The following is a 111,399-nucleotide window of genomic DNA, read 5'->3' as shown; positions in this document are numbered from 1 at the left end:
TCTCTCCCTCAAAACCTCTCTTAATAAAATTTAAATTAATATTTTTTAAAATATAAAATAAGTTAGTAAGAGCATATATTGTCATCTTTTCTCATCTCGAGTTGAAGAGTTATCTAAATCAATTTTTGTTAAGCCCATGGTCATTTAGCTTGCAATTATTTTATTTTTACCTATATTGCTGTGCATGATTTCATTTAAAAAGATGTGTGCATTATTAAAATCCTTATTTCATATGTATTTTTAATAGTAATGTTATATCTTTCTGCTAATCTTCCTATAAATCCTCCTATTTCCTTATAGAAAAGTATTAATGAAAAATTAAATATATTAAATGTTTTGAATATTTAAAATGTATTTAATATTATTATATAAAGAAAGAAGGAGGATAATTGGTAGAAAAATTTAGTATTGGTCCAATTTATATTTTTTTGTTTCCTTTTTTTTCAAACATACCATTAATGTACATGTCCTTAAAATCCATTTTTCATCCATATCTTTAAGGGGCATTTGGTACTAAAAAAGTTTTTTTGTGTCCGGAAATTATAATTTATAAAAATCATAAATTCCAAGGAATGAGAATCATAATTCTTAAAAATGACTATAATTTATCTTGTCGGTAAAAAATATTTCTGAAAATATTTATATAATTCTATTGAGAATCAAAGAGTAAGTGGTATTTTTACCATAAGTTTTAATTATTTAACATATTAAATGATTTGATAAAAAAAATAATATGATATTTTTACTACAATAAAAAAGAATAATTAAAAAAAATTAGATTTCCACATCCTTCATCCTCCATGAAAACAAACTTTATGAGAAATATAACTAAAAAGTTTCTCGTGAAATATTGTTTATCGGTAATGATTTTCTTAAAGTAAATTAAACACGGAAAACAAAAAATTTCGACTTCAAATTTTTGGGAAACTAAAAATTTCTCTATACCGAATGTACCCAAAGAATAATGTTATATTTTTCATTTTTTCTGCTAATCTTTTTATAAATCCTCTCATTTCCCCATATATAAAGTATTAAATGAAAAAGAAATACATTTTCAAAAAACTAAAACATATTTAATTCTTGTCATATAAAAAAGTAAAAAATATAGTAAGAAAATTTAAAATTATTCTTATATATATATATATATATATATATATATATATATATATTTCAAATATATCACTTCTATACATGATTCTATGTTAAATGCACACATTCTCAAATTCTTTATTTCATCCATGTGGTTACTAGTATTTCTAAACATCCTCTTATTCCTTATACAGAAAATATTAAATAAAAAATTAAATACATTAAGAGTCTATTTGGATACCAAGTTTAAAGAGTTTTTTAAAACTTTTCTATCAAAAAAATATTATATTTCCATAATTGTATATCTAGTAGAAAAGTTCTAAAAAATTCTCGTAACTTATATCCATCCAAATAGATGTAAAATGTTTTAAAATTACCAAAGATATTTAACACTTAATTATTCTCATGATAAAAGATACATAAATGCATCCCTTAAAATTCTTATTTCATCTATTTTCTACTAATCTCCCTTTTTTTTTATAAAGAAGGTATTAAATAAAAAGAAAAAAAAATCAAATACTTGAAAATTTAAAATAATTAATTCTTACTTAAATGAATGATAATTACTAGGAGGGTTCATAATTATTTTTTATATTTTTTTTTGTCAAACATACCATTGATGTACATGATTTTGTGTAAGTGCACACATTCTTAAAATCCTTATTTCATTCATATTCTTATTCTTAAGAATAAAGTTATGCCTTTCTTAAAATCCTAGCTTCTTTCATTCATATCCTTAACAACTCAACTCCCCTTTTCTTCGTTTTTTTTTTGTAACCTACATTATCAAATGAGTTTTTTTTAATAGAACATCATCTTAAAAAATAGAAACACAAATAAACCCCAGTTGTTAATTTGATATTTTAAGAGTTAAGATATCATTACATTAGTTTTCTATTAGTTTGATTTACTTAAAAAAGATGAATTACACAATATAAAAGTATTTGTTTCACATAAATGAGAAAAAAATGAAACATTCAACATGACTATCAAAATTTGTTAGGCCCTCGTTTCAAAATAATAATCATCCCAGCTAGGTTATTTTATACGGACAAAAAAAATAACAAATAAATAAAAAAATTAATAATTTTATAAAATTAATCTTATATTATCATTAATCTATTTTTTGATTTTATAGTTCATCGTTAATATATAAAGAATATAAATAAAAAAAGCAATTTATATTACATTAAAAAATTAAAGTGACAATTATAGTTACAATATTTTTTCCCTCACCGTTAAAACTCACCTTTTCACCCCTTTATCAAATGAGTGTGGAAAAATTTGTAACCCTGAAAATCTAACCCAAACAAATCTAAATTTAGATTATTGGGTTAAAAGAGACCAAGGTTTGAGAAAAGTTTATTATATTAGATTGGGTATTTAATTAGCAATATTAATTGAATCCATGAAATCCATGAATTACACAATATAAAAGTATTTGTTTCACATAAATGAGAAAAAAATGAAACATTCAACATGACTATCAAAATTTGTTAGGCCCTCGTTTCAAAATAATAATCATCCCAGCTAGGTTATTTTATACGGACAAAAAAAATAACAAATAAATAAAAAAATTAATAATTTTATAAAATTAATCTTATATCATCATTAATCTATTTTTTGATTTTATAGTTCATCGTTAATATATAAAGAATATAAATAAAAAAAGCAATTTATATTACATTAAAAAATTAAAGTGACAATTATAGTTACAATATTTTTTCCCTCACCGTTAAAACTCACCTTTTCACCCCTTTATCAACTGAGTGTGGAAAAATTTGTAACCCTGAAAATCTAACCCAAACAAATCTAAATTTAGATTATTGGGTTAAAAGAGACCAAGGTTTGAGAAAAGTTTATTATATTAGATTGGGTATTTAATTAGCAATATTAATTGAATCCATGAAATCCAACTTAACTTGACTACTATAGAAAATGATCAACAAAACAAAAACTTTTATTTTCAATATTCAAGTTTGAGATTAAGACCCATTTTACTGTCTTGTATTTAATATTTAGATTTTCTAAATGCACAACGAAAGATTTAATTATATATTTTTACTTTATTTTCAAATCTTTTTTGAAAATTCAAGTAAGACAAATGAAAGCTGAGTTTTAAAAACTTGAACTTGGGTAGGACGAAAGAAAATGTATCATAATAGCTTTAGGAATACTTTATTTAACATAAACAATATTTTCTCACAAATTCAATTCCTTTAACATTGGTGATAACCAAAATATAAGGGGAGAGGAAAAATAATACATATATTTATATTCGTTCATCACACAATTCAATATTACTTCCGATCCTTAAAATCACAAAGACTTTCACTATATCATAATATTATAGAAACTGCATTCCACACTATTAAAAACATTATTTTCTCTTAGTCTCTTAAGGCTCAAACCAATTATTATTTTGTTTGCCTCTTTATGCTCAAACACTAAGTATTATTTCAACAAACTTAACTAGTGTTGCTTCAATAAGCATCTTCATTATTAATAACAAATATTTGTAAAAATTGCCTCTCCAGGCACAACACCCAACTATTATTTTCTAAAGTTTTTTCAGGCTTAAACTTCCTAAAGTTTATAAGAAGATGAAAACCCCAGATTATCGTTTTGTAACACTTAAGTACAATAAATGAAAGTCTAATGCCCAGAGTTGCAAAATACTAGTATGTAATAAATTGTTGTTGCAAGGCTTGAGATGTAACTCATTGACAAATTTTTATATATGATCTTATAAATAGTTTTTGTGAGCTCCTTCATGTTGAATATGAACATTGAAGTGCATTAATTGTTGTGTTTGATGTTACTTTCCTTCTAACACGAATTCCTGTAAAACATTTGACTTGTCTTATTTTTTTGTACTTTATATACACAGTCGGTAGAAGTTCTCAACTTATTTCTTTTGTATGTTGTTTTTTTCTAAACTGTCACCTTGTCACCCTATTTGGGTGTTAATCGTGTCATAGAGTTGATAAACTTTTTCTTTTTCTCGACTAAAATGAAGACTCGAAGCTCATGATACGAGCCATTCAACTTATATAATTTTGAAATTCACTAAGTTCTTCACAATTTTCTTATCAGACAAAACTTACTAACTATGTTGATGAATGTGTTAACAGACAAAACAAATTGTACTACACTGAGTTGCTTATTTGTAAGACCAGTTGCTTAGACAATCTTTAGTACAAAGAAACCATTAAACATTTTCATGACAAAAATCAACATTTTCACGAAACCATTGTCTATTTTCAATAAATATAGGGGATGAAATTGTCTTAGATCTAACCAATTTTATCTTCACCTGTGGACCTTATGCTCACAAATGTTATTGTTTTGTCTACAACATTTAGATACGAGATTATAAATGTTTTTATTATAGAAATCAATCATCATTGGCTATCATTGTCCTCAACCATTGCCTCATTGTCAATTCTTAGACCGTGCCACCATCATATATTAGTCTTCTTATTTATTGTTTCGTTGTTCCTATTTTTTTTTCATTGCCTTTCCTAATGCATCAAAATTTCACACTCAATTGCTTTAAATAATCACTAATTGTCGTCCGTTGCCATTTTTTCCACCACTTCTAGTTGTTTAATTTCTTGCTTTACTATGTCATATTGCTCAAAATTTATTTCACGACTAACGATATAAATGACATCATGATAATATAAAAGGATAGATGTTAGGACAAATTAAATTTTCAAGAAAGTAAGTTGAAGATGATTTTTTTAAAACATGGAGTAATATTTTAAATATTTGAGAGATTAATTTAGTAATAAAAACAAATAAAAGACTAATGTAATAACACTATAATTTTTGTAGACCAAATTAGTATTTGTTTTAGAGTTAAGTTATCAAGTCACGCAAAATTAAGGATCTTGCAATTTAAGTAATTTATCAATTATGTCTCTTATTATCGGGAAGAATCTCAATCATAAAATTAACAACCACAACGATTAATTATGTGATTTGGTCAACCAGTGTGTCAATTAGATCAATCATCACAAAAGTAACCTATATCATATCTCAACTTAACACTCTCTTTCTTATGTAAATGCACACTAAAGGGTGATTTATGTATGCTCATTTCTATTCATTTTTTTGTTGTTGCTTGAATTGACTTAAGCATTGAGATCTTTGCAGGTATGCCATATAGTCTTCATTCGTGGGTGTAATTAGGCGACAGCAACGAAATATTGGTAAGAACATGTAATTACAAAAGTAGGTGGTATAGACGATGTATTGTTGATGAAAGAAAATGGTAAACCTGAGAAAATAACATACTTATGTCTGATTGAGTCAAGATTTGTGTTTTAAATCAAATCAGTAATGTTCTACCATAAATGATAATCATGTTTGATTGAGTCAAGACTTATGTCTGACAGACCAAAACATGAAACTGAACAAACACTCATCCTACTTTACATTCATAATAACATTGTAACTTTGTCCATAGACTTGTGTTGCAGCATCTAAATGTACATATTTTGACATGAATAAAATACAACAGCCATGATGACGACATCAACAATTACATGAATTATATCAGGTCATTTGACCCGATTAAAGAACAAATGACAAAAACACACGGCCAAACAAGAAAAATCGAATTTTCCCGTAACGAGGGAGTGGCTCGATATTGAAGCCACAGGTCCTTTTCAAACATAAGTCCGAAACAAAACGAAAATGAATGAATTAAAATGAGAATAATTATTTGGTGGGGAGAAGGGAATGTATGTGCATCATGGTATCTCGAGGCTGCAAATTGCAAAATGCATCATGATCATCATCATGCGATAAACCCGAAAAAAAAAAACCAAACTTTCCATGTCAGAGCAACGGAAATAAATCTTACCCCCTTTGTGTAGAATAGAAATACAACCTGTAACCGCACTTTGACTTGGGCCATTCCTTACTCTTCCATCACAAGAACTCTTCCTTCCATCACTCTTCTACCTACCTCTCATAAATTTCCTGATCTGGAAAATAAGATACACTCTACTACTTTACGGTTTAGCGGGTCCGGAGCAAGACCGGGCCCACCAGCGTGCAGCGCCGTTGCTCAACCTTAGGGTTCTTGTCTTTGATTGTTAATTTTTTTTGAGATTTCGATGGGGTCGAAACCGTGGCTGTACCCTGCTCCAACCTATCGAACTATAGAAACTGTCTGGGACACCGATGAAGACGCTCCTGGCCCTCGTTGTGGCCACACCCTCACCGCCGTCGCTGCCACCAAGACTCTAGGCCCCCGCTTGATCTTATTCGGCGGCGCCACCGCCATTGAAGGAGGATCTTCCTCCGCTCCCGGCATTCGTAATTCCTCCCTTCACTCACTCGCTCACCCACTCTCTTCATCTGCCTTTTTTTTCGTTGCCTGAAATTCGCTGCTTTTTACTTTGCAGGATTAGCAGGAGTCACGAATACCGTCCATGCCTATGACGTTCAAAGTAGAAAATGGACTAGGTGAGTTTGATTCTCGTTTTCATAATTCTTAAATCTTCCAAATTCAGTTGATTTGTGTGTGTCTGTGATTGTGTGTTTTCATTTTTATTGTTTTGGATTTGATTGATGAATTGCTTCTGAAGTAATGATCTTTGCTGCTGTGAGTGTTCAGTATTAAACCCGCCGGAGAACCGCCATCTCCCCGGGCTGCTCATGCCGCTGCTGCAGTTGGAACCATGGTTGTTTTTCAGGTGATTGTGTGAATTGAGATAACTTGTGGGGACTGAGATTCCTCTTCTTCTTGACTAGTTTGGTTATATTAACATTTGCTTGATTTGTTTTCTTCACTAGGGTGGGATAGGTCCGGCGGGGCATTCTACCGATGATCTCTATGTGCTTGACTTGACCAATGATAAATACAAATGGCACAGGTGAGGTTTGTTGTAATTAGACATGTTTTTCTTTTTCCCTGCTTCTTGAATTTTGACAAAATCACACAATTAGTCAATATTGCTACTAATTTAATATTTTAATTGTAGGGTCGTTGTACAAGGGCAAGGACCTGGTCCACGCTATGGCCATGCAATGGACTTGGTTGCTCAGAGATATCTAGTAACTGTCAGCGGAAATGACGGTGAGACAAATTCATTACCGGGTTGTTGTTTTTCAAATTTTTGTTATAAAGCTGTGGTAAATTAGTTGTTGTATGAGGATTAGACTTTATCAGTGGAACAATCAAGTTGGCAAAATTTTTGAGCTTGACTTACTGTGGGTTTGAATTTCAATTGGGAACCTCCAAATCATAGTTTTGGCAAAAGCTGCTGGAGATGAGCTTTTACCTTGACTGTGGCTTGGAATTTCCCCAATGGGAATCCAAACATACCTGTGAATGCCATGTGCGTAAGTTCCTTTTGTATTTGGGTTTGCCATGCATCCAAAAATACTAAAGAAAAGTCGCGACAAAAGTTTGTCTCTTTTTTTATCAAGTTCTTATTGCATATTACCTTCATCTTGTTTAGTTCAAAGTTTGAGAATAAACACTGTTGAATTGATAGTGGAGATTTCTCTAAGTTGTTTTTGTTGGGCACTCATATGCTACATATATCTGTTTGGAATCTCTGGTGAAGAAAGTGTATATTGTCATGTGCTACCTAACAAATAGTTTAATTTTTTATACTGTGTGGCAGGGAAAAGAGTTGTATCTGATGCTTGGGCTTTGGATACTGCTCAAAAACCTTATGTGTGGCAGAAGCTGAACCCAGAAGGTGACAGACCTTCTGCCAGAATGTAAGTCTGTCTAGCCTCTTGGCTAATGAAGCCTTAGCTGTCTTCATTGCTTCTACATATATGAATATATTGTAATTTTACACTATTCTACCCCAATTTATAGGTACGCAACTGCTAGTGCTCGCTCAGATGGAATGTTTTTACTCTGTGGTGGAAGAGACTCTTCTGGAGCTGTATGTTCGATCGTATTTTTTTACTCAGATCATCATGATCTGTTGCTTATAGAAAACTTAGTTTGCTAATCTATCATGCTGGGATTTTCGACATTCCATTTGCATTGTTAAATTGTAGTGTGCTGAGTGATAAGTAATTATATTCGAAGCAGAAAAGCATACTTTGTTATTATATTGTTCTGACTTCTGAATCTTGCGTTTGGGGCATATTTAGTGAAGTATAATAGCATTTATCGTATTTATCTTTTGCAGCCACTAGCAGATGCCTATGGACTGCTCATGCATAGGAATGGCCAGTGGGAATGGACCCTTGCACCGGGAGTTTCCCCTTCACCTAGGTATCAACATGCTGCGGTATGTGAGAGATTCCTACTTTTTATTTCTTATCCTTTTTTTTTTTATATATATTGTATTTTATTTCACTGGGATTCATTTACATGTCTTTCTCATTATTGCTTTAAAAAGTGGCATGATTTGTTCATGCGCAATGATGTGGAGATTAATTTCTCTTATTCTCGCAATAAAGCTTGTTTATGTACATGTATGTGGCTGCTCAGACCCCGATGGTAAGAATTGTTCTTACATTGATCTAAGCATTATGGGGTCTCACATAATACCAGAGTAGTCATTTGCGTGCTATAGCACTGCTGTAGCAGCATTGTGGAGCGTCATGACTATAGGCCACTCAGTGGAACCCCGTGGTGTTACAGCTCACTGTTGCACCTGGAGTGCCATGAATCGCAGCTTCTATTGCATCAGAGACTAAATGTCCCCTTTTGTCCCCTCAAATGATATTGTTTGGTGCTGTTTGGGGGGGGGGGGGGGTGGCGTAATCTTTGGATTTTCCCCCCCTTTTATTTCATCCCTCTCTCACTCCAATCAAAGGCTAAATAATGCTGGTCACTTCTCTCTTCGATGCAAACCATCTGACCCAGAGTTCTCAGCTGCATTTCCGTCCAACTCATAGTAATAGCATGTTGATGGAGTTTCCTGCCAACCCATGGCACTCTGGTGGAATTTCCAGCTAATCCACACTCTGTCGAACTCTGACACACCGTTCTGTGGTCTCTACTCTGTTCACATCCTTTGGGGTCTGTTCTGTTCATGTCAAGGAGGACTAGAGGAGTCTATGTTTTGTTTTATATTCTTCGTTCATTGTACTGTTCATATAGACAACCTGCACTTTCTTTTATATTACTCAACTCTTATTATTAACTTCTGTTTCTGCGTTTGCCTTAAATTTATGGCTTTTAATCATTAATTATGAAAATACCTTTAATTATGTTTTGTTTTTTTGCATTTATATGTAACATAAATTATTTTAACTTAGATACGAAAATTTCATAATATACGGTAATCTTTCATACCCATACACACACCTTAGAAATTTTTTTAAGCCATTTATCTCTTGTTCTCTAACATGCTGATAAGCTAATCGTGGTTTATAACACTAAATAGGAGAGGTTATATAAATAATATCATAATAGTGGTTGACATAGATTTGGATTTGGGAAAAGATACCGTCTTTGAAAATATTACTCTATTTCTCTCACTTTATTTCTTATACTATTTTTCTCCAACAGTTGAATGCTTAATTTTGTTTTCTTTATTTGTCATCATTTTGTTCTTGTGCAATAAAGAGAGACTGTGTGAAATTTTAAAAGAATATAATGTAGATTCCTCTCTTTCCTATTTAATTCTGCATTCCGGAATAAGTTCTTGATATCTTTTAGTAGTTGGATGAAAAACTAGTTCAGTGGCTTAGAACTAGTGTAAGATTTTTCTACTTTTATAATAATGTCAATTTATCTTGTTGAAAGTTTAGGTATTTGGGTAGATAAGGAGGGAAAGAGAGAATATTCTGACGTATTAACTCAATAGTGTTGTGAAAGATGTGATAGAAAAGATAAAGTACTTAGCTCTATTTACTATAATAGAAGACTCCTCATCCCGATTAAATAAGGAAACAAATCCTGAAATATATATGGAATTTATTGCTAAAAGATCACCAAAGGTTCTCTAAAGGCCAATATATTCTTAGATATAATGTTATGATATCTAGAGATATCCTCTAGATGTTTTAAACTTTTGATGATTGTATTTTGATCGAATGTGGCATTGTGTTCTTTCAGGTTTTTGTTGGTGCACGATTACATGTTACAGGAGGTGTTCTCAGGGGTGGACGGTCCGTGGAAGGTGAAGCATCCATTGCAGGTAACTTGTTTTTCTATGTTATTACCAAATTTTATATTTCTTGTCATGTTGTTTTGTCCATTTCCTCTCTCTATACCTATGTTTTCTTTTTCTTGCTTTGACAGTATTGGACACTGCTGCTGGGGTTTGGTTGGACAGAAATGGCATTGTGTCCTCCTCACGCTCAAACAAAGGTCATGATTATGACCCTCCTTTGGAGCTTATGCGTCGTTGTCGCCATGCAGCAGCAGCTGTTGGTGTTCATATATTTATCTATGGTGGTCTAAGAGGAGGCAAGTACTTGCAATATTTTGACTTGAATGAGGCATATTCTATTATTTATATACCTGCAGACAACTGCGCTTAATGCCAATTAATTTTAAGATGGAATCTAACTTGACGATAGGAGCCCATGTCCATTGTTTCCATGTTTTGTGGAGGGGAATCTTTGTTGTTTTTCGTGCTGTATCACTTAATCAGTTTGTCTAATAGGCATCTGTGGAGGTGAGTGCGGTGTTAGAATGGCCCACACTGCTTGCCTCAATTATTAGGGTTCAGTTTATATACCTGTGGACAATTTCCCTTAATGGCAATTGAATTTAATGCTTACTAGAAAATACAATAGCATAATACTTTTTTCTTTTCTTTGCCTTTGTTTTGCTCAATTGCTCTGCTATATCTTTTTTTCCGAAAATATTCTGATTGCAGTCTTAACCTTTGGGGTATGCATTATAATGCCTTGAGTTGATTAATTCTCAGTTATCAATAGTTTGGTAGAAGGAACTGAAATGCCTATTGAAGGAATTAGTGTGTTAAAGTCCTCCAATTTGTATTATGGACTGCTAGTGTCTTGATGTTTTTACATTTTAATTTGGCTTACATTGATGATTCTTATATATTTCAAAATTTGTTCCTTTGTTTACCAATTCTAATGAAACCATGTTATCCTGTGCAGATATACTACTAGATGATTTCCTAGTGGCTGAAAATTCGCCATTGCAGCCTGACATTAATTCTTCTGAGAGAGCTTCACCTGTTACAAGCTCCAAACAAAATCAATCTAACTTGAATTATAATGTAACAGCACCAAATTTGGATGGTGGACCAGATACTCCTTCATTTGGTGGCTCAGGGTATATAATTTTTGCCTTCCTTCTTTAGAAGCTCAACACTTCTACTTCACTGTTCTTATGCTCGGGTTATTTCAGTTTTATGACAAGTTGACATGTGTTCATTTTATCAGCATGGACAAAAATTCCTTGGAGAAACTGAGGGAAGCATCAGCTGCTGAAGCTGAGGCAGCGAGTGCTGTCTGGCAAGCTGTGCAGTCTATATCAAGTAATCCAGCTGAAGAAACATCTCTGTCAGATGAAAACTCACAAGCTGCAGAAACAGTTTCAGATGGAAGTGACACTGAGGGAGATGTCCGCCTTCATCCTAGAGCCGTATGTTCTCGGAATCCTTGTTTATAACTGATCATGTTCCTCTCAAGGATGCAAAAATCATACATTTTTGTTACAGGTTGTAGTTGCCAAGGAGGCTGTAGGTAACCTAGGTGGAATGGTGAGACAATTATCGCTAGATCAATTTGAAAATGAAAGCAGACGCATGATTCCAGTAAATAATGATTTGCCATATCCTACGAAAAAGTTCACCAGGCAGAAATCTCCTCAGGGTTTACATAAAAAGGCAAGCATTATTTGATTGACATTCTGCTTCGTTCATATTGTTTGCTCTTGACATAGACTGCCTAGTGTCTACCCACTTAATTACCATATTGCTACATTAGACAATCTCTTATTATCACTGTCTTCTTGCCAGATAATTTCAACTTTGCTTAGGCCTCGCAACTGGAAAGCTCCTGCAAACAGGCGGTTCTTCTTGGATTCTTATGAAGTGGGTGAACTTTGCTATGCTGCCGAGCAAATATTTATGCATGAACCAACCGTTCTTCAGCTTAAAGCTCCTGTCAAAGTATTTGGTGATCTTCATGGTCAGTTTGGTGATTTGATGCGGCTATTTGATGAATATGGATTTCCTTCTACTGCAGGAGACATCACGTAAGTTTGTTACATGCATACATTGGTAGACATTGCTCATGTATCAAAAAGCTAATGTATGGATAGAGTATCAATCAACTCCTTTTCCTGTGATATCTATCATGTAATCCTGGATTGTTTTATTTATAGTCATTGCAACTTAGTTCCATCATTCTGATCATGAATTAACTTATTGTGAAATGTCAACCATCGATATTCTTAAAAGTGATAAAATAATGGTTACTCCTTGGGAAGCATATAACCACATTCTTTTTAAAGAGTATTTGTTAGTATGTGTCAAAAACATCATGAGGTTTACATGTTAGCTACAGTTGAGGTCTTGAGGGATATTTTTCTGCACTTGGTTATGGTGGTTCATTCTTTTGAATTCAGTTCAAGACTAATTAACTCTGAAAAGTATACCTTTCCTTGCTATGTGTGTGGGTGAGCCTTGGTGCATTGGTAAGGTTGCTACTTTATGATCTTGAGGTCACAGTTTTAAATCTTGGTAACAGTTGATCCACTTGCTGTGGGGTAAGATTGCCTACATTTATTCTCCCCTGGCCCCACTAAGGGGAGCCTCTAGCTTTGGGCTGCCTGTCTTGTGGATTTCACTTCTTCTCAATGGTTTGTTGTAATTAATTAGCTCTTCACTGAACAAAAAATGTTTTGTCCAAAAACCCTGTCTAGAAATGTTTACTTGTGATTTGAAGTAAAACGTGCCAACTGATGGTTGGGAGTTAATACGTACTGTATGTTCCTTAACAGGATTGGTTAATCTGACACTTGGTCTTGTTCTGTGTTAATACATTTCTTCTTGTCAATACTTGAGTGAAAATTTTTCGAAGGCATTCTTCTCTTTCTGTCGTCTCTCATATGAACATTTTGGAATTAGCTAACACATTTAATGTTTCAGCTATATTGACTACCTGTTTTTGGGAGATTACGTTGATCGAGGACAGCATAGCTTGGAAACCATTACCTTGCTACTTGCTCTTAAGGCAGGCTACTGTTTAATTGAATTCTAGGTTACTTGTCTGGTATTATTGTATTTGATTTTTTTGTGTGTTTATAATTGACCTTGTACTGACATTGTTGTGTAGATCGAATATCCTGAGAATGTTCACTTGATACGGGGAAACCACGAAGCTGCTGACATAAATGCACTATTTGGTTTTCGGATTGAGTGCATTGAAAGAATGGTAGAGACAGAAACATACTTGTATTGATTCAATTTTTGGATTCAACTTTGCAACTAACAATGTGCTTTGTAGGGTGAAAATGATGGGATATGGGCATGGACACGATTCAATCAACTATTTAATTATCTTCCATTAGCTGCTCTTATTGAAAAGAAAATTATCTGCATGCATGGTGGCATTGGAAGATCTATCAATTCAGTAGAAGATATAGAGAAGCTCAAAAGGCCCATAACAATGGATGCAGGATCTATTATTTTAATGGACCTTTTATGGTACCTCTTCTTTGTTATCTATCTATTTTTTTTTGTCATGTGGCTTCTTGTTATGTTTGCGTTCCCTTTTTGTTTCTTCTTTGAGGGAGATCCTAAATCCAACAGTATGGTTGCTATTTTATGGCCTGGTGATCATTTGTTTTAATCTTCAAAACAATCTCCCCTTGTGATCCACTTGGTGGGAGCAGTTTGCATTGGCTGCCTTTTTTTTCATTTTTTTTATTACAATATCTATGGGTTTGTGTAGGTCTGATCCCACAGAGAATGATAGTGTAGAGGGTTTGAGACCAAATGCTAGAGGCCCAGGGCTTGTCACTTTTGGGGTAAGTATATGCTATCTTTCATTGTAAACATTGACCTTTCATGCTATTGGGATATTTTCCAACCCCATCTCCCATAGATTATGATGTATGAGCATGTATTCTCATGTTTACATCTAAGATTACAAACTATTGTATGAATGGTGTGATTCTAGTGGATGATTTATTTTACTATTATGTATTTCATCCACATCCAGTGTTGGAAGAATCATCAGTTTCACCCCCCCCCCCTCCCCCCCCCCCCTCTTGCATAGTCTGGAAAAAATCTTTACACCAAATTTGGACATCATTCCTTGTGATAAATATGAATTTCAATTTCTGCGGTTCCTGAAGTCTGAAAACTAGTTGAAAGGGTTATGTAGCCCTAGCCTGCTGCTTTGTTGCTTCTCTCTGGAAACTAATTTATAATATTACCTTTCAAAATCAAATAATAGTCTGTTCTTGGGTCCTAGCAATTTGATTCACTGTTGAAATAGGATAGATCTATTGCCCCTATCTAGTATTTTTGGCTCATGGTCATTTTAACTTCTAGTGAGTTGTCGTTTCATATATGCCAAAGATTGGGAAGCATTGCCATATTCATCAATCTTTATTATGCTCTCTAATCCCCCTCCCCCGCACACCCTTTTGGATATCTTGTCATCCTATAACTTACTTTCCCTCTTTTCTCTGACAATTTCCTTTTGCAATGTTTTTAGTCCTTTAGTTGGAGTGGTCCCTTGTTAGATGTTATCAGTGTTGACTTGAAAAATACCTTCCCATAAGAGCAATTTTCAAGGCATGTTAGTCTTCCTTTACATGACCAAAAAGTATGAGTTAGCTCGGAGCAAGCTAACTGTGCCTAATTAGAAAGGAAAAATCAGTTTTTTAAAAGGGTCTAACAACCCTTCCTCCTCATCCGCAGTTTTCTGTAGTAATATAAATTAAGATCTTTGTTGAGAACCAAAAAGGAAAAATGAAAACGTCAAGTAACAAATTTTGGCAGTCTCTTCAAGACCAAAAAAAGGGTAGGAATTAGAATTTAGTAATTAAGACACCATTTGATTGGGAAAAGTATTGTGAAATATTAACAATTGTTTTGAACCCAATTCAAAAATCATATCTTTTTACTTATTGATAACATTTTATACAGTGGAATATTATTCACTGGTGGCATGCCTTAAAGTTCTTCCTATTTAAAGGGGAAGCTGACCTATTACTTCTCTTATTTTATGCACAGCCTGATCGTGTCACAGAATTTTGTAAGAAAAATAAATTGCAGCTCATTATAAGGGCCCATGAGTGTGTCATGGATGGTTTTGAACGATTTGCCCAGGGACAATTAATCACCCTTTTTTCTGCAACCAACTATTGTGGTAAGCATAATTTCTCACCAGCATTCTCGTTTGCATGTAATAGCATTTCAATCTCATGCCGGGTGTGTGATTTTAGGAACTGCGAACAATGCGGGAGCTATACTGGTAGTTGGTAGGGGTTTGGTTGTGGTTCCAAAATTAATTCATCCCATACCACCTCCCCTTCAGTCTCCTGAGACATCTCCTGAGCGTGGTATGGATGAGACATGGATGCAGGTGAGCCCTTATGCAGTATCTTTCTTCTCTATACTTTATTTAACAATTAATGAAGTGGATTTGTTGGATGCGATTCTCATTTTTTGGTGCTCATTTGCTTATTGTAGGAGCTCAATATTCAGAGGCCACCAACTCCTACTCGGGGTCGACCACAGCCTGACCTTGATCGTGGCTCACTAGCATACATATGATATAATTCATGACTTGAATAAATACTGCACATTGGGGATTTTTTGTCGTCGCTTGGTATCCTGCCAACCGAATGTTCTGTTTGTATACCTGTCATTGTTGACAGAATACATATTTTGTACTATATTCTTCTCTAGTTGCAGAAAAGCAAACTCTCATTAGCAGCATGCAAATAGCTTGAGAGAGTGCATTATTTTATGTTAGCCAATTAGCGAATGGCTTGTGGAGATTGGGTTTACTTACAAGGCATGGGACATGGATAAAGTGGAAGAGATGTTAGTGTCTTCTCCCCCTTAACATGGGGATTGATAACTTAGTGAGGGAATACCAATGTTTGGTATATATATTGTATCATAGATAAATATATATTCTTTCCTTTATATAAATGTTCATAACATTTGGATCAATCGTCTCTCAAGTCTCAAAGTTTGAAATAAAAAAGTAGGCAGTTCTTAAGTTTATAAAAGTATTCCCGGTCCACTGAGAAAAAAAGGCCTCAACGAAAGATTATTTGCTTTTCCAGTGTTTTTGGATTTGCATATGGGATGCATGTTTTCACATCAACTCAGCTAAAAGATGCAGTTGCTTCAGATTTGATGCATGTAATGTAACTGTGCCAAGAATTGCTCAGGTTGGTGAGTATTCGTATAAAGTTCCTGCATGAAATTACCATTGCCAACGAAGTTCTACAAAATTCATACAAAAGAATCAGACTACAATGGCAGCAAAATAGCACAAGAAAGAGGGTGCAGACAGTGGCCGCCATATGGAACTCGTTCAAAGTGCAATGCACTTCGTTGCACACTTTTTATGGGGAGTCAGTTTATTATCCCAAAAGAAAGGAAGGCAATAAACTATTCTGGAACATGATAAAGCACCCCACTTTTCTTAGACCATGAAATTAAAAGAGGTTGGAAACCAATAAGCATCAAATAAACAGTCATGTAGTCATTCATCATTGAAATATAAATTACAGAAATTAGGGTCAATTTTTGCAAAAACGAATGGGAAGGATGCAAAGAAATAGAATAAGGAAAAGAAACAAAACATTCCATAAGACGTTGGGTTTATTATCCTTTTGTTCTTCATCTTTTATGAATTTTCTTTAGTTCCGAATTTTTTTATTCCGTTTTTGGTCCTTAGATGTAGAATTTTTTAGGGACTAAAATGGGAAAAAAATTAGGACTAAGAATGGAATAATATTTTGGAGAGACTAAAAAAAATACCTACCAATAATGGATTGAAGAAAGCATAAATTGCTTCCCGTATGTAAAAGAAAAAAAACAAAAAAAACTACATCCACTGTTTACATCACCATCTGAAAAAATAAGAACAGGTCAATTTTGGTTTAACACGAACACACCCATTGCATTAAAAAAAAAAAAGGTGCACAATTGTGAATTTAAACATCGTCATGTTTCAGCATACATACCTGGGTTCAATACCCAATCAAAATACGTGTTGTAAACCCCCCTTTGCCTAACTCTATTGCCAAGCAATTTTCCATTATATATTGTAAATGTCTCATGTCACATTAACTAATTCCGAAAATTCATCATATCATTATTAATTAGGGGTAATTTAATTTGAGTAATTTTTAAAAATAATATTCAAAGTGGAGACAATATAAAAAAAACCCCGTGTATTGGATGTCTAATCAAGAATACTTTTTTTGTTTTTAAAGATTTATATATAAAAAAAAGCAATAAAATTTAGGAAGGAAAAAAAAAATCAACATAAAATAACATTTAAATTCTAATGTATCGACTACGCGAGGAACATAACAGTGATACTAAAATAGCACACAGTCACAGCACTCTTAAACCCTAAACCTTGGCTTGCGGCGTGGGAGGTTGCAAAAATGGAGGAAGCAAGAGTTCTGAAGAATTTCCCGGTGAAGCCAAAGCTGAAATCGAAAGCCAGAACCCCTAAGCAAACCCCTGAATCCAAGTACTGGTCCTCCTTCAAGACCCAACAAATTCCCAATCTCATCTCCGTTCCTTCCATCACGTTCTCTCCGACACCCCCTCACTCTTTCGCCGCCGCACATTCCGCCTCCCTCACTCTCTTCAGCTCCCAAACGCTCTCCCCCGCCGCCACCATCTCCTCCTTCTCCGACGCCGTCACCTGCGCTTCCTTCCGCTCCGACGCCCGCCTCCTCGCCGCCTCCGACCTCTCCGGCCTCGTCCAGGTCTTCGACGTCAAGTCCCGCACCGCCCTCCGCCGCCTCAAGTCCCACTCCCGCCCCGTCCGCTTCGTCCACTTCCCCCGCCTCGACAAGCTCCACCTCATCTCCGCCGGCGACGACGCCCTCATCAAGCTATGGGACGTCGCCGAGGCGACCCCGGTCGCCGAGTTCCTCGGCCACAAGGACTACGTCAGGTGCGGAGACTCCTCCCCTGTGAATTCTGAAATCTTCGTTACAGGCTCCTATGACCATGTCGTCAAGCTCTGGGATTCTAGGGTTAGGGATTCGAAATGGTCGGTGCAGGTGAACCATGGCGCGCCCGTGGAGGATGTTGTGTTCTTGCCGTCCGGAGGGATGGTTGCGACGGCTGGTGGGAATTCGGTTAAGCTGTGGGACTTGATTGGTGGAGGGAAGCTTGTGTATTCCATGGAGAGTCACAACAAGACGGTTACATCGATTTGTGTCGGGAAAATTGGGAAGGATGATGGAGAAGAATCATCGAATCAGTTTAGGATCATGAGTGTTGGGTTGGATGGGTACTTGAAGGTGTTTGATTATGGATCATTGAAGGTTACACATTCCATGAGGTTCCCCGCGCCTCTTTTGTCAGTCGCTTACTCGCCGGATTGTTCCACCAGGGCAATTGGGACTTCCAATGGAGTGATCTATGCTAGCAAGAAGAAGATAAGGGAAAAGGAAAAGGAGAGGGAGAGTGAGGCTAGCTTGTTTTGGAAAATCGCACCTGTGGAGAACACTGAGAAGAAAGCGATGAGGCCTTCGCATTTCAGGTATTTCCATAGAGGGCAGGGAACGAAGCCGTCCGAGGGGGATTTCTTGGTTATGAAGCCCAAGAAGAAGAAGTGGGCTGAGCACGACATGCTGTTGAACAAGTTTGAGCATGGGGAGGCTCTGGTATCTGTGTTGCAAACTATGAACCCCGGGCATGTGGTGGCTGTGCTGGAGGAATTGGTGGCTAGGAAGAAATTGCTTAAGTGTGTCTCCAACTTGGATGTGAAGAATTTGGAACTCCTCTTGGAATTCTTGCATAAGTATTGTACCTTGCCTAGATATTCTAGTTTGTTGATGGGATTTGCCAAGAAGGTTCTTGAAATGAGGGTGGATGATATTAGAGCTTCTGATTCTGAAGCCATCAAGAGTCATATCATAAATCTCAAGCGGGCTGTTGTGCAGGAGATTCGGATTCAACAGTCATTGCAAGAGATACAGGGTATAATCTCTCCTTTGTTGAGGATTGCTGGAAGATGAAATTTTGGGTTTCTCATCTATGAGCTGGTTTTGTTAGGCTATGTCTTTTTTTTCTCTCTCTAAATTTTGATTTAAGAATGTATTTGTTATTCTGGTAATTTGATTCAGGCAATGCCAGTTTCTCTAGAATTTTTGTTGGCGACTGTGATCCTTGGAAAACACCGGGAAATGTTTTAAATTATTGCCAATTGTGTTTTAAGGGGTTCTACTTTCACCTTTATCTATGGTCTCATTTGGCACCTATATAATATTTTCTTCTGTATGATGGCCTTCAAAACAGGTGGATCTTTTATAATGCTGTGTATTAAGTGCATGATGCTGTGTTTTCATATCCTGTTGGCAAGAGGTTGAATCCCAAAATTAGATCTCTATGTGCTATTAAATTAGACCTATTTGTGCACCTTCTTTGCAGGTATCCATATTTTCTAGCAGTCAACTGTTAGATAAAGATGTAATGTGCTGTTATATTGAATAACTGAACTGGTGTCTGTTATATCCAATTTATTAATAATTTACTAATTTTCACAAAATGGTTCATGGAAAGCGCTTCTTTGCTATGCTCCTCAAGTTTGCATTATAACATTACCCACATCTGGGGGTGGCGTAATAATGCTGGTCATGTCAATCAAAGGCTGAATAATGCTGGTCACGTCTCTCTTCGATGTAAATCATCTAACCCAGAGTTCTCAGCTGCATTTCCGTCCAACTCATAGTCATAGCATGTTGGTGGAGTTTCCAGCCAACCCATGGCACTCTGATGGAATTTCCAGCTAATCCACACTCTGTGAACTCTGACGCACTGTTCTGTGGTCTCTACTCTGTTCACATCCTTTGGGGTCTGTTCTGTTCATGTCAAGGAGGACTAGAGGAGTCTATGTTTTGTTTTATATTCTTTGATCATTGTACGGTTCATATAGACAACCTTACAATGCTCTTTCTTGCTGCACTTTCTTTTATATTACTTGACTCTTATTATTAACTTCTGTTTCTGCGTTTGCCTTAAATTTATGGCTTTTAATCATTAATTATGAAAATACCTTTAATTATGTTTTTTTTTGCATTTATATGTAACAAATTATTTTAACTTAGATACGAAAATTTCATAATATACAGTAATCTTTCATACACATACACACACCTAAGAAATTTTTTTAATCCATTTATCTTTTGTTCCGTAACATGCTGATAAGCTAGCTAATCATGGTTTATAACACTAAATAGGATAGGCTATATAGATAGTAGTGGTTGACATAGATTTGGATTTGGGAAAAGATACCGTCTTTGAAAATAATACTCTATTTCTCTCACTTTATTTCTTATACTATTTTTCTCCAACAGTTGAATGCTTAATTTTGTTATCTTTATTTGTGATCATTTTGTTCTGGTGCAATAATGAGAGACTGTGAAATTTTAAAAGAATATAATGTGGATTCCTCTCTTTCCTATTTAATTCTGCATTCCAGAATAAGTTCTTGATATCTTTTAGTAGTTGGATGAAAAACTAGTTCAGTGGCTTAGAACTAGTGTAAGATTTCTCTACTTTTATAATGATGTCAATTTATCTTGTTGAAAGTTTAGGTATTTGGGTAGATAAGGAGGGAAAGAGAGAATATTCTGACGTATTAAATCAATAGTGTTGTGAAAGATGTGATAGAAAAGATAAAGTACTTAGCTCTATTTACTATAATAGAAGACTCCTCATCCCAATTAAATAAGGAAACAAATCCTGAAATATATATGGAATTTATTGCTAAAAGATCACCAAAGGTTCTCTAAAGGCCAAAATATTCTGAGATATAATGATATGATATCTAGAGATATCCTCTAGATGTTTTAAACTTTTGATGATTGTATTTTGATCAAATGTGGCATTGTGTTCTTTCAGGTTTTTGTTGGTGCCCAATTACATGCTACAGGAGGTGTTCTCAGGGGTGGACGGTCCGTGGAAGGTGAAGCATCCATTGCAGGTAACTTGTTTTTCTATGTTATTACCAAATTTTTTATTGTATATTTCTTGTCATGTTGTTTTGTCCATTTCCTCTCTCTATACCTATGTTTTCTTTTTCTTGCTTTGACAGTATTGGACACTGCTGCTGGGGTTTGGTTGGACAGAAATGGCATTGTGTCCTCCTCATGCTGAAACAAAGGTCATGATTATGACCCTCCTTTGGAGCTTATGCGTCGTTGTCGCCATGCAGCAGCAGCTGTTGGTGTTCATATATTTATCTATGGTGGTCTAAGAGGAGGTAAGTACTTGCAATATTTTGACTTGTATGAGGCATATTCTATTATTTATATACCAGCAGACAACTGCGCTTAATGCCAATTAATTTTAAGATGGAATCTAACATGACAATAGGAGCCCATGTCCATTGTTTCCATGTTTTGTGGAGGGGAATCTTTGTTGTTTTTCGTGCTGTATCACTTAATCAGTTTGTCTAATAGGCATCTGTGGAGGTGAGTGCGGTGTTAGAACAGCCCACACTGCTTGCCTCAATTTTTTGTGTTCAGTTTATATACCTGTGGACAATTTCCCTTAATGGCCATTGAATTTAATGCTTACTAGAAAATACAATAGCATAATACTTTTTTCTTTTCTTTGCCTTTGTTGCTCACTTGCTCTTCTATATCTTTTTTTCCGAAAATATTCTGATTGCATTCTTAACCTTTGGGCTATGCATTATAATGCATTGAGTTGATTAATTCTCAGTTATCAATAGTTTGGTAGAAGGAACTGAAATGCCTATTGAAGGAATTAGTGTGTTAAAGTCCTCCAATTTGTATTATGGACTGCTAGTGTCTTGATGTTTTTACATTTTAATTTGGCTTACATTGATGATTCTTATATATTTCAAAATTTGTTCCTTTGTTTGCCAATTCTAATGAAACCATGTTATCCTGTGCAGATATACTACTAGATGATTTCCTAGTGGCTGAAAATTCGCCATTGCAGCCTGACATTAATTCTCCCGAGAGAGCTTCCCCTGTTACAAGCTCCAAAGAAAATCAATCTAACTTGACTTATAATGTAACAGCACCAAATTTGGATGGTGGACCAGATACTCCTTCATTTGGTCACTCAGGGTATATAATTTTTTGCTTCCTTCTTTAGAAGCTCAACACTTCTACTTCACTGTTCTTATGCTCGGGTTATTTCAGTTTTATGACAAGTTGACATGTGTTCATTTTATCAGCATGGACAAAAATTCCTTGGAGAAACTGAGGGAAGCATCAGCTGCTGAAGCTGAGGCAGCGGGTGCTGTCTGGCAAGCTGTGCAGTCTATATCAAGTAATCCAGCTGAAGAAACATCTCTGTCAGATGAAAACTCACAAGCTGCAGAAACAGTTTCAGATGGAAGTGACACTGAGGGAGATGTCCGCCTTCATCCTTGAGCCGTATGTGCTCGGAATCCTTGTTTATAACTGATCATGTTCCTCTCAAGGATGCAAAAAGCATACATTTTTGTTACAGGTTGTAGTTTCCAAGGAGGCTGTAGGTAACCTAGGTGGAATGGTGAGACAATTATCGCTAGATCAATTTGAAAATGAAAGCAGACGCATGATTCCAGTAAATAATGATTTGCCATATCCTACGAAAAAGTTCACCAGGCAGAAATCTCCTCAGGGTTTACATAAAAAGGCAAACATTGTTTGATTTACATTCTGCTTCGTTCATATTGTTTGCACTTGACATAGACTGCCTAGTGTCTACCCACTTAATTACCATATTGCTACATTAGACAATCTCTTATTATCACTGTCTTCTTGCCAGATAATTTCAACTTTGCTTAGGCCTCGCAACTGGAAAGCTCCTGCAAACAGGCGGGTCTTCTTGGATTCTTATGAAGTGGGTGAACTTTGCTATGCTGCCGAGCAAATATTTATGCATGAACCAATCGTTCTTCAGCTTAAAGCTCCTGTCAAAGTATTTGGTGATCTTCATGGTCAGTTTGGTGATTTGATGCGGCTATTTGATGAATATGGATTTCCTTCTACTGCAGGAGACATCACGTAAGTTTGTTACATGCATACATTGGTAGACATTGCTCATGTATCAAAAAGCTAATGTATGGATAGAGTATCAATCAACTCCTTTTCCTGTGATATCTATCATGTAGTCCTGGTATCAAAGCATTGCTTGCTGTGAGTGGGGTGGTGTAACTTATGACAAGTAGGGACATGTTGGTCTTGACCTGAATGGAGAATCAATCTATGCTGGACTATACAATTCGAGTAGTCTGCAAAATAATCTGCAGGTTTTGAATGTGGTTAATAATAACTTCAATTCTGAGGTACCATCTAGATTCAGCAAACTGAAGGACTTAAACATATCTGAATTTGTCATATGCTGGCTTTGTGGGGTATATTCCAATAGAGATTTCTCAGTTATAAGATTGGTTACTATCGATATCTCTTTTTTCTCTTATTCAACAGGACACTGCTGAAACTCGAGAGTGTAGACCTACAAAAGTTTGTCCAAAACTACAGCAGGATTAGGCAACTGTATAGGATGGTGTAAACATCTCAACACCGGGACAGGAATGGTACAGTTTGCTACCACTGTTTAGTCTTGAATTGAGCATTTCAAACTGCAATCTCTCTGGACCCCTTGATTCTTCATTGACCAGACTTGAGAACCTTTCAGTCATTCCTCTTGGTCACAATTTATCATTGCCAGTGCCAAAATCATTTTGTTAGTTTTTATTTTTTTTAACGGCAAAACCTTTTTGTTAGTTTTTGAAATCTGACAACTGTAAACATTAGTTCTAGCGGGTTGACAGAAATATTTTCATAGATCTTTCAGGTAGCAACATTGGCTGATAAAGACATACATATCATTCAACAATGATCTTTATGTTTCTTACCAGAATTCCTATTGAATGGTCCTCTTTGGACATTGATGTAAGTCACACAAGGTTCTCAGGAGCATTACCAGCTTTTATAAGTATAATCTTACGCGGTTATCTATCTTAGATCTTTCCAACAACATTTTTCACGGTCAGCTTAAATTTCAAGTATCCCTTCTTCCATGTTGAGATCCTTGATTTAAGCAGCGGCAACAATTTAGAAGGGCCCATTCCCCTGTACCTTCATCTCAGATCACTTAATGTCCACCCATTGTAATCCAACAAGTTAAATTGCACAGGAAAATCAAGTTTTCAAATGCTTATTTTTCATTTGGGTTATCTTTGAAAAAACTATCTAAAAGATGGAAGATGGTAGCTGGAAGTTGAAAAATTAGTTTATTAAATTATAAGTGTTTGATAAAACTAACTGTTGAAATAATTATAAAATATAAAATGAATGAAAAATAATAAAATAATGATTTATTTAAAAAGGATAAACAGAAAATTGATAAATATATCAAAGATAAAAAGAAAAAAAATACAAAAGTTAGAAGATAAAAACTAATATTTTAAAAAATATGTTTAAGTAATATTTCAAAAAATATTAAAAACTCTTTTAAAAAATTGTTTGTCAAAACAATGAAATGAATTTTTCAACTAATAAAAAAATTTAAAAATTAACTAAACTTGTCAAACATAGTTTTAGAATTCAAAACTTTGATGTTTAAGGTTCACCTAATCAATATGCTCATTAGGCCTTGGATGAACATTTGTTGTCATAACATTTCATTAATATAAATTTATACTATTTGTACAAATATTATAAATTTATATTAATAATAAGAAAAATTATATTAATAAATAATTTCATTAATATATTATCAATATATACGCGTCATATATTGTCAGAGGTAATCCTAATACTTATTTTTTAAGTCTTATGTCTTTAATTACGAATCAAAATATTTGTCTTCAAATTAGATTTTTTTGTTTTTATTCAAATTAAAAAAATATACCGGCAATCACAATATACTTGCTAGAATATAAAGTTATATGGTATATATAATATAAACTTTAAAATTATGCGCCGACGAAAAAATTTAAAGTAATTTTAATTTGATTTCTTAATGATATTTTAAAGAAGTAACTTACTAAATTGCTACATATAAAATTATTGCGATATCTGACAATATATTGTATTATTATATTATTTATATAGTATGTTTTTAATTATACTTTTTATAACAGCATTTTTTAACCTTTTTTTATTACATTAGATATCTTATCTCATATGTCCAGTTTTTCATTTCTCTTTATTCATACAAAAAATATAATGAGGCTGTACAAAATACAATTTCATTTATTATAATAATTTAACCAAAATTATCTAGACCTAGATTTTATGTTAATTCACATGTTTGAAGGCTCAAGATGCTTTCCATTTCATGAAAACTCTTGGAATAAATTACTAATTTCGTGAACAAAATATTGTCTTTTCTCCTAAAATAATAAAACTATTCAAGTAATCTCTCAGTATTTAATATTTTAATGTCTAAGTTAATATATTTTAGTAAATTTAAGTGATCAATTTTTTATAATAACTATTTAGTATGATTTCATTCTTTTTAAGATTATTTAAGTAATTTTTTAAGAGAGTAATACTTCAAAGGATGTAATAGATACCAACATTTTTAAGTAAAATTCAATTCAAATTTATTAAGTAAGGTCTGGTAGAATATAATTGAGATGAGAAATTTTATGATCAAGTCAATAAAATAAGTAAATATTTCACACTAGGAAAAAAAAGTAATAGATATATCACAGTTATGAGAAAGTCAAACTAAAGTATAAAAACACATACTTTGATACTTAATACACGTTTATTGGAATTTGATGATAACAGTAATAACCTTTCCATGAGGGTTTAGAGGTATTTGATAACTGATCATAATTAGCAACTCAAACAATTGAAAGGAAATTAAAACCACAAAACAGCTCTTGATTAGGACATGATTTATTTATGAGTTGACAACTGAACACTTGTTCCGTATTTCTCCAGCAGAACCAGTGAGGACCTCAATGGCTCCCATTCTCTTCATTGACTGTGCAAATTCTGTGAAGAACTTGTTTTGATCAACCAATTCTTTAGCTATATCTTCTGATTGCTCTTGTGTTAGAAGGGCTGCGTCTGATTGGAATAGGCCCTTATTCTGGAGAAGGTTTGGATAATAGTCACTATCGAACTTGGTAGAGCTTCCAGGATCCATTTCTACCGTTGTGGTTGTGTCACTCAGGCTCTGGCACTTTGTCTTCAAGAATTCAGCATAAGTGGTGTTCAAAGAAGGGTCTTGATCACCTTTCCCGGTGAAATTGTAAAGCCTGTTACTGAACAAGTTGCAATGCCCTATTCCAATTGTGTGTGCCCCTACATATATATGAAAATTATATAGAAACACAATTGTCATAAACTGTACGTTAAGATAATTAATTAATGTTTTTTTATCGGAAAATACGATTAGAAGTTAGTTTTGTTAGAAATAAAATGTTAGTGGGAGAGATTGAAACCCATAATCTTTCTCTCTGTTCTTTTCTCTTCAACCATCAAATTAAATCAATCTTATAACTCCATAGATTATTAATTAATGTATACTACATATTGTTGATTATGATCTTGCTTTGTAATTCCTTGCATCTATTTATGTATCGGTATATACACACTACCAGCAATTATTATTATGAATGTTAATTACCTGATAATACAACCAGATCGTGCAAAGTGAGACCTTTGCCAGCAAAGCTTTCTTTGAGTTGGGTGAAGTTGAAGAAAGGTGCTGGGATATTGGCCAAGGCTTCGTTACTGTTCGATACTGTGCCATCTCTTCTACCCGTCAGCACTTCCCACATTGGTTTATTAAACTGCAAAGTTCATTTATACATCATATAAAACATGCATGAAAGTAATAACCTAACTAATATATAGGATTATGTATTAATGTATGTAACATGTGTTAAACATGATTGTAGTAGTTCTATTGTTAAAAGGGTGTGTGAGTATTATAAATGTTTTAGTACCAGTCTTTAATTCATATTAATAAGAAAAAAGAGTATTTAAGAAGAATTAACTTACTTGGACTGAAACAGCGTCCCTAGCTGCCAATGCCAGTATGTCAGCACAAGATACAGTTTTGGAACATTTTGCCTCAACCGCACTTTTTATGTCATCTATGACATCAAAGCCAGCCAAGGATAAATTTGGAATTGCATCCCTCTCAGCAGTGTTACTGGCAGTAGAGTTCAACAAAACTGAGGCATCACAACCCTGAAATGTACGTTTGCATTGCAACCATTATGTTATACGGATATTAATCATTTGTTATATGTATATCTCCTAAACAATTAGCACACTTTTATTTGCATGTTGTGATATATGCCACGGTATATCAAAATTGGATAAATAAATACGTAAAAAAAAATAGAATTAATAATATTATACCCTGACAAAACAATCATGAAAATGCATTCTAAGCAACTTGGCTGGCAAATCGGGATTAGCAGACACATGCTGCTGGGTTTTGGTCTTAATAATGTCCTCGGCTTGAGGGCAGGAATCCCGGTAGAACTTTTTCCTTAGGCTGCCTCCTTGACAAACCCCAAGGAAACCCAAAAGCACCACACATAGCAAAATACTGATCTTCATATTCAAAATTTTCAACCCTTTTACTTCACTCTCACTTGAATTCCCTATATATATATATATATATAGTAAGTATAGTCTTGAAAATTGGAATGCTTAGCTACAAGGATCTCCCTCCCTTTTATAGGCATTATATGCCATTTTTCTAAAGCATTATATATGTATTTTAATTTTTATACTTATTTGGGATTAATTTCTCAATTAACCGGCCTGTGCCCTGGCTTGCGCAACTATAATTTCATCCATCTCTTCAATCATTGGATGCAAAATGCATGTATAGGGCATAACTTGTTTCATTAAAATAAACACCTGCCAATGAATAATGACGACACGGTTTAGAAATTAATAGAATATTAACTCAAAGAATAATCAACAACTTTAAAAAAAAAACCTCAGTCTTTCAGTTCTATTTTGGTTAGAACATGCCAACCTTGTATAATAGTGTTCTTTGTTGTCATAATCTTCTTAGGTCAACCCTCTTTTAAAGCTTTCTTCTGTCTATTTTTTTCTTTTTGTTAAGCTTTGACTAAGCATCTCGACTAGCGAACTAATGATTAACTCGTGTAGTTATAATTAACTCGCTGAATATGCTCGTCCCGTATATCATATATCGAACGAATCACAGTGAGAATTGTGTGATGCAAATGCAGGCAGAATATATCTTAAGTATTTAGGTTAGCACACAACACAAGTATGCGTTTTTACATTAGATTGAGCTAATGAGCTGTTCTCCACCATTATATATTGCTACTATATTAGATTGAGAGTTGAGACATATATATATATATTATATATATATATATATATATATATATATATATATATATATATATATATATATATATATATATATATATATAGATATATATCCAGCTTATATTATGTGTTCATGTCATATAGGCACCTCAACCTTTAGTCGTTAAAATTATATAAATCATCTTTGTATTCAATAAAAAAAGTATAAAAAATTAGAAGGGGAACAAAAACATGACCTGATTTCATGTGATTATGAGGTTTATTTAGAAGACGGTTATTAAAAATGGTATAGTTAATACATAGACTACGTGTTATATAAAAATATGCCTCTGTGTTCATTTCAAAGGTTAAGTTGAAGTTATCAATTAGGGAATAAATTAAGTTGGACCTCCATATTGTTCTGTCCGGTAATGAAACTGAATTGGATATTTGAAGATATTTCATATCTATATAAGTTATAGATATATACTCCTTACAAACAGTTGGATAAGCCATGTTTTTTCTTGTGATTGAAGGTAACGACTCCAGTTATTTGCAATTCAAGGAAGGTTTAATTAAGAAAATAAATAAATTTTCAATAGCCAAAGTCAATGCTTATCTGTGTCAAAAACATGGTAACAATCCATTCTTAATTTTTCAAGTTTGTCTTCTAGATTGTTCCACTGCACATGCAAGGCTGCTCAATCAGAACTTAAGGATGTTTTGTCTTTAGACACAAATGGTTCAGGTATATACATTCCCTTCCCCCAATATAAGCACATATATACATCCTTGTTTCTGCACGATTGGATTACAAGCAGTAAACTATAGTGCTAAATTCACAACAAATTTGACTTTATATATTCCCATAAAAGTCAATATATTCTGCGAGAGGTTGATATTATATATTATGCGTTTAATTTATACGGCCAGCTGCATGTTTGTGATATAAAGATTTTTTTTAATACCTTGGCTATGGTGTATACTTAGGAAGGTACTTCTTACAAAACTTGGTTTGTTAAGGCCTGTGATATGGTTTAGTTGAATTTAGAAAACATTTTTTAAAAAAGTTTTGAAAGTAAGTTCAGATTTGGAAGAAAAAAAACAGAAATTAAAATATATTTTTTATTCCTATTATTATGTGACTCTTATTAACAAATGATGTATTTAGTAGAAAATTAAGTGATCATTCTAAGTAACATTCGTTAGTATTTATAGTACAATGTCAATATTTGATACATTGAAAAAAAATTAATTTCTAAAATAAATATTATTTATCTATTAGTATCCAATGTTTTAAAACTCGAACAGTCAAACCGGTATGACTTGAAGAGGTTTATGGTTCAACCACTGAATTGCGAACTTTTAACCTGTAAAAAAATACCAAAAATTGAACCAGAAAGAAGCATGTTTGTTGTCATTAATTAGTTAACATATTTAATATTTAAATTGATATTAATTACTTATCATATTTTATTTTAACAAAAATAAAAATATGACACAAGGCAAGTGTAAACCTTGGTCATTAAAGTTTCAAGAGAGAAACTTAACAACTCAGTTATTATATTATATTAGTTTTTAGAAGCAAAATATATATATATATATATATATATATATATATATATATATATATATTAGGCATTTATATAAGTTTATATAGGTCAATTAATAATTCACTGATTTGATCATTAATCTGATGATCCAGTACTTTAACTTAGTTGATTTTTAAAATTATGCTAATATCTTAAAATACTTTTTTTTTAACCACTGAATGACATACACATGATAATTGTCAGTTATTACACAGTTATCATTAGAGGTGTCATTTAAATACACATGTTAGGAATAACAAAAAAGAGTCAAGGATAAATTAATTTGTCGCATTTTTATATATTTTGAAAATTAAATTTAAATTTTGTATGTTCCAAATATCAATAAAATGGATAAGTATATGATTTTAGTAAAATTAGTGATTAGTAAGATTTAAATATTTAATTCTATTGTATCTTTAAAGATGTAATATTTTACTACTCTCCTAACTAATTTTTACTCACTATAAATTTTTTGCTTTGTCTCACAAATTATACTAATGTAGTGATTCAGCATTAGAATGAAGTACAGCCTTTTCGGGTAAAAAACACCTACTTGTAATAATGAAAAGAGGCTTGAAGATTCTCAAAGGCCCAGATGCTGGGTTGGTTCATCAGAATCTAGATACCAATATGTCTGACTATACGAATACGATAGTATGATAAACAAAGGAGGGTGCTGCAAACTATGTACCGTGACAGACTGAAAGCACAAACAAGAGAAGAGAAGAGAGAGTAACCTTCCCGAAGAAGAAGACGGCAGCATGCAGATACAAAACAAAATAACCAAGAAATACTATACAATTAAAATAATGTCTGACTATTTTGTTTTGAATTTTGAATCTTCTTGGCTTTTGGAGGGAGTGAGTAGTGTCTAAGATCTGATCTGAGCTATGTAACATAAACATGTACTACATGGATACGAATAGCATGCACGAAGTATCAAATTAGGGTTATTCTTTCTACTTCCAACAAATTTTTTTTACATCCAACATATTTTAAAATTTTTTAACTTTATCCTTTTTTACTTCTTCTTCTTGTTCCTTTCTTTTCTTTTTTCTTCTTATAACCTACGGATTGACAATCCATAAGGCACTGTTCATTTGGAATTTTTGACACACCCATTAGTCTCCTCTTTCTCCTCCGTGAAACTGATGTTGATATTGTTAGGGGTGTACGTTTGTTGTCTGTGGCTCCTCTCTAGTTTCTCTTCTGATAGTTCCTTGTTGTCCTCCGTAAATTTCCTCCCCTCTGCTGTTATGAATAGTGTTGCGTCGTCACCGATAAGTTTTTTTTGCCTTCGTTTACTCCATATGGATTGCGGTTCATACGGATTGTCAATCCGTATGGATCATTGCCTCCATACGAATTGCCAATCAATATGGATTATATGGATTCTCAATCCGTATATTCAATACAGAAAAAAAATTACAAAGAAAATAGAACTCACGGTGGCTCACGGTGGTGATTTTGGAACAACGGCGAACACAAACCACGACCACACACTACTTGATGAAGATGAACCATGGATTGAAGAGAAGAAGATGAGAGAATTTGAGAGGAGAATGAAAATGGTGTGAATGGTGCAGCGGATGGATTCCCAATCTGTAGTTCAAATTTAAGTTAAATGAATCAGGGGTAAAATTGGTTTTTCAATCAAAATATTGGGTGTAGAAGAATTATTAATGGTGTAGGAAGAAAATCCCATCAGATTAATGGGTCCCATCTTAATGATCCATGTTGGGTAGTCAAATTGTATCGACAGTGATCCAACAACTTCCGCTCCTTGCCTCCATTCCACAAGCTTAGGCCATCAATCTTGGGGTTAGCCCTTTTCTCTTTAGATTCCTATATTTTTTTTCATTGCAACCAGTTTTTAGTTTTATTTCCTCTTTCTTTTTACTTTGACTACAAAAATTATAAACATCTTATAATTAAAAATAATAAACATGTTTTTTTTTTAAATTATGGTATCCGAATGAAAAACAGTTTACAATTGCAAGAGAAATCAAACATTCGCAACTTGCATTTTGAAGGCTCTATAAATTGTTTAATATCTCGGACATTGGGACCATTTCTTGGTGCAGCATCAGCAATCACCTGACTCTTTGCGCTTCAAAAAAGTCTTGAAACAATTGATTATATATGAAATGGTTGATTAATTACATTGAAAACAAATACAGAATTTTCATTAACTTTATATTTTATTTTCATATTTTTTGAAGACACGTCAACAAATTGTGTCTTTTTTTTTAATTAACTAAAAGTTTAAAACAATACTACAATAGTGGCTTACCAAACTCCACACATTTGACTTTGCATGATGGTGGGTTCAGATAGACAAGTAAAATAATGTTTCTCAACTCAATTCTTTGTGGTGTCGTGGAAGTGAATGGCATGAAAAAGACGCATAATTTCAGTACCAGACAGGTCCTCCGTGCCGTCAAAAGAAGACATGTTGCATAGGATCCAAATAGCTATGACAAATAGTTTTGGTAACCAATGTGAGAGGAATAAGTATATAAAAAAAATTAACTACGTTGATAAATGAATATGTTTTTTTTTAGTATGTTGATGGGAGTTTGATTTTTTAATCACGTGTATTAAGAAAATTTTGTTGGAAAAAATAAAACTTATTTCATTAATCACTTTATTTCAAAGGTTAATTTTATGACTTCCAAATGTAAAGATATATTTCTTAAAAAAAGACAAAAAAGTTATAACCCTGAACGATTATCACTCTTCATATCCTTTAATCAAACCAATTACATAAAAACGAACCATGGTTGTTGGAAATACAAAAGTTGTCTCTCCAATAATAAGATGAATAATAAAAGAAAAATGGTAACCCGTGTCATGGGCCAATCTCAACAATAATTTCTACACTCTTTATGACTCAATTTGTAGTTTCAACTCTCCACACTTCCCCTATTAATTTTTACGGTAATCAATTAGAGATGATGCATTGCATTTGTAAGATAGAACATTTTATACCCTTGTAATGAGTAATCTGTTATATATTTGAGTTTATGAGCTTTATATATGAACTAGCAAATTAGCAACTAGGAAGACGGTAAGAGAAGTGTTAATTACTCAACACCGTATAATTTTATGAGTAATGCTTTATTATGTTCATAAATATTTTTTATCGTAATCATAATTACTTAAAATAAAAAAATTATATGAAACAGGAACATTTAATGTATTAAAAAGTTAAAAAGTACTACTTTTAATAGTAGTTATAAAAATTATTAAGTTATCTTTTTAAAATTATTCTAACGTCTTTAAGTCTAAGTTCTAACCATATCGCTCTTATCGTTTTTAATGGACAAATCAAAGTGATCATGTGGATGATAATTTAATTCAAGATTTATTTTGTTTATTTTCCAATCATGACAAATAAATGACCATCCAATCCAAAAGATACTAATATGGATATACACATTTCAACCTTTTTTTTCAATGATTAATAATTGGCATGGTGTTTTAGGGAGCAATTGTTAACATACTTGGATTGAAGGATTCCCATGTTATGCAAATCCGAAGACCTTTCATCAAAACAATGAATGATGTGTATCCACCTAAAGCACTAGGCGAACGGCCCAGACCTAATCCCTTAACTGCATTTCTAAATCCAAAACCTAAACTCAATAAACAGAACCTACCAGTCAACACCTCCAAACTTATACTGTAAGTGTGAATTTTAATTAGACAAATTTCAAAATTTAAGTTTAATATCATAAAAACTTACTTGAACTTTTATATTGTACGTAATTAAAGTCTCTTAATTTTTTTGTCAGTAAATTAAGTATCTATATTTTTTAAATTTAATAAATACGGTTTTCTGTTGATTTTGTTTTACTTTAACTCCTTAAATTCATATTTTCCGTCAAAATATTACAAATTAATTTATTAAATTCTTTTGCCTTAAAATTCTTCAACTATAATATTAAATTTAATTAAAAATAAAAAAAATATTTTTGTCCCTGTAATTTATTTATTTTTCATTTTTATCTCTATAATTTTTTTCCTTTTAGTTCTTATATTAGATAATGTTTTTTTATCATGATTTAAGAAACTTGTTTTACTGTTTGAAGTAATATCTAAAGCGGTATAAGAATAAAAAATAAAACAAATATATTTTACAAAGAAAAAAAATTATAAGAACAAAAATAAAAAATACTAAATTGCAAACAAAAAATAAATTTAAACCTAAATTTTTTAATAAAAAGTTGTCCTAAGCAAACTCTAGTAATACATTTTATAACATCTTTTATTTTTTTTTTAAAATATCACTAAATTTCTCATTTCAACATTTATATACATTTTTCATATTCTAATTTCATCATAAATTCATAAGTATTTGAATATAACATTGGAAAATGAGGGTTCAAAATAAAAGAAAATTGACCAGGGAATCAAATTTGTTTAACTTTAAAAATATCAAAATCGAACTAACTTAAAAAAATTATACCTAATCCAAATTAAAGAGATTAAAAATACAATAAAACCTATTATAAATATTGTTAACATTATTCTTTGAATTAAATTTTATATTATATCTCGGTAGTTTTTGACCTTTATGTCAGTAACATCCACTGAACAGTATGAAAATAACAAAAAGTAACTTACATTGACAAGTTGTTATTGGCATAAGATGCTAATTTTAATTAATTAAAAATACTGACAAAATATGACATCTTGACCAAATGGTGTCCACGTTAATTAATTAATGTAATTTAGTAATTAAATCAGAGTGGCAGGAGTGGTAATTGAGGGAAACATGGGGGTAAAAAAAAGAGGGTAGCATTAGATAAAGTAAAGAAAGAGAGAGAAAGAGAGAAAGAGAGAAAGGAGTGAGTGGCCGTTTGAAGTTTGAAGTTTGAAGTTTAAACATAGAGAAACGAAATTGAATGCAACCCAACAAAACACATTAACTCCCATTTCCATTCATTCATCCTCAAACTTTTTTTATAAAAAAACCAATCTTGCTCACCTCGGAGAGAGAGAGAAATAGAATGACCGGAGTGGTCATGGTGACCAAGGGCGGTGGATGCGGCGGCGGCGGGAAGCGGACGAGGTCGGCGCGAACCGCCGAGGAGGAAGAAGAGCAGCAGAACCAGCTGTCGCTGGTGGCGCTTCTCTTGGCGGCCATCAGAAAATCGATGGTGTCGTGCAGGGTGGACCCACCCGAGGACGTAATCTCCACCGTCCATCACATGGAGATCGGATGGCCAACCAACGTCCAGCACATCACTCATGTCACCTTCGACCGCTTCAACGGCTTCCTCGGTCTTCCCTATGAGTTCCAAGTCGAGATCCCTGCCAGGGTCCCCAGTGCTAGGTAAACTAATACTTCTCTTCTTCTTTCTAACGCATTTTTTTTGTTAGATTTCAAATGGGTTCTGCTTCAAATGCTAAAAGCCTTTTTTTGTTTTTGTTTTTTTTTCGCTTGGAAGAGCTTTTGGTGTTGATGTTTATGTTTCTCTCTGTGTATGTGATTGTGTGTGGAAGAGAAAGAAAGTGTAAGACTTTCATGAAGGGTAGTGAAGAAGATGACGTAGCCAGAACTTTGTTTCAAACTAGTGCATTTGGGTTGGTCGTTATTCTTTTAACTTTGGTCCTGATCCTGTAGAGTCTTGACCTTAGATGTATATTTGCAAAATGGGGAACTTCATAATTGTTTGGGATTTGGGGCACATGTCCATTGAATGCTTTGTTAGCCACGGAATGAATATAGAATGGGATCAAAGTTCTTTCAAATACTTGTACATAGTTAGCGACGGAATGAACTGTTCTATCTTATTTAGAGTTTCTTATTTTGCTTTTTTGCTGCTATTACATGTTTTAGAAATTATAATCCAGCCTTGTTTTCTAACTTTTATTCTTCTAGCAGTTTTTTTCTTCTTTATTTTTGTTGTCCTTTGCCATGTTTGTAGCATCGTTTTAACTTGTGATTTCTTGTCATGTATGCTTGCAGTGTAAGTGTGTTTGGTGTCTCAGCAGAATCTATGCAGTGTTCTTATGATCCAAAAGGAAACAGTGTCCCCACTATTCTTTTGCTAATGCAGGACCGTCTATACTCGCAGGGAGGCTTGAAGGTACTGACTGTATAGTATATTTGGGCATCATTTGTAACACCAAACTCTAAGCTCTTGTGCAAGTGGTGACAAGTGAGTTTCATACTAACTATCTTTTTGTTTTTTCTCTTCAATCAATTTTCAGGCTGAGGGTATATTTCGTATAAACCCCGAAAATAGTCAAGAGGAGCATGTGAGGGACCAGTTGAATAGGGGCATTGTGCCGGATGATATTGATGTCCACTGTTTAGCGGGGCTGATCAAAGCCTGGTTCCGAGAGCTACCTTCGGGAGTGCTAGATGGACTTTCCCCTGAGCAAGTTCTTCAGTGCAACACAGAAGAAGAATCTGTTGAGCTTGTGAAGCAGCTAAAGCCAACCGAGTCTGCTTTACTCAGCTGGGCTATTGATCTCATGGCTGATGTTGTAGAAGAGGAGGAATTTAACAAAATGAATGCTAGAAATATTGCAATGGTTTTTGCTCCAAACATGACTCAGGTATGCTCACATACACATTGGATGTTAAAATTGTCAGTGTTTGCTTAATGTTCTATTTGTATTTGTTGGTTTTTATGTGAAATTTTTTTTATTAAAAGGAGAGATATGTTATGAAGAGAGGTGCTTTAACTTTACTTTCTTGTCTCTATATATGGAGCTAGCGTATAACACAGTTCAAATACTAACCCCACATCTTAATCTTACAATCAAGCGGATATCATCTTTAAGTTTAGATGATAAGAATAATATCCATATCTTTTAAAAACCAAAGTTTCAGATACTAAAAAAAAAGAAAAGCTTATGCAGATATTTAGGCATATTTTCAAAAGTAATTTATCCTAGTTTATCCTTTTCCTTCTTTGTTTTGGGTAAATGGTATGTTATTAAAACAAAATAATCTATCATTCATATCTTCATTGACCTAAGCAATCTTCAGTTTTCATTACCAAACAACTTGCCATATTTTGCTTACAGTAGGCTATAGATCTTATGCACATGAAAACTATGTATAGTTGAAAATGGTCTATTGCTAATTCATCTGTGTCTCCTGGAACAGATGTCTGATCCTCTAACAGCCCTGATGCATGCGGTTCAAGTGATGAACTTACTCAAGACACTCATCATGAAGACACTTAGAGAACACGAACAAACAGCAAAAGGTGGCTATTCTCCCATGTCATATCATTCATCAGATCGCCAGTCTGAGGATGAATACAGCAGTCAGCGAGAAATGGACACAAGCGGTGAATTGAGAGGAACCAAATCAGATTATGATGATCATGCCCACTATGGTCACAGTAGTGAAGGGGAAGCTGGATCTTTGAGTGAGATAGAGGAGGAGTGCTTCTTGAAGCAGTTGGATGAGAACAAAAAAGGATTCTCAGAGGAATCTGCAGGTTATTTGGATAAGTATGTTAGCACCAGGAGTTTCTCTGGCTATAACATGGAACCTTCTATATCTGTTACTGATGGCAAAGCAGGGAATTCCTGCTTGAGTACAACACTGACTGATTTGGCCTCAAATGTTGACTCAAGTAGTTCATCAATAGGATGTACCGGCACCAAAGATGTGGAGATGATGGATAAGTTTGCAGATTCTATTTCACCTGTGCCACCACTCCTTGCTTCTAGTTAAGAACTGATTTTCTTTGTAGAAGTTTTTTAGTAGCATGTTTTCCAGATTTTGTCTCTACAAGCAGAGCAGGTTTGCTTGTGTAAATTAATACATGGAGTAAGAACCGCTTCCTTGTTGTGTATTGGGACAGGTTATGTTCAGTTTAGGGCTGAATTTGACCTGGTTCTGTATGTTCTTGTACTAGACCATTCTAACCATGACAAATTGGAATGGGCTAAAGGTGTGGCCCCCTCTTCAAATTTCAGTCAAGTGCTGTGAAATCGATGAATTCCTGCGGAATGGGGAGATCGATTTAGCTTAGCCTGACACATAGATGCTTTCTATGTATCTTCAGTATGATCAAAATTTGAATGGTTCAGAAATTCATCAAGATGGAAGGAAGTGTTTGAATGGTTGTTTGCAAATTTGATTTTAAAATTTAAATGGTTTAGATTGATTAAGATTAGGCATGAAATAAAGTGATTTTTATATAATTTATTTTAATAAAATTTCTCAATCGAATGCAAAAATTACTTCTTTTTTTCCTCTTCTCAAAATCAATCGCGGTTAAAATTTCGTTCGTGACCCTAAGCTAAAGCAAAATTAAGGATGCTCATTAGTTTGCATCAATCTGATGGAAAAATCAAACCAAAGTAATCAAGTTGACATGTTTAAATCTAAACTAAGCCAGACTAATAAAAAGTCAATCTTTCTTTGTTGAACCCCGTGAAGCCTGTTAGGTAAAACTTGATGTTGAAGACAAAGGAGTTGAAAAGATAACTATAAAAATTGGGAGGTGATGAGTTAATTAATTGAACTAACTACATAACTAACCGATAAATATAAAATAACATATTATCTACTTGTTCATATTTTAATTTATTTAAAATAATTTATCATCTTAAATATTAGGATAATATTTTTTTCTAATTTTATTTCATTTCTAAATATTTTTATTAAATAAATTAAACAACATAAATGGATTTATATTAAAAACAAACGATTAATTTGTATGAGCAAATTGACCAGAACCAATCTGGCTATACCTCTGATCCGAAACAAATTAAGGAGCAGACAAATTGGCAAACACGGGTCAAACGTTGCAGACTCATATTTTATAGCAGCCAATGTCGAACTAATTAAGCTCCATTGCTTTCGTCCTACCAGCTAACTGTGTCTTCAACCTAGTACCTAGTTCTTTTGCCTTTATTGGATTATCTCTATTTTACAAAGCAAATCATTCTGAACAACATTCAATGAACAATTATGGAACAAATGCAGGGAAATTAAAAAAACAGAAAATATTTTTCTTCTAACGGTTAAATATTTACATAACATTAAAAGATTTTCTCTAAGCTGCTACATTTAAAAAGAAAAGAAAATCTAAGCTAAGTGACCCTTAATGTCGAACAAATATGGATCACATGGGTGATTTAGAAAAAGGGAAAGCCAAGAAATTAACACAATCTCAAGATGCCAAGCAAGCTTCCCAGAAGAGCCTGTTCTTTTCCATTTCATCCAGAGATTTGTGGCCTGAATCAAAAGACACATAGGATTTCATCTGTTCTTCTTGCATCTCATCATCTTCACAATATGACATTCCATAAACACCATCCTCCTCCTGCTTCTTCTCAATCCCACCATCATGCTCATCACAAGACTCGTCACACCCATCGGATTCAGCAACATTACAAGCACCAGATCCATTGCAAGATAGAGCATCATCATTATCATCAACAACTTCGCCACCACCATCTGCTTTGGCCATTTCACAAGCAAAGGTGTGATCAAAATCAGCTTCTTCAGAGTCACCAGAGGCTTCAAGATAAAAATAAGAAGAAAAATCAATAGTCTCCTTCCTCTCCATGAACAAAAGGAGTCTTTTTCTCTCTCTTATATTCTGACTTTGATGCGTTTGGATCCTACAACCACAACCACTAGCTCAAATTAAGAATAGGAAAATAAGAAGCAAATTAAACGTGGGCTCTCATGTTTGACACTTTTGGTGAGAGAGACTGACCAATCTTCCCAACATTTGCCTCTCCCAAATGGGACTAGTCATTATTAAAAGGGGAAGGAAGCGCCTCAAATAAGCTTGTTAATTGTCTTCTAGAAGTACAGTAATTATACCTTTTTTATTTATTTATACAAGGTATATGTACAATCACTAATCAATGTCATGAGACTAATCTCAGAACACATGAAGTAGGTTTTATTTGTCTAAATAAAGTCATCTTTTTTTGTATGGATGACTAAAGAATTGAATCTCAATCTTTATATTTAAAGAATTCAATTATTTATTAAATGTTATGAAACGTGTTAATTTATTATTAAGAGTGTTTGACACATGCAAATGATACCTTTTTAGTGTCTAATTTATTTATTTATATACGGTGTCTCCATAGTCGTTACTAGATGTCATGAGATTAATCTCTCAACACATAAAGAAGTTGCTTTTATTTTTCTAGATATAATAGTCTTTCTTGTATGGACAACTAGAAAAACAATCTCAATCTTTATATTTAAAGAACTCAACTATTTGACAGATGTTATGAAGCATGTTGGTCGGTGGATGAAGGAGGTGTCTAACACCTAGCAAACATGCAAATGACACATTTTGATAATGTTCCATTTATTTATTTATACAAAGTGTTTCATAGTTGTTACTTAGATGCCATGAGATTAATCTCTCGATAGGTAAAGAAGTTGCTTTTTCCCCTAAATAGAGTAATTTCTCTAATCAATATATTTAAAGAACTCAATTATTTATCAAATATTATGAAGCATGTCGGTTGGTAGATGAGGGTGCTTTACATGTAACTGACATAAAAATGACACATTTTTTCAATGTCCAATTTATTTATATAAAATATTTCATAATCATTACTCAGATGTTACGAGACTAATCTCTCAACACCTAAAGAAAGTGCTTTTTATTTTTTTGAATAAACTAGTCTTTCCAATATAGATGACTAGAGAAACAAATCTCTATCAATGTATTTAAAGAACTCAATTATTTGTCAAATGTTATGAAACATGGGGTGGCGGAAGGAGGTGTCTGGTAAACATGCAAATTATACGTTTTTGCAATATCCAAGTCATTTTTTTAAACTTTGACGCGAGAGCAACACGATTGAGACATGTATAAGCACTCATCTTTTTTATTTTTATTTTTTTAAAATAACCTAAATATTAAAGAGATAAAATTGTTTTTTTTATGAGATTCTTTATTAAAGAATTTAACTAGTTGTTTTCTTATATTCCTAAGAGGTAAAGTTCTTGAGTTCTGAAATATGATGATTCTTGATACTATTATCATATGAAAATTGTAAAGTTTAACAATTTATTTTAAGATAAATATATAATTTTTAATTATTAATTTTAATTATATATATATATGTGCGCGCGCGTGTTCTGTGTTGTGTCTATGTCGGTATTTGTATCGGTGCTTTATAGATATAGTGTGCTGGATCTTAATACATGGCGCATGCTCGAAAGGATTAGTATCTCACGCTCTTCTGGAACAAACCTACACTACTCAATGATTTAACGTCAAAGGAGCCTTATCTTAATCCTATATACAAAGCTGATTTAAATTGGTTCGGTGTGCGTGATAGAGACCCAAACATTCTAGAACGTGGTCTTATTTTGCTGCCTTCCTTGTGTGACTTTTGTCGTAGGTACCGGTATACGAATGCCACCTAATATATTTTGAAACTATATCTAGTGTATATCTTACACATAAAACAAAATTAACAGGAATGACAACTTATACTTTTCTTCTTTTTTTTAGCACCCAAGTTATACTTTTCTAAAAAAGAATAGAATTAAAAAAACGTGTTATAAGTGCTACTTAATTCATGGCTCAAAATTTATACCTATATATGATTTTCTTCGAAATTTCGTGCATTTTGTTTCTAGGCAGATGAAGCAAATTGTCCTAGCTAGAATCCACAATTTGCTAGAGTTATAGGTTGATATAATTGAATTATAAAAAAGAAAATTACTTGCGCATTTTTCACGTTTAATTGAGACATAAGTTATCTTCATTAGGGTAAAATTATACTCTAATACATATTAAATAATGTGCTTTTTTGTTCTAGTAAAAGTGAACTCTTAGCACCAAAATTAAAATATTCGGGGAAAAACAAATCTTACGGTCTAATTCTAAGAAGTTAGCAAAATAAACATAGCTTTAGACACGTATCTAACAATAAATCTCATCACTTATGAGATATTTTTCTTGTAATACTAAGCAAATCCTTTGGATGTTACGTTGATTATATGACATGTACAAGTTTGCGTAATTCCGTGTTGGATACTAGGAGTGTAAAGCAAAGTTATGGGCTGCACGAAACGTAGGGCAGCGCGGTAGAAAAATCTTGGACTACTTTCTTTTAGAGTCTTTTTGACTTATTTCCATATTACTTCATCATTGAAGCCTAGAATCCAATTCGATCAAGGAAAGGATGGGGGAAAACCCAAAGCATAAAGAAAAACTAATGAAATGTTGGTTTAGAAAAGGGAAAAAGGAAGGAAGTGCAAAAAGTAAAAAGATGATTTTAAGAAATTTTGTTTCCTCTAGTTTGATTGCGGAGAAAATAGAAAAGAAAGAAAAAAATATGTATATAAGATAACATAACTGTCCCTAATAAAAAAAAAAATATGCATAAAATTATCGTTGGAGAATCTTCTGGGACGCGAACAGAATCGAGAGCGTCGATTCAGTGTTAGGGAAATTGTAATTGTGGAAGGGTGCAAATTGTTAATAAACCTAACAAGTCAATTATATTATAAAATAATTCATGTCATTATATATAATTCTACAATTTTTAAAATATATTTAATACGTAAGTAAATTTAAATAATAAATTTTGTGACAATTAATTTTGATATAATATATTTACGTTTATAAATTTTTATAAAACCTATAATTTTTATTTAAAATTTATATATGTAAAAAAATATATTATCAGATCAAAATTAATTATAATAAGATCAAAAAATACATTAATAGATTTATGTTAATAAACATATAATTTTTATTTACAATTTATATATGTAAAAAAGTTAGTTGTTAAATCAAAATTAACTGTCACAAAATTTATTATCTAAATTTACATAAGCATTAAATATATATGATATTAATTATTTTATAATATAATTGGCATGTTAATTTAGTTGGTTAGAGTATTGTATTAATAACATGGAAGTCATAGGTTCAACTTGGACAATCACGTAAGCCCAATCCGTATCCTTTTTAAGGAATGGCAAAACATGAATTGTGTTGATTTTTTAGGTGTACCAGCAATTGTGTTAGGTGAGTGTAGCAATAGCCGAGAGGCATGTGATAGGCCTCTTGATCCAAATAGGCCCAGGAAGGCCCACTAGGGATATTAGAAGACCCATCCAGACCAGTTTTGGTCTCTCTATTGCACCAGTTTTGGTACATGAATTTGAATATGACTCATCAACATCATTAAATATTTTTTTGGTTCCTCGTATTTAAAAGTGATCTTTTAGTTCCTTAAATCTAAAATAATTATTGTAGTCTCATATTTAAAAAATGGTTTTTTAGTTCCCTCATTTAAAATTATTTTTTTGTGCTATGGATGTGTCAAACATTAGAGGTATTTTTGTAAGAAAAAAATATTACTAGTCAATAGTAGGTGCCAATAGCAATGCCCAACATAAATGAGTGGTTTAGTTTTGGTAGACCCACATCTACCCTACATAAATCGTGGACTAATGGGCCACTCAGGACCAATAAATAAAAAAGAAAAATAATTATCATCAATCAAAATTTATTCAAAGGTGATTATCATATAACGGACAGTGGTAAAAAGAGTTTAGGTATTGTAAGAAAAGAAATCAGCATTACATCCTGTAATAAAACGTAAGTCGAATTGCATTACATTCCACACCATAAAATTAGCATTACTTCCCGTAGCAGAGCATAAGGAAGTGAAAATAAAATAGCATTACGTGTTGTTGTTTTTTTAATTTTATTTTTATGCAGTAGCATTACGTGTTTAGTTACACATTTAAGTGAATCACCTATCAAATAAAAAAACTGAGCAAAAATTTCATAATTTCTATGCATTAGAATTTTTTTTTGTGACATTTTCTATGCATTAGATAAGTACACTATTTTTGGTTTTGATAGGTTGTGTTACACCGTATTTTGTTTTTTTCCTGCTAACTTTTTAAGTGAATCATCATATTTTTTATGCTATGGACGTGTTAAATATAAGAGCTATCACATTATTTTAAAAGTTTAAAAATGATACTGATTACTTTAGAAATTTAATTTATTTTTAAGAAAATAGGGAAGTTTAATGGTTTTTAATATGACAACACTTGCGGGAAAAAGTTTTTAAAAAATACTACTAGTATAATTACAAAATTATTTGTTAGAGTTTATTTAAATATTCTAATCTTATCTGTGCAATAGATTTGCAATCCAAATTAATTTTGGTGGAGTCAGTACATTGAATGCACACGTAGAAGACGCAAGTGGACATCCCAAACTCCAACAAGCAGCAGCCAATCGCTAAGAGATTAGTATTATTAACTATCAAGAACATGGCAAGGTGTCCCCTAAAATGATTAATTTAATGGACCTATACTTTTCCGTTACATTAATCATAATTATTTTAACTTATTTAACTTATCAAGAACATTGAGTACAAGTATTTTTTCTAAAAAAAGCCAACAAAAAAACATATTCGTTAGAAAAATCACTATTTAGGACCTCAAAGTGTTTTTCCCAACCACACCAGTTTAATGACATTTCACAGAAATGGTCACTAGTTTATATGAGAAGTAAAATCTTGGACCTTAAGTGTTTTGAGGGTCTGAACGTTACCATTGATTTCTGCTTTCCATTATTAATGATAACAATTCATTACAACGATAGTAATACTGTCTTCGTTCAATATATTTTATGTTCATTTTATTTTTAAAATTGCTGATGTTTAATCAAACTAAAAGTATGCAGAAAGAAAAACTAAAAGTGAGCATGGTGGGGTTGGGTGAGTTTTTTAAGAAAGAAAACCCGAATTAGATATAATGTTAATGTATGAGGTTGGGTTGTTTTGGAGTTCTTTTTTATTATTAATTTATTATTATTATTATTATTATTGACTTGATTTGGTTGGTTTCAGTTTCAGGCCAAATTTAATTAGTTCTCAAGTTACCCGATAGAAATGGGAAGAAAAAAAAACATAGAGTCAAGTCCATTCCAGACCTAATACTCTACTAGTATACTGAATATTCATCACTAGTTTGTCATGTTATAGGGAATAGGGTTAGAACATTGAAACTATTTTAACTAAAGAAACGCCATAGAACCTCAAAGCTCTTCCATAAGAACGTCACATTCAAGCCTAATTAAAAAGTAGATTTGAGCTGAAAAAAACATAATAAATCACAAGTCATCAACATTCATTTAAAACAGTACTAACAACACACTCTTAAGTCTAAAATTTATTAAAAAGTACAAAATCATCAATAAGAGTCATTTTTGATGGCATGAATAAGACTCCTTTTTTACTTCACCCAAATTGGCCTGATTCAAAAGAAAAAAAAATGAACTTAACTTCACGTGTTAACTCAATTTGTTATTTTTTGTTCAATTCAATTTGGCTTGTTCAAGTTGGTCATGTTGATTTGTGTTCACTCTAACTAAAACATAATTAGTTTGGCTTATATTATTTTTAACCTACTCCCCTATCTAATAATGATTATAATAATAACATATCATAAACAATGAGATTAAATCTAGTAAAAGAAAAAAGAAAATAAATAAGAATATTTTAGACCAAATGCAGTAATATTTTACTTCTATTAAATAGTCCTTAACCTGCATGCATTAACATTAAATCTCAAAAGATATATAAAAAATAAAAAAATTACCAACCCGTCAACCCAAATCCCCGGCCCCACCAACTACTGTGACACTGAAAATAATAGCAAGTGCAAACAATGAAACAATAGTTCATGCTTCCTACAAGGTAAACACAAAAGAAATTGCAGTGAACTAAGCGTAGCACACAAACATATTGTTTGGTGTGTACGAGACCCAAAATAACGATCCTCTCATCCCTGCCGGATGATGAAACCAATAAAGTTACGAACTTATAATATAATCAATATGCTTTCTGAGGGAAAAATCAATAAATTAATAATCAATGTCTAAATGAATTTTCGTGTTACAGAAAATTACAAATTGTATTGACATCTGATATGGGTCAGGAGAATTGAGAATTATACAACTTTCTATTATCCACCTTCATCAGTAAATCTTACTCTGCTTGTTATCCCTCTTAAGCTGAACCTTTAATTTCTTACCACCTAATTGACAACCATTCATCGTACTAATGGCAGATTGAGCAGCTTCTGGAGTATCATAACTAACAAACCCTGCAAAACGGGAGTTAATCAATCAAATACAAGCTCCATTCAAAACTCATCAAATTCATTAACAGATCTAACACAGGCTTACCAAAACATTTGCTTACACCTGTTACTTTATCGACAAAAATTTTAGCACTCAAAACTCTACCAAACGGTTGAAATGTGGTTGCGAGCTCTTCGTCTCCATATTCTTGAGGTATGTGATAAATAAATAGATTGGCACCAGGTGGTCCTAAGCCAGAGAAATTAAAATAATTAACAGAATTCGGATTATCAACAAAAACTAACATTTTCTGCAATGAGGAAAGACGTGGGAAAAAAAGGCTATTATATGTTTACTCACATGCATGCATGTTATTAATGCACAAATATAAGATATAGATAACAACCTTCAATTTGACCACTGGAACTTTTACTGGCACCTGAAGATGAAGAGTTGCTATTCCCACCTGCAGGTGAAACAGAACCAGAAGAACTACTCATCGGCCTCGGACTTACAATTCTTCTGGGATATACCATTGGATGCTGTACACCTGGCACAGCAGGATAAGGGCCAATGTAACTTGCAGGAGGCGCATGATAATTTCTAGGATTCACACTGTGACCAAGATCAGGCCTCACTGCATTTACTTGGTTCATGTTCATGTTATGGAAACCTGGTTGATTCTGCATTGGTGGAAAACGGTATGCCATGAGCCCATAACCCCCGGGAGCCTATTGAGAAAAAATGATTATTCAAACATATACCTCCATCAAGATGTTAGGCATGAAAAATAACAGACATTAATCCATAAATGTAATAATTTCTCATAGGACGACATGATTGTACAGAAGAAAAGTTCCCTGAATTAAGGGGGAAAATGTTATTATTCTAATAATGCATTATAGCAGAACTAACCTGATAACCATATCCATTATATGGAGGAACATAACCCATTGGCAAGGCTCCAAATAATGAGGGATGTTGAGGATCAGCCTGCGGCATGTTAGAAACTTGGGACTGTGCTTTTTGAGCCCTTCGAGCTAGCCTTTCCTTTTCAGTATCTGCCCATTTGACAACCAAAGGAACACTTGAACCCTGTAGAAGGAAAAATAACCATCAGATTGCAATTGTATGAATTTATATAATCATTGAGTTAGCAATTTAATTGACAATTTTCATCATGTATGAGTAGCTATCAACCACCCAGGAAAAAAAAGTTCTATAGTTGCGTTAACATAAAATAACGAGGTGTCAACATGATGTCTAGTATTTCATTAGTCAACTTACTGAAACATTAGTTGCTGGGAAAATGTAAAATTTAAATCCTATGCCAATTAGTTTTGAATGAATGAGATTCATGTGTAATTCCACTAAGATCCCCTATTTTGCAAGCATGTTAGCTTCTGTATAGTTATCGTGTTATATACATTGATTGACAATGTGCACAAGTGTGTGTGTATAACAATCCTAAGTTTGAGCTATGTTCATCTTGGACTCATTTAATGCAAACATATAGTAGGCCTTAGAGGCCAGAGCTGGAGTTTTCTCCTCTTCCAAGCTTGGATTCAGTTCAAGCCTGTCATATAAATATCAAGTCAATCCTAAGCCAAGAACATTATTGTTGGAATACAAGTGTGAAGTGAAGTTCCACATTGGGTAGAAATGGGAAAGTTGAACACCATATAATTAAGAAATGCCTTAAGGTTTTGAGTTAAAGTGTGGTGTGCTCGAGGCCCATTGGTGAAGATCTCCTAGTGTTTACCCCCTCAATTGCACAACAATTATCTTACACAAACCAAAGTGCAGCAAATACCATTTACAACTAATATGTGGCAGAATGGAAAAGTGCATGCTTTTAGCCACTAGTACCAATAACCAAATAAATGTATATTGTAAAGTATTCAGGTGATGGTTTTAACAAACACCAACCTCCATTGTATGTTTTCCATTGATTGCCTCAAGAGCAGCAAGGGCCTGTTCTTTGGTTTCATACTTCAAAAATGCACATCCTACTCAAAGGAATACAGCTATGAATAAAGCTTTGCTATTAAGAAACTACAATGCCCAAAAGGAATAAAGGATAGCTTCATCTGTAACATTAGGCACCTTTACTTGTCTGCTGAGAACCTCTTAAAATCTGTAAATCCTTTATAGTTCCATACATTGAGAAAAGATCAGAGACCTCATCTTCAGAAATATTCTTTGGAAGCATGCCAATAAAGAGTTTGTGTTCTGGATACAAAGACAACATAATATTATTTATCAAGGGACAATACACATGTCCTGAAGTTAAAAGAGGAACTTTTCATTCAGTAAATAATGCATAAAAATGGAGTTGCTGAACAAAATATTTAACTACAAGGAAGATGTATCACACCTAATCTTTCCAATTCACCATCTGCATACTTCACTTGCAACGGACTAGATGCCTGAATTGGACACAAAAAATAAGATGCTTCCCAATCAGGAGAATAGTAATACCATCTCACCATAGTTATTATGCAAAGATGTCAATAATGTCAGCAATTGCAGTCATCCAGAAAAAACTATGGATAGTCAAGTATGGAAATATATTACATAGACAGAAGCCTAGCTTGGATAATTGCCTAAGCAAACCACCTGAAAGTTGAGCACGGTACAGAAGGACCTCTACTAGTTAATGATTCCTTGATCAGAAAATATCAATGATGCATTAAAGCATATTTTCTTAAAGAGATCATTGTCAATTCATAAATGCTTATTTTTACTTTTTCAGTTTACAGACAACAACAAACATTAATCCCCTAAAGAATAAACATGTATGGCCTTCAACTTCAAATAGCATTATATATCATGACTATAAAAGTACACCATAAAATAAATCCTTAATTTTATTTTTCCTGCGTACCCATTATTTGTATTTCTATTCTATCTCTCAATGTTATCATGGATTAGATTGAGGGCTACCCTAATAATACTAGGTTGTTCTAAATGACAAACATAGCAAGTGCTAGATAGATACAAATTACTAAAAATAGAGAGATGTAGTTGGCAAATCAAGAGATGGTAGTGGTGGTCAGCATCAGCGACTTTTATAGAAGCAGCCACTTATTATGTTAGGATTCAAATTCCATTCCACTCACTCACTCACCCCAGGGAGCGTTTTCTTGTTATGACAAGCATTGACCGCCTTATCCGCTTCTTCCCTGGACGGACAAATTACAAAGCAACAACCTGCGACCAAACAAACACAAATCTGAAGCACATTAGAGAACAAAGAATTTGAATTTGAGAACGGTTACTAGTTACTACCTCGGGAGGCACGACTAGCTTTGTCTCTGATGATGTTGACCTCGTCAACCAAAGCGAACTCCTTGAACATTGCAAGCACTTCATCTTCCGCCATGCGCTTCGGCACTTGACCCACGAACAGCTTCACGCTTTCCTCGCTAAATTTACTCTCTTCCTTCCCCTCCGCCATCATTAACAACCAATGCTTCTCTCTCTCTCTCTTTCTCTCTGTGCTACACTCTCTCTTCTTCTTCTTCTTCTTTTTCTTCTGCTATGCTGCTTTTTTCACGCTCTAAAATCTTGGCGTGTAGCTTCAAAAAAATTGTGTGTCTATACGTGTCGTGTGATTTGGATTGGAGTGGTCGCAGGGAAATGGGGGATGGCAAAGGCAAACTTAGACTTACATCTTCTATTTCATAATAATAATATAATTACTATCGATGAGTTGGATCTAGCCGAAAGAATTAATTTTACACAACTGATAAATTAAGTTTGAATTTTTGTTGAAAGAGTTATTCATGTTTAATGTATGACTGTATTTCCATTAAGAAATCATGTGAGAACAAAATAAACTAATAATAATAGTACAATCTAAAAATTAGAATATAGGATTATCATAATTATTAGTAGTAATTAATAATGAATGGGGTTTGAGTAAGGGCTTGATTGTGGGGGAATTTACGAAGATGCCACAACGTACAGCTGTTGAAGAACTGGCCTTGTTCGTTCGTAGTGGGTGCTGCTGGTGGGGTGGGTGTTCATTCTTCAATCTTTATTCTCACTCAACTTCTTACTCAAAACATCTAATGTAATGTAAAATGCAACCCCAACGTTAATCATTTTTCTAAGTTTTGTACCTAATACTACTAGTGAGTTGCTGTTTAAACAATTGATTACGCAATCAATTAAGTAGGTTATTGAACAAATGAAAAATATCGATGTAATAATTTATACAGTATTATCTCCTAATGGATGGGGCTTGACTAGACAGCAAAGAAATACTATAAGTGAAATTAGGGAGAGAAAAAAAAAAAGATAAGAAATAAAGTAGAATTTTGAATTGTTTGATTCGTTATAAGTAAAGATGAAATTGAAGAAGAAAAAAGAATAAAATATATTTTTAATCTTTTTACTTTTCAATAAATTGAAACTATCAACATCTAGGTAAATTGGAAAAAAAAAATAATATAATCATTTATAAAGAGGAATAATCAATTTCACATCACATTTTTTAAAAATTCATAATTAAAACTATCAGCATCTAGGTAAATTAATTATAGATTGATTATCATCAAGATAAATCTATTATCAATCCACAAAATGAAAATCAATTATCAACCACAGAAGTAAAAATTAGTTAATTATGAAAGGGGAAACAAGAGCTAATTAGATCATTTACCTCAATGGTCCAAAAATAAAGCAATTGATAGTAGAGTGGAGCGAATTGGAGAAGCACATTGGCATCACCTTCGAGCAAATTTGAGAAGCACGATATAGTGTGGCATGATGGTTAAGCGAGCATGAATGAAACCAGTGAAGAAAAAAGAAGAATATGTTGAATTGTTGGAATTTAATATGTACGTTGTGAGCCATTTGTATGCTATTTTCACCATTTCGATGCAAAGCTTTTATGTGAGACCCATCATCTTTGATTTTCTTTTTCACTAATCACATGTTTTGATGTGTGTTTGTTAATTATGTTTATATTGAATTTTGTGCTTTTGACGTTAAAGCAATTCTTGGTTGCTTCAACTAATTAGGCACCCCAAAAGTTAAGTGACACCACATCATACTTGTAATAATTCACCTCAACCAAACAATTCCATTTTTTAACCTTCACTCTCACTATCTCCTCTCAATTTCTCACTTATTTCACTTCTATCAAACAAAGTGTGAGAACTTGTGTAGTTGTATACCATAAATAGAGGTGTTGATGGAACTACTAGCTAATTGGTCTGTTAAATTTTATAATATAAATTAAATTAATTATTTTTTTGTGACTATTAAACTAATTAAATTGGTTCAAATTAATTTAGTTAATTGTTTCCTTTAATCTGAACAAAATTAGTTATAAACATTTTGATTTTCATATTTATTTTTTTAACCAATCCGATGATTTGGCCAATTATTTCTTAACTTATAAATCAATATCTTTTTTTAGACTTTACAGTCTAAATTTTTCTTATTTTTTTTCTTTTTCAACCAATTTGATTTTTTTAATGATTTGATTGAATGTTACGAAGTCTCTTAATTTAGTCATATTTATTATATAATTTTTTATTATATTTTAAATTAAAATAGTAATAATATATAAAGTGGTAGCTATAAAAAAATTAAATATTGAATAAATAAATAATCATTATAAACAAAATTGTTCAAATTTAGTTTAAAATTAAAATAAAAAAAGATGGAGGAAGTACGAGTAGGGCAGAATGAGCAAACTGTCCCATCAAACCGTTACCTTATCTTATTTAATTTCTCACTAATGAATTCAAGTTTAGTTTCAGATTAAGATAAATTTAATGGGACAGAAGAATGCTAAATTCCCCTGCTGTTTTATTTTTTTTTATTCCGTGGGAAATAAAAAAACAAAACTAAAACTACAACCTCATACGAGTTGGAACACGCTGGAACCTTTCTTGTCAAGAAGAAGCTCCTAACTTTGCTAAAAATATACACACAGAAATTCCCTTCACACAAGTTATGAGAAATTGAGACTGTCCAAAGTGTAGAAATCAAAGACTGAATATATTTCTAATGATTGTGCTACACTCCATTCCTCACAACCTGCATAGTTTCAGTCGAAAATTACCATCCTTGCAATATTTACTAATCATGAGGTGCACCCAAGGTTTGTCCTTTTGATCAACTAATTGCCAAACCAATTTCACCAAAAGAGAAAACATGAGTTACACTAGTTTGACACGGCCCTAGCTACCACTACCACACCCCCTTCTGCATCACATGGTGTTCTTTAGCTTTTTAAGTTTTGAAAATTAATGCATTTATTTATTAGAGGAATGTTTGCGATACATTTATTGAAACATTTTTTTATTAGTCAAAATTTATTAAAATTATAAATTTTTATGATTTTTAATAAATTTTAATTAACATGAGTATGTTCAAAAGAATGGATTAAAGAATGTGTGGACATGTATGTGGTTAACATTTTTTTTATTAAATTCTTGCCCTCTCTTTTTTTTATTATTATTGAGAAGTATGGAACCAGCCAAATCAAAATGTCTCAGTTTGCTAATGGTTATGTTTCAAAGTTTAGAGACCTAAGATCCAATAAAATGTTTATGTATTAGTTAGAACAAAACTAATAATTGAGTCAACTAATGGAACACAATTACTTTTTTAAAAAATTGAATAAAACTTTTTTAATAGAGTTAAAAAAACAATTCAACCATTTTATTCAAAATACTAGTTAGGTGTTCATAAGTAATTATATTAAATTTTATTCGATATAAAATATGTTTTACATTATTATCCATTAAACTGCCATGGATCATAAACTTATTGACTTTCATTGTAGTGTATGCAAAAATCATTCTACCAATAATTTCTTATTAGTAGACAATGTAAATTTGTTTACACTAATACTATGTAAAATTAAACATTAAAATTTAAGTCAAATAGAAAGAAAAAAAAAATCAAACAGTTTTTTGGTAAGACGTTATTTTGTCTTAGTCACATCATTATTCGGATTATATCAGACGCAAAATAACGTCATCAATATCATTATTCAGAGTATATGCAGAAGAAACTAGACAGTACTAAATAGTAAATACTAATATATAGAGTATAATCGTGAGTCAGAGGCATCATCTGCTTTACACTGGTAACTAAGAGCAGGTTAGACGTAACACTACCATTACTAAATATACTACGACCGAAACCAGACCAAAGAAAGAAACTTCCTCAAAAATCAGATGAGTTGGATGCACCCAAAATTCCAATCAGGAATGCCTGTCAAGTTATACACACAAGTCTATATCTTGACACAATTTCTCCAAAAATGTACTTACTCGACCAAAATTCCCAGCAATTAAAATAGCTTATCAACATTGAATACAAAACAAGAACCGAAAAGATAAGAAATCACTATTTGAGAGATGAGAAAAATCATCTTCACATAAAAATCATCCATACAAAACAAACAATACCCTTTTGTTAAAACAATGGTGGTAGTAATACAGGTTGGAAGTACAACAATCCTGCGTCTCTAACTGTGGCAATGCATGACCACACTGCAGTAAATGAGAAAAGGGAGAAAGAAAAAAAAAAGCATGACAACTGCATACTAGAGTAATGAATCTATTCATATTGTTTGCATAGTTGCAAGTCAAAAAATGTGATCTGGTTAACAGGGGAATGCACCTCAAATCACTGGTGCAAATAATGAGAATAACTACCAAAAATAATTTCCCCAACTGGGGAGGGATTTTGTTTGCAAAAAGATTAGTTCTTCAGCATTTCAATAATCATAATGGTTAGTTGGTGTAGGAAATAGCCACCAGTGGAGATTCCTGTCACTAGATTGCCTTCAATCCAGCATGTTTCCTTAGCTCCTCACATAATATAAATGTAATTGTGGTTTGTGGCCCTAATCTTGCAAATATTGCAAAGCCCCTGACAAAAGGTAACGAATAAATAAACTAATTTGAAACAAAGTTATGCAAGCTCCCAGCCCCCAACAAAAATAGGAGCAGGTTGAGTTATTATGTGCTTCTGATAGTATCTATTCTCCAAGCAGTGACAAAAAAAGTAACTTTAGTGAATCATAAAGACAGTAGTTGTGATTTGTGATAATTTTCAAGAAGTCATTAATTATAATTATAAAGGTTTTTAGATGATGTGAAAGAAAGCCAACAGACAAGTTACATGCAAGAATGCTATAAACTCATCCTTTGTAAAGTCCCCTTGGACCCTCCGTAAGCAGTACCGCTGGTACCACACATGAGAAATCCATTAAACAACAATGGGAATTTATAGTGAATGCAGACATGAATATATAGCGTTCTGTTCATAGTTAGGGCTTGAGAAAGCCTTTCATTATTATTATTACCAACTATTAAAGTAAATAATTTCATCCTACTTTGATTCTTTAAACCCTTTCAGAGAAGTGGGAAAGAGAGAGAATTGATTTAGGGCTTCTTCTTTTGTTGGTAACTTTATGACAGTATCTTTCACTCTTTCTTGAATAATGTTGTTCATCATGGGCATAGGAGGGCGGCCAAGAATTTTCTAAACCAAAATACAATACAAATCATTCATCTTGGACCTTTTGGGTATTACATAAGCTACCACTGCATACTTATTCTCACACAAACAAGTTTCAGGAAAGCCAAGCCATACTGGAGGAATGCATGAAAGTATAGCATAGAACTTGCAGGGCACAGACCCAAGTTATCAACTGAAGTCAACCTTTCAAAGTAAGATAAACTAAAATTTTACAGGAGTCCAATATGCTGGCTTCAAAAATCCTTGTTAAAAAGAGTTTAATAAAGGTAGCATATCAAATTATAACGTCAGTATAAATCTCACAGGAACAAAGTTAATAGAAGACTAAATATACACAGTCACATGAATGAATTGGTTTAAAAGGTCAATTGCTGTTGATATTTCCAAATTCAAACTATTTTAGATGTATAAGTATGGCCTCCACTAAGGAAATAGTTTTTTCTTTTTTACAAGTTCCACTAGGAAATAGTTAAAAAAATCTTGTTTCCCAAATCGCCCTTTAGTCCCTCACATCTGGCAAGTGAAAATTAGGGAGTTGTTTCACATAAAACTATAATATCAAGTATGCCCCATTTTAGACCAAATTAAGCCATGTCCTTTAAACCCTCCTACAATCAAGTAGTCCTCATCATCACATTAAAATGCCTCTTTCCTTAATATTGTTTCAGGATTCAGCCAAAAGTTTCTGAAGAAGGTCTGAACAATGACAAATAAATCTCTATCGGGCAACAATAGAACCATGTCCATGAGACGTGTTTTAACCATATCTATCGGTGCAGTTACCAGGGTGCTCAGTATGCCAGCAGCAGTGCTTGAGCTATACAAGGAACAAACCACAATTACTTAGCTAGGTAAGATAATAGTAAAAAAATTGATTTCAGAACAATGATAAATTGTGAAGGCACAAATTCAAATTAATCCAGAGTTGTATGGTGTGCCAATTAATCTGGAAAAAAGACTTTCAGTTTGCCAGACGAACAAAAGTACAAAACAAACAGGTTAAACAACTCTCATTAGAAGATATGTACTTTAGTTTCAATACACAATAAAATCAATATCAAACTCTTATTTAATTTATTCAGATTAATAATTTAAATTTCTTGTTCAAGTTTCTTCAGTCTTCATTATTCTAAAGCTGTCACCCATGATTTGGTCAATATTCAAGCTTTAACCATATTCCATTTACTTTGAATCAGTTTGCATCAGGAAAGATGTAAAAAAGAAATAAAATTGGCAGCAGTGCTATACATCAGATGTAGAGGAAATCCTTCTTTAAGAGATGTCCATCTTACTAAAATCTGCATAATAAGAAAATAAAACAAATGATATAAAGGCAATAAAAGGGTTGATAGTGAAGACAAAAATAGAAGGAGGGAGAGAAAAACAAAATACACTTTAAAAGTTGACCTGCTTGGTTTCATCATATGTGTAGCCAGCTGGGATGCAGTCAAGGCAGGGCTTTGGCCATGGCAGGACTCACACCCTTCCACAAAGCTCTGATTCCCTCTTCAGATACAGTCCTTTGAAGCTCAGTAATTGCTCCACTCTTTCTCATGTCTGAATTCATTTGCAAACGCACCTGATTGTGGGAATATGGTTTTGAAGAAAAAAGGAAGAAAATATTTAATATAATACTAAAAGATATGATACCTCACCTTGAGAACTTCCATTGGATTGGTCAGCGCAGTTGAAATAGCACTCGCAAACATTCCCGAAGCAATTTTAACTAAAACATTGGAGGAGCTAATTAAAAGCAAGATCACATGCATACTTACGGGTTCATACAGGCCTAAGCGGAGTCCTCCATAAAAAAACTTGTTAGTGCAGGTGTGAAACCCTGATACAAAGACTTTGGTCCTTCATTTTTCACCGCGCTTAAAAATAATTTTCCCTGTACAAATGCTCAGCTGATAAAAGTTTGGTATTATAATGTGATAACTAAGGTCTAAAAGGGAAAAGGTTGTACACAGCAAACTACCATTCCACTCAAAGGACCTTTCTGGCCAACAAGTTGCATTTGTAGCCTTACTTTCAATACATCTGCATGATATGTAGGAACATGTTAAATAGATATTTTTAAAGATTTGTGACTTCTCAACATATGCAAGGGTTCAATCTCATCTAATTGTCACCAATCTATATAGATAAAATTTTTATTACAACTGTAGAATTCATTTGTTACTTCAAAATATTCCAATATGGCTTCCCATTTGTGAAGTACGGCCACACAGAAGAATAAAATAAACACCTAATTCCGTCCTCAATATATATATGCAACATCAAATTGTTCTTTCATTTATAAATATATCAAATCAATCCTCCAAAGACTCAAACAGTCTAACACCAAATAATAACACTTATCCAGTTTAGTTTATGCACACTTTGTCATAACACTTTTAACATACTTGGATTATTCTCTCCTTTATATAAGAAATGTTTGTATTCGGACAAAACCCTAATGCTTATAAGTTATAACTTGAGGCCTAATGTTCATAAGAGGAATGAACTAAGATTATAACATATATGAAATGCTTGCAACGGATAATGGCAAAAGGGAGCCTAAAGTTTGAATGCAATTGCGTTTTAGATTATAAATATCGCAAAGTGGCTAAAGTGTCCAGCACAACACAAGAATGCTAGAATTCATACCAAAACCCTAATGCTTATAACTTCAAAAGTGTGGCTTAACATGCCAAGGGTGCAATATTGTTACTGTGTAGGTGTGGCTCTTTTATATGTACATACTATACAAGTGTAGGTGGAGTTTACAATAAAGGTTGCTGTCAAGGGTGGGAAGCTGCAGACTTTTATTTTGGGATTTGTAGTAGGAAGTCAATTCCAAGTGGTTAGCAAGGAGTGGTCTCGTATTACTTCTAAGTTCTATGTACCCAATCCACTGCACATCTTGTCTGAGGATTGGAATTATTATTATTCAATAAAATTCTTCTTTTCCTTATTCAATTTCTCCGCAAAAATATAGTATCCAGAGGATTTTTTTTAATATATTGATGAAATTGAAGACTTATTCAATTCAACAATAAAATAATAAATAAAGAAGAGAGTGAAAAAAAGTAAAAATATTTAATTTAATTGAGAAAAATTATTTTAAATAAAATGAATTTAATGAGAAAGAATCATTAATGACATTGCTATAAAAATATAATAAATGCTTTTTAATAAAATAAATAAATAGTTTATACGGCTAATATATACACTAATAAATGTAAAGAGTTTTTATATGATAATTGGCCACAATACTATACTGATGAAAGTATAATTTATTCCATCATGACTATTCAACTAATCATTTGTCCATCAAACAGGATTTTAGTGATACTAGGTATAATTAAATTCATGTTCATGAAAATGAAAGGATAATAGTTAATGTGATATTTTTAATTATTTGTATTTTATTTTTTACACATAATAATAAAAATAATCACTATCTACATGTTTGGTTTCACATAATATATAATCAAAATCACTTAAAATCAAAATTAACGTTGAACCTTATGTTTATAGATTTGGATTTGATTCTCACAAACTTATACGATTGTATTCATACTCATGCATTAAAATCAAACAGACAAATATCTTTTATTTCCACCTAAAATTAATCATAGGGTGAGTGATAATTACATATATAAACAACTTCTTTAGGAACCTTATTAGAATCTATAAGGTGTTTGGATTAGTTTCATAATAGTAAGAAATAATTATTAATTGTTTTCTCCATGCTAAAAGAAAGTAAAGCAATTAATGTAATAATGGGGTTCATAGTGTTACCCATAATCTTATAATAATAATTTATAGTTTTTGAAAGTATTTTGAGTTTTTTGTGTTGCGTCGCCCCTCCTTACGTTTTTAGCAACCAAACGCACGTTTTGTGACACGATAATCTCGGAACCCTATCACACATTGACACAGTGGCATCTTGTTCCTTCCTTGTGATGTGTGTAGGGAAGCGAAGCAGAGAAGAGTAGATGGTGGGTGAAACGGCGGCAACGGGGAAGTCGGTTGGTTTGGGTTTGGGATGTGACCCAGTGGTGGGATCCTTGGCTTGTTCGAAGAAGAGAGAATACAGAGTCACCAATCGCCTTCAAGAGGGAAAGCGCCCTCTATACGCCGTCATTTTCAACTTCATCGACTCCCGCTACTTCAACGTTTTCGCCACTGTTGGCGGCAATAGGGTTACTGTTTATCAATGTCTCGAAGGAGGAGTTATTGCTGTTTTGCAATCTTATGTAGACGAAGATGTATGTCACTCCTCTCTCTCTCTTTAGTTAGCTAGGGTTTCATTTCTCTAGAAAACTGCTTCTATTTTTACATGTTTTTATGTACACGCCAGAAGGATGAGTCTTTTTACACAGTGAGTTGGGCATGCAATGTTGATGGCACCCCATTTGTTGTGGCTGGAGGAATCAATGGGGTAATGCGAGTCATTGATGTTGGCAGTGAGAAGATACACAAGGTATTTTACTTATTTAGTACTGAACTCATCATGCTCTACTTGAATAAATATTTAATTGGAAGCACTTATAAGAGGTTATATGGGTTTATTTTTTTATATAAGCACTCAGCAGAATGTTGGTGTCCTTGTTAGAGCCTAGTTTGAGCTTAGGAAAATGGCTAATGACTTTACTATATAATTCTATAAGTTTTTTTTTATATAGTTTATTTCAATAAGCTTGACAGAAAATCCTATCAAAATAAGCTGTTCTTTTAGCTTAATTTAATAACTTTCACAGTTAAGTTCGTTAATAGGCTCTTTATTGAACTGGTGCTTAATTGAGTTGTTTACCCCGATGCATCCTATGTTTTTATTGAATATTGTAAATGCTTAATTATATTTTTACTCAAATGCAATGTTGTTAAATGGCGGCGCTATTGCCACCATGGTGGAATGGCATGGTGTTTTTTTTTGTCAACCGTCATAGGCAATTTGTGAAGGGAGTCCCGCTATGGCAGCACCATAGGCTGCAATGGCGTGTTTATATGGCAGAACTTTGGCCTTCTGCTTTGTTCTTCCATCTGCCATTGATAACACTGCTCAAATCTGACTGTAGTGTTGGTTGTTACTCTGGAGTTTTGTGGGAATTACCACTTTCTAAAAGTCTTAAATAATTTTTTGAATTCAATAATGTTAAAAATGTATTGATCGTGTACTAATCCCTGCTGCTACCTGACATGATGTCCTCCTCACTGCAGAGTTTTGTTGGCCATGGAGACTCCGTAAATGAAATCAGGACTCAAACATTAAAGCCATCACTTGTGATCTCTGCAAGCAAAGTAAATGGCTTCTCCATATTTTCATAATTTAAAGAATCCATTGTTTTTCATTCAATGACATCTAAGGTTGATCAGGATGAATCTGTCCGGTTATGGAATGTTCATACTGGAATATGCATTTTAATATTTGCCGGAGCTGGAGGACATCGTAATGAAGTTTTAAGTGTTGTAAGTGTATTCTTCATCTAATGTTTCTCTCCCTTTTTTCTGGCTTAATTACCTATTCTTATTTCTTAGTGATAATATAAGATTTGGATTTTGGAGATTAGCCCAACTGACTTTTGTTGCTTACTGTAGGATTTTCACCCATCAGATATATATCGTATTGCTAGTTGTGGCATGGATAATACTGTAAAAATATGGTCTATGAAGGGTAAGATATTTAGTTTTATGTTTGCTGCACTGCTGCTATTATATCATTGGTCGCTTTTGTTTGTCTTGCATCATCTTGTCAAGTTTCACTATATTTCCCATAATGTAAAATTCTAATGGATGGTACCATACCATAATCTCAGAAAAGATAAAAACTAAATCAGGCAAAATTACAGAATACTTTTTTTCGTAAATAACTATTACTGTTCTTGTCATTGACCAGACAATCAGTGAAATACTTGTTTAAGCAAAAAACTTGTGGCAGACTAATTAAACTGGTTCTAAATCAGGGGTAGAAAACCAGTTAAAAGTGTTTTTTTTTCTTCTAATTTTATATTTTTTTAATCAAAAGAATTTTTTGAGACAAAAGCACTAGAATAAGGTCCATGTATGGATTGTTACTATTCAATCTTTTATTATATTTTTTTAATATTGCAGGACCTCAAATATGGTCCTTTTATGCTAACTTTATTTCTTATGATTTTGTTAGTTTTTTTTACTGAGTATATTATATAATATTAAATATTAATTAATTATCATTGGTTTGATCATGATTGGACCAATGAATCATGAAATAGTATCTTAACCAATTCAAATATTCAATGACCAGTTCAGTTTTTTAAACATTGATTTCTTTCTTCCATGTAAACACTATTTGATTATCAGATTCAGAAAATAAAATTTTGTAAAATAATGTACTACTAAGTACCATTCGCTAGATTAGTTTTAACTTTCAAGAAAAATATTTTTAAATTGAAAAGATTGAGAAATTGAGAAGTTATAATTCAGTTTCCAGTCAACAGCATAAATTCTGGAAGTTGTTTATTGGAATGATATTATAGCTAAGGGATATTGCATAACCTCTTAGCATTTGCAATTTTGTGCAACTGTTTGACTGTTGAATATGAGTGCAATTTATTGATACTTATTCATGAATCAACTTTATTATCTGAGTGTGATTTATTTTACTGCTTATGTATTTTTTCTAACTTATCCAGTTAGAATGATATCCCCTCCCCTAACAAAAAAAAAAGACTGATACTAACAAATGAAGATAATAACAAGAACATGAATCTAACTATTGGTACTAGGTTGGTAAGATGCCAGTCTGAAAAAATCATAGCTATTTCATCAGTATAATGAAAATAAAGGATTAAAAACAAAGTCTTTTCCCACTAGGTGGAGTTGGCTACATGGATCAAATGACACGATTGTGTCAATGTTTTGAAAGGCTATTAATGGTTCCTTGATCTTCCTTCACCTCTATTTATCCATCTATCCTATCGGACCTATCCTACACACAATCAAATCTTCTTAATGGATTTGACAAGTTGTTTTTGGTATATTTGATATTTGTTTTCATGATAACATGGAAGCTGCAAGTAACAAATATTTTTGTAATCTCTAGGAAAATTATTGTCTGGAACATGATGCCCCATTCTGTTTATGAACTGAATCAATTAAAATACATAGTTGAGTTGACGATTTTATAGTTGGGTCCTAGTCCCACCATGTAGCAGTGTCCTGTTCCCGAACCAAAATATAGCCCATTTATGCATGTGATTTTTTTTTAGTGTACCAATTGTATTATTGTCCTTTTCATTTTAATCCATCATGGCCGTTATGTTACTGCAGAGTTCTGGACATATGTAGAAAAATCATTTACATGGACAGATCTTCCTTCTAAGTTTCCCACAAAATATGTCCAGTTTCCTGTAAGTAACAATTTATTTTTGGTACATATCATTGATCTTTTCTAATTTCTTATTTCTAATTTTAGCAATACTTATTTTCAGGTATACAATGCTTCAGTTCATTTAAATTATGTTGACTGTAATAGGTGGCTAGGTGATTTTATCCTCTCAAAGGTGAGTGATTGCTCAGTATCCATCTACTACCAAGTGGAACTTTAATGTTAGGTTTGTTGTGATGGAAAGAACTGTTCCCTAGCTGGAATTTCTGTGACTTCTACTACTTCTGTTAATATCATAATCTTCCTGATTAGCAAATACAAACAATAAATTAAAAAAAGAAAACAAGGATTAAAGAAAAAGGATAACAATATTTCTAAAAGGGAGCTCCTCTTCCCTTACTAGAAAACTGGTTTTTCAATTGGAATCACACTGGTTTAGAGTTTGGAAATGGATCTGTTGTAAAATTAGTAGCTTCTAATACTATTCTATTGAAACAGTAAATTAGTTATTGAGAATTTTATGGTATCAATGTGGTGCTCATTGCTTGTGTTTTAAGGACTTTCTTTAGTAGACAAGCAGAGGTAGCTTTGTTGTGTTGAGATGTTTCTATTCTTTTCCTTGTTTCTTAGTTTAAGTGGGAATTGGGAAATCATATTTAATGAAGTTTCTTTTACACAAAAAAAGTTTAATAGTTGGGTGATCAAAAAGTTTTAAAGGTTTTTGGGCATGTCCTCCATTTTGGGAACTTGACAATGAATCATAAGTGTAGTATTTCTTAATTTAAATTTTCTCTGATTCATGAAGTTACTTACCATTTACCAATTCCTTAAGTAATGGATTGTTATGATTCCAGAGTGTTGACAATGAAATTATCTTGTGGGAACCTAAAGTGAAGGAACAAACTCCAGGGGAGGTTTGTTATAATCATGATCTTTTCTTAATTATATTTTAATGTGTAACATTTAATCAGATTCAGTTTTTTTTGGATGTTTAGGGTGTAGTTGACATCCTTCAGAAATACCCTGTTCCTGAGTGTGATATCTGGTTCATCAAGTTTTCTTGTGATTTCCATTTCAACTTAGCCGCAGTGGGTAAGCATATCTAATTTTCTCCAGTATGTGCTGCTTCATTCCTACAGTGACAGGAACTATTTATTACACACTTTGTTCATATTTCATTACTGATTTCTGACAATTTGGACTAGTTCTTTGGTTGGCAAGTTTGTAATTTCGAGATTTCAGTTTTATTTTGTATTCACTTTTTACATTTTCTGGGTCTTCCAGGTAACAGGGAAGGGAAGATTTTTGTTTGGGAATTGCAGTCAAGTCCTCCTGTACTTGTTGCAAGGTTCGTTTATCTATCAAGATTATTTCAATCGATTTTTATTTTATGAAATTCTTATTTTGTGTTACCTTGTTCAGGTTGTCACATCCTCAATCAAAATCTCCAATCAGGCAGACTGCTACGTCCTTTGATGGAAGGTAATTCTTTATATATTGATGTTGCTGCTCATAATTTTAAGACAATGTTGTTTTTGTTTATAACTGTAGTTCTTTCTTGTGTTATGTTGTAGTACTATATTGAGTTGCTGTGAGGATGGGACAATATGGCGTTGGGATGATGTTACAAACTCCCCAGACTAACTTGTCACATACTATATCAATCTGATGTACCTATATCACTGAATAAATCATTAAGTTTAGTCTGTGAATCCGCGAGTGCGTCCTCAAGCTAAGTTAATGTTTGTTTTGAAGTTGTGTGATTCCTCGTTTGAGATTTGGCAATGGAGAAAGTTCTCTAGTGCCAACACCACATTTTTACTAACCTTTTCAGAAGACAAAATCTTGTCAATGCCTTCACTTTCTGCAAATCACCATATCATAACACAATCAATTCTAGTTCACAAAATAATGGTGATATCATGAAAAAGTATAAATAACTACTTGATTTTTTCTGACCATAAATCCATTGCAAACGCACTATATGAGAAGAATAACTAAGGCTCTGTTCTGTCTACCGAGTTAGCATGCATTGTCAATTTTTCCCAAAGCAAATTTTTTTGCCGATGGCCAAAGGCGTTGACTGTAAAACAGGCATTAAGTGCTTCCAGGAACAATAGTAGTCTGTGCAAGCCATTTGATGTGTTTAAACAGTTAATCACAATCAAGTCTCCAGTTCACTCGAAGCTGCTGACAATTGTTATTACGTGTAACCATTGTATTGTGCTTTTCTGTCACTCCGATGGAAAAGTAGTTGTTACACCAAATTATTAATGTTAAGAATATAACATTTTCTATCACACTTTTGTTTAGTACATTCTTAGGTTGAAATTTATTGAAAACTATAAAAAATTATTGGATTCACATCATATTTAATAATTTTCTTTCTTGGTTTTACAATAAATTTTAACCAATTTAGAGTGTACTAGCCCCTTAGATTGGAGACACCTTGATTTTGAAAAAAAAAAAAAACTTCTATAAAATTTATTTTTGAAAGAGAATAAATTTAAAAAATAAGAAATTAGAAGTTAGAATTTTAAAAATTTGTACTTAAAGTAGTGTTTTAAAAAAAATAGTAAAAATTAATAATTTTTAAAAATGCTAGAAATTATAAAAAAATTATTTATCAAATAATTAAAAAAAAATAAGTAGTAAAAATAGTTGGAAGTAATTGAAATGTATTATAAGCATAATGTTACCCGAGTTAGAGTTTAAAAGATGTCTGTGTTAAAAAATTAAGTTGAGTAAAAATTCAAGTATACTTGTCTTACAAAAGTTAGGAACCCTTGAACATACACTGAAAGTTTGTTAGTAGAAAGTATAAACATTCCATTTATATTTTTTTTTCTCCAAAAATATATGCTTGCAAGCTTTTAAACGGTAACCTAACTCATTTTTTTTATAAGTGCTTATAAAAAGTTTCTCGTAACAAAAGCTGAATATATTTTACTTTTTTTTTCTTCTGATAAAAAAAATTATAGAGCTTGACTTAATTGTTTTGGTCAAATTAAAATATTAAAATTTTCTTAAATGATTTATTTATTTTATCAATTTATACATGCCATTATAAGTTGTTTTTCGTGTATACAAAAGATATTACTTTAATTTATTTACACATTTTTTTTTTTCAATTTCACATACAGGAAGAAAACATATTTAACTATTTTTAACCTTTACTTTAAAGAATTAAATAAATAAAAAATGCGAAACTGAACAAAAATTAAGAAAACAAGATTATGTACAAGTGTCATTAGTGTGAAATAGTTTTACGTAAATAAAGATATTTTTTTACCCAACAAATAGAAATAAAAACAATTTACGATGAAATAAGCCCATAAATAATTAGCTCTGGTAAGTTGTAATGGAATCCAGAAACTTGGGTAGTCTGGGCACAGCAGCGTCCACGCTTTAATCGACGACTAAGTGCTTCTTCTCGTTTTCTTCCCTCGAGTTGTTATCGTCCGTCAATCACTCCTCTTTTACATATTTAGGGTTTTAACTTTCTTTCAATTTTTATAATAATAATAATAATTTGCTCCACTGTTAGGGTTTTTGGCGGGAGTCGTCGCGGTCGTCATCGTCATTGAATCAGCCATGCCTCGGTACATTAGCTTTGTTGCTGAGAAATTCTCGAGTCCTTTGTATTTCACTTTTCATCGAATCCATGGTATTCATTTTCTTTTTTGTTTGATTTTGCATCACAGGTACTACTGTGACTACTGCGACACCTATTTGACCCACGATTCTGTAAGTTGTTTCCCTCACCGGTTTCGTTGCTCTTTCGCTTTGAGTTAGTTTAGTGTAGTGAATTTGCAGCTTTTGGTTGTACAAGTAAAATGCATTTGAAAATAGATTATTGTTTCAATCATATTCAAAGCCAGCTAGAAAGATTCCCGCCCCCCAGCAATAGTAGGTGCAATTGCAAACTGAATGTGAAGGTTCCCTTTCTCTTGCGGGATTCTCATGTGCAGTTGGCTAGTGGCCCCTTTGTTATGGCTCTAATTTTGTACATGAAACCCCCCGAATCCTCTTTTTTTTTTTTTTTTACTTGAGTAATTGGGGGTTTGAAACTAATTTGGGATAAGAACTGCTTTTAATGGTTCAGGTTCTCGAAATGTAGGAATTTGGAGGATTTTGTAGGAAGTCAAGCCAGGGTTTTAAGGAAAGAGGAAATTTGTGATTTTCTGATTTTTTTGGGTGAAAAATAATGTTTTTATTAGTGAGTTTTGAGTGTAAGAGGGTTTAAGATGATTTAATCTGTTCAATTTGTGGAGATTTTAAGTAGAAAAATGAGGATTATAAGGTTTTAGGTAAAGGAAAATTGATGGAAAGGATTTTATCGTGGCAATTGAAAAATATTGGGGGATTAACTTTGATAAAATTATTGGAGGACCAAATTGCAAGTAAATAAACAGTAGAGGAACCGAAAGTGTACTTAACGGGTGGTTATCATTAAGGTTTGTTAGCCACACTGGGCATCAATACGTTGCTAATGTTGTTTGTGTGCTATTGCAGCCATCTGTTAGAAAGCAGCACAATGCAGGTTACAAACACAAGGTACCGTGAATGTTTCTCATTTCGTGAAATAAATGCACTACATTGTACAGCATATTCATGACATTTAATATATGTTCATGCTTTCAGGCAAATGTGAGGACTTACTACCAGCAATTTGAAGAACAACAAACACAAAGTTTAATTGATCAAAGGATCAAAGAACATCTTGGGCAAGCTGCTGCATTTCAGCAAGTTGGTGTGGCTTATAATCATCTAATGGTTCAGAGGCCTAACCTTCCTCCTGTATTGCCACCACCAAGATTGCCTATTCCTGGAAATGCACAAATACCTGGAGGCCAACCACTAATGCAAGGGATGAGACCACCTGTCTTTCCTAGACCTCCTGGTGCACCAGGTGAATTTGATTTTGCCCATTTCTTTTGTGATTTTCATAAAATTGCCATCTTTTCTTGTTGAAATATTAAATCTGGCTTTTTCTGTCATATTCATGTCTTCGCATTTTACATGCGGACTTGTGGTTCTTTGATTTATTCTCTTAACAATGACTCTCATTATGCATATCCCAAGGGCTAACAACAAATTATTTTTGGTTTCTGTTATTGCAATTGCCTTGTTATTTAAATTTCCTTTTAAATATATGGTACTTCTTTCTTTGGCCTTACTGTATTAGAAAACACTATTATAAATAAATAAATAAAAATAATAATTTTTGGACTAGAAAACCTATCTGTTTGTTTCTTTAGTGCAACTTCTATCTAATGCTGAAAGTTCTGAAAAATTGGTAGCCAAGTTCAAGCATTATATACCAGTTCTTTTTATTACACAATATCTGATGTAAGCGGTTTTCAATTGGAGTTCACAGGATATGTTTCTGCACATACCATGCCTCCGATGTTACCTCCACCTGGTGCTCCCCAGGTTCCAGGTCAACTAAATACCATACCAAGGCCCCCTTCATTAGCTCCCCCTCCAACGGTTCCTGGAAGCACTGCTACACCAGCTTCCAATGGTGCTCCCTCTATGGTATCATCAGCAATGTATCAAGCCAATCCTCCGGCACCTTCATCTGGAAGTTATGATAACTACAATACGAGTGCTCAAGCACCTGAGGGTAATCACTGACCTGGTTGAACTGGTATGTTATTTTATATTGATTATTGGATTTTACACTAATACAATTTTTTTTTATCCGCAAAAATAATATTATATATTAGATAAGTTTCAGTACAAGTCGTACTGTGATTTTTACAATCACCAATGAAGTGTCCCATGTGGAGGTTTGGTTCCCTAATACAAAACTAATCATGATGGATTAAAGAACCAAAACTCTAAGTATATATTGGTGACCCCTATCTGTGGAGCTATTTTCCACTAATTACAAAACCCTTCTCTGATATGACTTGACCATTGATGGAAAGGATTGTCGAATCCATTTTCTAGGTTCCTTAACCAGCCCCAGCAAAAGAAAATGGCATCATCCAGTATCTTACTGGTGTTGGGGCTATCATTTGAAAATACGATTCTGTTTCTATGGTTCCATATACTCCAAGTTAGTGCCACCCACCAAATTGACCATCTCTGTGACTTGATACCAAGATGTGTATTGCAGAACGAGTGCTGCATGAAATTCTGCCTTGGGTGTTGCAAAAAAGGTCCCACCATGTTGATCCAAGACAAGGATTCCCACCATATCTGCCTAATTCTGTGACAGCTGAAAAACAAATGTCCTGCATCCTCCTCCTTTTCTGTACAGAATGGGCTGAGTGTATCATTGATGTCGATATTTCTTCGAGTCAAGTTCAATTTAGTGGGCAGTCTGTTTCTCATTAATCTCCAGACAAAAAATGCTACCTTGTTTGGTATTTTTAGCTTCCATATGGCATGAAAAATTCCTTCTGTGTTATCATCTTTTGAGTTCTTGTCCAATAATTGGTATGCACTTCTAACTGTGTATTTTCCAGTGGTATCATTTGTCCATACCCATTTATCCAATTGTTGGAGATTTATATTAATAGCTTGTATTTCCTCCAGAAAATCAGTCCCCATACTTATTTCAGTCTCGAACAATAGCCTCCTCCACTGCAGACACCATTCCCATTTCCCTTCTGAATTGTCTCCCATCTGCGAAATGTATTGCTTTTGTTGTTTGGAGTTCAGGTACAGTCTAGGATACTTTGCCTTTAAAGGGATCCCATCAGTTGTCCATCCATCTTCCCAAAATCTAGCTTTTGAACCAGACCCTACATTCCATCTTATGCCCTGTTGGAACCAGCTTTCCTCCCCTGAATTATGACGCACCTTTTTCAGGTCGTACCATCATTTGGAGACTGCTTGAGGTGTATTGTTGCCATCCAAGCTCCGCCAACCTCCATATTTGGAGTCCAACACTCTAGCCCAGAGTTCTCCCTGATGGTGAAATAGATCCCACTTCCACTTTCCTAGGAGAGCCTGATTGAATTTGGTCAAGTCTCTAATTCCCAGGCCTCCTTTTTCTTTTGATAGGCATACTGTCTCCCAGCTAACCCAAGCAATTTTGTGGTTATCCATGTCTCCACCCCATAAGAATCTTCTTTGTATTGTGATTAGCTTGTGTACCACCTTCTTTGGAATCCTGAAAAAAGAAATAAAATAGATAGGAATTGAATTTGGGGTTGACTTTATCAAAGTCACCCTGCCCCCAAAAGATAATGGCTTTGTTTCCACTTAGCTAATCTACTCTCACATTTTTTAACTATGGGTTCCCAAGTCACACAGTTTTTTGGGTTTGCCTTGGTGGGGATACCCAAATAGGTAAACGGTACAGCTAGCAAGCTACAATTGAAGTACAAGGCAGCCTCATTCAACCATTCGGCAGATTTTCCAACCGCCCCAAATTGACTTTTTACACTAATACAATACTTGTTCAATAAAGTTTTGTTGCCTTTTCTTTGCTATTTCCAACCAGAACTCAGGCAGAAAGCATAGTACTTGCTGGGATCAAACATTCATTGAATTTTCTACTAATCAATATTCTTTCCTATTTTATTTGTGTTATGCAGTTCACTCTGCATAATTCTATCTCCATTGGAGTCTTATGACTAGAGCTATTTGTGCTCTCCCTACCAGCTGTTCATCAAATGAGGACTCTCCATTTGTGATCATATATAGAGTAATCATTGGTATGTAGCATGTCCAGCACTTGAATGCAAGAAATTTTTTATAAGTTATGTTTTTGGTCCTAGATGAAAGATTTATATTGAAGTGCCAATTACTAGAACTTTTTTTACATGACTTGTTCATGATAGGTTCTATTATGCAATTAATTTGTTTTTAATCTGAGTTTTATTAGTGATAAATGTAGTTGTATTGTAGATTTGGGGAAAAAATCATAATTTCATATCATGTATTATTGGATCTGAATTCCCTAAAAGCATTGCATGTTGAATCAACAACATAAAGTGCATTGATGCCTTGATTTCAAATTATGCATTTTGATACTGTTATAACTTTTTATATTGATTGTGTTTTCATTTATGTGATTAAGTTGTTAGGAAATAATATTTCCCCTGGCTATATTAAAATACTTAAGAAAGTTGAAGTTCCTTTGTCCTCTTGAAGCATATGCTATCTTTCAAAAAGTTCATTCGTAAAATACTTAAGAAATAATTACTTGTGTCTTACCAATTAATTATATGGTATGTCAAACAATAATGAAATATGGAGATGCATTTCTTGAATTACAATAATTATTAAAAAAATACTTCTGTTGGTAGTAAGATTTTTCACCTGGGTGAAAGGACAGTGTGCAGCACCTAGGTGGCTTGGGTTCCTGAAATTGATTGTACCAATTTTCATTTGCAAGTTTGGCTTTAGCTTTTCATTGGCCTAGAAGAAATTTTCATCAAGCTTAGGTTAAATCCTGCGAAAGACCTGAACTGATACCGGTCATATTTACTTTTGACAAACATTATTTATATTTTATGAACAATCTTCTGCATAGTATCATTACACTATGGACGTCCAGGAAAATCCGCTTGTGCCCAAAATATCCAACATTAGCCTGTGACCAAGTTTTCACCTAACTATGATGATGTCACATTAATCTAAATTTAGCGCGCACAATTTCGATAACCATTTTTTTCGTGGATATAACACCGTTATCAATCGAACGTCTCAACTGAAGACTGAAGTGATTACCAAGGACGAAATTTTCGCTTTGGTCCGAGGAATAAATTTTTCACATCAGTAAAAAAGTACTAAGGTAAATACAATTTTATAATATTTTAATGTTAGGATTCAATAGTAGGTTCATAAACTATTTTGAGAATTTTTCTTAATGTTTTGAGGATTTTTAATTGAGAAAACTGCTATACACTAATATATTAAAAAAATTGTAGAAAATAGACTTAACTGAAAATTTCAAAAAAAAAAAGCACTGATCCACTAATATATTAAAACCTTTGGTTAAAGTATTATATTCTACTGTTTTAAAGATAAATTTTAAAAAATAGAAATGTATTTATGGTACAAAAAATAATTTAAGCAGAAAATTATTTTTTAAAATGGTAAACATTCAAGGTTTAACTCTGTAAAATCAATATTAAAGTTCTCAATAAAGACATTAAATATGTGTGTAACTGGGATAGTGCTATGGAGTGTTGACCACCTTATTAAACATTTTATATTTAAAGAGATAACATGAATGGGCATTTGGTCTAGTGGTATGATTCTCGCTTAGGGTGCGAGAGGTCCCGAGTTCAATTCTCGGAATGCCCCATCTCTTCTTTTTTTTTGGGTAATGCTAACGAAACAATTCACACGAAAACACAAATATTTCGTACCAACAAGCAATTTTCTTTTTGTTTTGGGTGATGAAATTTTGCCAAGGCTATTTCTAATTTCCTATGCCGCTATGCGTATTATATAAATTTAAATTTATTAAATTTACAATATCATCAGCAAGATTTATTATTGAAGGAAGTTTTTCATCTTGTGTTCACATACGTTCAATAAGAGTATTAAATAATCTTATAAAATAATTTAAATTACTTTAAAAAGTAAATTATCAATATTTTTATGTTTTCAATATAATATGCATTTTTAATAACTTTTTAAAACTTTTTTATTATATCATTGTACACACATAATTAAAAAAAACATAATAAAAAAAAGAGACTCGCATAATTTTTATATGTTTCAATGAATTTTAATTAAGATTAAAAGTGTGCTAAACAGAATGTGTTACTTATAATAATTTTCTGCACGTAAAAGTAGAGAAAATAGGGTAAAGTTTTAAGAACAAAGAAACGCTCAAAATAATTGGTTACATGAAGACGATAAAAGATGAAAAGAGTGAAAGACTGAAATGCAAAATTAAAATGATTTGGACGTAGGATAGGATTGGGGAGAGAGGATAAGACATTAACAACAACACTGAACTCTAACTCAAATGGCGGTTGCACTAACGAGTTGCATTTCCTCATCCTCTGTTCTATTCTCCACAGTTAAATTCCGCTACTCACTCAGACACAGACCCATCGTCGCCTCTTTCCATAACAATAATAATTACCCACTCCGACTTTCCTCTTCTTCTTCTTCTTCCAAATCCAATCGACAAAAGGAAGGTGTTGGGCAGAAGAAGCAGTCAAAAGATGAAAGACCTGCAAGAGGGAATGTGCTCGAACCCCAACAAACTTCTTCTTCTAAACCTTTTGGCATTCAAAGGAAAAATAAGGACCTTATCTTCGACTCCAAGGACCAGCAGGTACACTAACATGCCTACCCTTTTTATTTTTTAATGCTGAAATAGATTAAATGTATCTGCTTTGAACATTTTAAGGTGTTGTTGTGGCGGCTACGCAGTGAATTATGTGGTTGCATTGACATGTAAGAACTGAGGTTTCACTGCTCAGGACTGGAAGGGTGTGTTTGGATGGTAGAATTCTCCCTCCCTCCCCTTCAAACATACCCTAGTAGTAGTGTATCTTGTTGTGTTGAGGAAGTTAAGTTTGAGGTGCTTCAAACATGGTGTCCAAATTTAGTCACTATTTTGTGTTATGGAAACATAAAAGCTTGTTTTTTTTGCGGTTGTGCTGCATACCTGATTATTGAATTGAAAATATGAATGTGCCGGGGAATGAGAGTTGGCTCTTCTGGTAGGACTGAACACCATTGACAAATAGGTCTTGAATTTGATTCCTATTGCTGATGGCTTGCCTCCTGAGTCCCAACCTGGGAAAGGGGAAACTTCCACTGGTGTGTGTTAGTTATTGGCATATTGTAGTTACAAAACGCAAATGGTTGTTTTGATTAAAGTATGTTTAGTTAACATTTGCTGGAATAATGATTTACTGGTTTCCTATATCAAGATTCCCTCCTCTGGAATTTTCCTTCTCTTTACTTTTAGTTTTAAGATTTTGGCCATTAAAGAGTAATGTCCCATTGTAGGCACAGTATGCCACCCTGTAACTGTGGCGGAGAAATGAGGGGATGGATATACTGTCAGAAGAGGTATTTAAAACAAATATTAGAAAAGGACATATTCTAGGAAAGTGGCAATTCTTTTTCCTGGTGGTATTTAATAGATACTTCAGCCAAACTGATTATTTCTCCTTGCATGGTTCTCCTAACTTCAAATAATCATATAATTTCAGGTTGAACCGAGTGCTTTACAAGATTCGGCTTTCCTTAATGCTGTTGTGAAGGTGAAGTTCAACTCTTATATCCGTGGTTCTTATATTCATGGTTAAGAATTATTTTTATTTTTTCTCAAACCTTTGGATTTGGAGGAAGTGCACCTCAAATTTCAAATTCCAAACCCTAAAAATCTTATTTATTTCATGCCTCTATTTGTGTGTACTTGTTCTGGCTGGTTCATGTCCTTGTTGGGGAGCATTCTTGGATGTCTTTAGATTATTTAATGATTTCAAGTTTCTGAATTATCATTCATTTAATCATAATATGATTTGACACCTCACTGTCAACATAGACTCTTTTATATACTTCCTATAGTTTTACCCTTTACAGTGTCTTCAAACAGTATCTCTTATTCTTAACAATGAGCAATCATCATCATGCTAATTTGGTATAATATTGTTATGGAATGCTTTTATTTGCATTGCTCTTGTATGCATTTTGTCTTTGTTAAAATATCTTGTTCCTATACCATCTTTAGGTATACTGCACCCATACTGCCCCAGATTATTCACTTCCTTGGCAAAAACAGAGACAATACACAAGTACTGGAAGGCAAGATTTTGAACACCTTGACTGTAGAATAGTAAGAGTTCTTATTTTGTAATCTTACAGACCACATCTTGTGCAGTGCATTTATGATTGGAGATAGGAAACTATTAACGAATGCACACTGCGTGGAACATGATACACAGGTAATTTCCTGAATTATCCCATCTCCAGTATATTGTACATAGCCTTACTCTGCAAGCTGAGAGGCTATTTCCAAGATTTGAACTGGTGACCATGTTACGAAGCAACACCTTACTATTACGCTCCCTCAATAAGTCAATTTCACGATATTTCAGATTGAAGAAAATAAAAATCGTAGAAGATGTAATTGATAGAACTTGTCTTTGTTTGGGAAATTGACAATGCCTTTTGGCTCAATAACTTGTGTTAAGTACTATCACATTGCAAATTTGTAGATCTGAGCTATGAATAACATGCCCAATAAAACTAAAACTTTAAGTTTGTATCCTTTAATGTTTCTACTTTATCTGATTATTTGTATGGTGTGATGTGTAAAGCAAGTTAAGGAGATTCAATTGTTACCATTTCCTTGGGATGATTGCAGGTCAAAGTCAAGAAAAGAGGGGATGACTCAAAATATGTGGCTAAGGTGTGTTTCCTGCAAAGGAATTGCCCTAGTTTTTTCTCAGTATTCTATTATATGTTCAAACTTTGGGTGTCAGAACAATTTGCTTGACATATCTGGCTCTGTAGGTTATCTCATTTATCCTTGATATCACGCTAAAACCAGAGAGTATCAACAACAAAATGTATCACAAAATTAGTTTGTTAAAATTTGTAAGTGCAGGAAAAGTTGTTATTTATTGGGTTTATATTCTAAGTTATACAAAGTTAAAAAAAAATCAATGTATCAAATTTAGAGTACACATCATCCTTACATGGGTAAAAGTTTATTATAAATGGTAAAATTTAGGAAAGTATAAGTTGATGTCAGTCACACGCAATTGCAACTTGTAAGGGTGGTGCAAGCCCTTATAAGTTTATGGGTTCTAATTTTGCAATTCAGCTAACTTGCAATAATTCTTTTCAAGAATTTAACAACAGTAAGACAAATAAAATGGTTTTCATGATTCAGAAAAGTTAGTTCTTGATGGACATATTTTGTCGATTCATCTGTTTGATTGTTATTAAAAATTTTGATGATATGGAAAATGTACATATTTGTTAATAAGATTAAGACCTTTATTTCATATATCTCAATTCTCAAAATCATATAAACAATCATCAAAAAACCCTATTGTGACAAAAATATAAAAGTAGTATTAAGTATTCTGTTTTTTTTTTTTTTACCAAATGATGATATTCAACTGACAAGGAAAGGCTTTGAGACATCAATATTTAGCACATGTTCACATATTACTTTACTAATTGATGGAATCGATGGAATGTACAGGTTTTGGCCAGAGGTGTTGACTGCGATATAGCCTTGCTTTCAGTAGAAAGTGAGGAGTTTTGGAGAGATGTGGAACCCCTCAGATTAGGACGTTTGCCACATCTTCAGGTTTAAAATTGTCTTTGTTTTGGTATTTCTTGATTGTAGTTTTTCCTTAAAGAAAGGAGTTAGGTGATTTGTTAATGAAGTCAAAGTGAAATGGATAACTAATACTCCCTCTGGTCCTTAATATAAGGCACCATCTAGAAGGAATTGATGGTCCTTTTTATAAGGCATTTTACAATTCCTATGAAGCATTTAAAGTTTTTTTTCATTATTTTCCCTTATTAAATACTCTACATATTTGTGCTTTTTAGTTTTTATGGATAGTGGTGTATAATGCTCTTAGACTTTAATGTTTTCACATCACCCATAACAAGTATAAATTTTCTTATATATTCTGTTTAAATGGTTCAGAATGAAATTTATTTATGCTTTGTTTCTGACTTGAAGGATTCTGTAACTGTTGTGGGATATCCTCTTGGAGGAGACACAATTTCAGTGACAAAGGGAGTTGTATCTCGTATAGAGGTTTGATATATCGAATTGAATGTAAAATTTACCATTTCATCTATGTGAAATCAATCAATTTTTTTGGTTTACGATTTTAGTGCTCAGTTGTTGAAAAATAAATTTTAACCAGGTCACATCATATGCTCATGGATCATCTGATTTGTTGGGCATTCAAATTGATGCAGCAATAAATCCTGGTCAGTATGTCTTGAAGTAGTTTAAATAATATGCCTCTGGCAAAAAAAGTTCTCTACTCTATATTTTCCTATTATATAGTGTAACTGCCACCGATCATTGAAATATCTTCTTGACAAACTCGGACTTATTAAATTTTAGGTAATAGCGGAGGCCCGGCATTCAATGACCAAGGGGAGTGCATTGGAGTAGCATTTCAGGTATATTGTTTGGCCTGCAATTTAGTTGATGTGTCATTACTTGGCTTGTATACTTTTCTATGGAAGGTCTGCTCTGTATGAAAATTATTACACACTTGTGATCTTGGACAAATTAAAACACTCTTGTTAGAGAGAATGAGCACTTTTCAGTTCTGTTAATTAAGAAATAATATTACATTAGATGTTAGATATAAAATTATTCATGAGCCTTCGCCTAAACAATTTATGCTTTTGGAGAAGTGGGTTTATGATGTGGTATTAGAGATTCTATTGCCAAGTGGTCAGGGGATCAATCTTTGTTATCCTCCATTCGTCTAGATAAAAAGTTGAAGTTTAGCACAAGGTATGTTAGGCCTGTAGATTTTCCACACTTCCAACCCAAAACCTATTACATGAGGGGGCATGTGAAATGTAAAACCATTCCACAAGCCATCACAGCTTAAGCTTCTGGGAGAGTTGGTTCTTGACATATCATAATATGTGTATCTTGTGCTAACTGATAAGAAACTTCATTACATTGTCTGTTTTTTTGGGGTCATTTTCTTATGTGACATTTCCTCTAGGTCCTCAGATCTGATGAGGCTGAGAATATTGGATATGTGATTCCTACAACTGTTGTATCTCATTTTTTGACCGACTATGAAAGGAATGGCAGGTATACTGGTAAGAAACTCTTCTAGAATATGGTTATATTTGATAGATTTGGCAGGTCACTATGTGTTATTTGAGTAAGCACACTGAATTGTGTATTTTTTACTGGAAACAATCTGATTTTTTTACTGTAAAAGACAGGCAACACAGGGTTTCCCCAGACAAGGTGTCTCCTCCTTGTACATACAGCAATTAATAAAACTATCCAATCAATAAACCACATCCCAGCTCCATACGTATTATGCATCACACACTAACTGTCAGTCTGTCACAACATTCTATAACTGCCTCAATAACTTCATAAAGACAGAAATAACACAAATAAAAACTCAGATCCATAGCTACCTTAATAACTGCCAAAGGAAACAATTACTACACAAGCATGTTTATCCCTTTTCCCATAAACTTTCCAAGGTTATCTCTATTACTATGTTTGCTACAGACATTGCATCATACTGCTTGGGGAAATTCAGTGTTTTGTGTGATGTGATATCATTTTGTATGACCATCTCTGATATCTCTCTGAAAATGTCTTACTGGTAGTAGTTATATGCTACTCAAAATTACACTTCTGCAAAACATATATACTGTTATAAGATAAAGTTTAAAACCCTGTGCACACACATCAATTTTACTTGCCAATTTGACCGCATAAAAAGGTCCTTCACACTTGTTCTGTTTTGTGTGCACATATAAATTTCCTTGCATCTTTGCAGTCCAAGTGTGTATTCTTGTGATGCCCTACAAAACAGGAATCTTGTATTTCCACTTTGTATCCAGATACCAGAAAAAAAGTTTATCACTATTGTATTTCAGAATTCAGAAATCATATCATGTGTTTCATGAATGAAGCCTCCTAATCTAGCTTAATATGGAAACTATACTGACAGTCTCAAACCATATTTTTACTCCTAGGTTTCCCTTGCCTTGGAGTACTTATACAGAAGCTAGAGAATCCTGCACTACGTGCATGGTTGAAAGTACAGTCTAATGAGGTATGTATGTCTTTGGCTAAAACCTTCAGTGGTATGGTCTTATGCTACAAATTTGGTTGTCTTATGCAAGGAGATGATTTGTTTGAACATTGGTGTTTTCATAAATGCCTACACTAGAACATGACCTAATTATTAATATGAATAAGATCGTTGAGTTGGTATTTTGTATCACATAATCACAGTGCACACACCATATTGACAAAATCTTGTTCTGAGTGTTCTTTTTCTGTCTTTTCCTTCACCCATGCTTAAACCCTATAGTTTCAACAATAATTTCATGGCATTAAATTTTGATATTTCACATTGTCATTTGCAGGGTGTATTGGTACGTAGAGTTGAACCAACTTCTGATGCAAATAATGTATTAAAGGAGGTAATGTGGATATTTTAACTTGCAAGATATTGTCCTTGAACAGCATGAGAAGACAGCCAACTAAAACATTGAATCATTCCTCTAAAACATTCTACTAGGCTTCTCTACAGTCTAGTAGAATGTTTAAATGCCTAGTTCATTTGATTTTTTCATAATGAAGGTCTAATAAAGGGGACTGGAAAATTTAAGAAATGCTATGTGTTTGTCAGAAATAAAAGGATGAGCTAGCTTTGGGGTCTAGATATCATCACAAAATTTGATTATGTTCAAAAATTGAAAGTTCTTATCCATGAGGTGTCTAAACTGTCAATTTCTGAGTGTGTGTCTTCTTTATCGTCCTTGTTTAGAAATCACTTCTCATAATTTTGTCATTAACATTTTAAAAAGTAAAATATAGGAGAAGATTCACCCTTGGGTGCTACATATGAATTCTTCTTCTCTAAAACCCATTGATCAAGGCATTAACATTTCTGATCAAACTTGCCATTGCAGGGTGATGTGATTGTCAGCTTTGATGATGTTCGTGTTGGTAGTGAAGGAACAGTCCCATTCAGATCAAATGAGCGAATTGCCTTCCACTTCCTCATTAGTCAAAAGTAATGGTTTCATTCTCACAAATTAAAATCTGCATTTGATTTATGGTTTTTCACTTAATTTCAGTATTATCATACTAAATTTGCTAATAAATTTTATACAGAAACTATATCTGTGAGCTTTCAACTTGGCAATTGCTGAATTTTGTGGGGAGAATTTAGTGAGAGAGAATTTAGAGAATGAATTGAAAAGCTTTTCTTATTCTCGTAAAATGTAGTACATAGGTTCTGCATATCATCTGTTTATGGAATAGTGAAGACTATTCCCTAGGATTTTAATAAGTGATGCAACTTCCTGGATTCTAATGCCCATGAAAATTAAATACATTTTATCATGTGATACATGAACGTTCGGATTTTTTCTGTTTTTATTTTCAATTACAAAAGTGTCACCTTGTTTTCACTTTATTTGTTGTTTTCAAAAGTTTGTTTACTTAATAGTAAAACAAACATGAAAACAGAAACAATAAAAAGTTGTTTTTACTGTTTTCTATACAAACTTTTGAAAACAGAAAATAAAGTGAAAATAAGGTGACATTTTTTGTAATTAAAAGTGAAAACAGAAAATATTTTCTCAAACCAAACAACCTCTTATATACGGCTGCCCTTAGATACTTTGCTAACCATTCCCCAGATTTTTGTGTTATTAACGTGATTGCAACTTTAAATTTTGTGGTTCTTGAGGATATAATACTTGACAATTTTTCTGCAAAGATCATTTAATGCATGCTACATTGGATATACTCATTAGGTTGTTTATTGTCCAGCTTCTGATTGGGTTTCATTTGATAATATGATGAAGCAAGTTTCAGAGCCTTTGGCATTTGCTTTTGTTGGCCATTGATGTTCATAAAATTGAATCCTAGAGTAATGGTGTTATACAGATTTGCAGGTGATACTGCAGAGCTTGGTATCATCAGAGCAGGGTCATTAATAAAAACTAAAGTTGTTTTAAACTCACGAGTTCATTTGGTATGTGATATATCATTGAATTTTGGTATCAATCAATTTCATGATATTATTGATCTGATGCTATTTGTTTTGCAACTTCTTTTTTCTCTCTCTTCAAGGTTCCCTATCACATTGATGAAGGTCAGCCTTCCTATTTAATAATTGCTGGTTTAGTGTTCACACCCCTCTCAGAGCCATTGATTGAGTACGTTGTATTTATTATATATTTGGCAGACTTTACAGTGTTTTGTTCTTTCCTTCTTTTTTTTAGTTGAGTGTTGTGAGTTAGTATTTAATTCATTCATTATGAAACTTTTGGCAGGGAAGAATGTGAAGATTCTATAGGGGTAAGTGCTGAATTTGTATGGGTTAACCTTAAAGCAAAAAGTTGAAATCTAAATAGTTTGTGATTGAGTTTTGTTTTATTTCCTTGGCCAGCTAAAATTATTGGCAAGGGCACGTTATTCATTGGCAAAGTTTAAAGGGGAGCAAATTGTAATTCTTTCACAGGTTGAGTGCTGGATTTCTTCAAAAAAAACTATGCATATGTTGCTTGATTGTATTCTTATAATTTTTATGCGGCATTTACTTTTTTTATTTACCTTCATCTTATTCATTTATTCAACAATGTCATAGCTTTTTAGCATTTTGTAATCAGATGCTTAGTTGCTTTATGTGGTATAATTTTGCTTTGCTTCTTACTGATTGACAGGTATTGGCAAATGAAGTCAACATAGGTTATGAAGATATGGGCAATCAGCAGGCAAGTCATTTTTAGATGTAAGATTGATTCCTACATGCCCAATACTTAATGTATGTTTGTGCAAAATGATTTTTTTTCAGGTTGTAAAATTCAATGGAACTCGAATTAAAAACATTCATCACCTTGCGCACCTCATTGATTGTAAGTTGTTTACCTTCTTTATCTATTGGGCATTCATTTTCTTTTACAATATGTCTCAGGATTGTTCCATTACTTTTCTCTTTCTCAGCATGCAAAGACAGGTATCTGCGTTTCGAATTTGAAGATAGCTATGTAGCTGTTTTAGAGAAAGAATCTGTTACCACTGCTTCACCCTCCGTACTGAGTGATTATGGAATCCCATCTGAAAGATCGTCTGATCTTTTGAAACCATATGTGGATGCACTAGAAGTAGAAGGTGACCAACCAGCAGACGAGGAATTTGGTGATAGCCCGGTTTCAAATTATGAATTTGGCCCTGATGGACTACTCTGGGCATAAGAAACTTGTGTCTGAAGTTATCAGTGTGAAATTTCTCATAGCGTCAGCATTTGAAGCAAGTGATCACAATTTTGGGCTGCAGAGAAAGTGCAGCAACAGTATGGGGCAACCTTGATGTGAACACATTATGCTACCATGGGGGCATGTTAGAAGCCATCTATTTAAATTGAATTTAGAAATGCGTAGGACCATAGGAAAGAGAGTTCATGATTATTTTTTCCAGTAGGTTTTATTCTTTCGTGTCAGTCTTCTACATTTAATAAACCTGAATAATCTATTCAGGTTTGATGTCTAAATTTTTAACGAGCATTCTGTATTTTTAAGGAAATAGTGCACATAGGAGTGACTTGCATACGCCTTTGATGCAGTCAATGTAACATTTTACAATACATTGATTTTAAATTTGTTCTGATTGAAGTTAAATGGAATCAATGTAACATTTATGAAGTTAGTAGTACTCAGCTTGAATGAACTTCCATGTCTTTCGGAATTTTAAATTTTTGTTCTGGTTTGATTCATTTGAATTGGTTATAAATTAAATTGTTTGGGATGCATAGAGATTAATTGTGTTGGCCATGCATATTTTGTGCTTCATGTTTTTTTTTTTTTTGCTGAAGATTTTATACTTCATTATCTTGTTTAAATTAAGCTAATTGGCATAACTAAAAAGAAGCAAAATGTCAATTTTAACATTGAACGGATTCTTGTTTGGACAAGGTCACAAGAGGAAAATGTAATCAAATCAATTTACATTTTTTTTGTAATTTTTCAAAGAATTACAGAAACTTATTTTGCCACTGTAATAGGGATATTTTACTTTTATTTTTTCTGAAAAAGAATTGGTGTATTGCGGTAACGGAAATTGAGAGTGGACAGTGAAGTATTACGTGATAAAATATGTTTTTTGGTCAAAATCTGAATATTTAAACATTTCATTTCTCAGCAAAAGTGCAAAACACGAAAAAGAAAAAAAAAAAAAACAATCATTTTGGGATTTGAACCTTTGGACTAGAATCTTAATCTGGCCCTTAGACCAACTCGGTCATCGCAACCTGTTGATTAGATGGACCAATAATCATACTTGAACGTAAATTAATAAAGAGAATCTGAGTGGCAGTTGGTGTGAAGTGAGCTGTCACTATAAGTTACTTAGGAGTGGCACCACCATCTTTGCATTTTGGTGTCCATGTTTGAAATTTCCTTGCTAGTCCCTACCATTCACACTATAATGTCTCAAAGTCTATGATATTAAATAAGGAGGGTGATGCCTATAGTACTACCCGACAATCAAAAACAAATATTTGTTTCATATGTGCTGTCCGTCAATGACAAAGTAAGTTCACAAGGAAGAAATAGCACCAACTGACCTACCCAAGAAACCACCAAAATTAAACAAGATGTGCAATGCATGAAAGCACGAACAATTCCCATACTACTTAACCATTTCTACTTTGGCCTATTTATTATTATTGTACATACTCGTATGCACGGTTTTTCTGTGGGACTACTTTGAATTTTTTTTACAGTTTGGCTGACAACTGACATGTTGAGGATCCCCAAAGCCATTTCTTTTGGATAGGTGAAATAAATTGAAATTGTAAAATAATATAGTGAATTATGCCACTGTAATCATTACTTAATAATTATATTGCCACATTAATCAAATGTTTGATTCTCACAATAATTACAAAGAATTACACCTTTTAATAATATTACAATACATAATTGAGTGATTTTATAAATAATTTTTACATACAATAAAATTAAACTCATTTGGTTATTTCGTATTTTATACAAAAAGTGACCAGTATATTCTTTTGGATTTCTATCCAGAGTTAGAAGGAACCAGTTCCTTAATATTCAAGGTTCTGGGTTGCATTCTACATTTCTAATGATTCATTATGTGTCAATAAAGCAGTCTTTTATCTGCATTTCACTCGAGTGAAATAAATTGTCTTGCTTGATTTGAAGATTTAGAGGGAAGTTAGAATCGGCCAAACGTACTTTACTTCATGCCTAAGAATTTCTGCAGTCCTTAAATTTTTCTTTTTCCCAAATTCTTTCTCAGTGTTTTTTATTTTTTATTTTAAGACTCAGAACTTATCTCGTGGACTCTGTGAAGGGCACTATGGTGGAGCACATAAGTGGCCCTCTAATGCGTCTCTAGAAAATAGGTGGGACATGCATAAAGGAAGTAAAAGTAAAATTCAGATAAAAAAAATTGGGAAAATTAAATCTCACATATTCCTAGTAATTGGTATGCTAACTTTTTGTAGTAATCCATCTATATTTTTCTTCTTATTTCTTATGTTTATTTTTTTGCGAGGGGACACCTAATGTTCATGTGCTCCACAAGGTAATTCACTTATCAACTTTGTCTTGTAGCATGCAGATGTGCAGCTGTAAGATAAAAAAAGGTTCCAATGATCAAACTGCCACTAGCATTTGGAGCCCACCACCACTTCCTGTAGAGTGTATAGACCCTTTTAAAGTTATGTACTTCAATGATGAACCTCCTCAGTTTCACCACTCTCCAACTTAGAGCAGTTTTCTCTCGGAGACAAATTCATTATCAAGTGTGAGTTCATCATAAAACAATTGATTGATATCTTGCCATCATTTATGGCTTCCTTTTGGCCATTCTTGGCAATGTTCATGGCCTTAATGGCATGCAATTGTTCATCATTGGCCTCTGCTTCTCGACAAAGCATGCATGTTTCAACCATCTCAGCAGCACCAACTACATTGCCAGGTGCCCCTCTATACTACTCTCCTACCATGTCACCAGATATTGAGCCTTTGTTTCCAACTCCTGGAGGTTCTGCTTTCTCTCCATCAGAGTCTTCAATTCCCACAATTCCTTCTAGTCCTAGCCCTCCCAACCCTGATGTCACCAATAGTCCAGGGTCAGTTTTGGCTTTTCCACCTTCAGAGTCTATGCCAGCTATGGCCCCATCTTCCAAGGGTGCATCTCTGCCAGTTTATTCAGTTTTACATCTTGCCATTCTGGTAATAATTTGCATAATGCAGCTTCATGGCATGTGAATAGAGATAGATGTTGGTGTTTCTGGTTATGTTTTGGAAGCATGTTTTGACAGCATTAACTGTTCTGTGTAAGTTGAAGTGCTATGGTAGTATAATGTTCCAAGACATTAAGACTTGTAAACATTTTTATGTGTCTATGTGGTATTCTGGATTATTTGAGTGTAGAAATAACAGTCGAGGATAAATTTTTTTCAAGTTATATCAGTTCAGGAGATGTAATGTAATAGGAAACTTGCGGTGTCTAAGCTTTACTCTTTTATTATTTTTAGTATATGCTACATTTATCTTTCATTTTTCAGTATATTGTAGAATTCAGGACATGCAGGGGCATTCTCCTACATATTATGTATTTGGCCATTGGCCGAGCCAATTGATTGAATCACAAATGCCTTCCCCTAGGAGTTAGGACCACATATCACTTTGATGTTGCAGAAAAGAACCTTTTAGTGACCCTGCAACGTGGGCACTTAGCATTATTATATAGGAGAAAGCATTTTTGGCGTGAAAAGGAAGTTGGGCACATTGGGTGGCTACAATATAGATATAACAAATAAAAAGTTTTGACAACAGGAATATGCATATCTCGCTAACGAAGGATGTATAAAAATATTAACTAGTTGTATAGGAAACTCCACTAGGATTCTCTGATTAGGAATATATACTGTATACAAGATTTGTTGGTTACTTGAGCAAGTCCCCAAAATATGTACAAAGACATCTTATAAAGATGTCTGAACCATATCTAGAGAGCTACAATACTAGGTTGATTCCTTCCATTAAACAACTTCACCGATAAAGATCCCATGAGTTTTTTAAACTCAAATGGATTCTTCCATTTGTTGGTGAATTCTTTAGCAATGAAGCTTCTCATCTTTACATTCTCCTGCTTCAGCACATCTATAGCTAAACTCAGGTGTCTAATCACCTCTATTTTCTCTTGGTCTTTTTGCTTGAGATGGTCCTTCTGTACCATATTCTCTTCGCTGACTCTTTCTATCTCTTCCCTTAACATCAATACTTGACCACAAATGGTACCTTTTTTCTTGAGTTCATCATTCTGCACTCTTTCATCTTTTCTGAGTCTTTCTATTTCTTCCCTCAATATCATTACTTCACCGCAAATCTGGTTGAGTTCATCCTTCTGCACTTTATTCTCTTTTCTGAGACGTTCTATTTCTTCCTTCAACATCATTACTTCACCACAAATGGTACCTTTCTGGTTGAGTTCATCATTCTGCACGCTATTCTCTTTTCTGAGTCCTTCAATTTCTTCCCTCAACATCATTATTTCACCACAAACGGTACCTTTCTGGTTGAGTTCATCATTCTTCACTCTATTCTCTTCTCTAAGTACTTCAATTTCTTCCCACAACATCATTACTTCACCACAAATGATATCTTTCTGGTTGAGTTCATCCTTCTGCTCTCTATTCTCTTCTCTGAGTCGTTCTTTTTCTTCCCTCAACATCATTACTTCACTGCAAATGATGCTTTTCTGGCTGAGTTCATCTTTCTGCACTCTAGTCTCTTTTCTGAGTCCTTCTATTTCTTCCCTCAACACCATAACAACTTCATGAATGTTACATTTCTCCTTAATTTGATCTTTGTGATCCTTGTTCTCTTCACCAAGTCTCTCAATTTCTTTCCTCTGCCTCATCCCTTCATCATTAGCAACTACAAACTGAACTTCCTCCTCTTCTGTACAGTTATCAAATTTGGTAACCTCTTCCTCTTCTTGCTCAGGATCATCAACTTCAGATTCCACAGACTCCTCTACATCAAAACTCTCAGAATAGCTATCATAACTGTCATCTGCATAACTCATCAACTTCTCTGATTGATGATGCTTGAGTGGAGAAAAAGGTGATCCCCCTCCTCCTGTCTTCTGCTGGCGAATTCCGGTGACTTGATCATACCGCTCGGCTAATGAACGATGTGTCCTATAGAAATCTTCAACCATGCTCACAAGCTGTGGTCTCTTCTTGTAATACATCTCTGCACGTTGGGCAAAGGAATCTGCATCTTCTTCAATTAGCTTTAACATTGCCTTGGTCTTCTCATTTAGCTCTGCCATAAAAAAAACACATCACTTAACCTTTTACAGCACAATGAAATCACGTTTCATTATTAAATTAAACTACATATTAACAAAAAAGCCTAGATAACAAATGCATAGGGCCACAAGTCAAAAGGTAGTAAGAGAAAAAAGTTTTGAAAAGTAACACTGATCATGAAATAATAACAGGCTCAAAACCTTTTGATTTTTCTATACTTTAAGCACTCGTATCTTCTTTTGAAAAGGGTCCGTTTTCTCAAGTAATTTTTTATGTAGAGACACACATGTGGGTCCGAAACTTAATCGGCCACAAAGAATGAATTATATGTCTAAATACTTAACAAATCGCAAAAGTAATGACAAAGGACCAGAGAATGATTGGTGACCCTTACTAAATCATTCAAATATTATGCCCTTATTATAAGGGTAGGTGGGTAACACATGACACACCATCAATATTCATGTAATCAAAAACATCACTGAGTGCATGATAGCCATGAAAAACGTTACCTCTAAAATCAATCCGTCGCAGCACCCATGAGACCAGTTGGTGGTTATTTAGTTATGGCAATTCATTACTCATTTCCCAAATTCAATGTGTTTGAAAAACAAGGCACAACCTACTAAGAGAATGGACTTTTCGTGCATCTAATTTTCACTAACCATTCAATTATAGAAAACCGTCAAAGCGGCACAAACAGCGTGGTTCAGCAAAATCTTGAAAATATTATTTTTTTTAACTTACTGTTCAACTAATCAAGTATTAACACTTGTTTGTCAAATTTTTGTACCTAATTTTTGTCGGTTTAATTCTCAAACAAATAAGTACACAACAATTTTTTTTACCCAATAATAAGAGAAAGATAGTGGGTACCAGTGAGAGTGGATTGAAGCCAAGGGGATCGTCTAGTGTTGCTGTGGTTCTCAAGCCACCACCACTGCGATGGTTGATTGTTCATCATTTCAGCAATCCTCTGGGTCTTTGATATCACCAACACCAAGAGCCTACTATATATGAAAAAACATTGAGTAAAATAACAAAAGATAACCTCGAATTCCCCAAACAAAGATCGAAAAATCATCATTAGATAATAACTAACAAAAACAATTAGCACGTCTTAGTCACTAAATTAAATAAAACAATACTTGTAGCAATGTTATAAGGGAAGATAATTACAGTAAAAATAACAGTGGATAAAAGTTAAAATCATAAAATACAAAAATGAAAAAGAAAAAAAAAACATATGAAGTTAGCGTGAAGGACAATTGCACTGACTGAGACAGTAAAACCGCCACATCGTCATTTACAAGGCACCAGACACGGTTACAAACAAACATAAACTTCCCCGAACTATGCAACTTCCTTCCGAAGGAAACTTTCAAAATTCAAACTAAAAATGAATAACAGAAACATTAACATACAAAAAAAAATGAAACAAAACCAAGAGACTTCATTATGATTTAGACAAAAAGAAAACAATGAAAATGAGAATTACGAAGAAGAAGAAAGAAAGAAAGAGAAGAACTGACCTGAGTTAGTGTGGTAGAAGTAGAGTTCAGGCAGAGCAAGATACTAATATAGTGATGTTGTTTTCGGTTTTGAATTTCTTTGTTTGTCTCATTTGAGAGCTTCCACCTGTAAAGTCGTGACACGTGTCCTTTACACTTCAGAATCAACCCAATGCCTCGAGCCTAATGCAAGTACAACTCAGATTGAAATTGAGTCAAAGAGCCCCGCTGCCACCATGAAAATTGTGTGCATTGCTTGCGAATTATCACTAAAATTAGTGCTTAAATAATGCATTAATTAATTAAACAGGTCCTTCTGAAAATTATGACTTGGCAAATAAATACGGGAGAGGCGTGAGTTGTCACTATGGGAGTGTGAGAGCTAATAATATGTCAAGACAAAAATTTTGGCGTAACGGTCGGAATCCCAAAGTAGAAAGTTTTATTTCAAATTAATGCCTTCTCCTGACAGATCAGTCTGTGGTCACACTGTGTTTGGTGGCTCTTCTAGAGTCAAAATTATTGAGGTGCCAATCAAACATGAGTCTCTATATTATTATTTTTAAGGTTTTGGATTTTTTTTAATAACTTTTAACTTTTGAGAAATTATTTTAGTTTCTATCCCTCTTTTCAGCTTAAATATTTCTTTTTTTTTAATTAGTATAGTTTAGTCTACTGATCTTCTAATATTTGTCTTTTATAAGTTATAAAAGAACATGTAATTTAGATATTCGTGTTTTATAATAACATTGTGTACTTTATATGTTATAAAATACTAGCATATAACGTAGAAATTCGTATTTTATTACATTGTCATGACCAATTTTATGCCATTCATGAAAGTTCAGAGATGAGGATGTTTTCCTCATTTTTAAGCTTATTATGTAGTACTTCATTTTATATAAGTTTACATTTTAAAATTTTCTGTGAATTGAACAAATTACACACATATGTTCACCACATACACATAACATGTACGGAGTTGTATTTAGTTTACAAAATAGTTCACAATCTAACAGCTTGAGTATACTCCATCAATACATTTACACGAAAAGTATTTATAAAAAAATAAAATAAAAATCTAGTTTTTTTTTTGTCAGCAAAATAAGAATTCCACGATCTCAAACCTGATGAAGCTTATGGGCTTAATCTGATCTATTTCTAAAAAAACCAAACATAATTTAAAGAAGTGAGTTTGCTAAATAAACTTAACGAAAGAAAAAAACTTAACGAAGATTAAAAAAAACATACATAAAAATCTGTATAAAAAAAACTAATATGATGCTTACCACCATGAAAGTGATGTCATGAACTATTTTTATTGTTCATTTTATTAGATGATGATTTGAAATTGGAATTATTTATAAAATACTTCAACTCTATTATTAGTTTGACCTTGATAAGTTGTTTTATTTTCATTATATCACTTTTCTACTACCATCAAAATTCATAATAAATTATTTTGTCTCATTGTCATGTTGTTGTTCTTAATAATAACTCAATTCATTTCCGACGTTATATTATATTACATGTCTATTAAAGTCAACATTTAACTTATAATTAACTTTTTTAGTAGGTCATGAGTATTATCCAAAAAATATATCATATTTAAATTGGATAAGATCATTATTGTGGTAAAAAAAACTTCTAAACATATAATACATATTGTTTGCATTATTGAAAAGGGGGTTCACAATGTGTTCTTTAGGTGTGATGGTTTTCCTTTTAAAGATAGGAGATTATTTGTGTCTAAAGGATCAACGAGAGAGTTCTTAGTTAGATAAGCCCATGAGGGTGGTTTGATGAAGTATTTTGGAGTTGCTAATTTAGACATTAAGTTGTTGAATAAGCATATTTTTTTGCCACATATAAAGAATGATGTGTATAAAATTTGTGATAAATGCTTGATAAGTACTTGTAAAAAGGCTAAATCTAAAGTTATCTATCATGATTTTCGTACTTAATTATCTAATATTGGATTTGGGTACATTTGAGAAATGATTGATTTCATTCCAAGAGGAAATCTAAACTTCAAGATAAAGAGGACGATCCATTTCAAGTATTGAAACATTTAAATGATAATGCATAAAAGATTGAGTTGGCAATTGAGTATGACAGTAGTAACAGTCTAATGTTAGTGACTTGTCCCCTTATGTTGTAGGTACTTGTAATTCAAAATTTGAGGATAAATTAGTTTCAAGAATGAAGGAATGATACAGATTTACCTATGGTCAGACTTTGTGAGATTAAAGAACAAGATGAAGGACATGAATTGAAGGGACCATTGACTAGGTCAAGGTCCAAGAGGCTTGAAGAGAAGCATATGAGGAAGATCAAAACACTTGGAGAGCATGGAGTATATGGCTTAGAATTAAAGTTACTTAATGTAAGCCATTTGATAATTTGACCAATTTGTGTATTTGGGCCATTTGCTGGGTTTCTTTCTTTAGTTGTGTGTGTGAAACCATTAAAAGATCTTTTATTTCATGTGCCACTTTCTAGTGGTGTATTAGGGTTATATTGGACTTTTTAGAAATGGGTCTTGAAAACTCTTTAGGCTCTTAGTATAAATAGGCAATATGCTGACTTTATAAACAACTTTGATTCATTTGAAATTAAGCTTGAAGCTTGTGAGAGAATTCCCTCTTTTATTCTTATGAACTATTTGATTTCAATCTTGAATTTATTGAATTGCTTAAATCAAGTAGCAAATCCTCCTTGCACTCATCAATTATTGCAAGAATTGTGGTGTTTTCTTCCATTTCTTTCCTAATTCCATTTTTCCCCTTTTCTTTTAAAAACTTAGATTCTTGAATTGTGTTGGTTTTGATGTTGAAATTGATCTAACATAAATTGGCTCTCATCACATGTTGGTGTGGCTTATGTGGGCTTAATGTGATAGGTGAGTGAGCCTATTATGATTTAACACACAAAGATACATTTGTTTCTTTCCACACTTGCAATGTAGTTTCCTCCACTAAGAAAAGATGTCATTGTGGAATAGAGGTCATTTCTCTCCTTACACATGTAATGCTAATGGATTCAATGAGATCTGCATGTTTAGGTAATTCTAAGTCTTTGTTATTCTAGATGTTAATATAAACATGATTATCGATCTAGGGATTGATTGTAGTTGAGTATTTCCTAGTATGTTAGATGGTTTTATCAATTAATATTAAAGTCTCTTTATAAACAAATCATGCATATGATTTGTTATTTTATCAACCTTACTAAGTTGCTATTTTTTATTTGGCAGATGATAACCAGTCGTGCTGCTGATTGCAATTGCACAAACAGTAATGCGGGTCAAATACCGACTATAGATTTCCTGCTTCTCTATTTTGTACAGCTAAGTTCCTTTATCTATTGTATATATGGTTGTTTGTGTGCATTATATTTAACCTACGCTGATTTGCATGTTGTGTTTTTTGTGTGCCAGTTTGTAGACAATTTTTTTTTCTTTCTTTCTTTCTTTTTTTGAGTTTGTAGATGACCTTAGTTATGATTGTTTTGTGAGCTTTCTGGCTGTGTTTGTTTGATGCCTTAAGCTTGGCATTTATATCCTGCACTTCCATTATTGCATCAGACACCTCTCATTATATTCCAGAAAATTCATTCCGGAATGTTAATTTACATTTGGAAATGAACTTTCTAGAATGCAATAATAGTGAGGATGCAGGATACAATAGCCCTTAAGCTTTAATCATTTGCTTCAGTGATCCCTCCTAAGTCGTAACAACAATATGACTGCACAGTGCACAACTAACCAATAATCATAGACATAATATTATTTAAAATGGAAGGCTGAGATTTGTCAACCTGTAACCCGAATATATTATTTGATGAATCTGAGGATTAGTCCTTGAGCAAATTAGAAAATATTTGGTTTTCAATACCATTTTTAATATTTCTAAGATAAAAATTAATTTATTAAATTGAAACTCTCTCTTCATGGCACTAGGATTTATCAGTTACAAAATTTATAACATGTGTAGCCCAATAACATGCCAAGGGGTAGCTTTTGACAATTTCTAATTTGTTCCGCCTCATGGATGTCTTCTCCAATACTATTTTCATCTGTAGCAAAGCAATGGTGATGACTTGACTATGTTTCTTTTCCAGATATGTGGATTGTGGAGTATGTGATAGTTCATAGTTCTATCCATGACCCATGGCAACAAGCCTTAATTTGGACTTTGGGAACTTTGTTGCTTCAAGTGAACAATAAAAATGAACAACAACTCATTTTTGCATACACTTTGAACCAAATGACCTGCCAATCTAATATTTTCCCTAAATAATCAGTTTTAATAACGTTGCATAGGAAGGGAAGAGCAATAAGCCAAGAACACCCTTCCAATGAAAAAACAAATCAAAATTTATTGAGATTTTGAAAATAAATTAAACTTTGTCCTCCTGCTGTGCAACATGTGATGAGTGTAAAAGCTACAGAACAAAAGCATCCTTGTATAATAAGACAAAACGAAAGTGTGACCAAGGAATCACATGGGTTGTTGAATACTTCACAGACACTTTACATACTTTTAATTACAGTTATAATTTTTCTTTTTCATTTATACAGCACATATGAAAGTACTTATTGTACTTACAATGATTCATACTAGTTATTTTTTTGTTGAAAAAAAAACAATTAATCTAAAACACCAGGTACCTATTTGAGAGTCACTTGAAGCTTTGGTATCCAAGTTGAATCTAATATATCCACTTAAGGAGAAAAGTAATTTCAATATCTGTTTTTTAATTCATAATTGAAACTTTAAGTAGCACTGAACTTTATTGGAGTAATGGAATTTAGTACATTAATTCTCTCATTTAATATTCATGCAACTTAAATTTTTTTTATGTTATTAGCCAATTAAAAATTATGATAGGCATGTTTTTCAAAATAATTATTAAAAAAGTCAATAGGCTTATCTTGTGATTTTTAGATATATTTTGAAATCATTATATTATGGATTCGAATGTAGTCTTTCTTTTTTAAAAAATCAATAATACCATGGTGGTTTGAAATCTTATGGTCCTTTTTTTTGGCTTTTAGAAAAATTTGAGTTAGAGATTAAGAACTAACTCACCACGGTTAGCACTGACCTTAAGATTTAAAGAATTTGAATAAATTATAATTTTGATTTTTTTAATTATTGATCTTCAGTTTTAGATTTTTTTTTTCCCGTGAATTTAGTCTTTCATATTTTACAAAATATGTAATTTTAGTCTGGTCAATAGTTTTATATATATTTATTTCCTTTATTTTTTATATTTTAATTAATTAATTTTTTTCAAGATATCTTAAATAAATATGTTAAATCTAGGATTCATTTTGATCAAAATAAAATAAGTAAAAGGTATATAAAATTGAGAATTAAACAAAAAAATTATAGATATTCTAAAATCTATGAATTAAACTAAAAAAAATGAATCAAAATCACGCATCAACAAAAGCATAAGCCAAACTTATATAGCAACAGAACATATGCATGCTTTAAAAATGGAAATGGTTTTGAATTAAATTAAGCGACAAAAAACACAGAAGAGAAAGAGTTGTAATGAGCCTCGTATTAGCATTTTATAGCACATTTTTCATGGTCACAACATCCAATATCAGAATAGACCATGAAGCGTAGAATGTTGGCCCCCCTCATGCCAATAATATCGTCATCATCAGCTAGTGCAATTTAATTCTCACCGCAAAAAATTCTTTTTTAAAAGGATAAAATGCTTACAAATTTATTTGTTTTCTCACTCAAATCAATTGGAATTGAAAACACGTATGAGCTTGATTACTCATTCGATCAAATTTATATGAAATATAGGGTGAAACCAGTGGATGGAATTAGTTCAATATACCATCAAATCAACGGATGTTAAGACCATAATGACTTTTTTTATTTATGTAACTTGATGCACCCCAGACCATAATAATATTTCCTTTTGTTTACAAAAACTCAGCCTCAATAAATAAATAGTACAAAAAAATAAACTTGTAAATTGTAATACAACTTCTACACCTGATTTAGAAAATGAAAGAAAATAGAAAAAATAAGAAAAATAAAAGAGGAAAAGTGATGATATTTAATTGAGAGTTTTTTTTTTAAAAAAAAGTTATTTGTTTTGAAACAAATTATAAAAAATGTAATATTACACACAAAGTTACTTTAATCCAATGTATTGACAAAATAAAATCGATTATTATTGTAAAAACAATTAACTATCAATTGAGGAATTTAACGATACCCTTAAATTAATAAAAAAAACAATTTAAAAATGAATTTGTGTGCTTCAATAAATGCTATAATTTTCCACCTTTTTTTTGGGTTGTACTTTTACCAAGAAACCGGAAAAGAAGAATTTTAGCCGAGTTATAACCAATCAATAGTCTATAATTAATACTAGTATGGTATTTGTAATAACATAATTGCTTATAGAGTTATTTATCATAAATTTATGGGTCCTAAATTTTTTTTAAATATATTATTTATGATATAATTTTATTAAGTAACAATTATTTATATAAGTAATTTCACGTTATGTATTCTTATAAAAAAATTTAAACAACATTACTTAAAATTAAATAATTTATGTAAACAATTTCGTTAGAGATGCTCTAATGTTATTATTATGTTGGGTCCATTGAAGGTTGGTATATTGAACTTAACCTCGTGCTATATTCACCTTCCATCTCAAATAGACTTCTTTTTTCTCCATAAAACAAAAGTTCTCTTACCAAATAGATTTGATTCAATAAAACTTTAACAAGTATCCACAACTAAGAGTGCGAGTGTGGTGAACAACTAAGAGAGTATGCACATAAAAAATATTTAAAATTATGAAAAATATTGATAATTAAGTTAAAAGAATATAAAAGAGAAATTTAAAATGATATATGTTATTTTCTTAAGAAAAAGAAGATTGAAAGGGTCATTATTGAGGAGAAATAAACTTTTTTCTTATCACTTAAACCAATAACAAACACTAATAATATATACCACAGTAATATAACTTAACATATAAAAGTATATACTTTTCTTAAAATCTATATGGTCTCTTATTTTATTTTATTTCTATTTATTTTGATCTTTTAAAAAGTTTATTTTTCTCTTTTATTTTTCTAAAAGTACTCAAAAAGATCATTTCAGTTAATTTTAAGTTAACATAGTTAACAATATTCAAATGTCAACACTAAAAATTATCACAAAATAAAAAATAAAGAAAAGTCCTTAATTCCCAAACTATTCTAACTGGTTCTCTCTACTTAAAATCATTAATCTTCCCTCAAAGGCCAAATTTCAAATTGAGTGTTTTTTTTTTTTATAACAACTTTTAGTCATCGATATTTGAATATTGTTAACAAAGTTAACTTCAACCTGACATAAAAATCATTTTAAACCTTCATATAGACTACAGTAAACTTTCTAAAAGATAAAAAAATCTAAATGAACAAAAAATAAAATAAAAAACCAAACAGTTGGTTTGATCTTCCAGCAAATAATAGTTATATCATGCTCGCTTGGACAATTGCTGATGATTGGCGAAGCTTTTGCAGCGACTTACGATTAACTGGGTGTGCGTGCTCTGTTTCTCTGGGCCAGGGCCTCAAAGGACTTACCTAGCCCTAGAGACAAAAATGTAATCTGAATGGACCTACAAAGGCCCAGAAGTTTATTTTCATTTTCCCATATTGCTTTGTGCTTTTGGATCGGCAAAACATGCATTAGTCGATAATTATGTATGAAAACTATTGGTTTGGTTTAGTTGATTAAGAAAAATGTATGAATTATATACTGTATGGGCCCACAGATAGTGACAATAGGTAACCCACTACCACCTTCCACACAACCTCCTTAGTGGAGGCCATGGGCAGTTTCCAATTAGTAATTGTCCTCACTTATATATCAGCAGCACAAAGAGGTAAGTTCCATTCCATTCATAATACACATCTTTAGATAAATACTAACTTTAGCATTTGAGTTCCTTTTCAGATACTACACTCCATCATTGAAAAAGGAACTCAACAACCAAAGAAAAAGTTTACTCACAGATCGCACCAGGAAAAATCTAATAAAAATAAGTTATCATAAATCTTTTATTTTTTATTCCTACAAATAAAAAATAAATTTATTATGCCGATCATTTAATTAATACATCACTTTTAATACGCAAGAAATCATATCATTACGTCTAATTTATTATGTCTTTTTTGGTACAAAAAATATAAAGTATGAAGTTTACTTTGGAATATAGATTTCTTTTTCCGCTTATTAAGCAACCAACGACACATGCAATCAGCTATCTGAGTGAGCTATCGATTTTCCCAGAGTAATGGTTATCAACTTGACTACAATGACATGCTCGTCGTTACTACACTTCATTGAACAAAAAGAAATGAAAAAAGAAAGCAAGATAAAGAAAAGGATGTGTAAGGGCATAGAAAAATATAAATGCTCATTAAATATTAATAGACCAAACAGTGACTTACTTTCAAGAGAGTTGAGGGAAGGAAAAGGAAAGGTGTTGATGTGCTAGACAAGAAAATTAATAAATCCATCCCAAATCACCAAAGATATATGGCTATGCTCCTGGTTTCTCATTAATATCAAACAGATCGACTTGCACCCTAACCACAAGGAAAAAAAAAATGGAACCTACAATACTACAGGAATCCCAAATCCAAAAGGTGTAAACTATCATTTTACTCTTCGAAAAATGTATAACATTGTCATGTTAGTCTTTAAAATTTAAAAAAAAAGTTTTAAATAAATACCCAAAAATATAATCTATCAATTACATTAATTTTTTTTATATAAACCAATGTATTTTTTATTAAAGACAATTTTGCTTGAATGCTTTCTGTTCAACCAATCAAGCTAAATCTCTTGGTAGGAAGTAGTAAGTGGATTTAGATACTTAGATAAAAACAACTGAAAATCTTAAAGGCTTGTTTGAATCATGCTTATCAAACTCTTGAATTAACTCCTTAACTCTTACGAATTTATAAATAAATTCACTTAGCCTTTGTGAGTTGACTCTTGAGTAAATTCTTTTTTTAGTAGACTCTAGGTACACTTTATAAACTCTAAGTCAACTCGATAAACTTTTGAGTTTATTATCGAGTCAACAAGGTAAAAAAATTAGACCAAAATGTAAGTCATTTTTTATTATTGTTTGTCTATTTAGTATTCAACATATCTTCATTTAGTGTGTTATTCTCACATACAAAAGTTATCACCTTTAATAACATAAAACCATTGTTCTCTAATAACATTAAATTCTTGATGGGAATGATCTATCACTACTATAACATCTGCAAATTATTAGCTAGTAGTGATCATTATTAGACTTGATTATTTAAGTATTATAAAATTTATGATTTATTATTTTGTTTTGTAATATTACTGAAATGTTTAATTAGTATGTTATTTAGAGATATTTTGTTATTGTTTTTATATGAACTAGACTTTTAGGAGTTTACGAGTCAAGTCTATGAAACTCTCGAGTTTGATAACCTTGGTTTGAATTATTCTTAATTTCAAAGACGTAACAACGCTATAAAATTTAATGAATTAAAACGTTGATTTATATAGTGATTGGTAGTGAAAGGAAACAATTAAAAAGAAAATGATACCATGGTGTATTCAAGCAGATTTGGAAAAATAATAATTTGTTAATTAATGAACAAAACTGGTAATTTGATTGTGGAATGGGCCTTGATAAAGGATATGAATCTAGTGCAGGGCTCACAAAATGAGTCAATGTCAATAGCAACTGGTCCCCAACAGACAAAGGCGATGGAGTTTGGACCGTTTAGACCCTGAATGAGTGGTCCTCTTTTGAAAGTGGTCCATGGGTGTCCAAAAGTAGCTTATCCATGAATCACAAGCCATCTAGTCCACCTCTTATGGACCACACTCTGCCCTTCAATGAACACAAAAGGTTAACAAATCCACAGGTGAAATTGATAACTCGAAGCTACAGCTTTTATTTATAACACCCTTCCTTTTCATATTCTTGTTTTCTTTTTCTTTTTTTTTAATTAGCGAGTGTTGGGGTGGGTGGTGGTGGGGGAGAAGAAAGATTTTAGAGTTATAGTTTCAGTTACGTATGGTCCCAACACATTTACAATTATAACAAATGATGTTACCTATTAACTACTTTATGTACCACACATTGTGATGGAACTTGGAAGCTTCATACCGCTTCTCCATGTTAGTAGTATATCTTTCCCTCATCGGTTGTGCAAAAATAATATACATATAATTGCCAGCCATTAGAAAGGAATTGAGGTATTGATTTCAGCCTTCAGCATAATGTAGCAAACTGACCCCAGCAAAGGTGCACAAAACTTGTGATCCAAATTCCTCTCTTGTTGCTCCCGCGATCCTGTTAATAAATTTAATGCTAACATGTACATCATACAAAAAGAAAAATATAAGAAATGTACGTTAAATGCAAATCTTAGAAATCAAGACTAGGTTACAACACTATTGTTGATAATATTATATAATATAACACCCCATTCTAAGTTACTGGTGAACATTTTCACAAGTTAGTGAGTGTGGATTTTTTCTAAGTTAATGGAAAATCTTTGCATGTGATGAATCAAGGAAGAAGCGAATCTGTGCATGCTGTGCTTCATCATATCCAAGTTGAATTGTCAAACAAAATGCAAAGGATTGACCATCCAATAAGCGTGCCGAATTTAAATTTGTCATGTAGTGGAAGAACTAAGATAAAGCTTTTTAGCCTTTTAGAAAAGACTGTCCACATAACATGGGCTGGGTTGTGGCGTGGTGACACTTTTATGGATGAAATAACAGAACGGTGTCTTCTTATTCCTAACAAATAAGAGTAGTCAATGCTTCCCCATCCCCCAGATTCAAGTATTCTAAATTGTGGCTGAAAATGACAAAATTTGAACCAATTAATTTAAATTGGGATATAATCCTAAAATCCTAATTTTGAGTGTACATAAAACAAAGTGGGTTCTTGCCTGAATAATATCTTACATCTAAGAAGTCTTTTCCTAATTTAATTGAACCTTGGACATTAGTTCAATTGATTGCTTGAGAATAATCATGTGTTGAAAAATCTTGCTCCCCATTCTCAACCAATATAGGTTGCTTTCCTATGTACCGTTCATTGGATTTGCATAACCAAATTATTATTCTTTACTTCAGAAAATGAGATTACTTAAGACTTTTAGTTTATACGTGAATGATGATATTTTCTAATTTTTTATTCGCACGTAGCAGAACCTCAGAGCTTGCCAAACTGATGGGAACGAGCCACCTTATTATACTAGCCTATCGTATATGGTTCATAACTTCATATGATATCATAGCCCTACAAATACTAATGGATCCTCGCATTTTTTTTTTCTGTAGAGCTTGCCCCTCAAACATATGCATGTTGACAAGGATAGTGAGATACTCAGAGAGATACAAGAAAAAACAAAAATTACCACCTAAGTAGAATTTAAGTTTCGCCATAATTTGTTTGTAGATTTTTTTTTTCATTAATGTACTTAACAAATTACTTACGTCAAATACTTCAATGCCTTAACCTTGAATTTTGTTAAATTTGTTCGTAACAATTTTTAAATTCATCCCCATAGGAAAACAAAATAAGACTGTCAAAACCAAACGAATGTAGCTATATAAAAAATCCCAATTAATAAGACTGTTCATAACAAGAGTTTTACCGTGTCTTATGTCTAAGCAAGGATAGGATTTAAAGTTTAAGTTCGGTATATCACTGAATGTATAAAAAAAAAAAGTTATTTATTAATGTGGGAGTTGCATCCCTAGGCACAACCAATTAATTATATAAACCTGAAAAATAAAAATAAAAAAAGGAAAAGCAAATTAAAAACAAAACAGAACAAATTGTAACAGAAAATTATTCTCAGTTGTTTTAGGAAAAATCTTATCCTATTGTCCCGGTTAGGGCTTTGAGGTTCTTTTTCTTCCTTCTTCCCTTCCAACCCTAGAATTAGGCATGATTGAAGGACAAATGAGATTACATCAAGCCAAATTAGAAGGATTCTACTCATAATATTTATTGTATAATTAATATTCCTTTACATTCAATTACATCACATATATTTAATTCTATTGTTATATGTTATTTTTTCACTTAAAATAATGATACGATAAGAGTTTCAATGTAAAAGTGAAGTCCTATACATTAGGTAAGAATTAAAAAGTTAAGCAATATATTAATCTAATGATTTGAAATAAGATTATCAAACTCAAGAGTTTAAATGATAGAAATTTCATAAACTTGACTCATGAATTCGACTTGTAAACTCATAAGTTTTTCATATAAAAATCATAAGAGACTATTTCATACAAAAATAATAACAAAATACTTATAAATAACATACCCATTTCAACAATCAATGACAGATTTAGAAATTTTTCTTAGTGACAGCAAGAAATAGTTTATCAATTTTTTACAAAATAATAATATAGTAAGATTTTACAAAATAATAATCCAAAATATTTAAACTTCTACAAATTACAATTGTCATTTATGCATTTTCATTCAAAATGCTTTGTGCTTATTTCATTGTCAAAATTATAAAAAAATATTTATCCATGTATGTAACCAAAAACAATCATTCAACCATTCATCTTCTCCCATGTGATTGCACATTTTATTCTTCACAAAATTAATTGCAGAGAAACATCTTGAATAACAAACTCTCTTAATCTATTTATTGTTGTATTTGGGAATAAGAATAAAATCACTCAAATGAAAACATATAGTGTAAGTTAGTAAGTGAATCATTGTGTTATGTTGAATGTCTATTAGAGGAATTTGGAGCATTAAAAATACTTGCTGAATTTTCTCACCATTAATTGGAATGCAGCGTTCGATCGCCAGTTTGATTATTTTACTATTGAAATACAATAATATATATTTATTTGAATGTGATTTATATATCAATAACTTTGTTAGAAAGATGTTTTAGAGAAATAACAAGGTTGAGTACTTAGCTCGAGGCCTCGAGCCATGATTAGACAACCTACCGATACAGCTTGTTAATTAGTCACATACCCTTAGCATATATAAGGACTATCACTAGATGACTCATTGTCATCAATCTCACTACTATTGTTATCATGTCAAGTAGTCCATACGTAGTTGTAAAACCTCACATATGACAAGATTGACACTATGCCTTAAGACCTATGTCTTTGATAGAAGAGACTAATATCGATTATTATTAATTACCTAAAGGTTGCGATCGACCTTAGCTTCAACCAGGGATAAAAGCCCATCAAGCCACCTAATTTGTTATTACTCTATCAAACTCTATCTAATTAAAGTGTTCTTGCAGGTACGCATCCCCCGTTATGAACCCAAGTGCAATGGAAGCCATGGATGTGTGAAGCACCTAACCCACATGACCAGAACACTCCCCTGAGCCACACTCCTGATCATTCATAATTCATCTCAAAACAAAAGGCAATAAATAAACTTGTTTTATATTTAAAGTATATTTAAATCAAAATTATTGTATTAGAGAAAATTACATTAATTCTCCCGTAGTTTTATCATGTTTCTCTTTATGCTTCTTTTTTTGTTCACTCTTACATTAATCCTTCTTAGTTGTTTAGAAAAGCATTATATTGATACTCCTTATGCATTGCACGAACTCTCATTTAATTTAAAACATTACACCATGTATCCTTACAAGAAAGTTGCTATAAACATTAAAAAAATAGATCAGCTACATTCTTAAAAAATCTTAGGAAGAGTTATTATATATCATCACAATTTTACAATTTTAACTACTAACTTTATTCAATAGTGTTTTTTTTTATATTTTATCTTCTGAAATACAATCCACACTTTTTAAAAAAAAATTAATATAAAGCATTTATGCATTTTCACCTACAACTTAATGGATGTTTAGGGTACCATTTGAACCCTCTCAAAATCACATTAATTAGAAGCAAAATATATCAATGATCCTTCTCCAATTTGACACCTTTTGGCCAACATCTTTCTAAAAGTAATTCACACATAGTTTTAATTTTTAATATGCATGTGAAATATTGAATACTAACTTGTGATAATAAAAATTTTAATTTCGTATTAAATAAAATTAACAACAATCGTGAGATTATAAATTTTTTAACATACACATATTAGAAATAATTTTATTCTCCTAAACAAAATTAAAAGTAGTTTTTTATTAATTATTAAAATAAAATTAACAAAATTATTTTTTATCATAAATTCGTTCAAAATTAATCTTATAAAAATCTAAATTATCTTTTTCTTCTTGACTAAACTACATTATGACCCTATTCCGTCTCATATTTGAATCGAATAAAATTATTATAAATTAAATATATAATGTAACTGCATGCTTAGAAGTTAAACTTAAAATCTCTAATCGGAAAATAGGATAATTGATTTCCACGCTGTCTCGGTGATAATTATCTTTCTATTCTTAGGGACAAATATCTAAATTATGAATCAAACGTAATTTTCATCAGCGATAATATTATTGAAGGAATTAAAGATTTTGATATGACAGTGCAGGCCGGCGATAGAGGCTAGAGGCGGCAGAGGCTTTTGTCAAACTCAAAGAAAGTCCTTTCTTCGTCATTTTTATTAAATTAAAAATTCACCAAATTTTTTTGTTTGATGGGTCCCCCAAAATTCCATTGCCGTTTATGGTTTCCTAGTTCGTCCCAAGATATATGTGTTGTTATTAAATTACAGTATTAAGGCTTAAAATGCAATTTTGGGGACAAAAAATTAGTCATTTTCCTATTCATTTCTTGGAAAACATGGCTCATTAAAGTGAAAGAGAAAGCTTTGTATTCTAATGCATACATCATACATGCAACTGTGTGCGACGTAGATTGCAATCAATATGTTGATTTTCATCGTGTATCGTTCGCGTCTTGAGTCATGACTTTGAAATTGAAAATTTCTTGTATTAGTATTTGATTATAAATATATTTATTGGTGATTATAATTTTAATTAATTTTTATTTTTATTTAAAAATCAATTATTTTAATTACAGTACAAATTTTTGTTTCGATTATTATTATTATTATTATTATTGGAGTGAAGAAAGAACGAACTACACCGCTGCAAAATATAAAAAAAGAAGACATATATGACATATTTTTGAATAAGAAGAGGGATGTGATCCTACATCTTATTATTAATCTTATATTATATATTAAAATATTTTTAATTTTTTTAATATAAAACAAAATAGCATATACTTAAATAGACGTCATATTTTCATTATATTAACATGGTTATACCATTTTATACTTTTAACCAATATTGCATATTTTGGTTGTTATAGTAATTATTTATCAATATCTTGAAGTGCATTATTGAGATGGTAAAAAAAATGATGGGGGGCAGTAAAAAAAATAAATAAAAATGGGGTTAAATTATTTCCACTCAATCTAAACAAGAAGATATTCATTTTTACTTTTTAGTACTTCAAAAGCAAATTGTTTCTCTTTGACCTCTCATTTATTGAAATAAAAATCATATGACACATTTCTATGAATGAGAGGACAAAAGAAGTCGATTTTTTATAATCGTTTTGAGTAAGAATTAAAAGTATATTTAATCCTAGACAATAAAAATAATTAACCTATTGGTCAGAACAAATAATGTAGTATAAAAAATATCCAAAATAAAAAATAAAAAAGCCAACATGTCATCTATCATTCCAAAATAAATTAAGGTAAAAGTTTTTTAAAATTGTCATTTGAAATAACGTCTAACAAAATGTTACAAATTCTTATTTTTTTTATCAAATACTATCAGCATAATCAAATAATTTTTTTAGTTAATACTAACTAATAAATGTTTATGAAGCATACTCTTAAAAGTGAAGATAGTAAATTTTGCATGAGATATCAGAATTTTTAGATACGCATTGTCAGAATAAACAATATGAAGAGAAATAAATTACTTATATTTTACATATGTTAAGCTGATCATAAGCTTCTAATTAATGTATGATGATTTATTTTGAATACAAATGTTAGTAAATAGGAGCTTTAGTTTAATTTAACTAATAATTATCTTCTTATAAAACATTCAATTTGGGTTGTAAAATATTTAAAAGTATATATAAGTAATATATATATATATATATAAGTAATATATATATATATATATTAATCTCTTTAAAATGGATGTTTTAAGTATAAATTGTAATGTTTTATTCTGAATAAATATATTATGTTCAATCGATATTTTTTTATATTTGTTCTTAAAAATATAATCAAAGAATTAAGAAATAGAATTTTTAGTATATAATCTAATCTAATCTAATCTAATCATGACGATTTCGGTGGCTACTATCATCATTTATAATTAATTGAACCAGATACTTGGGAAATAAAAAGCCTTTATTCCTAAAAGCATTACCAAATCGATCGTGAGTTCCTGGAAAATGAATATCACACTTGATGTTGACTAGAAGGCATGGCATGATTATGGGTTATGTCGTATGTGGCTAATGCAGATAAAAATAAAAATATAAATTGCGTTACATACTTGCATTCACAAATTGCTTGAGGGATGTGGTGGTTCTTTTCTAATTGATGGTGGTCATCGATCTCGCAGTAAAGTAAAAGATGAAAGGGAAAAAGGAAATGATGGTACTAAACTCAAATCCTTCTTATCTTTAGTGACTTTAAGCTTGTAAATTTCAAATTGAATGATTAATAATCAGTCAATGATGCCTAATTTTTGTAAGGATTTTCCCAAAGTGGGACTCAATAATATTATACAGTAGTCAATGATACATTGATATTCGATCTGCTCTTGTATCTCATAGGCTATTTAAAATACAGCTCGTTTTATTCGTGTATATATCATCTGCACCCGTGTTTGAGGGTCAACAAAAGTTAGCTGCAGCTCCTGTTTTATGGCATGCTCACACGAAAAACCTATCCATCAGTTCTAGGTTCTTTATGAAAAATATTCTTTCAATTCAAATAGTACGAGATTTTATACTTATACGTATGCAAACGGGGATGCAAAAAACAAGAACTTAAAAAAAAGTAAATTATTATTATACTTTTACTAATCACTAATGATAAACTTGATAAGATAGATACCCATATCCACTAATGGAATGGCCCCTTGACTGACGTAAACATACAATACACGAGGGTTCCAGTTCTTTTTCTATGTGCTAGATATTATAGCTTTTTGGGTAAAAAAAATTAAAAGCTGAAGTTATTCAATTTTTGCATTTAAATATTTAATGATTGTAAAAACTTGTTATTTAAATGTTTTTTAAATTCTGCCTTTGATAATAAAAGTTTCTAATTTTGAAGTAGTTATTTGCAATTAAAAATTTATTACAATTCTAATTACCATTTAATTTTTAATAAAAAATCTATCTTCTAGGATTAGACCGTTAAACAAGCATAGTTCTCTTTCGGGAGCACCTAATTCTCCGTGATTGGCATGGCTTTGCTTTCATTTGATCGACAAATTTTGGTTGTCCAATTATAAGTCCAACAATTTAATGGGAAAGTTCACGAAGTCAATTTATCTTGAAATTGCCGTGTTATGCAATTCCTACCCTAACTTTTTGCTAACTAAAATTCCCACATTGCTTGATATGCTAAACTTTTTTATGAGTGGTGATAATATCGCGCAATTAATATCACATGGCCATATGCCTAGAGCTTTCATAGCATGACACGGCAGCGTGCCAATGCTAAAAACCAATCAGCTAAGGATGAAAATTCTATTTAGTTTTTTTTTAATGCTGATTCTATTTAGGTTTAATTACTCATTACACAACTATTAGTATCTTTTAGTGTTTACACCTAAAAATAATCTGTTTTATAGTTTTAATTCCTATGCAAGCATTTTTATTTTCATGTTGGACTTTACCATTAAAAAAAACATAGCATAGTTATAGATGTTAATGTGATGCTAATGTGGCGCTAATATAATAGCATTGTGGCGTGGTGTGTTTTATATTTTAATTCCTATGCTTGTAATTTTTATGTTTTGGTTGGTAATTATAATAGTACAAACTTTATCTTTTGGTTCATACACTTCATGATCAATACCGTTTGTTTTATTTCTTATATAAACACTTTAGTTATGTTTAGATTTCTGATGTTTAAAAAAGTTTTACATTGTTAAACATGGATAATGTTGTGTCAATTAATGTGACATTGATTGTGTTGCATTGTAGCTAGAATTACTTGTTTCAGTTCTTACATAGATATCTTTCTTTTCTTTTCCTCCTCCTTTATCTCCTCTCCTCTATTTCTATCCTTTTTTTCTTCTTCTTTTAAATCTCTTTAATCAACCAATTCTTATTGATCTTAAATTGAAGAGTCTTTATTTAAGGGTGCAGAGTTTAAATGCACTTTTTAGACAAGATGAGATAACTTGGGAGTAACAATTTGTGTTGGCACTTCTTGCAATGGATTTTAAACATTGTAACACTCAGTTATTTATTTCAATAGAATTTTAGTATTGGAGTAAAAAAAAAAAAAAACACATTAGGAAGAGATGTTAGCATGGTGTATTTATCGTAAAATGGGAATGATGTGGGTAAGAGGATGATGAAACGTTCTATAAATTCATTGGTTGCTTCCATGCAACTTCCTTAGCGCAGATGTGGATTGTCCATTCATGTTATACAAAAATGCAGATTAAGAAATTACGAATAGATAATACTTTTATAAAAATCATGATAAAATTATATACATTATATTTTCTAATAAAACAGTTCACTAAAAAAACAGGAATTTTATTTTTGTTTGAAAGAGTTGTTTTTGTGTGAATTGACGTTTGGGGAGGAAACCTGTGCATAGATGTACATGAACCCAATTAAGGGTAGTGAATTATGAGGCGTAATTAAATAGAATTTGTCGGTAGAGCGATGTTAACAGAATTGAGCTGGTTACAGCACCCATTTCCTGTTCAATTACTATTCCGTATCAATCTTGCTAAGCTAAACCTGTGTGGTTGCCATCCATATATATCAGCACCAGTGCCGCCATGCATTCAGATCTATGATCTATGATCTATGATCTATTCTATCCCCCATGGATATTCTAAGTTGCTTCTACACCTTCCTCCAGCATTTATTATATCTATTTCCATCACCACACAAATAATAACAAGGACAATTATGCTTTTCTTTAATTTAAAAAAGATAAAAGAATGTTTTAAAAAATATTTTTTTTCCACCCAACACGTGCCTCAACTAGTGGCCAGTTGTTAATTAAATTCCTGATATGCAACCGTTTATTAAAGATTTGAATAAGAACTTTTTCGTTTACGGATCATTCTTAACTTGAATAAAATTATTTCTTAAAAGAAAATTCTATTATTCATAACCACCATATTAAACTCAAACAAAATTGTCTCTCACAGAAAATATTTATAATATGTAATAAAAAAGTTAAGATAGTCTGTGATCGACATTTAATTCTTCAAGTTAAGAAGGTAATAGTAGTTTTTTGATAAACAATAGTATATTAGAATTTATATTTAAAATATGATATTTTTTTCTACTTTTAATTAATTCTTCAACTGTCTTTAAGTACAGTACTTTAAATTTTGTCTTTTTATTTATCTTCCTTCTCATGATCGACCTTGGTTGTGCTACTTTACGTGCCGGAGGGGATTGCCATAAAATAAGAAACCTAAGTCTTTTGAACCATTAATATAAATAAATATATATCGAAAACAATCAATAAGAACATGAGCAAACCAAGACAACAATTTAATACCGCTCATCAAATCGAAGTCTTGCAGCTAAGACTAGTTAGATTATTTTCGTACCAAGTAGAATTATACCCTCTTTCAATTGCATTTATTGTACAAATTTTGAGATTTTATTATATTTTTCAGAAACATTTGTGAAAGTAGTAATATAATATGCTGTTCAATAAAGTCCAAGCCAATTCCGCTCGAGGGATAGAGAGATTCCCGGAGAGCCGTGCGTGGGCTTAATATTAAACCCATTAATAATCTCATTTGTTTAATGTGTCTTTAAATCTTAATCACGATATCTTGCCATTAAAAAATTAATTATGCGTGCAAGACAACTCAGCCCGCTCTATATTGTTTTATTCAAATTTTTGAACGAAAAATGAAGAAGAGGAGATTAATGTAATGATTTACCATTGTAAACGGAACTTCTTTTTATATTATTTTAAGGAAAGCTTTTTGCTATTTTGAAAACAATAGTATAAAAAATTATGGTAGTGTGAAAATATTCATGATCTTTCTTATTTATTTATTTATTTTCATTCTTATTCAACTCATTTTATTTAAAATATACACTTTTCTTTTGGTAATTTATTAAACTAATAATTTCGATAGGTTATATAAAATAATTAAATTAAGATGATAATAAACACATTAAAGCATGTATGTGCACTAAATATTTTTAGTTACGATATAATATTGTTTCTGATCTCTCTACCTCTGGATATTTAAAAATATTTTCCGATAATATTGTCTATTTATTTCTGTATGTCTTCGGATACAGGCATATATACAGCTGTATTTATAACGTTGGTTCTCATATAATAATAATGTATGTACCACGCCATGATACAAATTTCCAGGTGGAAGAGGCATGAAGGTCAATTGAGTCGTTTGCCATTTTCGATATAGTAGTACTAATTTTATCACTGATGCTGCGTTTAAAATATATAAATGAAAAAAGAGAGAGAAAGAAATCGAAAAAAAAAAATATAAGTTAAATAATGAGAAATGAAGATGTGTTGTTTGAATGAATAAAAAAAAAAGTGAAGAATTATTTTTTCACTTGTTTGGATAAGTGAAAGAGATAATGAAAGGAAATTAATAAGTTGTATAAAGATATTTTTGAACTTATTAAAAAAGTATATTTAATCCAAAAATGTTGAAATTTTTACTCCATTGTAACGTCAAATTCATTATTTTTTTATGTTATATAATATTAATTTTTTAAGAAAATTAAAAAAAGGAGATATTATCTCCTGATTTTATGATAATTTAGTGAGAGGGAATTGTCTCATAAGAAAGCTCTCCATTTCTTATGTGTCTTAAAGAAACTATAAAAAAAAAATTAATATTTCTATTCTATTTCCTTTTTCCCCCTTGTATCTTCTATCTCTCTATTCACCTCAAAACAAATAACGAGTATAAATAATTAAATATGTTTTGTTAAGGATGAAAATAACTTATGTTAAGTGAATTTTTTCTTAAATAAGTTTTTTTTATAAACTTAATTTTTTTTACTGCATAAACTTAAATTATAAATCTTATTTGGTTATCGAACATAACTTTTATAAGATCTATCCTAATATTTTTAAAAGTCTGCTCCTTGAATTTAAAATTAATTTAAATTTTTATATCAATTTTTCTTAATAATCAATAAACTTAGTGGCCATGGATGCTCTTATAAACTATATAAACTATAAAGTACACAACATTTATTTTGTTGACCGACGTTTTAATTCTTTAGAATTTAATTTGTGCATATAATAAAAAAAATTATATTATTATTTCATAATATAATATTACATTATTTTATAATCTTAACAATGATTTACCAAATTTGTTAAGTAATACAATAATGTATAACTAAGAGACAGCATAAATTTACATACAGTACAATTCTACGCTAGCTAAAGGAGTTATGTGCGTTTGATGTTTTTTTTTAATTTTTGTTTTCCGTTTATGTATTTTTATTAGTAATTTAAAAATATATCCTAATTTCTACTTTATTTATCTTTGAAAAAAAGGCTAATCAATTATTGGCTTGCTAACCTTGTTTTTTTCTACTTGCATGGGTCATTGTTTATCGCCACCTATGCCAATCTAAGACCTTTAAGAGAATTACTTGTCATCATGGTTAAGGGTTAATATTTATTGCTATAATAATACCACACTATTGAGATAAAATGACCAATAGAATCAAAGGTTAGTATTAATGTTATGACAAAAAAAAATTAAATTTTAAAAACATTTTTTTGAATTGTATGTTGATAAAAGATTATAAAAAAAGAGAGTTTAACTTGGGTGGACTCAATATGAATGAACGGTAAAGGGATAAGAGACTTCAATAAGAACTAAGAACTTGGAGATTAAATTTTTTTATGGAGGAAAAAAAAATAAAACTCATAAATTTTAGTTAATTTTTAGAATTTTATTTTTTAATTATATATTGAGCGTATTTTTAGACTTTGAATAGACTGTCACGATCTTTTATTCTTATTTTCACATCTTTTAATTATTATATTAATTATTATGTCATGGGCCTAATTTAGGATTATTAGTAAATAAATAAACTCTTTACATTCTTTGTTGATAGTTTTTGATAAAATTTAAGATTAAACAAAGTTAACAAAATATCTCTTTTGGTTCTTGTTTGAAACTTTATGTTTTTATAAAAAAAAATTATTTTATTTTTTAACTAATCATGCTTAATTTATGAATCTTTTAAGATTATGATATTACTTTTTCAATTTATTTTTTATTTTTTTTAATTTTAGACCGTTTCAAATAGGTTTCTTAATTTATGGATAATTAGTATCCACATGTTAAGATCACATCAATTATTCGGTATATAGTTTGCAATGTTGACTATTAGTAGTTATATACATAATAATAAAAAAAGAAGAAAAAAGGGACGTACACTCTCATTTTTTCCCTGTTAAATGTAAAAAAGATATACATTAACAATTGTATGTGAAATACTTCTAATTCAGAAAATAAAAAATGGTGATAAAAAAATAGAAAGAGGAAGGTTTGGATGATTATTTTTGCATTTATTTGGTTGATTAAGGACGGAAATAATTTGGAAACATAGGACTGATAGGAGTGTTAAATTGATGGTAGTAGATTTGAAGAGGAACAGCAACACTTGTGTATGATAGCTGGCTCTTTCATACTCGTACCATCCATAAGATAAGATGAATAATGGAATCGATCATTAGAGTAGATGCTAGCGTCATTAAAAAAGTGGGCCACGTCGGCGCTTCTGTGATTAATTGAGTTCCATTTAACTGTGTTTCGGAGAGAGAGAGAGAGAGAGAGAGATAAAAAGAATGAATGAATGATGTAACGTGATAAAAGGAGGAAAATAAAAAATGTAATGGTGAGTACTTGAGTTTTTTGTATTTCCTAAGTGAGAATTTATCGTAAAAATAATAAACATCTCACTGTTAGAATGTAAAGTTACATATGATTGGACGGCTATGATGTCATGATTTCCGGACTTTACCTCACTTGGCATCATTTGGATGCAAAGAAAAACATACCTTTCATTTTGGATGAAAAAATAAATTACGATAGTAAAATTTCAAAATTAAGTTTTATTATTTAAATGCATAGAAAAATGAAAAAAAAACGTAATTATGTTAAAGTATAATTAAAATAATAATAATGATATACATATATAATTTAATTATTCTCATCTTTAAACTATTTTTTTGGGTAGGGAATTTTGTTTTAGAACTTAGAAGTCCCGCAATTTTTTTTTATCTCATCTTTACAAACAGGAGTAATTAATTGTCCCAGGAATCCCATTTTCTCATTGCTTTTCTTATCTTGTTGGTTGTTGTATAAAAAATAACAAATAATATATATATCAAGCCATATATTAAATATAGTATTTATTAAACATGAGAATATTTTAATTTACTATTTCCTCATTCTCTCACGTCACTTTTTTATAATTTATTTTAAATATAAATATATAATTAGTCTTTCATATATTTTCATTTATAAATTTCAATCACATAATTTT

The 111,399-nt window shown here is 32.1% G+C and overlaps 11 protein-coding genes, 1 non-coding gene and 2 pseudogenes across 16 annotated transcripts; 9 read left to right on the top strand and 5 right to left on the bottom strand.

Moving 5' to 3' along the window:
* The first annotated feature begins 5,839 nt into the window (after positions 1-5,839).
* Positions 5,840-16,202, top strand: LOC114371204 (serine/threonine-protein phosphatase BSL1-like). The gene is made up of 21 exons (XM_028328648.1): positions 5,840-6,420; positions 6,510-6,570; positions 6,722-6,800; positions 6,901-6,980; positions 7,089-7,183; positions 7,737-7,836; positions 7,940-8,009; positions 8,262-8,363; positions 10,142-10,223; positions 10,328-10,495; positions 11,158-11,335; positions 11,446-11,647; positions 11,724-11,891; positions 12,024-12,262; positions 13,158-13,242; positions 13,345-13,443; positions 13,516-13,715; positions 13,963-14,038; positions 15,255-15,390; positions 15,467-15,606; positions 15,714-16,202. Exons 1-21 carry the CDS (start codon positions 6,219-6,221, stop codon positions 15,795-15,797), a joined length of 2,646 nt encoding a protein of 881 aa, XP_028184449.1. The 5' UTR covers positions 5,840-6,218; the 3' UTR covers positions 15,798-16,202.
* Positions 16,203-17,569: 1,367 nt separating this feature from the next.
* On the top strand, positions 17,570-21,117 carry LOC114371205 (protein SLOW WALKER 1-like). 2 transcript variants are annotated; one of them, XM_028328649.1, is made up of 2 exons: positions 17,570-19,211; positions 19,530-21,117. In XM_028328649.1, exons 1-2 carry the CDS (start codon positions 17,657-17,659, stop codon positions 19,598-19,600), a joined length of 1,626 nt encoding a protein of 541 aa, XP_028184450.1. In that variant the 5' UTR covers positions 17,570-17,656; the 3' UTR covers positions 19,601-21,117. The 2 variants fall into 2 exon arrangements, with proteins under 2 accessions (XP_028184450.1, XP_028184452.1); XM_028328651.1 differs by lacking the exon at positions 19,530-21,117 and having other exon boundaries at positions 17,570-19,511.
* LOC114370167 lies at positions 20,038-23,264 on the top strand (annotated as a pseudogene).
* Positions 23,265-25,912: 2,648 nt separating this feature from the next.
* Positions 25,913-27,881, bottom strand: LOC114370621 (peroxidase 3-like). The gene is made up of 4 exons (XM_028328016.1): positions 27,590-27,881; positions 27,224-27,415; positions 26,847-27,012; positions 25,913-26,521 (listed from the first exon to the last, which is right to left on the bottom strand). The coding sequence occupies exons 1-4, from the start codon at positions 27,791-27,793 to the stop codon at positions 26,115-26,117; spliced, it is 969 nt and encodes a 322-aa protein (XP_028183817.1). The 5' UTR covers positions 27,794-27,881; the 3' UTR covers positions 25,913-26,114.
* A 7,080-nt stretch (positions 27,882-34,961) lies between these two features.
* On the top strand, positions 34,962-38,215 carry LOC114369253 (rho GTPase-activating protein 2-like). Of its 2 annotated transcripts, none has more exons than XM_028326442.1 (4): positions 34,962-35,458; positions 36,095-36,215; positions 36,340-36,690; positions 37,247-38,215. In XM_028326442.1, the coding sequence occupies exons 1-4, from the start codon at positions 35,133-35,135 to the stop codon at positions 37,823-37,825; spliced, it is 1,377 nt and encodes a 458-aa protein (XP_028182243.1). In that variant the 5' UTR covers positions 34,962-35,132; the 3' UTR covers positions 37,826-38,215. The 2 variants fall into 2 exon arrangements, with proteins under 2 accessions (XP_028182243.1, XP_028182244.1); XM_028326443.1 differs by lacking the exon at positions 34,962-35,458 and adding an exon at positions 35,536-35,709.
* Positions 38,216-39,090: 875 nt separating this feature from the next.
* Positions 39,091-39,877, bottom strand: LOC114370670. The gene has a single exon (XM_028328066.1). The coding sequence runs from the start codon at positions 39,669-39,671 to the stop codon at positions 39,273-39,275; it is 399 nt and encodes a 132-aa protein (XP_028183867.1). The 5' UTR covers positions 39,672-39,877; the 3' UTR covers positions 39,091-39,272.
* A 6,058-nt stretch (positions 39,878-45,935) lies between these two features.
* Positions 45,936-49,935, bottom strand: LOC114369781 (RNA-binding protein BRN1-like). Its single transcript, XM_028327037.1, has 9 exons — positions 49,497-49,935; positions 49,336-49,418; positions 48,583-48,634; positions 48,312-48,437; positions 48,135-48,214; positions 47,121-47,300; positions 46,612-46,936; positions 46,311-46,454; positions 45,936-46,228 (listed from the first exon to the last, which is right to left on the bottom strand). The coding sequence occupies exons 1-9, from the start codon at positions 49,666-49,668 to the stop codon at positions 46,101-46,103; spliced, it is 1,290 nt and encodes a 429-aa protein (XP_028182838.1). The 5' UTR covers positions 49,669-49,935; the 3' UTR covers positions 45,936-46,100.
* A 3,642-nt stretch (positions 49,936-53,577) lies between these two features.
* LOC114369323 lies at positions 53,578-56,812 on the bottom strand (annotated as a pseudogene).
* Positions 56,813-58,562: 1,750 nt separating this feature from the next.
* LOC114372556 (polycomb group protein FIE1-like) lies at positions 58,563-63,985 on the top strand. Of its 2 annotated transcripts, none has more exons than XM_028330180.1 (12): positions 58,563-58,978; positions 59,071-59,193; positions 59,931-60,011; positions 60,087-60,179; positions 60,309-60,384; positions 62,019-62,098; positions 62,180-62,251; positions 62,931-62,990; positions 63,072-63,168; positions 63,361-63,424; positions 63,499-63,558; positions 63,651-63,985. In XM_028330180.1, exons 1-12 carry the CDS (start codon positions 58,706-58,708, stop codon positions 63,718-63,720), a joined length of 1,149 nt encoding a protein of 382 aa, XP_028185981.1. In that variant the 5' UTR covers positions 58,563-58,705; the 3' UTR covers positions 63,721-63,985. The 2 variants fall into 2 exon arrangements, with proteins under 2 accessions (XP_028185981.1, XP_028185982.1); XM_028330181.1 differs by having other exon boundaries at positions 58,564-58,978; positions 59,074-59,193.
* Positions 63,986-65,398: 1,413 nt separating this feature from the next.
* LOC114372378 (U1 small nuclear ribonucleoprotein C-like) lies at positions 65,399-70,055 on the top strand. Of its 2 annotated transcripts, none has more exons than XM_028329893.1 (7): positions 65,399-65,535; positions 65,624-65,678; positions 65,781-65,823; positions 66,592-66,633; positions 66,721-66,988; positions 67,457-67,729; positions 69,633-70,055. In XM_028329893.1, the coding sequence occupies exons 2-6, from the start codon at positions 65,671-65,673 to the stop codon at positions 67,714-67,716; spliced, it is 621 nt and encodes a 206-aa protein (XP_028185694.1). In that variant the 5' UTR covers positions 65,399-65,535; positions 65,624-65,670; the 3' UTR covers positions 67,717-67,729; positions 69,633-70,055. The 2 variants fall into 2 exon arrangements, with proteins under 2 accessions (XP_028185694.1, XP_028185695.1); XM_028329894.1 differs by having other exon boundaries at positions 65,411-65,526.
* A 1,222-nt stretch (positions 70,056-71,277) lies between these two features.
* TRNAP-AGG lies at positions 71,278-71,349 on the top strand. The gene has a single exon. It is a non-coding gene; the product is annotated as a tRNA-Pro (tRNA).
* Positions 71,350-71,939: 590 nt separating this feature from the next.
* Positions 71,940-81,477, top strand: LOC114372461 (protease Do-like 2, chloroplastic). Its single transcript, XM_028330026.1, has 20 exons — positions 71,940-72,337; positions 73,227-73,277; positions 73,748-73,821; positions 73,898-73,961; positions 74,384-74,428; positions 75,233-75,340; positions 75,725-75,802; positions 75,915-75,981; positions 76,121-76,179; positions 76,743-76,842; positions 77,746-77,825; positions 78,142-78,198; positions 78,691-78,794; positions 79,676-79,763; positions 79,862-79,947; positions 80,065-80,089; positions 80,181-80,252; positions 80,455-80,505; positions 80,586-80,646; positions 80,735-81,477. Exons 1-20 carry the CDS (start codon positions 72,023-72,025, stop codon positions 80,983-80,985), a joined length of 1,836 nt encoding a protein of 611 aa, XP_028185827.1. The 5' UTR covers positions 71,940-72,022; the 3' UTR covers positions 80,986-81,477.
* Positions 81,478-83,426: 1,949 nt separating this feature from the next.
* On the top strand, positions 83,427-84,325 carry LOC114372580 (classical arabinogalactan protein 26-like). Its single transcript, XM_028330222.1, has one exon. The coding sequence runs from the start codon at positions 83,608-83,610 to the stop codon at positions 84,028-84,030; it is 423 nt and encodes a 140-aa protein (XP_028186023.1). The 5' UTR covers positions 83,427-83,607; the 3' UTR covers positions 84,031-84,325.
* A 230-nt stretch (positions 84,326-84,555) lies between these two features.
* On the bottom strand, positions 84,556-87,539 carry LOC114372579 (protein NETWORKED 4B-like). The gene is made up of 2 exons (XM_028330221.1): positions 86,961-87,539; positions 84,556-86,097 (listed from the first exon to the last, which is right to left on the bottom strand). Exons 1-2 carry the CDS (start codon positions 87,169-87,171, stop codon positions 84,773-84,775), a joined length of 1,536 nt encoding a protein of 511 aa, XP_028186022.1. The 5' UTR covers positions 87,172-87,539; the 3' UTR covers positions 84,556-84,772.
* Between the last annotated feature and the right edge of the window lie 23,860 nt (positions 87,540-111,399).

The sequence above is a fragment of the Glycine soja genome, chromosome 10 (assembly GCF_004193775.1).
Source record: "Glycine soja cultivar W05 chromosome 10, ASM419377v2, whole genome shotgun sequence".
In the NCBI taxonomy this organism is placed as follows: Eukaryota; Viridiplantae; Streptophyta; class Magnoliopsida; order Fabales; family Fabaceae; genus Glycine; species Glycine soja.
The sequence above is the reverse complement of the archived record's forward strand: the minus strand, read 5'-3'. Positions and strand labels throughout refer to the sequence as shown.

Bases quoted from the DNA above. Each gene is read 5' to 3' on its own strand.
- LOC114371204 (XM_028328648.1), top strand. From the start codon at position 6,219: ATGGGGTCGAAACCGTGGCTGTACCCTGCTCCAACCTATCGAACTATA. The intron at 11,892-12,023 runs GCAAGCATTATT...TCTTCTTGCCAG, and splicing joins CTCAGGGTTTACATAAAAAG to ATAATTTCAACTTTGCTTAG. The intron at 13,444-13,515 runs GTAGAGACAGAA...TGTGCTTTGTAG, and splicing joins TTGAGTGCATTGAAAGAATG to GGTGAAAATGATGGGATATG.
- LOC114371205 (XM_028328649.1), top strand. From the start codon at position 17,657: ATGGAGGAAGCAAGAGTTCTGAAGAATTTCCCGGTGAAGCCAAAGCTG. The intron at 19,212-19,529 runs GTATAATCTCTC...CCTTCAAAACAG, and splicing joins GTCATTGCAAGAGATACAGG to GTGGATCTTTTATAATGCTG.
- LOC114370621 (XM_028328016.1), bottom strand. From the start codon at position 27,793: ATGAAGATCAGTATTTTGCTATGTGTGGTGCTTTTGGGTTTCCTTGGG. The intron at 27,416-27,589 runs GTATAATATTAT...CGTACATTTCAG, and splicing joins TTCATGATTGTTTTGTCAGG to GGTTGTGATGCCTCAGTTTT. The intron at 26,522-26,846 runs GTAATTAACATT...ATATATATGTAG, and splicing joins CGATCTGGTTGTATTATCAG to GGGCACACACAATTGGAATA.
- LOC114369253 (XM_028326442.1), top strand. From the start codon at position 35,133: ATGACCGGAGTGGTCATGGTGACCAAGGGCGGTGGATGCGGCGGCGGC. The intron at 36,216-36,339 runs GTACTGACTGTA...ATCAATTTTCAG, and splicing joins ACTCGCAGGGAGGCTTGAAG to GCTGAGGGTATATTTCGTAT. The intron at 36,691-37,246 runs GTATGCTCACAT...CTCCTGGAACAG, and splicing joins TTGCTCCAAACATGACTCAG to ATGTCTGATCCTCTAACAGC.
- LOC114370670 (XM_028328066.1), bottom strand. From the start codon at position 39,671: ATGGAGAGGAAGGAGACTATTGATTTTTCTTCTTATTTTTATCTTGAA.
- LOC114369781 (XM_028327037.1), bottom strand. From the start codon at position 49,668: ATGATGGCGGAGGGGAAGGAAGAGAGTAAATTTAGCGAGGAAAGCGTG. The intron at 48,438-48,582 runs GTGTGATACATC...CTTTGTATCCAG, and splicing joins TGGTGAATTGGAAAGATTAG to AACACAAACTCTTTATTGGC. The intron at 46,229-46,310 runs GTAAGCCTGTGT...CCCGTTTTGCAG, and splicing joins AGGTGTAAGCAAATGTTTTG to GGTTTGTTAGTTATGATACT.
- LOC114372556 (XM_028330180.1), top strand. From the start codon at position 58,706: ATGGTGGGTGAAACGGCGGCAACGGGGAAGTCGGTTGGTTTGGGTTTG. The intron at 60,180-60,308 runs GTAAGTGTATTC...TGCTTACTGTAG, and splicing joins GTAATGAAGTTTTAAGTGTT to GATTTTCACCCATCAGATAT. The intron at 63,425-63,498 runs GTTCGTTTATCT...TACCTTGTTCAG, and splicing joins CCTCCTGTACTTGTTGCAAG to GTTGTCACATCCTCAATCAA.
- LOC114372378 (XM_028329893.1), top strand. The intron at 66,634-66,720 runs GTACCGTGAATG...TCATGCTTTCAG, and splicing joins ATGCAGGTTACAAACACAAG to GCAAATGTGAGGACTTACTA. The intron at 66,989-67,456 runs GTGAATTTGATT...TGGAGTTCACAG, and splicing joins TAGACCTCCTGGTGCACCAG to GATATGTTTCTGCACATACC.
- LOC114372461 (XM_028330026.1), top strand. From the start codon at position 72,023: ATGGCGGTTGCACTAACGAGTTGCATTTCCTCATCCTCTGTTCTATTC. The intron at 75,982-76,120 runs GTCAGTATGTCT...ATTAAATTTTAG, and splicing joins TGATGCAGCAATAAATCCTG to GTAATAGCGGAGGCCCGGCA. The intron at 80,253-80,454 runs GTTGAGTGCTGG...ACTGATTGACAG, and splicing joins AAATTGTAATTCTTTCACAG to GTATTGGCAAATGAAGTCAA.
- LOC114372580 (XM_028330222.1), top strand. From the start codon at position 83,608: ATGGCTTCCTTTTGGCCATTCTTGGCAATGTTCATGGCCTTAATGGCA.
- LOC114372579 (XM_028330221.1), bottom strand. From the start codon at position 87,171: ATGATGATTTTTCGATCTTTGTTTGGGGAATTCGAGGTTATCTTTTGT. The intron at 86,098-86,960 runs GTACCCACTATC...TTTTTATGGCAG, and splicing joins GCTTCAATCCACTCTCACTG to AGCTAAATGAGAAGACCAAG.